General features: G+C 48.7%; 2 protein-coding genes and 1 long non-coding RNA gene across 8 annotated transcripts; 1 reads left to right on the top strand and 2 right to left on the bottom strand.

Annotated features, from left to right (window-relative positions):
- Window positions 1–9430: 9430 nt before the first annotated feature.
- LOC102902104 lies at window positions 9431–13701 on the bottom strand. Of its 3 annotated transcripts, XR_002148475.3 has the most exons (4): window positions 13456–13701; window positions 12959–13022; window positions 10969–11062; window positions 9431–10629 (listed from the first exon to the last, which is right to left on the bottom strand). It is a non-coding gene; the product is annotated as an uncharacterized LOC102902104 (long non-coding RNA). The 3 variants fall into 3 exon arrangements; XR_441745.5 differs by lacking the exon at window positions 12959–13022 and having other exon boundaries at window positions 13456–13695; XR_441746.4 differs by lacking the exon at window positions 13456–13701 and having other exon boundaries at window positions 12959–13146.
- Window positions 13702–13924: 223 nt separating this feature from the next.
- On the top strand, window positions 13925–45816 carry STOM (stomatin). Its single transcript, XM_003995814.6, has 7 exons — window positions 13925–14081; window positions 27273–27376; window positions 29172–29244; window positions 30296–30378; window positions 34887–35090; window positions 36088–36222; window positions 43742–45816. The coding sequence occupies exons 1-7, from the start codon at window positions 14021–14023 to the stop codon at window positions 43934–43936; spliced, it is 855 nt and encodes a 284-aa protein (XP_003995863.2). The 5' UTR covers window positions 13925–14020; the 3' UTR covers window positions 43937–45816.
- Window positions 45817–50450: 4634 nt separating this feature from the next.
- Window positions 50451–104008, bottom strand: GSN (gelsolin). Of its 4 annotated transcripts, XM_045043478.1 has the most exons (19): window positions 103875–104008; window positions 93396–93490; window positions 77585–77655; window positions 76047–76251; window positions 75179–75333; window positions 68983–69144; window positions 67310–67459; window positions 66043–66132; window positions 63673–63805; window positions 62291–62379; window positions 61888–62103; window positions 60044–60177; window positions 57103–57193; window positions 55670–55840; window positions 54874–55048; window positions 53674–53798; window positions 53386–53463; window positions 51419–51479; window positions 50451–50832 (listed from the first exon to the last, which is right to left on the bottom strand). In XM_045043478.1, the coding sequence occupies exons 3-19, from the start codon at window positions 77606–77608 to the stop codon at window positions 50663–50665; spliced, it is 2229 nt and encodes a 742-aa protein (XP_044899413.1). In that variant the 5' UTR covers window positions 77609–77655; window positions 93396–93490; window positions 103875–104008; the 3' UTR covers window positions 50451–50662. The 4 variants fall into 4 exon arrangements, with proteins under 4 accessions (XP_044899413.1, XP_023098436.2, XP_023098437.2 ...); XM_023242668.2 differs by lacking the exon at window positions 77585–77655; XM_023242669.2 differs by lacking the exons at window positions 77585–77655; window positions 93396–93490; window positions 103875–104008 and adding an exon at window positions 89431–89563.
- Window positions 104009–108739: the final 4731 nt, after the last annotated feature.

The following is a 108739-nucleotide window of genomic DNA, read 5'->3' as shown; positions in this document are numbered from 1 at the left end:
ATCTTAGGGTCATGAGTTGAATGAAGCCCCATGTTGGGCATAGAATTTATGTAAAAATGAATGAAGGAATAAATAAATAAAATGTGAAGATATTTTTTTAAATATATGAAACTTGTTTATTAATGCAACATAATCTACTCCATCCTGACTTATAAACTGGCAAATCTTTTTTTTTTTTTCACAGAATCTAAGCAACTGAAAGAGAATGAGTTCCATCTCTAAACATTTACAGAAATGGTGTTAAATTGAGGGAAATGAGGGAGCTTTAGGGTCAGAGAGACCTAAGTTTAAACCTGTGGTGTCACTTTTTTGTTCTAATAATAAAATTAATGCATGCCTGTGTAACATACAATTCCTTTAATAACTGCTAACACTTTTGAAGTACTTACTATATACCAGACACTGAGCTGAGACTACATGGATTATTTTATTTCCATTTTACAGATGAGAAACATGAAATTTAAAGAAGTTAAGTAAGTTGCCCAAGATCACAGAGCTAGGAAATGGCAGAGTAAGAAATCTAATGCAGGCAATAGAGCCACAAAGCCTGTGCTCTTAACCACTACTCATACTGCTCCCCCATGTGACCTTGACCAAGTTTACTTGACTTCTTTGAATCTCAGTTTCCTCCGTTTAGAATGGGTTGAGAGCTACTAGGCAGTGTTTTCATAAGGATTAAAGGAGATAATTGGGTAAAGCAATTAACATGATTCCTGGCATATAGCAGGTATTTAAAATATGATAGCTATTATTTTTTAGTAGCAAATATGCCACTCCTTGGCCTCTTCTATAAACGAACACTAGTCAACATGGAAAAAAAATATTTGTCATGACCTACGTGAATTCAGTACTGAACAAAGATAGGTAACACAGATACAATAATCAACTTCTACATTACTATCCTTGCATTACTTAATGGCCAATATTGAAATGACCATTGCTGACTTCTTAAAATAGGTTTTTAAAAATAAAGATACAGTGTACTAACAAATACCACCCATAAAATTCCCAATGATTTAATAATTGCATTCAGCAGCTTCAAGGCCATTATGTCTGAAGGTCCAAGAAAAAAAAAGACTTCACAGGTAGTGAAAAATATTTTATGCTCAGCTAGTCACAAATGATATACTGGGATTGATATATTTCAATAACCTTATGTTCATATATTAGCTGATAAAACTACAACAAGATAATACCATATTTAATGTGAAACTATTTGCTCTGGGTCTTTTATTTATTTACGTAACTTCCCCTTTTCTTTTGCTTCCTTATGCAATAACATAGGCGTGCAAGTATAGATTTTCTACGTAGACAATAATGTCTTCTGCAAACAGAGTTTTATTTTCTCTCTTCCCAATCTGGATACTTTTACTTCCTCTGCTTGTCTTATTCCATTATCTGGGACTGCCAGTACGATGCTGAAAAGGAGTGGTGAGGAAGTCATCCTTGCCTTGTTCCTGATCTTAGCAGGAATGCTTCAAGTTTCCCACCATTAAGCATGCTGTTCACTGTAAGTTTTTGTACATGTTCTTTACTAAGTTGAGGAAGTTCTCCTCAATTCCTAGTTTACTAAGACTTTTTATGAGGAATGAGTATTGGGTTTTGTCAAATAATTTCTCCACATCTATTGATATAACCATGTGATTTTTCTTAAGTCTGTTGACATGATGGATCACATTAACTGACTTCCAAATGTTGAACCATTTTACATGAAACAGTATATAATTTTTTTATACCTTCTGGGGGTTGATTTGCTAATATTTTGTGGAAGACCTTTACACTTGAAGACTTTATATTCATGAGAGATATTGTTCTGTAGTTTTTTTAAATAATGTCTTTGTCTGATTTTGGTGTTAGAATAATGCTAGCCTCATAGAATAAGTTACAAAGTATTCCCTCTGCTTCTATCTTCTGGAAGAGATTGTAGAGAATTGGTGTAATTTCTTTCTTAAATGTTTGGCAGAATTCCCCAGTGAACCCATCTGGGCCTGTGCTTTCCGTTTTAGATTATTCATTATCGATTCCATTTCTTTAATAATTATAGGCCTATTCAGATGGTCTATTACATGACCTTTGGTAGGAAGGGTTCATTCCACCCCACTTGTTAAGATCTTCCAGAGGCTTCATGTTTGTCTTCTAAGTTTGGCATGTACCATTTAGTCCATGGTCATCTCTCATTCCTCAACTTCCTGTGTACCTTACTACTTGCATTTCCCCCCAAAATATCAAGCTCTGTCATATATCCATGCATGTACGGGGCTTTTCTGCATTCTTGAAGTATCCTTTTCTAACTTGTATTTATCCCACTAAACTCGGCTTTCCACAGAAGCCTTGCCTTTTGTCTCCAGGCAATTTACCTGCCCTATTCATCATATACAAATGAAAAACAAAATTATTCTTTAAAATTATGAGAACAGATCCGATCAATATGGCAGAGAAGTAAGGGGACCCAAAGATCCCTCGTCCCTCAAACACAGCAGTGTTGAGACCAGAGGACTTGGAATTCCAAGTGTCTGGGATGCAGAGTGACAGAGATGTCTCCAGGGGCCCACAGGGACAACTTAGCGGAACATAGGTGTGTGGCTGCACTAGGAAAGATAAAATGGGCAGCATAGGAATGGAGGAGACGGAGCCCCTTCTGTGGAGAGACAAAAGGAAGAGAAAGAGAGGCTGTGGAAGTGTAGGGTTGTATTTGGACAAGAAAAAAACCACAGACGGGGGAACGGAAAAAAACAGAGAAAGATCCAATTTCTAACTGCGGGGCTTTCTCTGGACTGGCAGGTGGCCCTGTTCCTGTGCCTGGAGAGGGAGAGGGCCAGCCCCGGGCTCGGTACCTAGCTCAGAGGTGCAGTCCACAGTCGGAGAAAGCAATCCCCTCCCGTGAGTGCTATGGGAAGATGGCAGAGAGCTGCTCCAAGGACAAAAGACCCTGTTTGCGTGCCAGCCAGAGACCCTTTGTCAGCTGGCTGAGTGGAGTGGCTCTACCCCAGAACTGCAGCATGGGATCAGGATCCTTTAAGACATCGGGGTTTGAATCCCAGCTGAGCGCCTGGGAGGTGCGGTGGAGTGGGAAAAAACGGTCCGCTAGCACCCAGCAGCACAGTGAAGATGGCCTGAACAGAGTGGGTTGGGACACCGGTCTGGGGAGGAGAGACTGGTGTGTTGTCATTTTTCTCCCCATCACCAACAAGGTGGGGCTTCAAGGAAGAGACAAGGGGCTACCATGGAGGCGGGACCCATCCACACCAAACCACACCCCTTGTGCCTGGTAACTGTGTATCTGCGGGAGCAAGACTGACACTGACTGAGCCAGAGAGCCCCTCCTTCAGACAGGGCAGGCAGCGGTTTTGCATTTTCTGATGTAATTAATTCTTGGTCAATTCGTAGTGTGTGTGTGTGTGTGTGTGTGTGTGTGTGTGTGTGTGTGTGTATTTTTCTTCTTTTTCTTCCTCTTATTTCTTCCCTTCTGTAGTCTGGTTATTCTGGTTGTTGGTTTGTTTAAGCAGACATATTTAATCTATTCTTTTTATACCTCTTTTGTATTCTCTTTACACCTCTTCTGTATCTCCTTCTTCTTTATTTTCTTCTCTCTCTGGATTAAGCCATATAGTTTCTCTGCCTTTCAATTTTCTTTTCTTTTCCTTTTCCCCACCCCTGTCATTTCTCTCTTTGTATGAGATAAGGCTTCTTCTACCACCACCACCCTCTTTTTAAAAATTTTTTTCCAAAGTTACTTCCATGAACAAATCAAAGCACACCTGGTGCAGGGTCCAAAACATCAATATGAGTAGGGAGATAAAGCAACCAGAGTCACAACAGAGAGCATGTAACACACTCCAAAAACACTTCCTGGAGGGCCAGGCTCTGGGCAGTGTATGACCCCTTTTTAATATAGTAGTGCTCACAGGTGCAAGACACAATTATTAAAACACATAAGGGACAGATTACTAGCCAAAATAACAAAATGGAAGAATTCTCCTCAAAAGAAATTACACAAAGAAATGACAGCTAAAGAAATGCTGCAAACAGATATATCTGATCATATATATTTTGATCAAAATCAAACAGATAATATCTGATCAAGTCTTATGACTTACAATAGTCGTAAGATTTTTTTTTAATTTTTTTTCAACGTTTATTTATTTTTGGGACAGAGAGAGACAGAGCATGAACGGGGGAGGGGCAGAGAGAGAGGGAGACACAGAATCGGAAACAGGCTCCAGGCTCCGAGCCATCAGCCCAGAGCCTGACGCGGGGCTCGAACTCACGGACCGCAAGATCGTGACCTGGCTGAAGTCGGACGCTTAACCGACTGCGCCACCCAGGCGCCCCAGTAGTCGTAAGATTAATCGCTGAGCTTGAAAAAAGCATAGATGACAGCAGAGAATCTACTGCTGCAGAGATCAAGGAACTAAAAAATAGTCAAAATGAATTAAGAAATGTTGTAAATGAGGTGCAAAATAAACTAGATGCAGTGACCACAAGGATGGAAGAGGCAGAGGAAAGAATAAGTGAAATAGAAGATAAAATTATGGAAAATGATGAAGCCAAGAAAAAGAGAGATAAAAAAATACTAGACCATGAGGGGAGAATTAGAGAACTAAGTGACTCAATGAAATGGAATAATATCTGTATGATAGGAGTTCCAGAAGAAGAGAGAAAGGGGCAGAAAGTTCACTTGAACAAAGTATAGCTGAGAACTTCCCTAATCTGGGGAAGGAAGCACACATCCAAATCCAGGAGGGACAGAGAACTCCCTTCAGACGTAACAGGAATAGATCTTCTCCATGGCATATCATAGTGAAACTGGCAAAATACAAAGATACAGAGAGAATTCTGAAAGCAGCTAGAGACAAGTGGGCCTTAACCTACAAGGGTAGACACATAAGGGTAGTAGCAGACCTGTCCACTGAAACTTGGCAGGCCAGAAAGGAGTGGCAGGAAATATTCAATGTGATGAACAGGAAAAATATGCAGCCAAGAATCCTTTATCCAGCAAGCCTATCTTTCAGAATAGAAGACAAACAAAAACTGAAGGAGCTAAAACAGCCCTGCAAGAGATCCTAAGAGGCACTCTGTGAGTGGAATGTTGCAAAACTACAAAAAACCAGAGACATCAGCACAAGCATGAAGGCTACAGATAACACGACACTAAATCCATATCTTTCGATAATAACGCTGAACGGAAATGGACTAAATACTCCAATCAAAAGACACAGGGTAGCAGAATGGATAAAAAAACCAAGATCCATCTTTATACTGTCTACAAGAGACCCATTTTAGACCTGAGGACACCTTCAGATTGAAAGTGAGGGGATGGAGAACTATCTATCATGCTACTGGATATCAAAAGAAAGCTGGAGTAGCCATACTTGTATCAAACAAACTAGACTGTAAACTAAAGGCTCTAACAAGAGATGAAGAAGGGCATTATATAATAATTGCAGGGTCTATCCATCAGGAAGAACTAACAGTTATAAATGTTTATGCCCCAATTTGGAAGCACCCAAATATATAAATCAATTAATCACAAACATAAACAATCTTATTGATAAGAATATGGTAATTGCAGGTGACTTTAAAACTCCACTTACAACAATGAACAGATTATCTACACAGAAAATCTCTAAAGAAGAAGCAATGGCCCTGAATGACACATTGGACCAGGTGGACTTGACAGGTATATTCAGAACTTTTCATCCAAAAGCAGCAGAATAAACATTCTTCTTAAGTGCAAATGGAACATTCTCCAAGGCAGATCACATACTGGGTCACAAAACAGCCTTCAATAAATACAAAAGAGATCATACCAAGCATATTTTCAGATCACAATGCTATGAAACTTGAAATCAACCACAAGAAAAAGTTTGGAAAACCTCCAAATGCATGGAGGTTAAAGAATATCCTACTAAAGAATGAATGGGTCAACCGGGCAATTAAAGAAGAAATTAAAAAATATATAGAAGCAAATGAAAATGAAAACATGACAGTCCAAACCCTTGGAATGCAGCAAAGGCAGTCCTAAGAGGAAAATACATTGCAATCCAGGCCTATCTCAAGAAATGTTTATTTATTTTTGAGAGAGACATAGAGAGAGCACTCACAGGGGAGGGGCAGAGAGTCAGGGAGACAGAGGACCCAAGCAGGCTCTGGGGCTCGAACTCACAAACTGTGAAGTCATGACCTGAGCTGAAGTCAGATGCGCAACTGACTGAGCCACCCAGGTGCCCCCTTGGCCTATCTCAAGAAACAAGAATAGTCCCAGATACGAAATCTAACAGCACACCTAAAGGAACTAGAAGCAGAACAGCAAAGAAACCCCAAGGGCAGCAGAAGAGAAATAATAAAGATTAGAGCAAAAATAAACAATATAGAATCCACCCCCCACCCCCCCAAAAAAACCAGTAGAACAGATCAATGAACCTAAGGCCTGGGTTTTTGAAAAAATAAATAAAATTGATAAACTTCTAGCCAGACTTCTCAAAAAGAAAAGAGAGAGGACCCAAACAGATAAAATCATGAATGAAAGAGAATAGATCACAACCAACACCACAGAAATACAAGCAATTATCAGAGAATACTATGAAAAATTATATGCCAACAAACTAGACACTCTGGAAGAAATGGACATCTTCCTAGACACACACACACACATTACCAACACTCAAACGGGAAGAAATAGAAAATCTGAACAGACCCATAACCAGCAAAGAAACTGAAACAGTTATCAAAAATCTCCCAACAAATAAGAGTCCTGGTCCAGATGGCTTCCCGGGGGAATTCTACCAGATGTTTAAAGCAGAGTTAACACCTATCTTTCTCAAGCTGCTCCAAAAAATAGAAACAGGAGGAAAACTTCTGGACTCATTCTATGAAGCCAGTGTTACCTTGATTCCCAAACCAGACAGAGACCCCACCAAAAAAGGCAAATTACACGCCAATATCCCTGATGAACATGGATGCAAAAATTCTCAACAAGATACTAGCAAATCGAATTCAACAGTATATTAAAACAATTATTCACCATGATCAAGTGGGATTCATTCCTGGGCTGCAAAGCTGGTTCAATATTCACAAATCAATGTGATACATCATATTAACAGAAGAAAGGATAAGAACCATATGATCCTGTCAATAGATGCAGAAAAAGAAGTTGACAAAATACAGCATCTTTTCTTAATAAAAACCCTCAAGACAGTTGGGATAGAAGGAACATACCTTAATATCATAAAAGCCATATATGAAAAGTCCACAGCTAATATCATCCTCAATGGGGAAAAACTGAGAGCTTTCCCCCTGAGATCAGGAACATGACAGTGATGTCCACTCTCACCACTGTTGTTTAACATAGCGTTGGAAGTCCTAGCCTCAGCAATCAGACAACAAAATGAAATAAAAGGCATCCAAATTGGCAAAGAAGAAGTCAAACTTTCACTTTTCAGATGACATGATACTCTACATGGAAAACCCAAAAGACTCCACCAAAAAGATGCTAGAACTGATACATGAATTCAGCAAAGTCACAGGATACAAAATCAATTTACAGAAATCGGTTGCATTTCTATACACCAATAATGAAGCAACAGAAAGAGAAATCAAGAAATCAGTCCCATTCACAATTGCACCAAGAACCATAAAATACCTAGGAATAAACCTAACCAAAGATGTAAAAGATCTGTATGCTGAAAACTATAGAAAACTTATAAAAAGAAACTGAAGAAGACACAAAGAAACAGAAAAACATTCCATGCTCAAGGATTGGAAGAACAAATATTGTTAAAATATTGACATTTTAACAATACTACCCAAAGCAATCTACACATTCAATACAATAACAATCACAACTGCACCGGCATTCTTCTCAAAGCTAGAACAAACAATCCTAAAATTTGTATGAAACCACGAAAGACCCTGAATAGCCAAAGTAATGTTGAAAAAGAAAACCAAAGTGAGAGAAATCACAATCCTGGACTTTAGCCTCTACTACAAAGCTGTAATCATCAAGACAGCATGGTACTGGCATAAAACCAGAGACATAGACCAATGGAATAGAATAGAGAACCCAGAAGTGGACTCACAAATGAATGGCCAACTGATCTTTGATAAAGCAGGAAAGAACATCCAATGGAAAAAAGTTTCTTTAGCAAATGGTGCTGGGAGAACTGGACAGCAACATGCAGGAGAATGAAACTGGACCACTTCCTTACAGCATACACAAAAATAAACTCAAAATGGGTGGAAGACTTAAGCGTGAGACAGGAGACCATCAAAACCCTAGCGGAGAAAACAGGCAACAACCTCTTTGACCTCAGCCGCAGCAATTTCTTGCTCGACACGTCTCTGAAGGCAAGGGAAATAAAAGCAAAAATGAACTACTGGGACCTCATCAAGATAAAAAGCTTCTGCACAGCGAAGGAAACAATCAGCAAAACTAAAAGGCAACTGACAGAATGGGAAAAGATATTTGCAAATGACATATCGGATAAAGTGTTAGAATCCATAATCTATAAAGAACCAAACCCAACACCCAAAAAACAAATAACCCAGTGAAGAAATGGGCAAAAGACATGAATAGACACTTTTTCAAAAAGACATCCAGATGGCCAACAGACACATGAAAAGATGCTCAACGTCACTCATCATCAGGGAAATACAAATCAAAACCACACTGAGATACCACCTCACACTGGTCAGAGTGGCCAAAAATGACAACTCATGAAACAACAGACGCTGGTGCGGATGTGGAGAAATGGGAACCCTCTTGCACTGTTGGTGGGAATGCAAACTGGTGCAATCGCACTGGAAAACAGTGTGGGCGTTCCTCAAAAAATTAAAAATAGAACTGCCCTATGACCCAGCAATAGCACTACTAGGAATTTATCCAAAGGACACAGGAGTGCTGATTCATAGGGGCACATGTACCTCAATGTTTATAGCAGCGCTTTCAACAATAGCCAAATTATGGAAAGGGCCCAAAGGTCCATCAACTGATGAATGATAAAGAAAATGTGGTTTATGTATACAATGGAATACTACCTGACAATGAGAAAGAATAAAATCCTGCCATTTACAACAATGTGGATAGAACTGGAGGGTATTAAGTCAGTCAGAGAAAGACAGATACAATGTTTTCACTCATATGTGGAACTTGAGAAACTTAAGAGAAGACCATGGGGGAAGGGAAGGGGAAATAAACAGTTTCAGAGAGGGAGGCAAACCATGAGACTCTTAAATACAGAGAACAAACTGAAGGTTGATGGGGGGGAGGGGTAAATGGGTGATGGACACTGAAGAGGGCACTTGTTGGGATGAGCACTGTGTGTCGTATGTAAGCGATGAATCACAGGAATCTACCCCCACTTGACAATACACTGTATGTTCGCCAACTTGACAATAAATCATATTTTAAAAATAATAATAATAAATAAAATTATAAGAAAAAAGCCAAACTTTTAAAGTTATTTAAAATTTTCAACGTAATTCAAGATCTACAATGAAATAAACTATAAAATACTGACCTGGTCGTGGGTTTTATCCTTTATAACTTCAAAATCTAAGACAGACAGATGCATTTGACACAGGAAATCAACAATGATACAAACACTGAACAAAAAGTATCATTTCAAGATATAAGTATATATTAAGATTGAAGGCAAACCAGAGTACTCATTTATGTATACTTAGATATATCGCCTCCTCAGAAGTGTATGTGTAAGGAACATTTTAGTCTTTTTGTTTCTTTTTATTATTCTGAACGGTTAAGAGTTTAAACTCTGGAGTCATATAGACTTGGGGCAGACACCAGCTACAATCTGTGAGACCTTGGGCAAGTGAGTAAACCCTCTGTTTCCTCACAGGATAATAATAATTAATAACTAGTGGGGATGGTAAATGATGGTAATGGTATTCCTTGAATTACCAAAAATAATGTCATTATATAGGCCTCTCTTTTCCCTCATATACAGTGTTTGAAAAAAATTTTTTTTACCATGAATCCTAGTAACCTCCAAACAATAACCTGTCAAACCCCTTCTTCAACATAGTCCCTCTTTATTCTATTTATATCTTTGCCAAAATAGTAGACTACAGGCTAGATGGAACAACATTTCAAGTAGAGACATCCTTCTGAACGAAGAACTTTCCTTTTAATATTTACTAAAAATATATCATGTCCAGAAAAATAATTGCTCATAATTACAGGTCACCTGGACATATTTTGCAGGGAAACATAAACGGTTCTGAATATCTCAGAGGTGTGGATATGAGAAAGACAAAAATTTGGATCGCCATAGTCATATGGGATATTATGGGCTATCCCCCTAAAATTCCTATGTCGAAATCCTAACCCCCAGAACCTCAGAATGTGACTGTATTTGAAGACAAGGTCTTGAAAGAGGTACTTAAGGCAAAATGAGATCATTAGGGTGGGCCCTAATCCAGATGACTGGCATCCTTGTACGAAGAGTAAATGTGGTCATAGACACATACAGAGAAGAGACAGTGTGAAGACACAGGAGGAGACGGCCACCTAAAAGTCAAGGAGAGAGACCTGGAACAGATTCTTCCCTCAGGCTCCTTAGAAGAAACCAACTCTGCTCACTCTTGATCTTGGACTTCTCACCTCTAGACCTGTAAGAAAAATAAACTTCTGTTATTTAAGCCATCCATCCTGTGGTACCTTGTTGTGTAAGCCCTAGCAAACTAATAAAATTAGAAAGGAATACTAGAATGTAAGCTCCAGGAGGATAGGATTTTTCATCTTTTTTTGTTCATTGATGTATCCCAAGTACCTAGAGCGATGCCTGGCACATAATAGGTGCTCAACAAATATGTGCTAAATGAGCTTCTTAGTAAATAAAGCAGAGTAATAAAAGCCTTCCTATAGATGCTCTGTTAAATACCATCAATGTTTCAGTAATGCTTCTTATACTCCTAAGACCTGAGAACCTGGACTCTCGCTGCTCTTACCAGCTCTGTGGTTTAATTGGTCTGCTGCCACAGCCCAAATGTATAAAATCCTCTGGTGAAATTCTTGGTATGATTCAATTCCAGGAGTAATTTCCTAAAGAGAAGAGCTAATAAGATTAAAATGCTGCTGTAATACAATAAATGTGAATTAATCCACATAGGCAAACAGATCAAACTTGTTAGTCCCATCCTGAGGAAAATGCCACAAACAGATGTAACTTGTTGGTATTGATGTTCCCTCAAAAGTATTTGGCTGGCTGATGTCAGGCCTGGATTCACAATTTAAAGGGAAAAAATAAACAATGATTCTCCTGTTGTTATTAAAGCATTTCTTGAGTGGACACAGGAAAAAGACAGACTAAATTTCCTTCTGACTTATTCAATTACATGGCTTCATGGTGCATGTATTTCTTTAAACCAAATCCATGTCTTAATATCATCACTATCACCATCAATCAATACTTAATTTGGTTCCCTAAATATGCTAGAGAAATAAGGGCAAAATAAAACATAAAAGAATCATGAAAACATGATTTTAACTTACCTGCAAATATCCTTTAAGCAACTGCTAGAGCAAAAAATTCACCGAAATTATCATAGTTCTGTTAGAGGTGATACGATTGTAGATAACTCTCTCTTCCAATTATTTTTAATTTTATGTAAGTTCTTATAAGCCATTTTTACAACATAAAGTTCTCAAAAACCATTCTAACTTCTAATCGTTACTGGAAGAAAATTTAGCATTAAAAATTCTCCCAAAGGAAGAGGATGAGATTTATTTTTAAAGCATATTTAATTAATACATTTTTACAGGAATACACGTGAGAAAACCAGAATACACCAGTTTCATGGGCAAGCAAAATTTGGCATTTTAAAATCAAGATCTGGAAATATCATCCTGAAAGCAATTTAGAAATCAAGTCAAAGCTTGTTCTTGGTCTGGGGCCTGGAATGAGTTCCCTGAACTGATGCAATCTGAAACCCTAGCCAACAAGTGTTTATCAAAGTCTTTGTCCCAAAGGGAGAAGTCTCTTTTCTAATTCTCCAGGAGTCATGCTGTTGGGATTGCTTTGAGACTTGAGCAAAGAGAGCAAGTAGGAGTACAAAACATCCAAATCATTTGGAAACATTTTCTTTTCCAGCAAAATGAAAGCTGGTTTTTCATGATATGCAATTTGTAATCAAGCCCTCCTTTACTGAAGCGATTCGTCAGCTACTGGTGCGTTTGCTCCTTTTTCCTGGGAACCACATCATAAACAGGAAGTACATGCCTCTGGGGCTTATTCACTGCAGAATGGAAAAAATGAAGCTGTGGATTTTCTCAAGGATGATTTAGAAAGGACGGATCATTAATTACTGTACTCCCCTCCTTATCTTCACCAGGAGCCTTATAAACCAAACGACTGCACAAGCTGTGCTCCACACCCAGGAAAATACAAAGAGTTCTTTGCCCATATGTGACCGGAAGTCAACTTTACAGCCCTGCACCAGGCTTTGATCACATACTGGCAAAGAGGATCAGCCCCTGTCTTAACAACCTGTTAGAACCCTGCCTGCTTCACCTTCCATCCTGACAGCCACAAGCCTCCAGACCTAAGATCAGAAAGTCTACCATTTCGTATTAACCAAATACCACAAGCGTTGGGTATGAAGCAACCCGATACTGAGCAGACTAAAAAGAAGAAAAATGTACTCCTCACAAGGGACATCTTGGTGGTGATGGCATAGCTCTGGAACTTGGTTGCAGTGGTGGTTACACCAATCTAAACACTGGATAGAAGGGCACAGAACTACACACACACACACACACACACACACACACACACACACCTTGTGCCACTGTCAATTTCCATACTCTGATACCTACCAGGTAAGTAAGGTGTAACCATTGGGGGAAAGTGGATAGAGAAGAGTACACACAACCTCTCCGTACACTCCCTGCAACTTGTGATATGTTTATTTCAAAATAAAATGGTTTTTAAAAGTGCACCTTCTTGTGTACATCCACGTTCTTTGACCGTCTGGCATCAGGACAAGTCACGGAGAAACACAGCCTGGTTTTCGAGTGGAAGGTTTCAGCCGCCACCCAACACAAAACTTGAGGTTGGGAACACCCCTGCAGCTGCTGAGCCTGGGGTTTCTTATCTGACCTCCAACCCTGCCTGACGCCCCCCCCTTCCCCCCCCCCCCCCGGTCTCAAATTCAGGTCACACCTCAATGTCCCCTCTTTACGGAGAGGACTTCACTGCGCTCCCTAACCAAGCAGACGCCCTCTGCTATTCTCCGAGTACCTCGGTCCCTTCGCCGCATTCTTCGCTCGTGTAAAGAGCTGGTTAGTTTACTTGTTTGAGGCCCGTCCCGCCGCCGGCCTATAAGCTCCAAAAGCGCGGGCACCGCGTCTGCCCCTCGCCCACCCTACCCCACCACCACCACGAGCCCGCCGCTGGGCGCGGGCCACGTGCTCTACAGCCTGTGGAATAAACGCACCTCCCTGAGATTCACTCCCTCCGGCTCCAGGGCGTCGCGTCGGTTCCTCCCCCTCGCACCTCGTCCTCTCCGCCACACCCGGGCCCCTCCGCCTCCTCGCCTCCACGCGGACCCCACCCGGCCAGGGAGGGCGCCATTTTCCTCTAACTCGTCTGCCCAGAGGGCTGCTCTCCCCCCGTTGGCCCCTTTTCCTCAGGCTCCCCCCAACTCAGCCCCCTCCCCAATATCTCCAGCCACCGCCCCGCGCTCCGCGCCGCCCTCCCCTCCCTTCCGGTGCCGCCCCTGGGCCGGGACCCCAGCCTGCAGCCGGCGCGCCCCTCACACCACGCCCCTCAGTCCACGGACCGCGTGGGAGGCACCCACTCCGCCGCTGCGCGGGAGGGGAGGGAAGACGGGCGGGGCGCGGGGGCGTGGCCTCTTCCGTACTGAGCTTGGATTGGCCAGTCCCGCGGGGGCGGGATTGCAGCCTGGGTCTTGTCCCCCGGTCTCCGCCGGGCATTCTTCGCGGCTGCGGCTCCAGCTTCGGCGACCAGGACGGGAGAACGGCGTCTGCGGCTCCGGCAGCATGTCTGAGAAGCGGCACACAGGGGATGCCGAAGCCCGGAGGCTCCCCGACTCCTTCAGGGGTGAGCCCCGCGCCGTCTCCGCCGCCCCCCCAACCTTTCCCTCGCGAACGAGACCCAGCCTGGGAGTCCCAGGCTCGTCTCCGCCGCTTTAAGCCGTGCGACCGTTGCTTTAAGCTTCGGTGACGCTGAGAATAGCGAACCCTGCTTCGCGGGCTGGGCGTCAGGTTTAGGGATGTTAGGGTGCAGAGTGCACAGCGGCGTGCCTGGCACACAGAGGATGCACCCACTGCAGGGCACGTTTCCAATACCAAAGCCATAGCAGAGGCTCGGGTGCTCCAGCGGTTGCCAGATGCCTGGCCCTGTGCCAGCGCTTTGCGTTCATTATCTCGTGGCACGCATGCGGGCAAGGAAATGCTTAAGTGACTCGGGGCCAGCGAGTGGTGAAGCCGGGGCGCAAATCTGCACCCCACACTCAGGATCCCGCGTCTCCTGTCTCCCGACTCCCCTTTCCTTCCCACCCCTCAGAGGTCATCTCCTCCAGCCAGCCTTCGGCTAACCCCATGAGTGAGCCCCCCTTCTCCGGAGCTGGAAGGAACTCCTGCTCCCCCAGCCCCACCCCTGGCCAATTTCATATCAAGAAGCAAGACCGACCTGTGAGATTTTCCCCTAACCCCTCACATATATTTGCTATATTTGCGAAGAAAAGAACGTCTCTTTTTGACAGTCTTCCCCTCTCTTTCCAGCTTCACTTTCTGCCCTATCTTGCCCCCTCTTTACTCCAGTTGTCCTGGGGACCTCGCCTTTGCGGCTTTTGTTTCTCACAAGGAACTCATAAGTACCCCCACCCTACTGGGGCCTTCCCTGTCTTGAGTGGCTCAATCTTGTTCCCCTGTGAAGGAACTAATGCTCTTGAGAGGGGTGTCACCTTGAACCTTTATTGGCTAACTCCTTGGGGGTGGGGGTTCCAACAGAGGTGACAAACCTCCAGGGGTGCTGGTTCCCTCCCTGGAGCTGGCTCATAGCAATCCGAAGGAATTATTTCTAAGGATGGAATTTCAGGCCGGAAGACATGGTGAAAGACAGTTTAGGGGGCTGGGTGGGCTTTTCCAGCACCCCACAGAGAACACTGCAATGGACTTAACTTATTCTGATTATTTGTAAAGCCAGCCTTGTCCACCCATCTAATTTAAGTCCCATTTCCTCTGCCCAGTGATCCTTCCCAGGAGCATCAACAGAATTATCCCTCACTTTCCTCTGCTAAGCACCTCGGAGAGTTATCTTCCCAAATCAGTAGTGTAATGGGAAGGCTGTATTTGAAGAAACTGATACTCAAAGAGGTTGTTACTTCAGAGTCACATCGTTGATAAGTAATGGAGCCATATTTTAAATCGGAGTTTGACTCTACAACTTGCTGTCCGCCTCTTTCATAGCTGGTTGTCTTTTCCTAGATAGGAAGGTGGGTGGGATCCCTTCCTCTGTGCCCTGACCTTCTGGTGGGAGACAGAAGGACTGTGAGGACAGTTTTAGCAGTTTGGTGAAACTGCAGCGAGATATCTGTTTATAGAGGTTCTTTGGGAATACACGTGACTTTTATTTATACTTCATATCCCCCTTTTTTAGTTGTTTTTCATCGTCACAGACTAGTTTCCATTTCTAATTTCTTTTTCTTGGTTCTATGATTAACTTTTTTTTTTTTAAGACAGAAATGTTTTTCAGAATCTAATGAAAACTCCTCAGAAAGTTATACATACCAAAAAATTTTTGCACAGTCTAGGTTGCCTTTTTAATATATATATATATGTAAATATAAATACATATGTGCGTGTGTGTGTGTGTGTGTGTGTGTGTAAACACAGGTACAAAAGCCATTACTAGAATTTATTAAAAAGATTTGATTGAGTGCTTGCCATGTGTCAAACACAGCCTAAGTGCTTTACAAACATTATCTAATTGCAATCCTCTTAACGGCTCCACAAGGAAGACATTATCCACCATTTCACAGCAAGAAAACCGGGGCTCAGAGTAGGAAAATCACACATGTGTGTGATTCAGAGCTAGGTTTCAAACCTGGGCTCTGTGATTTCTCCAAACCATTTTCCCTATCCTAGAGCTACCTCCAAAATGTGTACCCAAACAGGAGCACCTGGGTGGCTCAGTCGGGTTAAGTGTCCCACTTCAGCTAAGGTCATGATCTCATGGCTGTGAGTTCAAGCCACACGTCGGGCTCTGTGCTGACAGCTCAGAGCCTGGAGCCTGCTTTGCATTCTGCGTCTCCCTCTCTCTCTGCCCCTCCTCCACTTGCTCTGTCTCTCTCCAAAAATAAACATTAAAAAAATTTTAAATGTGTACCTGAACAGAGGACCTTGTCAAACACCAGTGCTTCACTAAAGGTGAGGGAGAACAAAGAAAGCCCAGAAGAACCTAGCTTCAATACAGACCTCTTGAATAAGACATCCCCAGAAGGCTGCTTCTGAAGGAAACAGTGGAATATAAAAGCCCAAACTCTATCCTGTTATGATTTTGCTGACAATTAGTCTTAGGAATGTAAATGTGACCAAACCCAGGGCAAGATTACTTTTTCTTAAAGCCAATGCATTCACTTTGTAATGAAATAATGCAGGTGGATCACAAAGAAATGTATTATTATAATTAAGAGACGTGTCAACAGAATATATCCCTTTGGGAGAATGCCTGAGCATAAGCAGAATCAAGGGACTTATTTGTTTATTTCAGTTGTTACAGCTGATCAGATTGGGGAGAACTTTGTAACTTCTTTAATAATTAAGCCAGAGTTAAACCATCAATGGTCATAAATTAACTCAAACCGGTGACCAAGTCTACTAAAGCTGGCGTGTGTGTGTGTAGATACATGCATATATATTGGGTCGCCATGATAATACATTGTGAAGTGTGGAAAGAGAAAAGGTAGAAATTATAGTCAATAGCAAAAAGGAAGTATGTGTCAATTCTCCTTCCCCCATTCTTTCTGAATCGTTGTCTTGTCTTCCAGGGCTAGTAAAGAAACTTAAACCCCAAGCATTGGGCCTGCCATTTCCGTAGATTAGCCTTTGAAGATGTGAGCGGTAAAGTATCTGTTGCAAAATATCACACAGTAAAAATTATACCAACCTTGCCCAGTTGTGAATGCACTTATGGTACGATGGCGTAGTGTAGTGAAATGGGAGTGGAATTCAGAATTCAAGGATCTGAACTGAGCTCTCAATATCATCCCTTACTACCTGGGTCACCTTGGGCAAGTCTCAGCCTCCGGAGTCAATTCCTCATCTCTGTCTTGGGCATAATCTTACCACAGTAACTGTTTCCCAAGGTTTCAAGAATCAAATGAGAAAATTTAACAGTGACTGCTCAGAAAACCTGGTAATTGTGCAGGGAGCTAAAATTTATGGACAAAGAGTGGTATGAAAGACGGTCCAAGAAAGCTTAGAGCTCTGATTTACCTGCCCAAATGTGGTCTGTTTCTCCTCCAGAGACAGAGTCCCCAGGCAGATTGTTAGCCTTGGTATTTTCTTTGGGGTGTGCAGGTCCCAGAAGGCAATTCACTTACTAAAAAGTTTATTCCTGTAAGCTGTATCAGTGTGATCTGAAAGTTGTGATAAAAATAACAGCTGCTATTTAGTGAGTACTGCCTGAGTGTCAAGCACTTTACGTTTGTTTTTATATGGGATGAGTGTTCTTTTCCCTCCTTTTTCTGGTGAGAAAAGTTAGTGGTACAATTGGAGTCTGACACCCAGATCCTGAACTCTTAGCCGCTGCTTAGCTTTTTGGCCTCAGTTGAGAATGGGGAACCTTATGATTTAGTTTCCTTATGCAACTCTTCCCCATTTTGTTTTTAACGTAAGCTCTGTGCCCAGTGTGGAGCTTGAATTCGTGACCCCAAGATCAAGAGTTTCAATGTTCTGCTCACTGAGAGAGCCAGGAGCCCCTGGTTTCTCACTCTGTAGTTAAAATGATGTTGCCCTCCAAAGACTTTTATGGGAAAAACTTAATTCTAGATGCTTTTAAGATGTCCAAGAAAAGGAGCTGGGAAAAACAACCAAAACGACAGCAGAAGTAGGAGCATTTTGTTCTCTTAATAGATCTCAGGACTAGTCTAAATGTAATTAACTTAATACCATTATGAAATTGTTTTTCTCTCCAGTTTTTCTGGAAATGACTGTTTTTATCTTGCCAGCTGTGGGCCATATTCAGGTCACACGTATTCATTCTGACAACTGCTTTGGGACAGAGGATGGTCTACACTGTATTCTTGGGTCTTGTCTGCTGACGTGTAGATCAAGTTTGCCTCATGTAAAGGCTTTCCTTTCCCCCCGAGGAAACAGCGGAATCCCTCCGCGCATTCAGCAATTATTTACTTGACAAATGTTTTTTGAGTACCTGTTATGCTCTAGATGTCTATTGTATTAGCTCATTTACTCTTCACGATAACCCTCTGAGGAGGTACTCTTATTAGCTCTATTTTTAAGCAAGTAGACTGAAGTGCAGAGAAGTCCGATACTTTCACAAAATCACACAGCTAATAAGTGGCAAAGCCAGCTTTGAAGCCATCATGCTATACTGTTTTAAGAAGACCAAAATCTGTGAAGAAGATGGACCTTGAAAAGAATAATTATAAATGCGATTTTTTTTTTTTTAAATAGGCGCCACGTCCAATGTGGAGCTTGAACTCATGACCCTGGGATCAAGAGTCGCACGCTCTACCCTACTGAGCCAGCCAGGCGCCCTCACCTTTTTAGAGAGGGTGAAGTGTAATAGGCAATTAGGAGAGGGGGGGGCCCTATTTAAGACTCAGAAGGTTCAAATTTAAAATTATTCATGACACTCAACCTCTTTTTCCTCCTGCTTTATGGCTGGAAATAGTCAAATGAAGGAAAGCTACAGAAAATCCCCAAGATGCTTGGGAAATAAAGTATTTACACATATTTAAGTTCCTTACTCTTTTTTGAACGAAGCAAAAGACTCCCTTTATTTCAACTTGTACTGGAAATCTGTCTTAAAAGGAATTGTCCATTCCCTTTTTCTAATATCTCATGGTAAATACAGGTTAAGATTTGTGATTCAGATCGCATAATGGTTCACCAGTATTGGTTCTTTTTTGTTTTGTTTTGTTTTTATGTTTATTTATTTATTTTGAGAGAGACAGGAAGAGAGGATCCCAAGCAGGCTCTGCTCTGTATGCACGCAGCCCAAAGCAGGGCTCCATCCCACAGACTGTGAAATCATGACCTGAACCGAAGCGAAGAGTAGGACACTTAACTGACTGAGCCACACTGGCGCCCCAGTGTCGGTTCTTTTCATCCAGTATTTGTAGCCATGGATGGTTTATAATAAGGAAGAAAAAGTAGGATCTCCAGTCATGGCTCTTAACTTGATATCATCTGGCCTGTAGCCACTCTGGCCCAGAGAATAATTTCTTCCCTAGAGGCTTCAGGATTAGGGCATTCGAAGAACTGTAATTAAAATAATCATTTGAAAGGCAGGTTACAGTGTGTGCACTCCTTTGCTTTGAAAGCCTCCAACTAAATACCATTGTTTCTTTAACATGCATTTATTGAGCCCCTATTGTGTGCTAAGCTCTGCCCCTCTCCCACTCCACCTGGTGTAATGTTTCTCTCTGTAGAGTGCTGCCTTCATTTTTGTTTTTTCTTCCCTTTATTTGCCTCCATTTCTCTTCTTGTCCTTTTCTTCTGTTGTTTCCTTCCCTTCTTTGTCTTTCTTTGTAAATTCCAGGCATTTGAAAAACTCAGTCGTAGTAAAATTTTGATTAATTGGTATATGTCATCATTAATGAAATATGTCTTATATTGACATTTGCATATTTCCCTGCCCTTTGGCCTGTTTGGCCTACCTTGAATTTTTACTTCATCAAGTCTTTTAAAGCCCTTGTTTCAAAACAAAGGAGAGAGAAACAGAGGATCTGAATGAAAACTGTAGTCTTACTTGAAAACCTGAAAGATCAAATATATTATTTAACTCATGATGTTCTCCTCAAATACATAGCTGTAGGACTTGGACCAGGGACGGGCCATATAGCCTGTGGACCAGATCTGGCTGATGGCCTGTTTTTGATTGCCAGGCTGATTGCCTGGCTATTGCCTGTGGGCCATAGCCCACAAGCTAAGAATAGTTTTTATATTTTTAAGTGGTTTTTTCAGGGGTGCCTGGGTGGCTCAGTCGGTTGAGCGTCAGTCGGTTGAGCGTCCGACTTCAGCTCAGGTCATGATCTCACAGCTTTGAGTTCAAGCCCCGCGTCAGGCTCTGTGCTGACAGCTCAGAGCCTGGAGCCTGCTTCGGATTCTGTGCCTCCCCCTCTCTCTGCCCCAACCCACTCGCATTCTGTCTCTGTCTCTCTCAAAAATAAGTAAACATTAAAAAAAAAATTTATAAGTGGTCTTTTCAAAAAAGAATATTGGGGCACCCTGGTGGTGCAGTCAGTTGAGCATCTGATCTCGGCTCAGGTCATGATCTCACAGTTCTAGAGATCGAGCCTGCACTAACGGTACGGAGCCTGCTCGGGGATTCTGTCTCTCCCTCTCTCTGTCGCTCCCCTGCATGCGTGCGCGCGCTTTCTCTCTCAAAATAAATAAACTGTTTTTTTTTTTTTAAAAAAAAGGAGAATATTTTGTTATCCATGAACATTATATGAGATTCAGATTTCCATATCCATGAGTTTCACTTAAGCACAGCCTGCCCACCCATGGGCATGTTGCCTGTGACTGCTTCTGTGGTGCACAGTAATTGCAACAGACCCTATGGCCTACAAAGCCTAACGTTTCTGGTCCTTTACAGAAAAGTGTGGCAAACCCTGATGTAGAATCTCTGGTGGGGGATAGTGGTGGCCAAAAAGAACACTTATATCCTGAATATTTATGCTTTTAAGAAAAATGAAAAATTGCCCAGACCTTTCACTTCCACCAACCGTTGCCCCTTAAAAAAGTGCTGTTAAGACCATGCTGTTAGTATGTGTTTTTGAGGCCAAACGCCTAGCCCTCTTGTCTCTCCCCACCCAAACTGCACTGTTCTTGGCATTTGACAACACGAAGTGAAGTGTTTCTCTTGCATTCCGGGAAAGGGGAAGGAAAAGATTGTCCTTGAAATGCTGCTTTTCAGGCATTGCAACAATCCTTGGGCTGGGTCTTTTCTTTTTTGTGTATAATGATACAAATGACCCTGAGTTAGATTTTCAGATATTGTGGAAGACTTTTCTGGCCTTTCCCTGCAGAGGACATCTAATCTTTTGAACTTTAGAATAAAATATCAAAGATAAATGGAATTTATTATTAATCCACACGATCTCCAGCAATGCCAAGTTCAGTAGATCTTAAAGTGAATCAGCTGATACAGCATCATTAACAACATGGAGTGCTCTGAAATTATGCCTGCGTCATGCTCTTGAAAAGATTATTTTACTGCTTTTTTGGGAGCCAACCCAACAAAAATTACTGTGCAACTTTTGTTTGTTTGTTTCGTGATTTTGTTTGTTTCCTTCTGTCTCTTCCCAGAAAGTCTTTTGCTTTTATTACTTTGGGAGTCCAGGAGGAGTATTTCATACCTACTTTACAAATTTTTGTAAATGTTAGAAAGAAGGTATGTGAGGAACCTGCTTGTGGCCGACATGTGATAAACATTCAACAAATGGTTGTTATTATTATTAATTATAAAATATACCTCCAGAATGAGAAAAATTTAAGAATTGTGTGATTTTATCTTTTCAACAAAATTCGTTTACACAGGAAGGATGCATGGAAGTTTTGCTAAGCATATATGCATTGCCGCAAGTTTCTATTTGAGAAAATTGGAACCTAATTGTTCATTAGATGGAACAATGGAATATTATCCAACCTTTAATAATAAAGAATATGTACTGACATGAAAAGATACTCACAATTGGGGGGAAAGCAGGTTTAAAATAATTATGTATACCATTATTTTATTTTATTTTATTTTTTAAAAAAAGCAGATAGGAAAGGTTTAAAAGACAAATAGCAAGGTAGAAAATAATCGCCATCTAGAGAAAATGAAGGTATAGATAATTTTTCTTTTAAAATAAGAGAAAAAAATAATGTTTTTAAAAATTCATGTTAGTCCCCTGGAGATAAGCCCCATTTGAATATTCAGTTAAACAGTGTTGATGTATAAACTTATATCCATTTTCAAAACCTTGCTTTGATTAGTTAAAATTTTATTTTGGGGCACCTGGGTGGCTCAGTCAGTTGAGCATCCAACTTCAGCTCAGGTCGTGATCTCACCATTGGGTTCTTGTGGGTTGTGGGTTCGAGCCCCACATCGGGCTCGCTGCGGTTGGCACGGAGCCTGCTTCGGATCCTCAGTCCCCCTTTCTCTTTGCCCCTCCCCCCTCTCAAAACTAAATAAAGATTACAAAAATTACTTTAATGCAGTTTTCAGAAGAGTTTTGTAGTAAAAGAAAAGATAAAAACTATGGCCAAGTAGTATTTACAACCAAGTGTCATGGGGTCACCAATCTTTACGAGTATTCCCACCCAGCCAAGTACCAACAAGTATATCAACCAAAATATCTCAGGAATACTGACTGCTCATCATTTATCTTTTACCTCCTACAGCTGGGAGGTATTCAGTCTTCAAGCTAATAAATGAGGAACTTGAAGGAAATGAATTTCATGAAATTTGGGGGAGTAACTGAGAATTTCTATTCCTCTTTGGCCCGTGAATGGTAGATGACTAAGAACTCGTTAGTACCTTGGTGAAGGATAAGCCTCACCTCTCTGAGGAATGTGACTATGAACCTTTATGAGCTATAACCAGATAAGGAAGAATTTCAAGGGTTGAGAATGAGATAGTTCTAGAGGCACCAGAATAATCTGAAATGGCGCCATTTCCCCAGCGTATAAAGAGATTATTTGTTATTGATTTTTCAAAGTTTATTTATTTTGAGTGAGAGTGAGCAGGGGAGGGGCAGAGAGGGAGAGAGAGAATCCCAAGCAGGCTCCTGCACTGCCAGCTTAGAGCCCCACACGGGGCCCGAACTCATGAACAGTGAGATCATGACGGGAGCTGGGATCAAGAGTCAGGCGCTTAGCCAACAGAGCCACCCAGGTGCCTCTATATGGATTACTTCTAGCTGAGCCTTTGAAATGTGAAAGTCCAAGTCCAGTTTTCCAGATACGCACTTCATTTCTTACTGCTCTTGGTTTGTAATCTCGTATATTCATTTGAGGATTTCAAGAATAATGTCACGACAGAAACAGAGTGCATGCACACACGTACATACAAAAAGACTGGGCGAGAATAAGAATAAACATCCCATCCTTCCAAAAGTTTCTAGTCTTATATATTCAGGATGCAGAGGTTTGTACTTTGCCTGGAGATAGGAGGTTTGGGGCAGTATTTTAGAAAGCACCAAATGCTGTCAGAGAAGTATTTGGCCAGTGTGTTCCTTATTTGCAATCCATTTCACTTTGGAAACCTAGACCTGAGCCTGGCAGAGAGACTTCAGACCATTTTGCTATAAATAGGCACAGCTGGAATTAAGAGGCCTTCCTCTGTAGGGACATCAGATTTCATTCTCAGAACTCCTACCATGCTTTCCAAGTTTGCATACTCTCTTGAGAAAGTGCTCCAGACACAAAAATGTCTTTGATGAGGATTTTTTTTATTTAAAAAAAAATTTTTTTAATGTTTATTTCTGAGAGAGAGAGACACACACACAGAGTGCAAGTGGGGAGGGTCAGAGAGAGGGAGACACAAAATCCGAAGCAGGTTCCAGGCTCTGAGCTGTCAGCACAGAGCCCGACATGGGGCTCGAACTCACAAACTGTGCGATCATGACCTGAGCCGAAGTCAGATACTTAATCGACTGAGCCACCCAGGAGCCCCAGAATTCTTTTTGATTTTTTTTTTTTTTAATTCAGCGTCAAAGGACCAAAGGAGTGAATGGACTTAGAACAGGAGCTCTGGAGCAAGATGTCCTATGTTTGAATCCCAGGTCTTCCTCCCTCATGTGACCTTGGGAAAGCTTTGTTGTTTCAGTTACCTCCTTTGTAAAATGAAATTAAAAATACTTAACTTCAGGGGCGCCTGGGTGGTTCAATCGGTTGAGCGTCCAACTCTTGATTCCGGCTCAGGTCATGATCTTGTGGTTGGTGAGTTCCAGACCCACGTTGGGCTTTGTGCTGACAGTTCAAAGCCTGCTTGGGAGTCTGTCTCTCACTCTGTCCCTCCCCTGCTTGCGCTCTCTCTCTCTCTCTCAAAATCAACAAACAAACAAATATACATTAAACAATATCTAAGGGGCACCTGGCTGGCTTAGTCGGTTGCACAACTGACTTCGGCTCAGGTCATGATTTCGCAGTTTGTGGGTTTGAACCCCGTGTCGGGCTCTGTGCTGACAGCTCAGAGCCTGGAGCCAGCTTCAGATTCTGTGTCTCCCCCTCTCTCCGCCCCTCCCCCACTTGCACCCTGTGTCTGTCTCTCTCAAAAACAATAAATAAAACATTAAAAATATTTTTTAAGGGGCGCCTGGGTGGCTCAGTCAGTTAAGGGTCCGACTTCAGCTCAGGTCACGATCTCACGGTCCGTGAATTCAAGTCCCGCGTCGGGCTCTGGGCTGACGGCTCAGAGCCTGGAGCCTGCTTCCGATTCTGTGTCTCCCTCTCTCTCTGCCCCTCCCCCGTTCATGCTCTGTCTCTCTCTGTCTCAAAAATAAATAAGCGTTAAAAAAAATTTTTTTTAATATTTTTTAAAAATACATAACTTTACAGGGCTTGGAAAGAGTACAATGAGATACACATCTAAAGTAATTGAATACAGTGCCTGTAACAAACCACCTAAAAATGGCCACTCTGATTATTGAGAGTTGTGATAATGCCTGATGGAGCCTTCGGCACAGGCAGCATTGTGGCCTTGCTTGGCATATCCTCTCAGTGAATATGTCTACGACCCCACAAATTTTAACTTAGAAACTTCCAGGAGACTAACTTAGAGCACTTTTATTCAAGTATGCATAGGACGTTTGTGTATCTCCCACTGTGACACAGAATCAGAAAACTACAAAGAATATATAATGTATATTCCTGGTCTTTCATTCTGTGTTTCAGAGCACTTGACCTGGATGCCGTCTTGTGTCTCTTCTCTCCTAAGGTCTCAGCCTGAACTCTGCTTATTACTTGGCCCACCATTTGTTCAAAGGCCCGTCTCACTGTCATCTTTGCCCTTCTGAGCCGTAACAGGTCCCTGGTCTGCCTCTTGCCCTGTTGCCAATCTCCCTCTCGTTATTAAAACAGCTCCTAGAAATAGAACAGACGCTTTCAGTGGTTGATAAGAAAAGTGATAGTATCCCTTGGCCTTCAAAGTCCCTCTGCCCTCCACAAAGAGGAAAAACAAACTAAAAATGAGGAAGACTCTGGATACAGAAAGTGGAAAAACACAAGCCAGGAAGTGAAAGGGGTTTCCCAGGATGGTAGTGAAAGCCAGTCACTGGGACAGCTGTTCACAACACCCAAGAGAGCAAGTCCAGACATGGCTCCAAGAAAGACTCTTGGAGGATGAAATTGGTAGAGTACCTGACCTTGAGAGAGGAGATTGAGATCATTGTTGAGTGGTTTGAGGCTGAATCAGTGAGTACATTAAACACTAAGCAAAGGTGAGGGGTGGCCTGGGTGTCTCTGTTGGGTAAGTGTCCGACTTGATTTCAGCTCAGGTCGTGATCTCATGGTTCGTGAGTTCGAACCCCACATCGGGCTCTGTGCTGACAATGCAGAGCCTGCTTGGGATTCTTTCTCTCTCTCTGCGCCTCTCCTGCTCTCTCCCTCTCAAAATAAATAAATAAAATAAACTTTAAAAAAAAGAAAACCTAAGCAAAGGGAAAAAGCAAGACAGTGAAGAAAAACAAAAAGTTGTGTGGTACAGAAAAATGAATTAGACGTCCCTGCGTGGCTTAGCTTTGAATCGCATTGACGTATACATGAAATATAAAATGCTGTAATGACCATACAAAAATTACGATGTAATTAGAAGGATGGGTATATTTATGGGCAGAGGAAAAGCTAAATCCCCTTCCACAGTGGAAAGTCAATAAGTAATGCTCAAAACGAAGAGAGCCACAAGGAACAAAATCAGCATGTTATTTAGAAACATGGAGTGTATACCAAAATACTCCGCCAACAGAGCAGCTGCCTTTGAGGAAAGAAAAGCTGAAAGAGGTAAGCAGGAGACTGCCCTCTTTTTATAGTAGTCTTCTAGAACTTTTGGACTTTTTAAACTTTGTGCAAGTATAGCTGCTAAAAAAAAAAATTAGAAAAAGCACAGGTACATAGCAACAAAGGCTGAAAAAGGAGGTGAGAATAATAGAAGGGAGAAAAATAGGTTACACATTTTATTTACTCATAAAACGCATGTGTACAAGAGAAAGGTTTGGAAACATACTCACCATGTGTGGATTGAGTACGTTTCCCCTTTTCCATACTTTTCTGAATTTCTTGCAGCAGGGCGTGTATTACCTTTATAACAAGACGAAAAGCTATTTCGTGTTACAGGAAAGGAAACAATTAGACAAGTGGGAGGAAAACTGTCTACCCATCCGAGCCCCACTCTGTCCCACCAGTGTGAGTTACCCCTATTCCGTGTTTTCAAAATGTTCCGAACAGAGTGCTCTATGTCTGCACTCACCACCCAGTGTTGTAATGATCTGTTTGTCTGTCCTGCCCGCTGAACTTGCCTGATAGCCGGGATTGGGTCTTACTCCCTTTTACCCCTTCAGTGCAAAGCATGAACCCTAATAAATATTAGGTGCCTAATAAATATCTGCAGGATAGAAAATAACATAGACAGCCTTTGTCATGTTAAGGAGATTAGAAAAAGTGGCACCGGGGCATGTGGGTGGCTCAGTCAGGTAATCAGGTAAGCATCTAACTCTTGATCTGGGCTCAGGTCAAGATCATGTGGTTCTTGAGTTCGAGCCCCACATCAGGCTCTGCACTGGCGGCACGGAGCCTACTTGGGATTTTCTCTCTCCCTCTCTCTCTGCCCCTCCCCCACTCATGTGCTCTGATTCTCTCTCTCTCTCAAAATAAATAAACTTAAAAAAAAAGAAAAAGTAGCACCCTGCACTTCAGCGTTGTTGTAAGGATTGCATGGGAAAATCCATGTAAACCAGCTCCAAACTCCAAGCATAAGTGTGTTCAGTGAACAGAGGCTGAAGATGGTCGGAGTGTGCTAATCACCATGATAAGAGTTGTATATTTTTTGTTTTCACAGATAGCCCTAATACGGGCCTTGGACCTTGTGGCTGGATTTTGGTGGCTGTCTCGTTCTTGTTCACAGTTATAACCTTCCCAATATCGGTATGGATGTGCATAAAGGTAAAGAATATTTCACTTGCATCTGGAAAGGGGTCAAGCCCTAACTACATAAACCCCCTTTGTGTGTGTGTGTGTGTGTGTGTGTGTGTGTGTGTGTGTGTAAAAGAGACAGACACCTGCTGGCCTGTAGTTCTTTTTCCTTCATGACTCCTTTAGAAGATTCACTCTAGTCTATTGTGATGGAACTTTAGAACTTCTTTTCAGGCGGTCTTTCTTATAGGTAAGAAATACCTATAGTAAGGATCACCATTGGGGCGCCTGGGTGGCTCTGTCGGTTGAGCGTCCAACTTCAGCTCAGGTCGTGATCTCAAGGTCCGGGACTTCGAGCCCCACATCGGTCTTTGCTGCTGTCATCCTGTCAGCACAGAGCCCTCTTCAGGTTCTCTGTCCTCCTCTCCCTCTGCCCCTTTCCAGCTCACTCTCTCGCTCTCAAAAAAACCTCCCCAAAACACGTGGGTATGTTCAAGCTCTCCCACCGCCAAAACAAAAGTAAGGCTCGCCATCGAAGTTCGGGATGTGGGACGCTCCTGTCCAGATTCAGGAGGCCGAGGTTTGGTTGCTGGCTCCATTGTTCACCGTGTGACCTTTGCCATGTTTCCTTCCTGTGAAATGGGAGGAAGTAACAACACCCACTTCCTAGGGCCAATGTGAGGATTAAAATAATGTATCTAAACATGTGTATCCCAATGCCTGGCACATGGTAAATGCCCCCTAAATGCTGATTATTTTTTCCATGAAGTTATTAATACTGTGACAAATGACTATCATTTACATATTCCTAAAGAGATAAAATATGCTCTATAATTTTCAGATAAGTTTATTGTTATGATTTAAGATATCAGGAGACAAACTATGGGAAATTTAGTTTTTTTCTTTCTTTTCTTTCTTTTTTTTTTCTGTATTCACAAGGCATGAGTCACTGAATGATGATGTTAACAGCTGAGGAGTGAAGTTATGGATTTGCTCCTGTATACTATTCTATACTTCCCAAGTTTTATACCATGAATATGTATTGCTTTTATAATAACTTAAAAAAATAGTAAATACATATCATGCTTGGTGGGGGTAGTAAAATATTGGACATGTGATTTATAGATACTGTTTGGATTTTATTTATTTATTTTTAATTTTTTTTAATGTGTATTTATTTTTGAGAGAGAGAGGGAGAGAGAGAGTATCCCAGCACAGAGCCCGACATGGGGCTCAAACCCATGCACCGTGAGATCATGACCTGAGCCAATATCGAGAGTCAGATGTTTAACCAATTGAGCCACCCAGGAACTCCATTTATTTATTTATGTATTTATGTATTTATTTATTTAAGTTTTATGTATTTAAGTAACCTCTACACCCGACATGGGGCTCAAACTCATGACCTCAAGTTTAAGGGTCCCATGCCCTTCCAACTGAGCCACCCAGGCACCCTGATACCATCTGGATTTTAGAGAAAAAAACAAAATAGAGGCATCTAATCTGTTTAGGGCAGAAATACATATTTGAGAAGCTGTTTATGTTGGGGCACCTAGGTAGATCTGTCAGATAAGCATCCAACTGCTGATTTTAGCTCAGGTCATGATCTCACAGTTCGTGAATTCAAGCCCCACATCAGGCTCCAAGCTGATGGTGCAGAGCCTGCTTAGGATTTTCTCTCTCCCTGTCTCTACCCCTCTCCTACTTGTGCTCGTTCTCTCTCAAAATAAACAAACTTAAAAAAAAAGAAGCTGTGTATAAATAAATAGTGGATATAAATATTTGCACTCCTCATGTTAAATTATTATTTGTGTTTTTAACCTAGATCATAAAAGAATATGAAAGAGCCATCATCTTTAGATTGGGTCGCATTTTACAAGGAGGAGCCAAAGGACCTGGTCAGTATAAGGGTTCTGGGTGGTTGTCTGGAGACTGGAATTCTTCCTCCTGTTGATGTGAATTCCCTTCCAAGGGCCCTTTCTCTGTTGGCTTAGAAAAGAGTGCATGTGTAACAATAGCAGTGGCACGAGCCAGTCTTGCCACAGTCACTCTTTCCTTCCCTTAGGTCCCCTCCCCTTCCCATCCAAGCTGATAACATTATTTTAGGCCAAGAATAGCGGCAGCCATGGAAGTCTGAGCATGAGAATTCCTATTACGCTAAAGGCTTTCAGTCATCGCTTTTGGCAAACTTCACTTAAGCCCCTACCGCATTCCAGGCTCTGGGAATTCAAGGGAGACTAAAATATAGTTGTGCCCTCAAGGATCTTGCTGTCTAATGGACACCAAAAAGGAAAACAGCTACAACCCCGTGTGATAAGTATTAGGATCAAGTAATTGCAGATAGCTGTGGAAACCCAGAGACAAGTAACTGACCCGAATTAGTAGGAGGAGACCATCTGAGCTGAAGGTGACATCTCGGCTGAGTCTTGAGGCCTGGAGAGGTGTTAGCCGGAGGGGAGGTGTTCCCCGCAGAAACGGCAACAGGCGCGGAGCCATGTAGAAGGGGGCACGGCAGACCCAGGGAACTGCAGGGAACAGCCCAGCAAGAGCATAGAGCATGAGGACGGGAGAAGAGCTGCAGAGGGCCTGGGCAGGTTGGGCTGGACCTCGTGTGACGGGTTCAGGGCTTTGCAGTTCGGGAAAGACTTGTGCTTGTGGCTGAGAAAACGGGCCATAGGAGAGAAACCGAAAGATACAGAAAGACTTGGGAAGGATTGCATTGGTCTAAGTGAAAACAAGACGGCCAGTGACAGCGGAGTAAGGAAATGAAATCACAGGCCTCAGTGGCAACAGTTTGGTGGGGGAAGTAAGCAAGAGGATAGCATTCCTGGCGTCTGGCTCAGGCACTGAGACGAACTGGCTTCTTCCAGTTGCCTAAGTGGATTCTCTGACGGCGAACGGATTCGGCGCTGGCGTCTCTCCGTAACATTCTGTGTTTCTTTGTTGCAGGTTTATTTTTTATTCTGCCGTGCACGGACAGCTTCATCAAAGTGGACATGAGAACGATTTCATTTGACATCCCCCCTCAGGAGGTAAGGTTGTCTTTTGCCATGAGTCACAGATGTCACATGTGAAAGTACTTAGCAATGAGAGAGGCAGAGGAGAGCGGTGAGAGCACAGGTGGAGAGCCTGTCGGCTGTCACCGTTTTCCAGCTGTGTGACTTTGAGCAAGTTCCTTAACTTCTCTGTGCCTTAGTTTCCTCAGCTGTGAAATAGAGGTTGTAACAGTAGGACCTACTTGATAACGTTCTCCTGGGGACTACGTGAGATGTTATGTGTAGAGTGCTTAGAACAGGGGCTGATAAGTTAGTAAGTGCTATGTAACTGCTTCTTACTATGAAGTGTAACACAATGTTAACTCAAGTGTAACGTTAGCTTTTCATACTTGTCATCACTTTTACTACCACATTTCTCTGCTGCTGGTTTCTGATAGAAAATCCAGCTTAGGGGGCACCTGAGTGGCTCAGTCGGGTAAGCAACTGACTTCGGCTCAGGTCATGATCTCACAGGTCACGGGTTCGAGCCCCGCGTCGGGCTGTGTGCTGACAGCTCAGAGCCTGGAGCCTGCTACTGATTCCATGTCTCCCTCTCTCTCTCTTCCCCTCCCCTACTCGCATGCACTCTGTCTCTCAAAAATAAGACATTAAAAAAAAAAAAAGAAAATCCAGCTTGGTACAATATTCTTCTTAAGTTTTTTTTATTTTTTATTTTTTTTTTCAACGTTTATTTATTTTTGGGACAGAGAGAGACAGAGCATGAACGGGGGAGGGGCAGAGAGAGAGGGAGACACAGAATCGGAAACAGGCTCCAGGCTCTGAGCCATCAGCCCAGAGCCTGACGCGGGGCTCGAACTCACGGACCACGAGATCGTGACCTGGCTGAAGTCAGACGCTTAACCGACTGCGCCACCCAGGCGCCCCAAGGTTTTTTTTTTTTTTTTAATGAAATTTATTGTCAAATTGGTTTCCATACATCACCCAGTGCTTATCCCAACAGGTGCCCTCCTCAATACCCATCACCCACCCGCCCCTCCCTCCTACCCCCCATCAACCCTCAGTTCTCAGTTTTTAAGAGTCTCTTATGGTTTGGCTCCCTCCCTCTCTAACCTTTTTCTTCTTAAGGTTCTTGATTATACTCTAGATTAATTGGTTAGAAGCCCAAAAATTAGGAACTGCTCATTCGGCATTTTAGATAAAGCCTATAATGTTTTAGAATAGTAACTACTTCATGCTGTTTCAAACTGTTCCGCAAGTAATATCACGGTTGAAACTCACAGCAGAATCCCTGGAAAGCTTGTAGCTGCCGTGGGGCAAAGGGATCCCTCCAGGCCACAGTGGCAGAGCCAGACCAATATCTAGCTTTTTGGGGTCCTCGCCTCATGCTTCTCCCGCCGCTGCATGCTAAATGCAATCCACATTAGCTCCATCCTGGCCCGTGACCTAGTGATAGCCAGCCTGGTCCACATGTCCAGGGAGGCATCCTAACCTTTGCAGACAGAAAGCCTGAAAGTAGGATGAAGGGAGGGATAGAAGAATATGTCAAGTGTCTCCTGGCCAAAGGCCAGCTACTCAGCAGGGCGGTGGAGCCCGGCCACGTTGCTTTCTCTTTTTCCCAAATCCAGAAACCAGCCCAGGAACCTCCTTGCTGGTACTGATCCAAGTAGTGGGTGAGGTCAGACTTTGTAATCCACACGTACGTAGGAACACCAGGAATCGCTTTTACCCACCAGAACAAGGCTGGGAGCTGTGCTGTATTCTCTGCACGGATTCCCATGTCTCGGGGAAGATCGGCTCTCAGAAGGAGCCCCTTTCAGGGTAGCTGGGAGTCCTGGCATTTCCCTCTGTAAACATCACGGGCAGCTGGCCGGCTTGCTGTAAGCTTCTGCCTTCCAGCTGCTGTCTTGTCTCCTGTGAGCTGCTGAATGCAGAGCAGATTGGAACTTGGCGAGCAGTCCTTTTTCCGATCCCCTGTGAACTTCATGTGAAGGAAGATAAATACCCTGCCTACAATAAACAGTAGGAAGAGAGGCGGCAGCTTTAGAAAGCTCTGGCTGTGGCAGAGTCACGAGGGCAAGAAATGGTTTAGAAATGATACACATTTTCCCATCACATCATGGGAACTGATTAATTTTCATGCAAGATGGTAATATACTATTAGAAGTATTTTTAGATTATCAGAAAAAGGATTACCGCTTTCCTGCCTAGCAGGGACTAAACAGCTATATAATACCATTAGTTGTTATCACTTGCCATTTACATAGCTCTTACCCTTTTTTTTTTTTTGTAAGTTTATGTATTTTTGATTGAGAGAGAGAGCAGGGGAGGGGCAGAGAGAGAGGGGCGGGGGGGCGGAGGAGACAGAGAGAGAGAGAGAGAGAGAGAGAGAGAGAGAGAACTCCAAGCAGGCTCCAGAGCTGTCAGCCCAGAGACCGAGGCAGGGCCCGGACTCCTGAACCTTGAGATCATGACCTGAGCCAAAATCGAATCGGGAGCTTCTTAACAGAGGTACGCAGACTTCCCCCTTTACACTTTCCAAAGAGCTTCATTCACAACCATCTTACCAGATCTTCAAAGAAACTTGCACAGAATTGGGCAGTGTAATTAGCCCCATCTCACAAATGAGGAATCTCTAGGTCGAGCAGTTTAAGAGCCTCACTAGGGTCACAAAGCGAAGCGGGGTAGAGCCCCGGCACCAATCACTAAATTCCCAGGATCACGTTTCAGGTCATCTCTCATTTATTCACCCCCTGCCGTGGATCCATCCCTCTGCCAGTGCTTGCGCTACAAAGACAGACTACTCTTAAGAAACGCCTAGTCCAGCAGAGAAGCGGTGATGTAGGTCAGCAATACTGGCCGCTGCAAAGGGGCAGTATTTGCAAAGCGCTTTGCAAAGCGCAAAGGGGAAAGTGTTTAAGTCTGCCCCGTCTGGCAAGGTTCACAGAGGAGAAGACACTTGAGCTGTGTCTTGAGTGATGAGTAACAATGTGCCAGTCTCATGGCATGCGGGAGAGAGAGGGGAGAGGACATCCAAGCAGAGGGGACACCTGCACGAAGGCCCTGGGACATGCAACGTGGCGCATGTGGGACGCACACCTTGTCCTGTGTAGGGTGTGCAGGAGGGCGTGGGACGGAGTGAGGCCAAAGGGCCAGCAGTCAGAGGACGCCTACACCAAACTAAGGCGCTGCCCTGAAGGTGGTAGGAAGGAGCATTGGCAAATTCTGTGCTGTAAGCATCTTCATGGAGCGTGCTACAAAGTGGGTCTGTACCCTGATCTCCCCCTATAACAATGTCCCCCATTCACTTTTTGTTCTAGCAATGCTGTGCTGCTTATATATATATATATAGCTCAGCAAACCTAGGCTGTGCCATGGCTCTGTGCCATTTCATGCATTATTGTCTCTGCCTTGGATGCTCTCATGCCACCCTCAGAAAATTGTTATTTCAGGTTGCCTGGGTGGCTCAGTCAGTTGAGCGTCCGTCTCATGATTTTGGCTCGATTCCAGGGTCGTGAGATCGAGCCCTGCATCGGCACTGAGTGTGGGGCCTGCTTGGGATTCTCTCTCTCTCTCTCTCTCTCTCTCTCTCTCTCTCTCTCTCTCCCTCCCCCCCTCCCTCCCCCTGCCCTCCGCCCCTCTCCCCTGCTCATACTCTCTCTCTCTCTATCTCTCTGAAATAAAAAATGTAAAGGGTACCTGGGTGGCTCAGTCAGTTAAGCATCCAACTTCGGCTCAGGTCATGATCTCACGGTTCGTGAGTTCGAGCCCCACGTCGGGCTCTGTGCCGACAGCTTGGACCCTGGAGCCTGCTTCAGATTCTGCATCTCCCTCTCTCTCTGCCCCTCGCCTGCTCACATTCTGTCTCTCTCTCAAAAATAAATAAACATTAAAACAATTTTATAAAATAAAAAAAAATTTTTATTTAAAAATTTAAAAAAAAAATGTTATTTCTTCCTTGAAGACACAGTTCACACACCACCCCGGCCACCTACAAGTGTCCTTCCTTTGTCCCATAAAGTCTCCCTTCATTCCCCATCCGCTTTGAAGGAACAGTGCCTGCTGCTGAGCGATATCTCAGTATTTGTTGACTAACTGAATGAATTAATGGAATTAAGGAATAAGTGAATGTATTTTATTAAAATTCTAAATACACACTCCACTTCCTGATGCTCTGTTGTCTTAGTCCATCCGGGCTGCTCCAACCAAATCCCACAGATTGGTGGCTCAGGAACAGCAGGACTTCTTACTCACAGTCCTGGAGGCTGGACTCGGGGGCTGAGGAGTGTCCACTTCCTAGATCCTAGATGGCTGTGAGGGTTCAACCCTGACCTGATGGGCGTCTCAAAGGCCCCGCCTCCTAATGCCATCATGTTGGGGCTGAGGCCTCCGCGTCTGAATTATGAGGGAACACAGACATTGAGTCGATAGGGCTTACTAAAGAAAATCAGCCAGTGTTTAAGATGTTCCATAGAACAACATTCCTTGCAGTCATCTTAAAGAAGGAGTTGGTCGGCCGGTGTGCAATCGCTCCCTTTCTGTTACAGATCCTCACTAAGGATTCCGTGACCATTAGTGTGGATGGCGTGGTCTATTACCGCGTTCAGAACGCAACTCTGGCTGTGGCAAATATCACCAATGCCGACTCCGCAACCCGTCTTTTGGCACAAACGACTCTGAGGAACGTTCTGGGCACCAAGAACCTCTCTCAGATCCTGTCTGACAGGGAAGAAATTGCACACAACATGCAGGTGAGGCGTGTGCCGGGGCTGATACCCACCAGAAATCAAAAGATGAAGCAAAGGGTCATTGGTTGTTTGACAGCTTTTTACTCATTCCAACTGGGGGATCACTGGCCTGCCTTCTTCCCTTCGTAGAAAGGTTTCCTCAAACCTGATTTGGTGGAAGGGAATATTTTTCACACAGAAAGCTCATGGGTTAATAGCTCAGATGCATGCATCGTTTGGTTTTTTTTTTTTTTTTTATTCCCTTCAGTGTAGTTTTGTTTTGTTTCCCGAGAACCAGTCATTAACCTTTTTCTTGAGCATAATAATCCAGAGGCCGTTCTGCAAGACAGTGCAGGTATTGTTAAATTCTCGTGTGGGTCCCATGACTTCCCTTGGAACTCCTATGCTTTCCAGTCTTACTTGGGTAATAGATTACAAATTAAACCTGACTTGCTCAACAAAGATAAAGCACTCTAACCTGAGATCTTGTTACTTGTATCAGTGTCATGGTGTGTAGAATCTGTGACCTTACCTGATGTCCACAGCCACCATATGAGACAGGAAGTAAGATTTCATTCCACCATGGTAAAGGGACCAAGTTGAAGCAGGAGGAAGTAATGTGGCTTACGTGGAGTCATATTAGATCAGGAGCCAGCTGGCCACCTGTTTCTATCAGTAAAGTTTTATTGGGATACAGCCACTCCCATTGGCTTAGGTATTACCCACAGCTGTTTTTGACCTACATCGACACAGTTCACAGTTGCAACAGACACTGAAAGTAAACGATCACTGTCTGGCCCTTGTAGGAAGTGTGCCAACCTCTGCATGAGCTTCTTAGGAACAGAATCAGGATCAGCTCCCTGGGACCCAGCCCCCTAGCTCAGCCTTCCATCCAGCGCAGGAGAAGTAAGCTCTCTCCCGGCTCTCCCCCAGCGCCCTGTCTGCTCTAGACCCCAGTGCTCTACCGTAGGCCTCTGGGCTGGGCTGAGCATTCCTGGCTTGCCTTCTCTCTTCCTGACAGTGTACCCTGGATGACGCCACGGACGACTGGGGAATAAAGGTGGAGCGCGTGGAAATTAAGGACGTGAAGCTGCCTGTGCAGCTCCAGAGGGCGATGGCTGCAGAGGCGGAGGCATCTCGGGAGGCCCGAGCCAAGGTAACCTCCCTTTCCTTTTCTTTCCTTTTCTTCTCATTTCTTCTCTTTTTTTCTCTTTTCTTCTCTTTTCTTTTCTTTTCTTTTCTTTTCTCTTTTTTCTTTTCCTTTGTTTTTCTTTTCTTTTCTTTCTTTCTCTTTTTTTCTTTCAGTTTGCTTTGCCTGTCGAGTTTTCTTTTTAAGGAAAGCATGGTTGTTATAAAAATGGAAGTAATCTTAATGGGTTTAGCCAAGTTGAAAGCCTCCCTGTCACTTCAAGCCACAAGCCCCCCCAAGGGACCACCGCTCATGACAGCTTAGTATATACACCGGGGTTTTATTTGACTAGGGTGTTAGATTGCCGACTTATTTTGCGTAAGCATGGTCACACCCACGTATCGTTCTGTTCCTTGATCCTTTCACTTAACATCATCCTGTGAGCCCGTCAGTGTGTACAGAGCCATGTCATTCTTCTGTGACTGCATGTCCCGCTCCCCCCCCGCCCTGCCATGTCTCATACTTCATGCTCCGAGTCCCCCACTAAGGACAAAGGAACAGCTCTGGCTTAGAGCAAGTGGACAGTCCGGTCCATGTGCCTACCATTTGTTCCTTCCCTGTCTTCTTTTTTGAAGTTTATTTACTTTGAGAGAGAGAGTGACAGTGCATGCGGGATAGGGGTAGAGAGAGAGGGAGAGAGAGAGTTGCGTGGAACCCAACGCAGGGCTTGAACTCACGAACCGTGAGATCATGGCCTGAGCTAATCCTTGCCTATTTTTGTCTTCTCTTTCATTCTCTCTTTTCTCAGGACCTTCTTCCTTCTTACTGTTCCCTCTTCCTCTCTGTCCTCTTCTTTTTTTCACTCCTCTCATGTCTGCTTTTCCCCCTCCTTCTTGTCGTCACCATCCCTGCCTGCTTTCTGAGCCCACATGGGTGCATGCCCCATAGGAGAAGTGTTGAGGAAATATCTATTAATCTAACCTAGGAAAGAGGGTCTCTGGAGCTAATTCATAAGGACACGGGGATATCTCGCCAAACCCAAGGATGGGAAGTAGAGTCAAGTCCCATCAGAAATGGAGCCAGGGACTGCAGTGTGGTCAAGACCAAAGGGAGCTAATCATTCCATCTCCTGGGCCTCATCTCACTGCTGACAGCTGGAGGGCAGAGTCAACTCTCAAGTTCACACACCTCCCTCAGCTGAACACTAAAGGGGACAGACCCCCCCTTGATTCCAGATTCATAGCAGAGAGATTCTCTTTGGCCAAAGTTTGGTCGAAAGGGCAAATTCAGGGGGCGCCTGGGTGGCTCAGTCGGTTAAGCGTCTGACTTCAGCTCAGGTCATGATCTCACGGTTTGTGGGTTCGAGCCCCACGTCAGGCTCTGTGCTGATGGCTCAGAGGCTACTACTTCGGACTCTGTCTCTTTCTCTCTCTGCCCTCCTGGCGCTCTCTCTCTCTCTCTCAAAAATAAATAAACATTAAGAACACTTTTTTAAAAAAAGGGCAAACTCAGATATTAAGTTCCACAGCCCTTTGCCTGTGAATGGGTGAAGGAAGAGGGCCAGTCTTCATCGGAGGGGTTGCTGTGGACTTAACAGATCTCCCAAGACACAAGGGGCAGACCAATCCATTGTTTTTGTTAGGAAATAGTAATAAGGGCACCTGGGTGGCTCAGTCGGTTAACCGTCCAACTTCAGCTCAGGTCACGATCTTACAGTTCATGAGTTTGAGCCCCACGTGGGGCCCCGTGCTGACAGCTCAGAGCCTGGAGTCTGCTTTGGATTCTGTGGCTCCCTCTCTCTCTGCCCCTCCCCCGCCTCAAAAATAAATAAACATTAAAAAAAATTTTTTTTTTAAAAGAAAATAGTAGTAGCTGGTGATAATTGACTAAGCACAGAGCCCTGCCCTTCTAGTAGGATGCCCTTTAAGCCACACATTGGGGACTATAATTTCTTAGCCAGCATCAAATAGAACAGCAGCTCCTTTGACACTATACCCAGAATTTTCTACTAACCAGAATTGTTAGCTTTTCCTAATGTGATAATTGATGCTCATGAGGGCAACCTGGTAATTCTGTGGAACCTCCAGTACTGCCATCACATTGAGAAGACTCAGTGGTATTTCTGGTAACATTAAATATGCCCTACTATAATCGAACTGGTATTTTGAAAAACAGGAATCGCTTTTATCTAGATTACGTCATTAACCAACAGCCCCATTCCAAGCCATACTGAAGAGACTACTTAGAATGTCAGGGCCTGAAGGGTCCTTAGAGATTATCTTCTGAAGCTGACAGATAACCTGGTCCAGAGGCTGCCCCTGCACCCTCCTATTCCCCTGCCGGGAAGCAAGCACAGCACTGTTTTCCGCTGAGCTTAGGCTTGACCTCAGAACCCATCTGTTGCCCTTCAGGTAACAGTCCTCAACTGCTTGGCCTTGGCCCTAAAAATGAAACTTATTTGCCATCCCACTATTCAGATGAAAAGATTGAGCCCAGAAAATTCATGTGATTTTCCTCAAGGTCACACGGTCGATTAGTGGCAGTGGAAATCAGAATTCCCCTCTGGCTCCTCTGGGCTTTCCACGATGGACTAAGCCCCTTGGGCAAGTGCTTTCACCAGTTAGGAAAGAGAAGTCCTTATAACAATGGGAAGAGATGAAGGAAGCCGGTTAGAATTCTGAATGACTGTGCTCCACCTGGATGAGACTGTAGGGATCGTCTGGAACAGTCTCGTGGACCTGGGCAGTATCTGTCTTTAAGATTAGGGTGAACACATCGAATCACAAGGAGTCTATCCTTTCTGTAAAACACAGTAACCCTGCAACAACCATAAGGCTTATATATTCAAAATGGTACAGTCAGGCTCTCATGGAAAGTAGGGAGTCCATTTCTTCAACAAATAAATTGTGAAAGAAAAGGGTAAGAGAGCCTATAGATTAAGAGCCTTCAGAGAGAAATCCCTCTCTGAAGAAATTTCCGTTACATAGCCATCAGGGAAATGCAAATTCAAATCGCAGGCAGATGCCACACTAGACATCTACCGGGATGGCTAAAAAGAAAAGAGCCAAGTGTGGACGACGGAAGAACTCATACTCCTGTTTTGTCAGTGAGACCACAGATTTGGTACCAGCATTTTGGAAAACTGTCTGGCAGTGTGTATCCAACAGACACGCACTTGTGTGTCTACCAAAACACACAAGGCGTGTACTAGAATGTTCACAGCAGCACTTCGTATTACCTCAACCTGGAAACTGCCCACATGTCCCTTGTGGTTGAATGCATAAAGTATGCTTCGTTCACACGGAGGAACACCATGCCACGAAGAGAATGAACATGAAAGTGCTGGCAAACATGGTTTGAGAGAAAGGAGCCAGGCACAAAAGATTCTCCCACAAGCTTGACCGTGTGTTAGTCGAACGTCTTTTTCAATGTTTTAGACCAGCTCTTAACGGCTTGAAATGTGATACCTTCTACACTTGCGACCATCCTGATTTCCTCGCTCATAACTCTCAGAAAAACGCCTGCCACGTGCTTTCGGGCGCACATTCCTGGGTCTCATCCTCTATTCATTGAGAAGGTGAAGGTATAGGGATGCAGATCCCCTTTCTCTGCCCTTCGCGGGCCAGCCCGCCTGGGCTACAGAAGGAGACAACAGTACCAGCCTCACAGACCTGAAAATGGCTGGTTGTCAAGGGACGGTCTGTAAACACGGAAGTGGGGATCAACATGGGGGTGCTGGGCATTGGCAGAAGCCCCACACCGCCACAGGCATCTTGCTTTGCCTTCTGAGGGCCGATTCATGGCATCTACGTGGCCTGTGTTCAGACCGAACCAGTGGTTACTGCCTTCACATCTTGGGCAGCGTCCTCAGACCAGCTTTCCTGTTAACAGCCCGTGTGCCTAGTCTGGTGGGTCTGGCTTCTCGGCCAAGAGCTCGTATATTGACAGTAGTGGGAGATTAGATATCTTTGCAGCCGGTCCATCGCCAGACCAAAAACAAAGTGCCTAATTGGACCTCTGAGATGACGCGGAAAAAGCCAGAGCCTGCCGTTCTCGGGCAGGAGCTTGTTTTGCATTCCGTACGTACAGGGTTTGCCTTGGAGGACACGGTTCCGTGCATCTTTTTGAGGGCACCTGGAGTGCCCCCTCTCACAGACCTAGGTAGGACGTTCTGGGTATCTTGACAAACTAAGGTTTTTATCCTCTAAACTGAGTGCCTTCTCTCGGTGACACCATATCCTGTATCACCCGTCTCACCTAATGGCACCCCCCAGGCAACCGAAACCTAGAAACCCACGGCTCAGCCTCTGTTCCTCTTCCTCCCCGTACCCAGCCAGCCTCCAAACTGCTGACTCTCCTGAAAAGCACCGCCCCCGGCCCGTTTCCCCCTCCCACCCCACATCCCCGTTACCAGCCAGTCACACCAGTCACTCTGAGGCCGTCCTGTTAGCAGCTCTCGGTGTCTCCTCTTCTCATCCATCCTCTGACGTCTGTCCGTGTGTTTTCTCCAACTGGATCTGATGAGGTTCCTTGCTCAAAACTGTTCAGCAGCTTCCCTCTGCCTCCAGACTGCAGACGAAACACCCCAGCCTCTCCTCTGCCTCACACTGCATTCGGCCACTTAGATTTTTCTGGAATATACCAGCTTTTTAAAACCTTGGTACCTTGATGTGTGTGCTGCCTGAAGTCTTCTTCTTCATCTGTGGCCAAACGACAAAGCTTTCATCCTGTCCTATTCAACTTCCATAATCTCATCAGCTCGTGTTCTGCAAAGCCTGCTTTGCTGAGTGCTGGCCCTGTGCCTTGTACCTGTCTGTCTACATTTCTCACGCTGGAATGAAGTGATCCGTTCCCATGTCTATCTCCCCTGCTTGACCGGGAGCCAAAGGAGGCAAGGGGGTCCACTCTCTTCCCTAGCTACTGCACAGGGCTTGACCCCTAGGCGGCTCCCGGCATTTACTCTAGAAGTGAATGAAACCCCACTGGTCGTGAGACTATCGTGTTCAACTCGGATATTCATGGGAGTATTCTGAACCATGAATATTTTGAGATCCCTGTGAAAACAACCCAGTTGGAACTGCGCCGTTAAGCTTAGTGAGCATGGTATCTTCACGCCCTCTTCTAGGATTATGGAGTAAGAGTAACTCACCACCTTGATTGGCTTCTGAGTCCTTTATACATTAAGGCATAGCTGGATTCAAAAACCAGGTCTTGACTTTCCTATACGATAGCCTCCGTTTATACATTTCACACTTAATGTACCTTTCTGTCTTCCTCACAATGGCCCTAAAAGGCAGGTACTATCCCGTTTTAAGTGTAAGAAACCAGAGCTCAGAATGTTAAATAACCTCTCTGAGGACACTCAGCTGGTGAGGGTTAGGTTTGGAATTTGAGTACAAGCCTGTCCCACTCCAAAGCCCCTGCTTTCCCCCCGACCCCAGTGATGTTCACACTTTTATGCCCATGTAACCTCAAGAGGAATTTAGACAAACTAGATGTCCCATCACACATTTTAAGTAGACATGTGAACATTTTCATTTGAATTTATATACTTGGCTAAGCGTATAATCTGACATGTTTTAAATATTGACATTTTATTTTATTTTATTTTATTTTAAATGTTTATTTTTGAGAGAGAGAGAGTGAGCAGGGGAGGAGCAGAGAGAGAGAGAGAGAGAGAGAGAGAGAGAGAGAATCCCAAGCAGGCTCTGCGCTGTCAGCAAGGAGCCCAACGTGGGGCTCAAACTCACGAATTGTGAGATCATGACCTGAGCCGAAATCGAGAGTCAGATGCTTAACTGACTGGGGCACCTGGTTGGCTCGGTTGGAGGAACACGCAACTCCTGATCTTGGGGTCATGAGTTTGAGCCCCAGGTTGGGTACAGAGATTACTAAAAAAATAAACAAACTTTTAAAAAATTAATTAATTAATTAAAACTTCACATCACTCATTTCAATGTATCCAGTGAAATTCAAACAACATAATGATTCCATCATCTGTTTAAAATACGTAAATAAGCTCTTTCAATAGGCATGTTTCATTGTCCCTTTTCTTTTCTCCTTGAACTTGTATTTCCACTCTGCCTCCTCATGGAGTCTTTTCCTAATACAATATATTTTGTCATGAATTACTTTATTACTCCTACCGCAACACATTTAGTATTGAAGTGGTTTTTTTTTTTTTAAGTTTATTTATTTTGAGAGAGAGAGAGAGTGAGCACGTTCAGGGGAGGGGTAGAGAGGGAGAGAGAGAATCCCCAGCAGGCCCCTTGCCGTCATCACAAAGCCCTTGATGGGGCTCAAGTCCACCAACCATGAGATCATGACCTGAGCCGAAATCAAGAGTCGGACGCTTAACTGACTGAGCCACCCAGGCATCCCTAGTACTGAAGTTAAAATTAATATTTTAAACATTTCCTGTGACTACAAATAAGGCATTTAAATGTTTCAGAATTTCTCCCAAATAATTTTTTTCTTTCACTAGAAATGCTTATCTTAACAAGATAAAGAATTCCTGTGTTTGCAGCTAGCTGGCTGTCACGTACTGCCAGAATGAGACAAGATTAAACATCAGTTCTAGTCTTAACTTTTCATTTTTGTACCTCGAAGGACTGAGAACTTTTGTTTACATAAATAAGTAGGTGGAAATGAAAGTTGTGTTTAAAGTCATGCCATGCAGTCCTTCACACTGTTTCTGAATTACGTGTTAAAAATCATACAGTGATCTTTCATTTAAAAATATGTTTAATGGATGTTAAAAAAAAAAAAAAGGGGGCGCCTGGGTGGCTCAGTTGGTTAAGTGGCCGACTTCGGCTCAGGTCACGATCTCGCGGTCCGTGAGTTCGAGCCCCGCGTCAGGCTCTGTGCTAACAGCTCGGAGCCTGGAGCCTGTTTCAGATTCTGTGTCTCCCTCTCTCTGACCCTCCCCCGTTCATGCTCTGTCTCTCTCTGTCTCAAAAATAAATAAATGTTAAAAAAAAATATGTTTAATGGTCATCAGCTTTCAGTTCCATAAGGTCCTCTGTCCTTTCTTTAAAATCAAACAACTGGAAATTGAACACCTGGGTGGCTCAGTCGGTTTAGCATCTGATTCTTGATTTTGGCTCAGGTCATGATCTCACAGTCTTGAGATCAAGCCCCGTGTTGGGCACTGGGCTGGGTGTAGAGCCTGCTTAAGATTCTCTCTCTCTCTCTCTCTCTCTCTCTCTCAATCAATCAATAAATAACTGGAAATTCATGTGACTTGCAAAAGGATTTGTGTCCATTCACTAGTTCAACCCCTATTTTGAGTTGCCCCTCTGTTCGGTCCCCTGAAGCATGCAAGAAAAGCCACAGTAAGAGACGATGTCTCAATCTCAGGCACACAGTCAGGCAAATCAGACATAGGAAAAAGGACATATGGAAATGGGGTAACTGGAAATGGATTTCCTTAAAACTATTCTGGCGCATTCCTGGAGAAGGCTTTGTGTGCACACCCTGGTTTGAAGACTGCCCCTTGACACCTGTATTTTCTCCAGTCTGACCACTCCCTCCTCCTGTTCCATAGGTCATTGCAGCCGAGGGAGAAATGAACGCATCCAGGGCTCTGAAAGAAGCCTCCATGGTCATCACTGAGTCTCCCGCGGCCCTTCAGCTGCGGTACCTCCAGACACTGACCACCATTGCTGCTGAGAAAAACTCCACGATCGTCTTCCCCCTGCCCATAGACATGCTGCAAGGCATCGTGGGGGCAAAGAAGTGAGCCACAGAGGCCAACGCAGAGACGCGCCCTTCCCTGCCAGGGTAGAGTGGGGACCAAATCAGCCTTTAACCTGTAAGGAGCGAGTAGGGCGGGACCTTGACTATTCCTCCTTCCTTTCCTTTCCCGTATGTTGACTGCGAGGTGCTTAGAATGTGTAGTGAGCCTAGCCACAGATACAGATGAGGATTGTTAGCTTGTAAATACTGAGAAAGAGAAGGGATGTGGGGAGGGGGTTGGCAATTGGTGATCTGTAAGATCATTTCGATCATTTCTTAACTCTTTTAAAATATTTAAAGTTCATACGTTTAGATCATTAGGTAATAGGCTAAATCCCCCTTCTTTTGACTTTCCCTGGGTCATTCTGCAGCCAGACCAAAGGCAAGAAAACAGGACACCCTGGCTGGACAAATGCTTTGCAGAAAGCAGTGACCTTAGGCTACAACCAGCTCCTCTGGGCCATATGTGCCTTACCTCCGGGGAATCTTAAGGAAACGTTCCTACCATCCGTTTACTTTCTAAGCCCAGACCACGTTTCAAAATAATCCTCACTTGAGAGTTGGCATTTTTGTGCCTATACCTGTCAACACTGGAGGAAATGGTCAAGGTCGGTGAAAAAGATGATCTTAACCCTTAAAAGACTTCTAAATCTACTATCACAAAGATCCTTTAAGAATAATAAGAATAGTTCTCTCTTTCTTTTAAACTTCTTTTAGCCTCTTTATGACTCAGTGATTCCTCTGTGGTCTTTCAAACCAGCTAAATACTTGTCACAAAAGTGCTTTTTCCTCACTTTTGCCTATTTTCATACATCAGGTTCTAAATAGTTCTGATTTTTAAATAAAACGTTCTCTAAGTTCTATACACAATTCTTTGTATACCCATTTGAATGGCTTAAGGACTAATCCTTTTTTTCTAAAAAATAGGTAAAGCAATTCTCTCTTATTGTCTGCATGCTATTAACTATCGGACACTGTGAAATACCTTGGTTACCAGGCCCATTCATTAAATATTCTGAGGAATTCACAATATATTGGGCACGTAATAACCAATGAGCTTGGGAACACACTGTCAGACTTAAGATATATAGATGGAGGGTTTGTTTTTTTTTTTAATTTGCCGAGTCCTCCTTTTCTATCACGTGTGGTCAGTGCCCAGAGAGGAAGTGGGCAGCCCCTCCTACCCAGTTCCTTGTTCCACAATGGTAGGAAGCCTTTTGCAAATGCCTGTGAATTTTGCAAATGCCCGTGAATCTGAGCAACCTGGCATTCTTCCTGTTGGTCCGGCAACTTGGCTGGTGACACTTAAACCACTTCCTCCTCGTGGCTCCGAGTTCACCTAGAGAGGTCTTGGGAATAGCAGCTTCCTTACCCAGAGCCACCCTTCATACTGGTCCTTAGCTGCATCCCTCTGTCTGTCCCAGACTATGAATGTCCCCTCCCCGATCGCCCATTTCCAAGCTTATTTTAGAAAACCTTGAACCGCGCATCCATGTTCTCAGCTGAGTTTATTACATGTATATGGAGCATTTTGACTTGGAACTCGTTACGTTTCTATTTATAATTTTTTAACTAATGATTTTCTCTCTTTCGTGCGGTGACTCACCCTCGACCAGTGAGGACCAGGAAACAGCCCCATAACCTGGCTGAAAACCTCTTCTCAGGCTTAGAGTAACAGTGCTTTCTGCTCCTTTGAGCGTCCCTATTTCCAGATACCAGTCTTCACCTCTCTGCCTTGTGGATTCATAGCCCAATAGGTTGGGATTAAATTGCTTGAGAGGGAGGAAGCATAAAAGGGGTCTAGGATGAGCGCTGGTGCAAGAGTGTTCTCCACGTGGCCTCCCTTTCCAATGCTGTACATAATAAAGTGTGCACTTTTACTCATTTTCTTTGGGTGAGAGTCTGTTTCTGCCTGGATTTAGTGTCTGTGGATTTCATTTTTCGGAAATGGCACATGTGATCCTCTGGTCCCGGGCTGGCTGCATTGGCTTCTCGGTGTGCTTTATGTGGGCCAAAAAATGCGGAGAGGTTAAAGTTGCCCAACTGCCGTCTTTCTTGCCTAGGCCCCTTCTGGAGCACCTGCCCATATATTTTCCCTGGGGAGTTCGAGATCCATGGACACCCTGAATCCTTTGCTAGTTTAATCACCCTTTGCCCGAATCCAAGCAGGACAGGAACTCACTTCTGTCACCCCGTGGTCTGTTACAGCTCCAATGCCTTGCAGGCTGCCTGGCCCAAGGCACATAACAGGTACCTATTGACCAGCCCAAAGTCAGACACAGGATCCAAGCCCAGGCCGGCCTTTTCGTCGCCTGTCATGGCGCCTCACGATGACTTCTATATGGTAGACGACAAAATCCAAGGTCATGTTTTGGGGGGGGGAAAGTTGTTAGGAGAAACTACGTGGTTGAACTTTGAGAGAAAAATACGAAGTCCGAGCAACTCTTGCCCCGGGCAACTTCCTTTTTTGGAGCGCTGTAGAGTTAGGAGGCCACAGCCACCAATAAACTGAAATTGGCTAATAAACCACCTTGCGTGCCAGAAGAAATGAAGAATTCAGGGGTAGGTCCCCTGCAATTTGACCCCCCACAGGTTTGCAGGAGGGGAGCTGGCTTGTCCAGACAGGACTCCGTCTGCCTTGAGGGAAGGCCCTTGGAAGCTCTAGGCTGTAAATGCTGCTTTTGTCCCAGGACTTTGCATCTGTCAAAGTGATTGCTTTGACTGCAAGTAACTCTTTGGGTAAGTGAGGTGGGAGTTACAGGATCCCGTCCAAATCTCTCAGCATGGCAGTTGAGGTGGGCCCGGCCTACCTCTCACGATGTGAGGCCTAGCACTCCCCACCTGCTCCCCCACGGCCCCCTCTGTACTTGCTGCACACTCTGAGATGACTCCCTGCCCCTCCAGCCCCGTGTCTCACCTGGAAAATTCCTTCTCTCCTCTCATCACCTCTGCAATGAATCACAGTCTCTAGACGTAGGGCCCCTGGGGCCTAAAAAGCCCCCTGGGCAATCCGAGTGATCAGCAGCTTTGGAAATAGCAGTGTAAACACACATGCACACCCTTCCCAGCATCTACACCTTCCCACTGGCTTCTGTTCTACAGTCCTATGCATGGGAGTCTCTTACGGTTGGAGATCAGGTTGGGGGAGGTGGTGCAGAACAAAAGCAGGGGCAACACGAGAAAAGACCAGAAGACGCGAGGGGAGGAAAGGGGGTCTGTCCCGCAGCAGTTCCTTGCTCCGGTTGGAACATCCATGGAGAAAAGGTTTAGGAGAAGTTCACGGGAAAGGCTAAGAGGGACTTTGTGACACCCTGAATATGAACAGAGATTCAGGGTCCCGGGGACACAAAGCGGGGCACAGAGGAAGTCCCTCTCCCACAACTTTGGGAGCATTCAGGGGCACCTCTCATGACGGTAACTGCAGGAGCAGATTTCTGCAAAGAGTTCGGGGCAGCAGAATGACTCAACGGAATACAGGGGAAGCCAGGGAGGTGTGGGCAGATTAGTTACAGGGTATGGCAGCTGTGAGGACGCGCCTTGCCCAGACTTCTACTGCAGGGGAATATAAATGACTAAGGGCCCCAGCTGCTGGCTTTGAGTGCTGGTCCCCACAGGTGCACCAAAGCCACACCTCCCGGGACGACTGAATGCAGGGGAGACAAGACACGCTGTACCTGCTCCTGGGAGGCACACAGCGCCTTCAATGGCTGATTGGACTGTGGCTCAAAAACTCTTTGAATCAAAGAGCTGTTTGCGCCCCAGTGTTCACAGCAGCCTGGTTCACAATAGCCAAAAGGTGGAAACGACCTGAGTCCCCGCCGCTGGATGAATGGTTAAGCAAAATGTGTATACGCACAATGGAGTATTATTCGGCCACAAAAAGGAAATTTTGGTATTTGCTATAACATGTATGAATCTTGAGAAAACATTATGCTAAGTGAAATAAGCCCGACACAGAGGACAAATACCGTATGAGAAAAGGCAAATCCATAGAGACAGAAAGTCAAATAAAGGTTACAAGGAGCAAAGGGGCCCCGGGTGGCTCGGTCGGTTAGGCGTCTGGCTCGTGCTTTCGGCTCAGGTCATGATCTCACGGTTCACGAGTTCGAGCTCCCATTGGGCTCTGCGCTGACAGCGCTGAGCCTGCTTGGGGTTCTCTCCCTCTTTGTCTCTCTGCCCCTCCCCTGCTGGCACTCTCTCTCAAAATAAATAAATGGTGCTGACTCCACAACACTGTAAATGTATGTAATGACACTGCATACCGCTTAGAAATAGTCAAAATGATTATTATGTATCATTTACCATGATAAAAAATACACCCAAAACCAGAAAATACCTAGGAATAAATCTAACCAAAGAGGTGAAAAACCCATACACTGAAAACTATAGAAAGTTTATGAAAGAAATTGAAGAAGACACAAAGAAATGGAAAAAGATTCCATGCTCCTGGAGAGGAAGAACAAATATTGTTAAAATGTCGATACTACCCAAAGCAATCTATGTATTCAATGCAATCCCTATCAAGTAACACCAGCATTCTTCACAGAGCTAGAACAAACAGTCCTAAAATTTGTATGGAACCAGAAAAGACCCCGAATAGCCAAAGCAATCTTGAAAAAGAAAACCAAAGCTGGAGGCATCACAATCCCAGACTTCAAGCTGTGTTACAAAGCTGTAATCATTAAGACAGTATGGTACTTGCACAAACACAGACACTCAGATCAATGGAACAGAATAGCGAACCCAGAAATGGGCCCACAAATGGATGGCCAACTAATCTTTGACAAAGCAGGAAAGAATATCCAATGGAATAAAGACAGTCTCTTCAGCAAGTGGTGCTGGGAAAACTCAACAGCAACGTGCAGAAGAATGAACCTGGACCACTTTCTTACACCATACCCCAAAATAAACTCAAAATGGATGAAAGACCTCAATGTAAGACAGGAAGCCATCAAAATCCTCAAGGAGAAAGCAGGCAAAAACCTCTGTGACCTTGGCCACAGCAACTTCTTACTCAACACGTCTCTGGAGGCAAGGGAAACCAAAGCAAAAATGAACTATTGGGACCTCGTCAAGATAAAAAAGCTTCCGCACAGCAAAAGAAACAATCGGCAAAACTAAAAGGCAACCGACAGAATGGGAGAAGATATCTGCAAATGATCTATCAGATAAAGGATTAGTATCCAAAATCTATAAAGAACTATCAAACTCAACACCCAAAAGCCAAATAATCCAGTGAAGAAATGGGCAAAAGACATGAATAGACACTTCTCCAAAAAAGACATCCAGATGGCCAACTGACACATGAAAAAATGCTCCACATCACTCATCCTCAGGGAAATACAAATCAAAACCACAATGAGATACCACCTCACATCTGTCAGAATGGCTAACGTTAACAACTCAGGCAACAACAGATGCTGGCGAGGATGCGGAGAAAGAGGATTTCTTTTCCACTGCTGGTGGGAATGCAAACTGGTGCAGCCACTCTGGAAAACACTATGGAGGTTCCTCAAAAAATTAAAAATAGAACTACCCTATGACCCAGCAATTGCACTACTAGGCATTTATCCAAGGGATACTGGTGTGCTTTTTCAAAGGGACACATGCACCCCCATGTTTATAGCAGCACTATCAACAATAGCCAAAGTATGGAAAGGGCCCAAATGTCCATCGATGGATGAATGGATAAAGAGGATGTGGCATATATACAATGGAGTATTACTCGGCAATCAAAAAGAATGAAACCTTGCCATTTGCAACTACGTGGATGGAACTGGAGGGTATTATGCTCAGCGAAATTAGTCAAAGAAAGACAAATATCATATGACTTCGCTCCTATGAGGACTTTAAGACACAGAACAGATGAACATAAGGGAAGGGAAACAAAAATAATACAAAAACAGGGAGGGGGACATATATATTACGTGACTCATAAATATGGAGAACAAACCGAGGGTTACTGGAGGGGTTGTGGGGGGGGGGGATGGGCTAAATGGGTTAAGGGGCACTAAGGAATCTACACCTGAAATCATTGTTGCACTATAGGCTAACTTGGATGTAAATTAAAACATATACATATAATTTAAAAAATAACAAAAAAAGAAAAATGGGACCATACCACATACCATTAAAAAAGAGTTTTTTTATTTTCATTTTTTATTTTTTTACTTTGGCTTAAGCATTCCCTGAAAGCTTTGCCAAACTTTCCTGGACGGCACGGCCATCTGGGACAGCTTCCGCCCAACCTTCTCCCTCTTCTCCTTCACTTGGGGTCAGACGTGCACCTCAGTCCAGCGGCTCCCTCAGTTCCCCGGTTCCCTCCCGATTTCCTTTCACACAGGCAGTTCCCCTTGGGGCCACCTGGGTGCATCCCACCTCATCCTGGCACCTGCTTCTCGGAGGTCCAGGATTCACACAGAGTGAAGGAAGCTTAGCCACCAGCTCACAGGCACATGCCAGGCCCCTCCCTGGGAATTCCCAGAATAATTACCGAGACATATGGAGCCACGACAGGCTAACACACTTCAAAAAGCTTTTATTGGATTCAATTTCCAAAAGGACAGATACTTGAGACAATTGTGCAAGGACCCTGAATTTCTGCATGGCTGTTTTTGGCTACTGTAAAAACACACACACACCACAGTGGCCCTGCTCTCTGTAAGGTCTCTGAAGGATGGACTGTTATAAAAAGGCACTGACCAGTGACAGGGGTAGGGCCTGCCTGTCCTCAGGCAGCCAGCTCAGCCATGGCCCTGTCCAAGGGATCCACAGACCAGTAGCTGTCATCCCAGCCGAGGAACCAGCCCACGAAGGAGGGAGGTTCAAAGCCTTGCTTCACGATGGTGATGGGGGTCCTCCTGTCGCGATTAGCTGGGTCCGTCTCAATATACCGCTTAGCTGCAGACACACATGCAGGAAAAGAAAACCCCAGGAATGCTTCGTGCATCCTTCACCAGAGAGAGGTGGTTCAGGGCAGAAGCTGCCTACGATGGCTTTCGGTCCTAGTGTCTCTGATGGCCAGTCCCTGCACTAGACGCTAGCATCCCTTAGCAATGACCGCACATGGCTCCCCGACCACCCTGCCCAGGAACGCAGGAAGGGCCCGGGGTCACGGTTTAACTCCCTGCTTCACAAAGTTCGTATCACTTTGCTCTCTTGCTCTCCCCTATTGGAAGATATTAACAAACCAGCTTGAGGGTTCTGCCTCCCAAGTCAGATCTGGTCAGCTACCAGAGATCTGCTTTCCGACATCCAAACCCTGACAAGTTGGGCCCTTGGGCAAACTTAGAGTAGCCTTTCCCTGGCGTGACCTGAAGCTTTCTGTAGGAGCTGATCTGCTCTTCCAGTGCCCCAGGCAGGGCTCCCAAGGGGCTGACCACGGATGAGGAAGTGCCACCCCGCTGTCACGAACTCCCAGACCCATGCGGGAAGCTGTTCCCACTGCACCGCAGGAAAGAGCCCCACAGGCACACGTGGTCCTCACCAGAGCTCAGGGCTTCTGTCTTTTCCTCTTCTTGAGAATCCTTTCCAACCCAGACAAACACCTGGAGTGAGGCGTGAAACGAAAGGTGTACATGAGAGCGCTGCCCACACGCACCGCTGGAGAAGAATGGGGAGGCTCCTGGGCCCCAGCCGGGACCGGACACGGCCCACAGACCAGGACTGGAAGGACTTGGAACAGAGCTTGCAAACTGGTGACCTTCACACACGCTTTCTTGGCCCACCCACCACCACAGCTTGGTCTATAATGCCCGTGTAGCCAAGTTTAGTTACCAGCTTGCGTTAAAATCTAGAATTCCGCATTCTCTTGAAAACTTGGAGGATCTGGCGACCACGGGCCTTCACGCTCATGTGGATGAGGCTGAGTGGCAGCACCCCTGCCCCCACCCCCACCGCCGATTTAGACCAGCATTTCCAGTTTGCCTCAGGACCCGCCACGCCGTGTCCCCCCACCCCAGCCCCCTCACTCGCTAACATTGCTTAACCAATGAGTTTGAGACCCTTCTCTAGAAGTTCATGAATTATCCCTCTCTGGCATTTGTTTGCTCAACCAATGAGCAGCCAAACATATGCTCACACCAAACAGGCACTAAGTCTGCTCTGGGCCGCACGGGTCTAAGGCTTGGAATAAAAACAAGTTACCAACACTACCACCGTTGTGAGCCTTAATACAAGTCGTGTAATACAACAATTTTTAGGTGTATCTAAGATATCTTAAAGGGGCGCCGGGTGGCTCAGCCGGTTAAGCGTCGACTTCAGCTCAGGTCACGATCTCATGGTTCATGGGTTTGAGTCCCACATCAGGCTCTGTGCTGACAGCTCAGGGCCTGGAGGCTGCTTCCGATTCTATGTCTCCCTCTCTCTCTGCCCCTCCCCTGCTTGCACTCTGTCCCTCTCTTGAAAATGAATAAATGTTAAAAAAAAATTTTTTTAATATTTTAAAGAGCCCCTGTCATTGACCAGATGATATCAGATAATAAAATACCAGTCTTTCTCTTACTTATTTACAAACGTGTTCCCTGCTAAACTAGAAGCCCCTTCACGGCAGGTACTGTGTCTACTTTGCTCATCGTAGGATTCCAGCATTTCTTCCTGGAAGACACTGGTGTGTACTAAATGTGGGCTGAGTGAATGAAGAAACGGATGAACGAAGAGATTAGGTGGCCAGAGGAGCCATCGACGACGGCAGCTGGATGGCTCAAGCTACAAACATTCTGGTATTGATCTTCCAACCGGGCATCCCCAGAAGAAGAGACAGAGGGGAGCCTTATGTCTTCGTGGCTGCCATCTGTAATTCTGATAACTCTGACAGGAAGGGTTATCAACGGCCATCCCCCGAGAGAATGTGAAGCCCTGTGAGGGCAGGGGAATGTCTACTTTATTTACTGCTCTCTTCCTAGCATCTAGAGCAGTGTCTGGCACAAAGCAGGTGCTCAGTTAATACTGGTCGACTGAAGGAATGGCACCACCATTCCTACCAGTCCTACACAACAGCCTTCCCCAGGAGGTGAAGCAGAGAGAGCTCAGAGCCCTCTAAAACAGAAGGAGATGCCCTTCGAAACGCCCAGGTGACCCTCTGTAGACTGTTTATGCCCGCATACGATATGCTAAGTTCAAGTTTCTCTACCAATAGATTTAAGGGAGGAGTTCACACTGCCCTAAGGCCCGGGAGAGAACGCTGGCCATCCGATTTGCATCTATATGGTGCTTCACAGTGTGCAAGGTGATCTTATCGACACCTCACCTCGTAGAATGAGGCAAGTGAGGTCCCATCACTCCCATTTTGCAGATGGGGAAATGGAGGCCCAGAAAGGGAAAGTGCCTCACAACACCTCAGGGACCTTTCCAGCAACATCTGGCTCTTTTAAGCCCTTCTGGCAACTGATCTAAGAGCTGCAGTCTAGCACCTCCCTCATCCCAAACAGCCCACGCCTTCTGTCCTCCACCCACCTGGTCCCAGGTGTCCAGGAGCATGACGTCATCTGTGGCCAGGTCTTCCTGCATAAGCTCGCCAGGAACCTCTTCGATCTGGGAAGGAACAGAAGGGTTAACGAAAGCACAGCGGTGATCCAGAGGTCTTCCTTCCCCTGGGCGGGCTCACTGTGCTCCAGCCGGCAGGGGATCCTTCCTCCCTGCCCTGCGTCAAGGGCTTCTCCCTGCCCTGCTGCTGACGCCACATGCCTTGCCAGCCCGCCTCCCAGTGGGTAAGCAGAGGCAGAGACCTCCGCCAGGGCTCACCACAAAACGGCCAATCTTGTTGGAGCAGGCAAAGAGGCGAGGAGGGTGGGCGTCCATCTTCTTGTCCTTCAGTCGTGGGGACGTGCGGTAGGCGGCCTTCCCGCCCAGCGCCTCCCAGAAGCTGTCTGTGAGGGGGGGAGGCCGCGCCAGTTGCCAACAGATACCGCCTCCCGCCAGCCCTTCTCATCAGACCCCACGATAAACCCTGCCCTAGCACGGCTGACTGCTCTCAATCCACCCTCTGCCTTCAAATCCCAGTGGGGACGGCGGAGCGGGGCGGGGCGGGGGGGGGGGGCAACAGGGAAGGGGCCTGAGGGAATTTCAAGGTGATGAAACAGGGGCCCAGAGAGGGCAGACTTGGCACGACACACAGCCAGGAATGACGACAGCACTGCAGGATGGGGATAATTATTCCCGCTCCACAAACAAGGTAACTGCGGCTCAGAGAGGTTAAGCAACTCACCCAACATCACACAGCTAACAAGGAGTAAAGGCAGGATACAAATCTTATCTGACTCTAATCCCCCTATTCTTTCCACTACACCTGCTTTGTCCACATGTGGCTATTTAAGTTCACTAAAATGAAAAACAATGAAGCATTCAGTTCCTCGGTCTCATTAATTCCCAGCATTCGTATTTCAAGCGCTCATTAGCCACATGCGACTAGTGGCTACCAAATTGGACATGGCGGGTATGAATATGTCCATCATCTCGGAAAGCACAGCTACTCTTCCCCATTTCTACTAAGCATCAGGCGGGAAGGCACAGACTCAAAGGCATAGCAGAAAGACTGAGTGAGGGCTGGCATAAAGATGTTCCTACCTGTATTCTGAAAAACAAAGCAGGCTTTGGCATTTCTGCCCACAGAAATTCTAAAGGTTAGGAGAGACTCTGCCCCCACGAGGCTGTTACTCTGCCTGTTTTTCAAGGCCTCCTCGCAAGTGACCACCTCCTCCAGCAGCCTTCCCCGAATGCCCCAGCCCAGACTGAGCTCTGCTTTCTCTTAACTCCTGGAGGGCCTCCCTCTCGCTGACCATAGCCCTCACTTTAAGCCAACCTGCTTTTGTTGAACACACAAAAGGGGACAGGTACGGAGAAAGGCAGGAGTAAGGAGCCCCCCCCAAAAGCAGAAAGGAGGGAGGGAGATCTAACAGCCACAGTCCTCAGCAAGCAACAGGCCCTGATGCCCCCAGCTCCTACCTGGCTCGCTGCCTTCTGCCACCTGCACAGGTTGGGCCCGAAGTACCCTGAGCAGCTCCTGGGCTCCTGTCTTCTCTGCGTCGCTGGCTCCTGCCCCCACCCACAGGTAGGCGGCCGAGGGGGTTTTCAGGACAAAGGCATCATTGGAGTTCAGTGCACCAGCTTTAGGCATGATCTGGGAAGGCAGAGTCCGATTAATCAGAAACCAGACAAAAAGTCCTCAGTCCCCTCCTTACTTCCCAGGAGACCCTGCAGCAGGACCAGCTCTTAGGTGGACACTTGGAAGAATATACCCATCACAACTGAGGGCACATTGGACAAGGAGGGGCTTAGTTGATTCACTCCCATGATTCACTAATGCACTGTGGCTCGTCAAGGTAATTCTAGAATTCTGGGCTACATTAACAGAAGTTGAGTGCCCAGCACAAAGGAGGTGAGATAGCCCCATTCTCCTCTAGGCTGTTCAGACCATCCTGCACCTTCAGGTCTGCACTTTCCACCATAAAAGGGATAGGAGCCGTCTGGAATACAATCAGGAAGTGTCCAGATGGCGAAGAACGGACTGTTAGGTAGTGAGCTTCCCATTATGGCAGGTATGCAAGGGGCTCCGGGCATCCTTGAAACAAGAGGAAGTCTAAGACATACAATTCTGCTTCCCAGGGCAGGGAAGGTGCAATAAGATGCCTCTTAACTCCTGCCCCCACCCCACCCAGTCCTGTGCCCGGAGATCTGCCCATCGAGTCCGGGGGGTTTCAAGTAGGCGAAACCTTCCGGAGGTCCAGGGCCAGGGCATTACCTCAACGGCTCTTGTGGCTCCAGAGCTGCTGGCCCGGACCTGGAAGAGGCGGGTACTGGCAGGGGCCGTCTGCCCACCCTCACGGGAGGTGCCGCCCTTGTAGATGATCATGGGCTTTCCGCCAAACAGGCTCATGAGGTGGGCGGGCTCCTTGCCTTGGACCACGCGGCTCTGGCAGTGAGATACGAGAGCAAGTCAAGAAAGGAGAGTGGGGGCGACAGTGCTTCTGTGTTCAACCCCTACCCCAGCCACCCTGGCCTGGGCCCCTCCCCCAGACAAGGCCATCACGCTGGTGTCTCCTGTGGGATGAAGCACGGCCCTGCAGCACACAGGGTCTGGGCAGAGAAACAGGAGCTCCAGGAAAGCTGGAGACGGCCCCATGGCTGCAGGTCCCCCGGGCACTGCCTCAGCTGCTCTCCCCTCCCATGAGGACCTGCCTTGCTGACCCTGACTCTAGTCCAAGAACCAAGAGTACCCATGTTTGCAAATGTTCCCTTAAATGGAAGCACATGGGTTGTTCGTGGACATTCTTCCAGAATGGTGACGTCAGTCCAGGGCAGGAAAGACGGCAGAGTGATGAGAATAGAGCCTTCTAGATATGGAGAGACCCCTCTTGCATAGCCAGAGCAACCTTTTAAACCCATAAATCCCTTCACATCACATTTATTAGGTAGCAATATCCCTTTGTTTCCAGGGTTAAGGTCAAATTCCTCACTATGGCTTCCGGTGGTCTGGCCCCTCCGAGCACCTCTCCAGATTTCTATCATGGCACTCCGTCCTTTGTTCTAACACTCAATGCTCCCTTCCACCTCAGGGCCTTTGCATATATCCTTCCCTCTGCCTGAAATGTGCCTGCCCAAATCTTTCTCGTCCGTCAGGTCCCAACAGAAAAGTATCTTCCGAAGGAGGTCCTTGTCTAATCCAGTTAGATCCTGCTTGGGATCTCTACGTTCTTACACTTAACATATGCGTGTAAGGGGGCTATTATGGGCCAGGCATGGCTCTAAATGCTTTACTAACATGAACTCTTTGTACACACGGCAATCCTGTGGCAGAGAGAGGATACTCAGAGAATACACAGGCATATAGAGGCTGAGCAACCTGTCCATGGTCGCCCAGAGGTGAGACAGGATTCAAGCCCAAGCAGGCCGGCTCCACATCCCCCCTCTGACTGTGCTGCCACACTGCCTCTACTGCTACTGTCTCCATGTCGCATTTGCCTGAGTGTCTGCCGAGCATCTTTCTCCCCCCAAGACCACAAACTGCATCAGCAGAGGGGCGGGACCTGCGTGTTCACGGCTGCGGATGCTGTTGGGCACACGGGGAGCCCCACGTAAATGTTTGCGGGATGGGAGGATGGACAGTCAGAGAGAGGAGTGACCAGATGGACAAGATGCAGGGTGTGGCCCAGTGGGACACTGGGCTGGCCTCACCTGGACAGGGGTCCCTCCTAGCTCCTCATCCAGCTGGGCGGTCAGGATGGCAGATGCGGCGACCTCATCCTGCGTGGACTGGGCGCCCTGCCTGGAAGCGGAAGTGATAGCACCGAGGTTTGCACAGAACCCAGAGTGTCTCCTTTGCCCTGGGCCTGAGAAACCCACAAATCTCCACATTACAGGTAATGAAACTGAGAGGGAAAGGGATTTTCTCACGAGCAACCAGTGCCAGGAACCAAACCAACGTGCCACACCCCCAGCTCAGCACTTTGCCTTCTTCTGAGACCTGAGCAAAGGCAATGGCCTTCCTTATCCTAAATGTGCCCCACGGGGACCGGCTGGTTCATCCCGGGCTGGGCAGCCACAAGAGAAGGTGCTCTGAGAGGCCAAGATGTAGAAAGGCGGCCGGGACAATTCTCATGGGGGCAGAGGCAGGTCAGAGTGCAACACGAGCCCATTTGCAGGAAAAGACATCGGGACTTAGCCTCATGTGAATCTGCACAGAGAGGTCTGTGCAGATGTCCTCCAAAAGGCCCATGGTGATTGCCCTGAGAGGGGAGATTGGGGAAGGCGGCTTTGGTTTTCTGACCCATCTCTTCCTATACTGTCCCAATTTCCTGCAACTGACATGTGTTATCTGTATAAGCAAGCAAAATATGATAAATCAATGTGTGATGCAGCTATCAATTTCAAAAAATGCCTTCTGAATTCTGTACCATGTGTAAGTGTTACCTAGTCAAAAAAATTTTTTCTTTAAGCTGCCTTGTTTTGTTTTGTTTTGTTTTGTTTTGTTTTGTTTTGTTTTTAGAGAGAGAGTGCACACGTGATTGAGGGGGAGAGATACGGAGAGAGAAAGAGAGAGAGAATCTTAAACAGACTCCACGCACAGAGCCCAACTCGGGGCTCAATCTCACGACCCTGAGATCATGACCTGAGCCGAAATCAAGAGTCAGACCACTTACTCGACTGAGCCACCCAGGCGCCCCTCCTTTAAGCTGCTTTTAAAAGTCTGAAATTGTTGAATTGAGAGGCATTCTGCAAAACAACTGACCGGCACACTCCCAAAGCAGTTAAGGTTATAAAAGAAAAGTGAAGACTGAGGGGCTGTCACAGATTAAGACATGGTGATTAAATGCCACGAACAAGTCACGATGGCTAAGTGCCAGGTGGGATCCTGAGTTAGATCCTAGACCAGAAAACGGACGTTGGTGGGGCAACTGGTGACGTCAAAATAAGGTCTACAGATTGGTAAAGAGAATCGTACCAATGTTAATTTCCTGGTTTGGATCATTGTGCTATGGTTAGGTAATCGAGGGAGATGTGTAATAGGTTCATGGAACTGTCTGTACCATATTTGCAACATTTTGGGAAACCCAAAATTATTTCAAAACAAAAAGCTTAAAGAGGAAGAAATCCAACAATCATCAAGAAGTTTTGAGACTGTACAGTAAGAGAAATACAAGTTAAAAAGATACTGATGGGGCAGCTGGGTGGCTCAGTCGGTTGAGTGTCCAGCTTTGGCTCATGTCACTATCTCATGGTTCGTGGGTTTGAGCCCCACATCAGGCTCACTGCTGTCAACACAGAGCCCGCTTCGGATCCTCTGTCCCCCTCTCTTTCTGTCCCTGCACTGCTCACGCTCTCTCTCCCAAAAATAAACATTTTTTTTAAAAAAACTTAAAAAAAATTTTTTTTAAATCTACTGAGATACCATTTTGTAAACGATAAGGGAGATAAACACCCAAAAGTTTGAGAATATAGTCCATCAGTGAGGCTGTCTTGCTCGTTGCTGTTAGGAACACAACATGCTACAAAGCGCATCTAGGGAAAATGGGCACCACGTATCACAATGACGAGCACATTTACTGTTTGATCCAGCAATCCCACTTCTGGGAGCCTACCCTACAGACATTTCTCTACATATTTATTTGTTTTTTTAATGTTTATTTTTGAGAGAGAGAGAGAGAGAGAGAAAGACAGAGAGAGAGGGTATGCACAGATGGGGGAGGGGCAGAGAAAGCGAGTCACAGAATCTGAAGCAGGCTCCAGGCTCTGAGCCATCACCACAGAGCCCGATGCAGGGCTTGAACTCACAAGCCATGAGATCATGACCTGAGCTGAGGTCGGACGCCCAACTGACTGAGCCACCCAGGCGCCCCTCCCTACACATTTAAAATGATGTTTGTTTAAGGTCACTAATCACAGCAATACTGGGAATAGCAAAAGACCGGAAGCAATCCAAGTGTGCATTAGCAGGGAATTTGTTAAACAGGCTACAGTGTAGCCACACAGTGGAATATTATGCAGCTGTAGAAAAAAAAAAGGCAAGGAAGCATTCTATGTGCTGACATAGATTGATCCCCAGGAAGTATTAAACAAAAAAAGCAAAGTGCAGGACCATATACACAGTATGCTATCCTTTGAGTAAGGAAGGGAGGAAACTAAGAATACAGTCATATTTGCATGAACAATTACTGGAAGAATATATAAGAAACTAATGGAAACAGTTACTCACGGAGGGGCAGAGGTTGGAGAACGGGGTGAAGGGGGGGTGGGAACAAGATTTCTCAATAGATACCTCGTTATTCTGTCTTGATTTTGAATGATGTGAATGTGTTACCCATTTTAAAGGAATTAAAATAATTTTTAATTAGAAAATGCATTACAGTACTTAATGTGGAATTGTGGGAGAGATTTTCTGTGTGTTTCTCCGTATTCACTGCATCTCCTACAATGGACATGTAGTATTTCTGGAACAATAGTTTAAAAGCTGTTTCAAGAAATAAGACAAGTGGTGTTGCCCTACAGAGAGGAGCCTCTCCTAACAGCGTGGCCCACACAGGCTCAGGCTCCCCTCAGCCCTCTCAGCCCCATGCTGTTTCCAGGGCCCAGCCAGTGACCCCCACACTCTGCCCATAGCAATGGCCCACAGCCTCACCAGTTGTAGATGATCTGTCCCTGCCGGCCACCATGACGGTAGTTGTACAGAATGATGTAGCTGTCCCCACCGTAGAACTGCCCGTACGTGGCGGGGTCCACAGGCACTTTGTTGGAGCCTTCAATTCTCCAGATCTGCCAAGGCAAGGCTGGGCTCAGACACGGTGTGGCATCCCCACTCCCCAACTCAGGCCAGTGGGGAAACCGTGGTGTGACAGGTCACGGTTACACAACGGGATGAGCTTTTTATACGTGGCTCCACTTGGGCTCAGACTGAAAGTTAAATAATTTGCCCCAATCCCTGACCCGCTAGGATTCAAACCCCCAGGTCTCTTGCCCTGGATCCCTATACCATACTGCCACCTGACCCCGTAGTTCTCCCCCCCCCCCTGCCACCAGAGCGATCAGCACAGGGACCGGTAGCTGCATGGCGGTATTCAGAATGTGCTTTTAGTGAGCGTAACACTGCGAGTGCCTACCTGGAGGTGTCTCAAGGATCAGGTGAGTTTATTCATAAAAATCTCGCACAGTGCCCGGCACAGGGTGACGGCCATGCAGACGGCAGCCACTCTTATTATCAGAATTGTTATCGTTGTCATTGCTAATAATACCGTTCACTGTATGATTATTGAGTCATCTGGATTTTACAGATCACTCCAGAAGCAGGGCCATCCCTGGGTGACCTCCGAATGATCTCTTAGCAGAGCTCCAGTGACAGTTTTTCCAAGCCGGCATGAGGCCCTGCAGCGCCACCTGGTGGTGTTGCAGAGACACCGAGCCCTCCAAGACCAAGAAGAACCTCCCGACCTTGAAAATTCTAGGCGAAGGAGTGGGATTAAGTCCCATTTTACAGGCAAGGAAAGTGAGGCTCAAAGAGGTTAAGTGACTCATCTGAGGTCACACAGCCGGGCTGCTGGAGCTGATTCCATACTGCCCACCCTGAACATGTCCACTGTGTCTTTCCTTCCCCACTGGAGGAATGAATGAATGAACAAGTAATAATAATACCAATGACAAGAACGATAATAAGCAAAAATGAACACTTCTGCTGTTTCTATCATGCAGAACAATGGTTGCCTGCAGCAAACTCTACTTCATAAACATCTCAGGACTCCAGCCCCCACCTCTCCATCTTTTCACTGTGACCTTCCTGGGGTCAAGGCTGTCTTCTCTCACCTAAACTATTACAACAGTCTCCTCATAGCGTCTCAACCTTCATTTTTCCCACCTCGAATCCATTTTCACAGCAAGTTTCAAAAGCACAGAACTGAGCTTGTCGCATTTCTGCTTTCGAAGCAAAAAAAAGAAAAAACCCTCACTAGCACCCACTGGTTACAGGATCAAGTCCACAGCCTTGGACCTGGCATTCAAGGCCCCTCCTCGAGAAAGCAGTCAAGCCCCAGGCTCTTGGGGGCAGTTTCCTGCCTGGAATACCCACCATTCTTCCCCTCTGGCAGCAAACTTCTACTTATCCTCTGAGGCCCAACCGAAGGGTCCCCTTCTCTGCAACCACCCTGCCCCCCTTGTCCTTCCTCTGTTCCCATAATCTGTGTGCTGGCTTCCAATCTTCCACAATTAGCTGTGGCTATGCTTAGACCAGGCACTCCTCGCTGGCAGGGTAAGGTCCGAGATACATGGTACGGGGCCAGGCAAACAGCAGGTGCTTAGGGTATGTTGGCTATGAAAATGAACCAAGGCAAAAGAATCCCATCCACCAAAACCAGGGTCCAAACCTCACAGAGAAACGTCCTCAGGAGAGGAGGAGGCAACGCATGAGCTAGAAGTGCCCAGGAGGGAGCACGGAAGGGGCCTGGACGCCCTCCCCCACGCCCCGCCCCCAGGCACCTGTTTCTGGCCCCTGCCATCGTCATCCATGCCGTGCTGGGCCGCCATGGCAGTGGAAGTGTGCAGGGTGGCAGCATCGAAGGGCACGCGCTCCACGTTGGCAATGTGGCTGGAGAGGTAGGTCAAGCCTGGGCCGTCCGTCTGGTCTGGGTCCCGCCAGTTCTTGAAGAACTGCTTGAACAGCGGGGTCTCACCACCCTCGGGAAGGACAGAGACCTGGAAAGGGGAAGGAAGAGCAGGCTGTGGCTGGGCTCAGGTGCCCGGAGGACAGGGGCCGCCCAACAGAGGTCCTCGGGGGAGACTCAGACACCCAGCGCACACTGGGGTGGGACACCTACCCCACCCCGGCCCTTCCTCACCCAAAATGGACCCATCCTCACTGTGCTGTCCGGCTCTAGCTCACCTGGGTCTGCCTGGGGTAGTCCATCTTGGAGATGAAGTCGGAGGCCGTTTTGAGGGCGGCCTTCCTCTCCTCTGTGTTGGCCTGCTTGCCTGTCGGCAGATGGAGGGGGTGAGGGGCCCGGGGTGAGTGCTGTGCCCTAATGTCCAATAGTCCAGGGGAAGCAGCAGGTGAACCTCCCTCCCTATTCCTCTTAGGCTGTGGACAGCCAAGGCCAGAGACCCCCAGAGATGACCGCTCCTAGAACTCCTGGGATTCCAGCTGGGGGTCCTGGCTGACAACAGTCACTGTAACAACCGTTTTGGTCCATTTACTGAGCGTGTATTTTGTGCTCTGAAATGTACACAGCTGTGTTCGTTTAATCCACACAACGGCCGTTTGTGATAAAGGTCATTATTATCATGCCCCATTTATCTATAAGGAAACTGGGGTCTTAGAGAGGTCAGGTGACTTGACCAAGGCCACACAGCAAGTGGGAAAGCCGCGACTCAGACTCTGCCCCTTCAACTCTGTAGCCTATGCCCCATCCCCTCGAGCCCCCTTCTCTCCCCTAGGCCATGTGTCCGCCACGGGGGCCCCCTCCCTCCCCGCCGTCTGAAGTCTGCCCCAACCCGGAGAGCCTCCCCATGCCTGCACGGCTCCTGGCCAGCACGTGCCAGCCCACAGTTCCCAGCCTTCTTATTGGCAAGGCTGAGGGGCCCAGATGATAATGACGATGACGACAGCCCTGAGTGCTCAGTCTCTCTCTCCCTCTCTGCCCTTCTCTGTGTACCGATTGCCTCCCTCCCCCTTCTGCCCTCTTCCTCTGGACTAACAGACACTGGAGGAAGATGCCGAGGGGTCCTCTCAGAAGCATCTGGGCCAATGTTTTCCAAGAGCCTCTCACCATCAGTCCCCTAGCACAGCGTTTCCTAAACAGAAGCCAGATCACCTTCATGAAAAGCCCCAACCAACATACATTAGCAGGTTAAAGGCTCTTCAAAGTCCTGCAGTAAACAAGCCTGGTGACATTATTTAACCCAGTGTTGCCCATAAACTTATCTGACCACAGACCTGTACTTTTTTTTTTTACACGATGCCAATTTACCTCTGAGAGAACTGGTTTTATAACATGTGCGGGAACACTGATTTTAGCCCAAATGGGAAATCGGAGGCCCAGAGAGGGTGAGTGAAGTGCCCAAGATCACAGAGCAAGTCAGTCGCAAAGCCAGGGCTTCAGAACAAGATTCATTTTCTATTCAGGAGCCTACCATGCCCCAGGGTGCCTGCACCACAGACCCTGCCTCCCACCCAAGGGGCTGGGGGACCTCCCACCCAAGGGGCTGCGGGACCTCCCACCCAAGGGGCTGGGAGTTGGTTAGCAACCCTTTCCCCGTCCTGCATACCTTTCCAGACAAAGATTTTCCCATCTCTGCCATGGTCCAGGATGAAGCAGTCCTCTGACCTCAAAGCCCCCTGGGCGAAGGGGTTCTCATCAGCCACAAGGGAGACCGACATGGTGCCCGCGCCATTGGAGACCTGAGGGGACCAGGGACAGGAGGTCCGGAACGTGAGCGACTCCCACCGCTTGGGCCTTCCCAGGTGGCGCCCCCCCAGCTGACACACTGGTCGGTCTACATCCCAACTGCCCCCTCCCCCCCATGACACCCCAGAGTAACACCTGGACTTGTGTCCCCAAGACCTGAGGCACATCCTGCTTTGCCACAACCACATCTGTAACCTACACCCACGTGTAACATAGAAACTGCACACGGAAGGGAAGGCGGAGGGGATGTAAAATGCAGGCGTGCAGGTGGCATGGAAGAAGAATTGTATAACTGGCCGAGGAGACAGTCAATCTCATTAGTAGAAAACAAACAAACCAAAAAGGAAATAAAAGATGTGGATGTGGATGAAATGTGGTATCCCGGATTGGAATCGGGAATGAGAAATGGGGGAAACCTGATGAAAGTCTATGGTTTAGTTAACGGGACCGAACCAGTGTGAATTTCTTAGTTTTGACAAACGTCTCTGGTTATGTTAAGATGTTAAGGAGACGCTGGTTAAAGGGAACGTGGGAACCCTCTATCCTTTCTTTGCAATTCTTCTGTACACCCTAAATTTATTTCAAAATAAAAATTTTTCACTAAATTCATAATTTTTCACTAAATTCATACCACACTAGCCAAAACTCAAAGACAAAATTGGCAATACCCCGTGTTGACAAAGTTCTGGGCCAGCAGGTACTTTCGGACTCGTGGTGAGGATAACTCGGGAGCCCTTCCAGAGTGCTGTTTAGTAATATGCTATTCAGAACCTTAAGGAACAAATGTTCTATCCTTACTGAGTGCTTCCTACCTGCCAGGCACTGCTCTGAACAATTTGTATAATTTAATAACTTATGTCATTTTAGAACTCCTTTAATCCTTCCAACAGCCCTGTGAAACCTCTACTAATATCCCCATTTTATTCACAAGGACACCAGAACACAGAGAGGCTAAGTAACTACACAGCTAGAAGGCAGACCCGGGATTCAAAGCCAGGCGATCTGACTCCGGAACTGGTATTTTCAATCACTAACTTCGTCTTCAGGCTTTGACCTAGTAATCCACGTCTGGGAATTTGTTCTAAGGCCATACTCAGTACAAGTGTACAAAGAGGGACCGTCTGCAATCAGGAAAGGTGGACACAGCCTAACATCCATCACTTAGGGGGTCTGTTGAAATTCTTAACCTTCATAAAATAGCACACAACAGAGCCACTAGCCAAGGGCATCTAGATTTCGGTTGTAGAAAGATATTCCTGACCACGCTGAGAGGGAAGAAGAAGGTCACAGGAAAGCGTGAATAATTTGGATCCATTTATATCAAATAGAGATGGAAAAGTGTGTAATTAGATACAAAAAGATGTAATCTGGACTTTCTTTCACTAAAACGGTCACCGTGTAACCATGGTAACCTTAAAAAGGGTGCAGGAGAGGCTGATTTTTTTTAAACTTGAGTATTGTTACTTTTATAATTAAAACATTTTAAAAATGGTACTTATCTTAAACCAGTGGAATTGCGTTTCTTTTTATGTTCTGGAGTATTGCTACTTTTTTCAATGAACATACATTACTTTATAATCAGAGTAAAAATCAGTGTGGTTATTCTTCGAAGGTGATAGGAATCTGTACCCCATTTTGTTGTTCTTTTACCAAAATAAGCTGAGGGCGCAACATGAGCATCATGGCGTCGGCTGGGCTTTCCCCCAGAGCTCTTGCCCTGAAGCCAGAGTTCCTTAGCTCAAGATCAGCCTGAGTTTTAGAAATCACAAAATACAGGGGGGCCTGGGTGGTTCAGTCAGTGGAGCGTCCGACTCTTGGTTTGGGTTCAGGTCATGATCCCAGGGTGGTGGGATCGAGCCCTGCGTCGAGCTCTGTGCTGAGCATGCAGCCTGCTAAAGATTCTCTCTCTCTCCCTCTGCCCCTCTCCCCGACTCATGTGAACTCTCTCTCTTTCTCTAAAATAAAAAATACATACATACAAAAAAATCACAAGAAACAAATTCTAAATGAAATAACTACACACGCATGTGCGGCCATTTCTATAGTATTTTCCCAAGTATTTTCCTAAAACATTTTCCCCCCAGTTTTCTCTGTGGACTCCCTAGAAATCCTGCAAAGTTGACCTTACCGCCCTTCTCCCTACCGAGGGCGCTTTGCTCAGGGTCCCACGGCCAGGAGCTGCTTCCCCGTCCTGACCCCACACGCAGGGAACAGAGCAGCTGAGACTTACCTTGTAGAGCTTGGCCAGCTTGCGGTTGGCTGCATCCTCCTTGGCTGTGTCCTCTGCACCTGCAGGCAGGGTCGGCTTAGGGCCCAGCACCTGTAGGAGATGAGACACGGAAGAAAGGGTGGCCGTGAGCTCCTGGCAGCCCCCTCCCGCAGCGAGGGGCTTGGGTTCCTGAGAGAGCTCCCTCTCCCGGCAGGCAAGGACCACTGGGGCATCCACAGGGACTCTCCACTTAGGGTAGAGCCTCCTCAGAGGACGTCCTGTATCTCTTCCTATGTCTGTGGTGTGCGGATCTCAACCAGACCTGCCTGGCAAGTCCTTCCCTCCCTGTTGCCCTGTCTGCAGGAGTTCCATGAGAACACCCCACTCCTCCGCCTCGGGACAGTCCTTCAGACATTTATTCTACCATTTCCTCCCCGGCTCTCTAAGAATGGCAAACACCTTCCACCACCATGCCTTCAAATGATCCCACTTAATCCCCACACCCATGCTAGGAGGCACAGATTATCGCTCTCATTTTATAGAAGAGGCAGCTGAAGTCCAGAGAGATGGGGTGACTTGTACGCACAGCTATGAGGTAGCTAATTCAGAATTTGAACCTGTATCCCTGTGACTTCTCGGTCTATTTTTACTCCTCCGTCTGGGCTACACCACCAGACTCAGCAGCCCCAGCTACAGCCCCTTCCAAGCCATAGTTGGTATCCAGGCTCCTCCCCATAATAATTATCTTCTGCTCTTCCCAAAAACTGGAGCTCAAATGCCCCCAGACAAGTAGGAAGCAAAAGGCATGGAACAGAGCTCATGGTCTCCTCCTCATCCTGGTCAACTCTGCCTCCATTGACACGTCCTCAAAGCACGGTGGCTGGCAAAGCCATCCTGCAGTTGCCTAAATGGACCATAAATCACTAGGAATGATCAGAAGAGGAGAGAGGGGCTTGGGTCAGTTGTCTCTTTCTGATCAGGCTCCAGCACGGGGATTGTTCTCACCGCCGCCACCCTCCTCCTCAGCTCCCTGGAAAGACCTGGCCCTCCCAGCGAGAGGGTGTGGCTCACAACCCCAGCATGCACCAGGCCCTGGGATTCCAGCCCCACCTCTCAGGGGAGTCTGGGATTTGTCAGGGAAGTTGCTCTTCCCCACCTCCCGACGAGTTCCAGCTCAGTGGAAAAACAAATTCACCTCACAACTGCCTAACCAATGGAGGGGAGAGAATGAGCATCCCGCCTCTATGCTCGGCCCCACCCCGCACCCCTGGGATGTGGCCACGGGTACCTGGAGCATCGCCTCGGGCTCAGCGCCCTCCTCCGACACATGCACTCGGGCCCGGCCACTCCGTTCGTTGTCCCGGATGCCCTTGGACACCTGCGTGGCCTTCAGCCTCTCGAATCGGTTGCTGTTGGAGCCACACCACTGGTAGATGTCCTGTGAGACGGGGACCCTGTGTCAGGCAGTGCCCCAGCCTTCACTTAAGCCCGGCCCAGTGACACGGAGGAGACTGTGGGGCGTGTGTAAGCTCACCTCGTTCTCTGCGTGCCCAGATGCAGCCGCTGGAGCACGGCCGGGCACACGGCCGGGCACACACTGGGCGCGATCCGTGTGCACCAGGATATGTGAGTGTGCAGCTTGGAATATGTGCTTTCTCACAGGTTCAACTACACATACAACGTGTAAAAACCCGTCTGCCTGCTGGTGGGAGCGGGAATTGGCACAACCGCCTTGGAAAACCATTTGGCTTTGGCTAGCTCCGCAGACTGCTATCCCGTGACCCCGCAGTACCTTCCCCAGAGGTACACCCGACCGAAGGGCATTTGCGTGTGCACCGAACGGCCTGTGCAAGAACACTCTGGGGAGCACAACCTGCAGGAGCCTCAAACCAGAAACGACCAGACACATAAACAATAAAAGCGTTATTGGGGCACATCAGCCCAGTGAGATCTTACACAGCAAGGAGAATGAGCCATCTATAACCAAATGCCATGTGGACAGATCTCAGCAATGGAGTGTTGATCAAAAGGCAGCGGACGCAAGAAAGAATGATTCCATGCACGCAAAGTTCAGAAACTACTGGAACCACGTGATTCCAGAGAGTTCAGGATGATGGCTACCCGCGGGATTGAAGGGACCGGAAGAGCACAGGAGGGCCCTTCTATGGGTTGATGATGTTCTGTTTCTTAACCTGGGTGTCGGTTACACAGGTGTATTCACTTCGAGACACCCACCGAGCTGTGCACTCAGGATTCGCACACACTTTTGTGTACCTATTAGGCTCTAATAAAAAGCTTACACAAAATGTATCTCCCAACACTTGCATGGACGTTACAGCACGTGTACCTAGGAGGTCGGGGTAGAATGTCTGGCCACGCCCACTTGCAGGTCTGAGTGCACACGGGTGTCAGGAACGTGTACACAGCATCCCACATGTGTAAACCGGGCTGGGGTAAGTGCATCCCGCACACGTGGCCATATGCAGGTGTGCGTGTACAACTACACGTGTGACACACACCCAAGTCGATGTGTGTAGGCACTCATCACGGGGCGTGCCCAGGCCTGGTGGGCAAGAGCCGACAGTTTTCGCACGTGCCTGCATTTGTAAGTGACCATATGTCAAGAGGCGTGAAATGGGCGTGTGAACGCAAGACGTCAGGGAACCCGTATGTCAATCGAAACTGGAGGATGCTGCGCACGAGGTCTGTGCGCCTGTGTGTGGTGGGCTTGGGTCTACACACGCGAGTCTATGCGTGCTGGGCACATCTGTACTCGAGTCCCTGCAGGTGTGTCTGACTCGCGCACAGAACACGTGTGAACGCAGGAGCTGATGTCCCTGGGGCCTGCCCTTCCCACGTCTTTGTCCGCGTTCGCATCAGTGCGTCCACCTCCCCAGAGTCAGGCCTGGCCAGGCCAGAAGCATCTCAGTGGCCCCAGGGAAAGGGCAGGGCAGGACTCACGTTGCCCAGGTCCAAGATGAAGCAGTCGCCATTGTTGAAGCTCTCCCAGGACACAGGCACCTCGGTGGCACGGACCACACGCCGCCCTTTGACCTGGAAGAGTCTCTGCACCACCACCTCATTGGGCACCACGTGTTTGAATCCTGATGCCACGCCTCCTTTCTGTTGGGTCAAGGAGACAGTGTCAGTCCAGGACAAAGGGTCCAGGGAAGCAGATATGGGGGCAGGGGAGAGGAGTGAAATGAAGGAGATTCTGGCCTGTCGACCAGTAGCCTTCCAGCAGATTCCCTGGTCAGATTCTGCTTACTGCCACCCCTCTGAATCTCATACTCACTCCGCTAACAAAGACCCCGGGGGTCACTTGCCTGGACCAAAAAGCTACAGACATTCCTTTCTCAAAACACTGAGGAACTGCATTTCCTAAGGGATGTTCTAAGGAACTTTGGTCTTCCAGGTTATTCTGCAAGGAAAGGGTTCCATGATCAAAGAAGCTCAGAGAATGAGCTTCTTACTGCCTTACACAATGCACATCAGCATAATAAAGGCTCTGAGAAGTCCCAGGGTAAATAAATAGGTTTCCCTTTTGCTTTATACGGCGTTTCCCCTACCTTATGGAATCAAGAACTGCCTTCTCTACCACATCCTGCCTACAGCTCAAGTGTTCTGCAAAACATTTTGAGAAATGCTAACCCCAAGCTTTCCCGTCCTTCAAGGCTCTCCAGGAAGATGGCTCCCGACCCACACCCAGTTCTCCCTCCATCTACAGAAGGAACCCCCGGCTATGCCTTCAGAGACAGTTGTGGGTAAAGTACAACCTCAGGGTCAAGTCCTTGCCCTGCCACAACAGTGCTGGGTGACTCTGGGTAAGTCTCTATCCCTCTCTGAGCCTCAGTCCTCTCCTTTCTGAAATGAGGACGTAAGTCCCTATTCTGCCACCCTCTGCAGTCGTCACCAAGTCCCAGGGAAGGGGCCTTCAGGAAGGCTGCCCTACAGCGGTCAGAACAGCCCTCGGCTCAGGAAATGCCAAGGAAAATCGCTGACTTTCTCGTGAGCAGTCCCTACCCCCAGGATGACAAGTCAGAGTCGAGAAGGTCCTTAAGGAGGCTTCCTATTTTACTTGCGGTAAACTGAAGCCCAAAGCTGTGAAGCGACTGACTCAAGGGCAGTCAGCTCATGTGTGACAACGCTAAGGCTTGAAACCCCGCCTCCTGTTCCCAGCCTGGCTCCACGTGTCACGGGGTGGAGCGAGGAGGGCTCCCACTAAGGCCAGCAATGTGGCCCCTCTCTGCCACCTCCCTTTGAGGTGTCTGATTTGACACTTTGAGGTCTGACTTGCTGCACAGACTCCACGAGGGCAGGTGGACAAAGGGAGCGAGTTTCAACTGGGCTCTTACTATGTCTACACACAGTAAGCAATATCAAAAGTGTGCCTGAAATCACAATGCCATGCCCCCTGTGCTGGGCATCTTGCCTGCATCTTCCGTGAGGAAGGTGTCAGTCAACCCCATCTCACAGATGAGGAAAGTAGAGTCCAGAAGTGAAGGGACTTGCCCAAGAGCTCACAGCTAGTTAATGTCAGAACTGGGATTCAAACCCAGGTGTGACTACGTCTAAAATACCAATATTATTGACCCCAAATCAGGTTTTCTTAGAGCAAAGGTAACTACGGTCACCCAGGACCCGAGGCAGAAACAAGCCACTGCTCAGAGCACAGGCCTTCAAGAAGCAAGCTGGGTTTTGTTGTTGTGAGTGAAGCGCCCTCTGGTGTCCTTTCTTGGTACCAGCATGAGGCCCCTCAAGAGGATCCCCTTGGGCTGAGCAGGGCTACCAGGGAGGGATTCACGGAGCCTTTCCTTCCTCTGCTTCAAGGGTCCTCTTGCTGGGGAGCAGGTGAGGAAGGGCAGCTGAGGATAAAGATGCAAACCCGGCGTTCACGCGGTAATGACCGCAGAGGCTGCCACTCAACGAGCCCATGCCAGGGGGGCTGAGGCACCTGCTTTACAGACATGCAATTCAACCCTCACAACAAGCCCTTGAGGTAGGGGCTCTCATTACCCCACTTCAAGAAGGTGAGACAAGAAAACTGAGGCACAAAGAGGTTCAACTCTGCGCCCAGGGTCTCAGCTAGTGAGTGGCAGTGCTGGTTTTACTCCCAAGTTCGTCTTCCAGGGACCCAGCCTCGCCCGTCTGCCAGCCCAGGAACGCCTGAGTGTCCGTGGACAGCCCTGACCCAAGGACTCGGTACAGCTGGAGGCACAGAGACAGTGGATCTGAACAACTTCTCCAGAAAGTGTTAAAAGGACACACCAACCTTTACCACGGATTCCTCAGAGACAAGAAAATGCGGACGCGGAGGAAGAGAAAGGCCCTTAATTCTTTTTTATGTTTCCAAACTATTTCACTTGTTCAAGTATGCCTTTTACTTACAGAAACATTTTTTTAAAAAAGGAAAAGGACTGTGGCGTGGCGAGTCCAGACTCTGATTTTGGCTCAGGTCATGAACTCACAGTCTGTGGGTTCGAGCCCCACAGTAGGTTCTGCACTGGTGGCATGGAGCCTGCTTGGGATTCTCTGTCTCCCTGTTTCTCTACCCTTCCCCTACTCTCTCTCTCTCTCTCTCTCTCTCTCTCTCTCTCTCTCTCTCTCTCAAAAATAAATAAATGTTAAAAAAAATAATAAAATAAAAAGGAAAAGGGTTGTTTTAGGTCATAAATTTTGGTTTCAATAAACTCTTTGGGAGCACCTGGCTGGCTCGGTCGGTTAAAGCATCCGACTTTGGCTCAGGTCATGATCTCACGGTTTGTGAGTCCAAGGCCTGCATCGGGCTCTCTGCTGTCAGTGGAGAGCCCACTTGGGATCCTCTCTCTCTGCCTCTCCCCCACTCACGTTCTCTCTTCCTCTCTCTCTCTCAAAAATAAACAAACATTTTAAAAACAATAAATAAACTCTCTGTGAATTTATAAAGGAAAAGAATGCTTGATGTCTCATGATTGTGGACATGAATCTCCTGATTAATTAACTCCTCTAACCTTACCATCCTAGGAAATTAGACTTGGAAACGTTAACAAAAAGATCAAAGCAAGATCTTGGAAGGCATTAGTGGGTCTACAACTGCAGGGGATGGAAATTTTCACTATACTCTTTAGAAGTGATTATTGCTTTCTATGGCCTAGTCATTCGGTGGGCAGAGATTGGCATCACATTATTTGAACAAAATTCAACAGGATAAATGGTCCTAAAAGTCACTTTCCAAGTTAAAGTGATGCTATACAGATGACAGATGGATAGACAGAGTTCCCTATGTAGACATGAATCTACACGGCTATTCATTCACACATAGAGTGAAAAGTATTATCCATCATTTGGTGTATATCTCTAAAAGTAAAACCACAGGGGACTTATACTTTCTAAAACCTGTCTTTCTATAATGTTTGACATTTTTCAATAAGCTTGCATTGGGGCGCCTGGGTGGCGCAGTCGGTTAAGCGTCCGACTTCAGCCAGGTCACGATCTCGCGGTCCGTGAGTTCGAGCCCCGCGTCGGGCTCTGGGCTGATGGCTCGGAGCCTGGAGCCTGTTTCCGATTCTGTGTCTCCCTCTCTCTCTGCCCCTCCCCCGTTCATGCTCTGTCTCTCTCTGTCCCAAAAATAAATAAAAAACATTGAAAACAAAATTTTTAAAAAATAAGCTTGTATTACTCTTATAATCAGAAGAAGAAAAAAAAGCTATACAGATTTACATTTTTTTTTTTTTAATGTCAAAAAGTTTGCAAGAAAAAGAAAAATGTACTGATTGGGGCTGGTCCCCTCCCTCTCTTGAACTCTAGGTTACTTATCTAAGAAACGGGAGGGAGTCCAGGAAGGACTCAACTGATTCTGTGGGGCCAGGGGCTTCTATGACTCAGCCCAGCCCAGGTTTTGTTTGAACAAAGGGTTTCAAATCACCCAGCCATGAGGGGTCTCTAGGGTTCTGTCTGAGAGGCAGAGGAGGAGGAGGGGGGATCTCCAGATTCTGAAAATTGCAATACTTTTCAGGGTAGGGGGGTTGCAGAACCAGAGGGGCCAGGGCCTATGACATATGACAGCCCTTTCTAGGCCCTCCTGTCCCCTCCGTGCCCCTTCTCACACCCCGAGGACAGAACTGGTTCTGAGGAGCAGGCTTTCACAGGAACAAGTCTTGCGTAACAAAGTCTGCTCCTTAGGGATCTATAATTGATGAGGGCTCCAGGCCAGGAAGCTTGGGCCTGCCAAGTGCGGGGGCAGCTGGAGGACTTGCAGAAGGCAGCAAACAGGACTGGCCTTGGACCTCCCATTTCCACCAGGAGGAGCCTGGGCCTTTCAGGACTGAAGTCCCAAATCCAGGGCCGGGCCAGGAACTCACCCCACAGAGCATTTGGCAGAATATGGTCCAAGAACATCCTGGAAAACGCACCAGAGGGTAGCGGATGCTTGCTACACATGCAGATTCCTAGGCCCCGTCTGCACTAAGATCAGGGACCAGGGAGTTCAGAGCGTCCACTGTGAGCCAGTTCTGTGCTGGGCGCTTCACACTGAGTCCCAGCTCCGTCACCTACCAGCTGCGGAAGCTGCTAACCTTGTCCCGAAGTTAAGCTGCTGTGTCCACACAACAGCAACAACAAGCAGGCACTGCTGTTACAAGGGCTTGATAAATGTGCGAGAGCATACACCCAGAGGCACGCGACCGGCCCAAAGACTCACAGCAGTTAGAGGGGGTAGCCTTGGGGCCTGAACCTCAATCTCCCTGACTCCTGGTCAAGTGCTCTTTCCACTTCCTGTTCCAAGAACTACAAAAAGGCCTGGTTCTTCTCCAGCTCCGGGGTCTGGGTCCCAAGCTTCTCACCTCTTTTTTAAGGTACCAAAGCCTCCTAAAGGGCTATAGGAAGAAGGGGGAGCAGGTCAGCTCAGTAGGAGGAGCTGTGGGTACGGAGAAACTGGCCAACAGGGGGCGCTGGATGGGCACCGGGGCATCCAGCCTAGCTCCACCCAGCCCGGGCCGCCTGAGTCCCTGTTCCCAGAACACACCCTACTCTTTGCTATCTCGGTCGCAGCGTGCTTTCCCATTGTCCAGTCCCCTGCGCCTCACCTGAGCAGACTCTTGCTCAGACCCCCAAATACCACCCAGTTGGCACAGGGGACCCTAAGGCCCTGACAGGGGCAATGACTTCTCGAAGGTCACACAGCACATCAACAGCACAGACAGGGCTTCACTCCTATGACAGACCCTGGCTCACAAGAGGCAGGTTGGTGTAGTGGAAAGAATGCTGGGAGTCAGAAGATCTTGGCTCTGGTCCTGCCTCTAGGACTGACTTGCTGGTTGACCCTGGGCCAGTTGCTTAACCGCTCTGTGCCTCAGTTTCCCTCCCTACCTTAAAATAAGATTTTTGCACTCTGACGTTAAGGCCCGTCTGGCTACCAAAGCTCGTGATCCCCTCCCTATCCTGACCGAAGACAACCCCGGCTTTGTAAAACCACACCTTTCCCTGAGCCCTTCCAAGGTGCCAGCCCTGTGCACAGTATTTCCCGGCCACCCTTCACCAAATCCTGTCTCCAGGCCTGAAGGGCAGGTACCACTGGCTCTCATGCATCCAGAGAGGAAAGGAGGCTCGGAGAGGCCAAGTGGCTTGCTTGTCACACAGCACAGTAGGGCAGAGCCTCTCAGGGCTCCTAGCTTGGTTTTGCTCAGCCCCACCTGGCCGAGGATTGGGAGTAAGGGCTGTGTGGGTTCAGACTCCTCAGAGTTCAAGGTCAAAGAGGATTCTAATGAACATAATGAGGAATGAAGTCAAGGCTGCCCTTGCAAATACCCAATATGGGGCCTTCTGTTGGCAGGACCTACGAACTGAGAGGTGCGGGAGCAGGACTGGGCCTTGCCCTGGGGAAGCAAGCGGCTGGATGTCCACCCATGGCCCACCCCTCACTGCTGGGGCTAGGAAGACAATCCTGTGAAGTGACACATTTTCTTCTCTCCATTTTAAGATAAGAAATCAGAAGCTCAGAGAAGGAGTGTAATTTGTCTAAGGTCACACAGCTAGGAAGGCCCAGGATTCAAACCCAGGGCTAGCCAACTCCAAAGGCCGAGCTGTGACCTGTCTGCCACCCCAACCTACAAGGCTGGAAGATGGATGGGCCTGAGCAAGCTCTGCCATTGGTGCATCCATCCCTGGCACCCAGACCTACCTTGTACTTGAGGCCAGACTTGAAGTAGCCCAGGAAAGTGGCTGACTCGAAGCCCTGGACCTCACGGTGCTGCACGGCTCGACCATTCAGGTAGTCGTCCAGCTGCACGGTGAAGATGGCGGCTGCCCCGCTCTCGTCCTGGCTGCACTCATTGCCTAGGGGGCGTCAGAGCAGCATGAGCCTGGCTTCCCGAAAGTGGACCCCGCCTCCCAAGGAGGAGGAGTCCTGAGCCCCCAGCACTGTCCAGGCCTGGCTGTAGAAGCTGGGCAGGCCCCTACCTTCTTTGGGCCTCAGTTAACCCATCTGTATAAGGGGGCGGCGGGAGGCCGGACTCCACGAGTCTCCAAGAGCCCTCTCAGCTCTGACACATCCTCCTACACTCACCTCTCACTCGTTCCCCTGCACTCCCTCTCAGACCTCTAGACATGAAGTCAGGCCTGGGAGCAGCGGCTCAGTTCAAAGATTAACAAAGTGAGGTGCGGAGATGGGAGGGACTTACCGAGTCCCGGAGCAGAGCAGGGGCTCCAGGCTCCTGACTCTGCAGGGCAAACCGGGGTGTGGCTGGAGCTGGACCAGGGAAGTGTGGAGGGGGCCCGGGGGCCCCAGGTCAGCCCTGCTCTGAGTGCCACGGTAACCTGTCTAACCCTCAAGACACTCCCGGGAGGTAGGGTGTGCCCTTTCCAAAGGCACTGAGTGGCCCACCAAAGGGCAGAGCTGGGGTCTGAACGGGGGCAGGCGGGCTCTAGAGTTTCCAGACCCACAACGTCTAGCCAAGGGGCAGGCACACGCTCGATGCTCAGCAGTCACTAAGTCTTCCTGGGGGACTGTGCCTCAAGGTCTGTGCTTTACGGGGAAGGGGTGGCCTCACCCAGCCAGTAGTGGAGGTCATACTGCAAGTTGCCATTCCTCAGCTGCACCGTCTTCAGGATGACATAGGCGTCGCCTGTGAAGAAGTCTCCATAAAGGTTGGGGGGCACGGGCACCAGGTCGAACTTCTCCACACGCCAGATCTGCAGGCCGGGCTCCTTCCCTGCCTTGAGGAACTCGGGGTGCTCCACCACCATGCTGCTGGGCTGCAAGAGACAGGCATGGCCTGAGCGGGGGCAGGAGCCTCGGTGGGGAGAGACCCCGGGGCACGAGGGAGGGTGGTTTCCAGCCCCAAGAGCATCTCACTTGAGCCTCTGAATCTCCCCACCCCTGAGGCGAGTCTACCCCCGTCTCTGTGAGCCAGCGAGCAAACAGGGCGGAGTTTAGGCTCCAAACCCTGTCCTTGACCAGAGTCTGTCTCGCCTACTCAGCTCACCAGTGATGCAGGGACAGAGGGCTCTACCTCTCTTCTCCCCTCCCTTCTTAGTGCCAATTGGATGGGACAGCTGAGGCACGTAGAGGTGAAGTGACTCTGCCAAGGACCCCCAGCTAGGAAGCGGCACAGGGAACTGCTGTAAGCCCCAAGAGCATAAGCTCTGGAATGAAAGGGAGACCCCCTCACATGGCGAGGGTAAATCTGGGGGTCCCCAGGGGTTCAGTGGGTTCCCTTCCAACACCTCAGTGGCTCCTAGAACTAGAAGGGTCCTCAGAGAGCTCATTATGCAACCCCATTCTGCAGATAGGGAAATTGAGGCCCAAATGGGGGAGGGTAGTGGCCCACGGTCACACAGCCTTTTGCTTTTGCTCTTTGGAAGATTTCCCATACCCCATCCATGTCCCCATCACCCTCCCAAGAAGGGCCTAGATGACTGAGCCCAAGTGGCCTCCTGCGCTGTCTGCCTCCTCCCTCCTGCCCCCCCAACGTCCCACCCCCAAATTCCATTTCTTGGAAAAGGTGGAGAGGACGCAGCCGGGGTCTGCAGGAGCCTGTTGGAGAGGAGGCGGTCAAGGATCAGGGGAAGGACATCAGACATGCACAGGGGCTAGAGATGGGGCAGAGGCAGGATGGTTAGCCTGGAGCTGGAGGGCAGAAATCAGCAGGCACAGGTCACCTCGGGCCGGAGGACGGATCTAAGAGAAACCAGATGGGGGGAACTCAGGCAGAGGGGTGGAGAAACACAAAGGGAAAACAGGAGAGAGGAGGAGAAACCAGACAGGACAGAAGAGACAACAGAGAAGGGAGAATAAATAATAGGAATGAGCATAAGCAGGCAGAAGTGAGATCATACAAGAAAGAGGGGGGAAACCCTGGACAGGGAGAGAGAAATCAGACAAGAAAGAGGTATCTGAAATGAAATCAGAAGAGGGGAGAGAAATCAGGCAGGCAGAAAGAGAAATTAGACGAGGAAAAGGAGCAGTCAGGAGGGGAACAAGAAATCCGGCCAAGGTGAGGTTAGCCTCTAGGGAGGGAAACAGCCAGGCCCCCTGAGGCTCCCACCCCCTTCCACCGGAGCCCCGGAAGCAGCAAGAGATACTTACAAAGCAACAAAACAGTTTTTCCATTCTAGACCTGAATTACTCCCCTTTTCCTAGCGCTGTATCTGCAAGAACTTACAATAGAGAGTTACTCCGGGAGCCCCGGGCCCCCCGGGCACTCACCCGCGCCTCGGGCACCCGCCCCTGGGACGCCCTTGCCTGGGACGCCCCCCGCGACGCGGTGGCCGCGCGAGCCAGCGGCGACAGCGCGCACAGCGCCAGGGCCAGCGCGCAGAGCAGCGCAGGTACGGAGTGGTGCGGCGCCATGGCAGCGACGGCGGCAGAAGACCCCAGCCCGCAGCCGCGATCCCCGGGTCACCGACCCTTTATAGCCGCCTGCCCTTCCCACTCAAGCCGGGACCGCCCCTCAGGGAGGGCGCGGGGCCCCGGAGGGGCGGGGATTTGGCCGGGCGGTTGGAGACATGAGGGATTCAACCCAACCGGGCGTGGCTGCCCCTTCACTCCTGCTCCGGGGCGGCAACGAAGCAACCGGCCCAGGGAATTCAGCAGGCGCCCACGCAATGCACACTACATGGGTGCGTGCAGGCACCAAAGGCGGGGAACCCAGCTCGGCCTCCTGTGTGCCCCACACGAGCCCCCTCCCCTCTCTGCCCCTAACATCTCCAGTAAAACGATAACAGGAACTTCTATTTTGTGAACGCTTTCCACACATATGAAGGCCAGCACCTCACAACATCCTTTACAGAGCAGGTCCTATGAACAGCCCCACTTTACAGAGGGGAAAACCGAGTGCAGGGTGGTCAAGCAACTTGCGCACAACTAGGAAAAGGTACAGCCCAGATTTGAACCCAGGCAGTCTGGGGGAGAGGCCCACCTAGGCCGCCTGCAGCTGCGCCTAGCTGGGGGCAGGAGGGCAGGGGGCTTGCCTTCACTGAACCGGGGAGCAAGCAAGACCCCCCTGGGGGCTGGGTAGAGCTCTCCAGTCCTGAGATTGCACACGCTACTCTACTTGAGACCGCCTTGTTTCCTTCTTTTAAAAAGTGTTTCTTTTTAGCACAACCTACAACCACCTATTTGTACAAAGTTGTTCCCCGTCAACCCCACTCACTGCTCCCCAGAAACAACCACTTCTATCTACCCACCCTGGGCTGGCTGATGCTTGCAGGGCTCACCTTCACGTCTTAAATAACAAGCCCTTATTGGTTCTTGTCGGTGGTGGTGGTGGTTCTGAGGGTTTGTTTGTTTGTTTGTTTTATGGGGTTTGGGGGAGGGGGCCCAGAGGGTTCTTTTTTCACTTTAAGGTCTTATCTATTGGCTACCCTGGGGGGGGGAAGGCAAGGATTCAAGTCTCTTCCCCACTCCCAGGCTCCCTTCCCACCCCTTCAGTGTCCCGCTAGAGGCACCCAGTCATTGGGTTCAGACAAGTGCTATTCTGATTCACGCAGGCCTGCTTCCCACCTCCACCAACCCCTCTCTCTTCCCTCCCCCAACTCTGCTGGACCCACTTCTCTGTTTCCAGATTCTCTTCCCTTCCTCTCTCCTAATAGCCTAGTGCAATGAGAGGAAGAGAACTGGGGAGCTGGAGACCTGGGTTTGATCCCCGCCTCTACTGTGTGTAAGGTACTTCATGCCTCAGTCTCCTCATCTACTAAATGGGTACAGTAGTTACTGAGGATTAAATCAGTCTGTGTGTATGAAAAGGGCCTGGCCTGCAACTAGGTAAACGGGAGCTCCTGTCCCCATTCCTGCAAAGCTATGGTCACCTATCCCAGCTCCCAATGGAGCCCAGTTTCTATTGAATCAGGCTGAAGTTTACCCTGTACCACCCACAACTTCCTCCCACTTAAGGGGGTCTGTAGGTCAGATAAAGAGCTAAGGGAACACACAGAGAGAAGGCAATTCAGACTGTAGGGATTACTAGAAGACTTCATGAAAAAAAAAAAGGACTTGTGCCCCAGGCCTCAAAGAGCAAGGAGGAGGCAGATGGAGAATAAAAGACATTCTAGGGGAGGGGACAGCCTGGGCAAAGGACAAGCAAACACAGGCCACATCCAGTGAGTACGTAGGGGTCCAGTCTGAGACACAGGGAACAAGAGGAGATGAGAGGCTGGCAAGGGTCACAGGGGCCCTGGAGCCCCACAAGAGTCTGCAACTTATCCCAGCGTCTGCGGGGAGCCACGGAGAGATGCCCGAGGGCTCAGGGCTGTGTGCCTAGGCCCTGGCCTGCAGAGGCTGAATTCAGGGCTCTTCCCTCTCCCTGGGGATTTGGAGGATTATCAACCTCCCCCAGTTCCCAGATGCTCTCCACGTAAGCATAAACCGGTTTCACCTCTCTGCATAGCAATTTAGCTCTGTGAATTCGAAAGACACAAGGCCACAGAAGTCCCACTTCCTTCAATATTCCTTACAGAGAAACACCAAAATATACGTGCAAGGATGTTCACTGAAGCATTGTTTGAAGAAAACTGGAAAGGACCCAAATGTCCTGGTTAAATAAATTATGGAGCCGCCATACAATAGACCACTCTGCAGCTGTGAAAAAAGAATGAGCTAGCTCTGATTGTGCCTGGCACACAGTAGGCACACAGTAAGCAGAGAGAGACCTCTAAGCACAAAAAGAAGCAAATTGTACGAGGACTATCGTATGACTCCTCGCCTCTTTTTTATAAGGGTGGTGGTTTTTGCATGCATCCTTCAAAAGTCAAGGAGGGTAAACACTAAACTGTCAAGGCAGTGTGCTTGAAAGGGGACAGACCAAGGGGGAGACTTTCACTTGCAAATCCTACTGTGCCTGCCTGAGGCTGGGGTCACTGCAGTCAGCCTGGGAGGACACCTAAGGGTGATGAAAACATTCCAACCCTAGATAATGGTGATGATCACACAACAGAAAAATCTACTAAAAATCGGACTCCTAAACACTCACAATGGGTAAATTGTTACCGTATAGAAGTTACACCTCAATCTACTCACCTGAAAACAAAACTAGCTGTAGGGTTTAAAACTATTTCCAGGTATGTATCCATGATAGTTTTTGTTTCTTTTAAAAAAGAAATAATACCACTGAAAATATACTTAAAGTAATGCCCACTCATTGGACAGTTCAGAAAAGACAAATGAGTAGGGAGAAGAAATCTCATCATCCCAGCCCCCAGAGTGAAAGTGAGTTGGCAGCTGGCCCAGCTGAGCGGTCCCTTCTGGAAGAGTAGCCCTGACCTGGCCAGTTGGTGATTCACAGAGGGCTGCTGTGGCTTGGCCTTGGCCCCGGGGGGTCACTGACTACCAGCCCAGGGTCCCTGGCCCCCAGGTTACTGATTACCAAGGCCCTACAGCTCTGGAGCCTGGGTCCTCAGCACTGGAGACCTGGTGAAGAGACCCTGGCCCCAGCCTCTGGGGAGCCCGCAGCCTGGAAACTCTTGCTACAGGGCAGTGATGTGTGTGGGCTGTGATGGGGCAATGTGGTCTCACACTGCTCCCCGCCTGGAAGACGATGTATGAGTTCAGGACAGTGGGGGATCTCAGTGCAAAAGAAAGACCCCTAGGTAAAAATGAAGAGGCCCAAGTGCTAGACCTGCTTCTGCCACTGACTTCTTGATGACTTTGCATAAGTCGCTGTCCCTGTCTGGGCCTCGAGTCTCCATATGCCCTATGCACTGGGGCAGCATGCTCTAAGATGCCTTCCTGGCGGCAGCATTCCCGGAAACTGTCTGTGCAACCATATCCCGAACCTACACATCTGTGAGCCTCAGTGTTCCCATCTGTGAAATGGGAGCATTGGACCAGCTCACCTCCACAGGACCCTCTCATTCAGACGGTCCAGGGCCCCTAAGCTGCAGAAGGAGGCACCACCATCACCGATGGCAGCATGCCATCTCACCTCTGGGTCCAGACATCTCTGGGAGAAGAGAGGGAGGAAAGGCAGGTGGGGTCCAATATGGAGTCTCCTTACAGCAACCAGAGGAAACAGGCATTGAAGGTCCCATGTCACAGATGGGGAAACAGACTCCGCAAGTTTCAGTCACTTGCTCAGGGCCACTCAGCTGGAGAGAGGCACCGCTGAGACTCAAACACACGTCGGGCTGGCTCTAATCCCCAAGCGCTGTCTGGGAAGACGAGGCAGAACCCTCCAGGCGTCATCCAGCCTAGGCAGGGAGCGGCAGTGACCCCCGCAGTGGCTAAGCCAATCAAGGCCAGGCCAGCTCCGACAGCCAGCAATCTCTGAGGCAGTCAACCTCGTCCCCCTCCTCACACACCTCCCAGGCTGGGGCAGGGGGTCACAGGAAAGCCTGCTAGGCCCCCCGCACACCTGTATGAGTACCCAGGACAAAGGCATGTCCTAGGAAGACCCCCGGGGCTGTGGCCACTGAGCAGACGGACTCTGCCACTCATAGACACTCGGGTCGGGCCTGGTTTCTCTGACTCGGGAGGTAGCCTGGCTCTGCCACCACTTGTCCGGAGAGCACATGTCCTAGTCCCTGCTCTCCTCTGGAACTCACACGTCCCTTTGACCTTTGATCTTGGGTGTTCCTGGTTCCTGCCCGGAGCCGCGCACACAGTAGGCAGCTTTTCAGTGTCTTCCGCAGGAAGGAGTTATACAACCATGTCCCTCCCCTGTCGCTAGACCCCCCTCAACTAGCTTGGCCCTGCTCCCTGTGTGACCTCAAGCTGGTCTTCCTGTCTCTCTGGGCCTCCCAGGGCAGCTACCAGAGACTGGAGGAGGCGGCCTCGCCCTCCGCCCCCGGCCACTGTGTACAAAAGGCCTTGGCCGGGCCTGGAAGACGCCACCCTGTTCTTTTCTCTTCACCCCAAACACTGTTGTTCTTGATTTCTCAGGCAGCCGGCCACTCCTGGGAAGCCCTCACTTGGAGCTTGTTTGCTTTCTGGCTCACTGCTGTTCTCTGGGTCCTCCTGGGAACACCCACCCCTCTGGCCCAGGATTTTGCTAATTGGGACAATAGTCAGTAAACAGAGAGGCCAGTTATAAAACCCAGTGAAACTGAGCAGGGCCTCCGTGAGGTGTGGGGAGCCTGTGGCCTTGAAAGAACACGCGTTCCAGAACCTGGGAAACTCAGCTCCTGTGATTAGGGCCTCAGCTTCCTTATCTATAAAATGGGAGGATAACACCTGGCTCACAGAGAATCGAGGAAGCCCAGAGGCCTGACACACAGGAAGAGCCCCCCCCGCAAAGTCAGCATCCTTCTCCCTGAACTGCCTGGTTTCTTTGCACAGAGGCCTCTGTTCAGCATGGAGACATCATGTGCGAGCAGTGTGGGGGTGGGGTGCAGGAGAAAGCTTACAGGTTTGACAGCCTCTTGAGTTGAGCTGTGTGACCTGGGAAAGGTTACTTTCCCTCTGAGCCTTGGGTCTGTAAATAGGGATAGGGAGGCCCGGTTCAGAATGGTTGGGAGCTCTGGAGCCAGAATGCTGGCGTGAGTTACGCAGAGAAGGACTCGCGAGCAGCCATGTTCATCAGTCCATTCTCTTCGTAGACAAGGACTCCAAGGACAAGACTGTCACTTCTCAGAGTCACACAGCAAGTACCTGGCAGGGCAGACCTAGAACCCAGCTCTCGACTCCCAGGTCCAGAGCTGAAGCCTGAGCCCGTGACAGGATAGAGCTCCCTGGAAGAACCAGCTGAACCTCTGCCTTGGCCCAGTCTACCACGGGTGTGGACAGCTGTTGGGGAGACGGCCAGTAGGGCTTGGCTGACGCCACCTCCAAGAGACCAACGATCTCAGGGACTGAAGCCACTGGCCCTTTTCCAGCTTCCGGAGGTAACCCCACCTAGTGCTGAGAACCAAGACGGGACATTTAGAGGGGGCCTGGCCGCACCACTTCCTGACCCCGTGCCCTGGAAGCAGCCAGATTTGGCCACGGCCGTGGCCCAGCATCCTTCCTGCCAGGGTCCACTTCTCAGTCTGTCTCCCCTTCCCCAGGGGAGGAGCTGGCCCTGGGAGGCTTGGCAGGCCAGCGGCTGGGGTTGTAAACAGTGACAAAAACTGTATCCCAGCCCCTTTGGCACTCCACAGCCCACCAATAGGGGAGACCCCGGCACAGACACAAACGTGCAGCAGGACAGAGAGGGTCCAACTGCAGGCATTGTAGCCACGGGGCCCCGTAGAAGACACAGACACGGTCTCCATCTGCAAACCTCTGGGGAGGCAGGGCCTGTGAGGCCCAAACCAGAGCCAGAATGAGCAGAAGCCATGGGAGGCAGCCCCCTGCTCCACGGAGGAAGGGCTTCCCAAGGGGGAGAAAAACCATGTGCATGATTGTGGAAAGGGCACCTGCCAGGAAAGTCTGGGTTTGAATCCCTGACCTAGCACTTCCTAGCTGTGTGCCTTTGAGCGCGTGGCTTCTGCTCTCCGGGCCTCAATTTCCTCACCTGTAAAATGGGGATTATAATACCTCCTTCCCAGGGTTGCGGTGAGAATTCAGTAAGGTAGGATACACTCAAGGCTGAGTGAAGTGTTGGGCATACCGTAGGCAGCTATTAAAAAACGCTTTGGTCATTGTGTGCTGGTGGCACGGGTAGGTGTCTCCCTGAGACTGAAGTTCCTTATATATAAAATTGGGGTAAAAATACCTTTCTCAAAGGCAAGTGGAGGGGACTGAATGCGAGCATAAATGGGGAAGATTCTAAGACCATGCTCAGCATAAAACTCACGTTCAAAAACGCCACTTTCTTTCCTCCTCTTCTGGAGAAGTAATGAGCCGCCCGGTGGTGACCCAGCCAAGGGGACTCAGGTGACAAATGAACCAACTCATCTCTAAGGACCCTTCGGGCCCTGGGATCTAGGATTCTGAAAGAAACGGCAAAGGCAAATAATGTTTGTGCATTTGGCCAAGTCTGCGGGTCAAGTTGATCTTTCACTACGATCCACCAGGAACCTTAGAAGCTCCCTAGGCTAATAATCATGCTGGGAACAATGACAACAGGACATCAGAAGATAGTGACATGTCCCTTCTGCTGCAGGCTCCAAACGAAGCCCTTCTTTGTCCCTGAGCTTCGCACAGCCAGCCACGGCCAAGACTTCCGCGCGCTGGGCTCAGGCAAGAAGCACAAGCCTATCCACCTGGGTATCAGTCTACATCCTGCAGGCAGAACTCTCAAGAAACACAAATGTGGCAGGTGTGGGGCAGACGAGAGATGACAGAGTCTGTGAGCGGAGGCCAAGCCCTCATGAGCTCAGAACACCAAGAATGACCAGCAGGGTGAAGACTGTACAACCTCGTATTGAACAGAGCCCAGGGCAATGCCCAGTGTGAGTCTGAACAGCCCAGATCCCCACCACAAGGGCACTTGGGAACGTGGCCTTTCTTCAGTGCTTCAGTTTCCTCCTCTATAAAATGGGGTGATGATTCCTACCCTGTAAGGTGTCTGGGAGGATTGAAGGAGCCCCTGGCACCAGGCTTGGCATGCAGCAGGTGTTCAATAACCCTAACATCCAAAGACAAACTCCCGGCCTATGTCCAGGCCCTGTATACACACAGCTCACCGGCCACATATCCACCCTCGACCTCTACCTCTGTGTCCTTCCATGCAAAACGGGAGAGGGCTGGGGGGCCCAGCCAAGGCCCAGAGACCCAGAATGGTTGCTGATTCTAGGGATGGGGAGGCATCTCAGGAGAGGGCCTCCAGCCAGCACCTAAAGAGCCCACTTTGCCTTCCAGCCGCCATGAGTCTCTCCTCATCACACCCTGCCCTCTTTTCTGGTCTGCCCTCACCAGAAAGAACAAGGGCTCTGGAGTCACCATCTGATCCCAGTCCTATCACTCATTATCTGGTGACCCTGAGCAAGTGACTCAACCTCTCTGAGCCTATGTCCTTGAGTACAGAGTGGTCACATGATCTCACAGGCTTGCCAAAACCTGATCCTAGTCAAAGTCAGTTATGGAAAAATTCCTAAGCCCATAGCATGATGAGAGATTCTTTGCAATTTAGCTCAAACTTTTACCCACCATAGAACTTCCAGAGATGCAAAGATATTTTTTGTTGCTACTAATCCTTTTAATTGTAATAGTTTTGTGGGGTTTTTTTTTTAAATACTTTCCCCTCTTAAACATAAGCAGAGGTATAATAGTGGAATGCTTTTGTTCCTTTTCCAGCCCAGAAAATAATCACAACCAGCTGGAAGAATTAAACAAGATTCAGCACATACTACCCAATGGCCGGCACAGTCGGGCTCCGGAATGGGTGCTGTCTTCTCTCCGGGCTTCACCTGCATCCAGGCACCTGCCCAGTGACCAGCATCACCCTGCAGGCATCTGTCCCTCCGGGGGCTCCGGGAACCCTCGGGGACACTGTGGCCTAACCACAGTCATCCCACCAGGACACGACAGGAGGGCTGAAGCCAGAGCTGACGTGCTCCACCCTACACACTCTGTGCCTCACAACCCCACACCCTACTTCCCAACCTCACATCCCAGGACTGTGCTAGGTCAGGGTCTCCATCTGTCCTCGGGAACCACTGCACCAGCTTCCTCGCTGCCATTATCCATAGAGATCGCATCACTGCTTACTCAAGACCCTTCCATGGCCCCCAGCGCGGACTGGAAGTCAGGACCCCCAAGCGTGGCCTTTCAGGCCCTCCATGCTCTTTCAGCCTCGTCACCCACTGACTCCTCCAGCAACACTCTCTGGGCCACCTAAACGTGCCTCTAGATGCCAATTTCCGGCCTCTAGAAGAGCTGGGGTCTAGCCTCAGCTCTGCCTCTGCCTCTGCCTCTGTGTGACCTTGCCTCTCGGAGCCTCGGGCTCCTCATCAGGCTTTTGGGGCTCCTGTGCAGACCAGACAAGATAAGGCGGTGAGCGCCAGGCGCCAGGGGGCTCAGGAAGTGCTAGCCTGGAGCCGCCCTCCAGGCACCTGCAGCCTCTCCTTGCCCTCCCACAGCAGCTGGTGGCTATCTGCTTCTCAGCCCCAGCAGCTGTGCGTGCTCTCTCCTAAGTCCCCGGAATGCAGACGTGCTTGCAGCCAGCAGCGGCAGCCAGAGGGGGAAGCAGGAGGGAGGATGGCTTAGAGGAAAATCACTGGGGTCTGGCCCAGCCAACGTTGGTGCTCACAGCTGCCTCTCAAAGAAGCGGGGGCCCGGCAGGCTCTTTCTGAGCCAGGGACTTGGTCCCAAGCCTTGACCCCTGTCTGAGCTCACAGGGTGGTAGGGGGTACCCTGGGCCCCACTCCTCCCAGACACTCCCACTCTCTGGCATCCAAAGAGACAGGAAGGAGGAGGCAAAAAACAGACAGGCCTTTGTGAGAAGACACAATTGGCTCCTGCTGCTTCGTGCCGGAGCCCCAGGCACTGACACGGAAAGGGTCCCTCCGTGACCCAGGAGCCTGCTCCATTGCTACGTCTCAAGCCCTATGTCCCAGCACCCTGTACACCATGTTCTCTGTGCCCCATACCAGACCTGTGGTCCTCATACCTTGTCCTGCGTGCGCCCCCTGATGCGCGTTCCAGGCGCTGCGTCCCATGTCACTTACACCTTACATCATGCTCCATACACCAGGTCACACAGTTGTCTGATGCCCTCTGCTCTACATACCAGCTTTCGAAACACCAGGTCCTGTCCCTTGAAAGTGTGTGCCACAAACCTTGCGCTAAGTCCGTGAAAGGTGTCCCCCACTCCGCGATTCCCATCTCTAGTGTAGTGATTAAGGAGGCCAGACTCCCAGCCCTTCCGACTGTTGCCTATTTGACTGAGAGAAGTTACCTCCATAGTCGGTGCCTCAGCAACTTTGGCTATGAAATAAAAATGATACGAACACTCACCTAGTAAGAGTTGTGGCGGGCGTGAAAAGAGACCACGCATTTAAAATGCTAAGCCCAGCACGTGGCACAAAGTGAGTCAATACAATGTTTGTGAACACTGTTACAAGCACACCCAGGTACCTGTACCGCCCCCTGTATACTGCGTGCCAGGCTCCCACATGCCTGGCTCCCACGATGCATCAGACATTCCACCACATTAGCGAAATTCAAACAACAAGCTACAAGAAGGATAGGATTATCCCCTCTCCTGTGGAGGAGACATCCAAGGCTCAGAGAGGGGCAGTAATCTGCATGAGGTCACCTAGCTAGAAAGAGTGAACCTGGAGGGGCACACACGTCTGGGCACTCAAAGGGACAGAAAGTAGATCAGTGGTGGGCTAGTGCGGTGCGTGTGGAGACAGGCATCACTTAGGGATGATCAGGGGTGATGAAAATACTGTCCAACTGCATTGTGGTGATGGTGCCAGAGCTCTGTAGATTTACTACAACTCACTGAATTCATTAGAACAGGTGAGTTATGTGTATGTAAATTACTTTGACAACTTGCAGGAATTATACTTCCAAAAAGCTGCTGCTGCTGCTGTTGTTGTTATTGTTGTTCTTTTTAAAGCTCATGCACTTCCTATGCACCATTCTGCCAAAACGTGCAGCAAAAAAGTGAGTACAGACGGTCACAGAGGCTAAGCAACCTCTCTGAGGCCCAGCCGGGGATAGCCTTGAACGGGGAGGTTCCCAAACACCTCTGCAGCCCAGGTGTGCAGCAGAATCCCTTAGGGAGCTCCAGAACCCGTGGATTCCCAGGCCCCACGCCCAGCCTCTGGGTGTGTAGGTCAGGGTGGGGCCCAGGCACCTGGGATTCTGAGACTTAGCCTGGACTGGGAGAGCCACTCATCAAAGCCCAGCATCTTCTTTCACAGGCGGGAGAGGGGACTTGTCAGACCCAGTCAATCAAGCAGTGGGGAAGCCAGGGCTGAAATTGGGGCCCCCTTCCCTGTCCTTTCTCTGTTTCCCTCCTCCTCCCTGGCCCTCAGCCTCCTGGTGACTCAGGGGTCTGAGTCATCCTGTGGCACCACAGAGGAAACTTCTTAGGAAAAACAATCCCCAAACAAAGCCTCCCCTGATCTGCGGAACAGAATAAGCCCACAGGAGGCTAAGAGAGGGAGGAGAGAAGAACACAGGGTGGAGGTGGAGGTAGAGACCAGGACCCCAGAAAGACTTGGTCTCTCCTACTGGCCACTGATTTCTGTGGGACCCTACAGAAGGCACTTCCCTGCTCTGAGCCTCAGTTTCCCCACCTGGAAATAGCACCTACTACTGCACGTAGAAGCTTATTATGGGCCCCACAACATAAGTTTTTGTAAGCTTTTTCTTATGTAATGCTTCCCCAAAACCCATGGCTAGCATCATGCCCATTTTACAGGCAGGGAAACTAAGGCTCAGAGGGTCTCAGTCCCAGGTCACATAGTTAGGAAGTACAGGGCAGGGTCTGGATCTAGGGTTATCTAACTCTGAAGTCTTGCTCTCACTCCTACACCCCTGTAAAGCATACCTCCTGCATGTGTTGGCATGCAGTTCACATCTCAACGAAAATAAGGTGAAAGGCCATGGTAGGTTCTCAGCTACAAACGCGTCTCTCCTTTCTGTGTCAGGCCTTGTTTCAGGACCTCCCGCCCCGTGGGGAGCACACAGGAACTTGGGTAGTCACTCAAATGGCTCTGGGCAGTGGGAGCACAAGGCAGGGAGCACCCAGGGCCTAACCAGACAAGGAGGAGGAACGTTTGTGCAGAGCCTTGAAGAACGAAGGGAGGTTTGTCTCTGGGAGCTGGGAACCACCAGGCAAGTCAGGAGGAGGGAACAGCAAAGGCAAAGGCTGGGAGGTGTGACCCACACAGAGCAAGGCAAACACTCGAGGGGCATGGCTGGGGAAAGGGCCCGAGTGCCAGGAGTCCTGGCCTGCTCCCAGGCAGGAGGGAGAACAGGATCAGAGCTGGTGTCATCTCTGCAGAGGGCCTGGCTGGCCGCTGACACGGGGGGTCAGGAGTAGGACTTCCCCTGAGGCCTACCTGGAGCCCCTCCTCTGAGCAGGCTTCGGGGACCACCCCAGATCCCTTGCCACTCACCCATGGGTCAGAGTCTCCCCCAAGGGCCTCTTCCTCGGCCATCGCCGGGCTGGGCAGAGGGTAGGCGAGCCTCTCCCGACCACATCGACCTAATGGCGCAGGCCTATAAATAGGACCCCGTGGCTTAGTCTGAAATAGCTGTGCCAGGCCCAACTCCACAGGCATCACATGGGCACACGCAGTTCCGGAAATGGTCCTTGACACACTGGCACATTAAAACCCAAAACTTCCTCAGGAAACCATTGTTTCATGCTTTAATTCACTTTCTTAAACATGAGGCAGTGGGTTAGGCAGAAGAGCCCACCCAACTCCTGCTGATTCCTGGCAGTGGCCCTTGTGACCCCTTCTCTGCTCCCTACTCTGGGGACCCTGAGCAAGCCACTACCTCTCTCTGGGCCTCAATTTCCCCAAACGTAACTAGGGTGGTTGGATGATTTTCTTAGGGCCCTTCTAGTCAGGATACTCCCTGGAAATATCTGGGAGACCCCCTACCCACCCAAATGCCCATCCCATTGTTGCCTCTTCTCCAGTTGACTTGGGATTTTTTTTCAATTATCAGCATTTAAAAAAAAAGGAGAATTGCAAAAGGGAGAAATGAACAGGTCTTTGCCCTGTCACCGAAAGGCTGGGTGACCTTAGATGAGTCACTATCTCTCTCTGGGCCCCAAATTCCTCAGCCATAAGATAAAGATGCTGGTGGGATGATTACAGATTTGTGGCCACACAGGACCCCCCAAGGGGCAGATTACAACATGGATGGGGCTGTTACCAACCGACAGGGAAGTAAAGATAACAGAGGCTGTCAGCGTGCACCAGGCGGATATGCTTGGAACTTTATTCCCCACTCAGTTAATCCTCAACAACCCCCTTTCCCCATCTCACAGATGAGTAAACTGAGGCTGAGGGATTGAGAGATGTGACTAGCAAGTCGGGGCCAGAGTGATGTTTCAGGCTCAGACCCGTTGTCTCTGGAGCCCAGGATGTAACCACACTCGGTGCTGCAGTGAGATGGGTGCCGGCGGCTCAGGAGTGCCGACCAACAGGGACATAACCCAACAAAGGCAGGGGACAAAGAGGGGAAGAGTGTTTTACCGTGGGAGTGACAAGGCTTTGCCCAGTGACACTCATTCTCTCCGACCAGTTCACGATGTTGCCCCTCCGGTCTGCCCTCCTCCCCACCTCTCACTTGCTCTCAAATCCCAATGTTCAAATCACTCCTCAGCTCAAAACCTGTCCACGTCTCCCTGGCATCCAGAGGACGGAGACCCTGCACCTCCGGCCACTCCCCACCTCAGCCCCACATTCCTGCTTTAGCTACACGGCTCACTAGTCCCTACGCACAGTGGCTCCAGGTGGCCGTTGCCCACGCGAGTCCCTTGCCCAGAATGTCCGAGTGCCCCCTCAGCCCGGTGCCTGGCACAGAGTAGGAGAAGCCCTCTCTGGCTCCTGGAGTCCCTGGCATTTCTCCCAGTGCACTCCGGGCCTCAGCCGCCGCAAATCTGGGTCTCCAAGTGCAGGGTGGGGTCCGATTCACCTCCCCTCTGCAGCACAGAAGCTCAGCAAGGGTTGGCTGGGTAAATGAAAAGTTGCAAAGAGCAGAGAGAATGCTGAAAAGGGCACATTTCCCAGGACAGACCAACACCAAGCCTCAAAGCCTTGACTGAGGCACAGGGTCAGGACACCACGCTGTGGAAGAGACAAAAATTACACCCTCAGGACGCATCAGAGTGGGAACTGGAGCCAGCTCTTTCGAGGGCTCCTTCTAATCATGCAATCTGGGCAGGTCCTCTCTCCTGCTTTAAAACTTTCAGTGGCGCCCCAGCGGTTTAGGATAAAGTCCAAACTCTGGCCCTTGAGGGCCTGCATGCCCAGATGCTGCCTGGCCTCCAGTTCCTTCTGCAGCCAGGCTTTCTTCCAGTTCCTCAACGACTCCACATGCAAATGCTGTCCCTCTGCCTGGGGGCTCCCTCCCCTGCTCACGCAGCCACCTGCGGCCCCCTGTCCAGGTCTGGGCTTTCTCGGGGAGGCCTCAGTCATGTGTCCGGACAAAATGCCACCACGCCCACCAACTCCATGCGCTCTCATAACCCCTGTCACTTCCTCCTCAGCTGAAGAAAGGCTGGATCTGTTACGTGTATAATAGCTGACTATCAGACCCAAGACGGTACGGCCCATGAGGGATGGGAAAATCTTGTTCTTTGCTGACTCTCCAACACCAGTTCCGGGCCTAGCATCTGTCGACACACACATGGTTGAATGAATGAGTGAATGAGCAAATGAACCTATATGCGTAACTCAAGACCAGAAGGTGGTTAGAATCCGGGTGAACATTGGATGCAGGAAAACTGGGCCCCGACTAAGAAGATCAGAGAAGTAGGGAGGTAAACTGAGCGGGGCAGCCTCCCAGGAGCAACAAGGAGAGAGTGCTTCCAGAAGAAGGTAACCAGAGAGGTGGTACGGGGAGACCTGAAGAAGTGCCACCGGATTTTGACAAGTAGGAGCTCACTGGGGCCACCCTGGCTGAACCAGAGTTCAGCGGAGGGGGGCATGAGGCGGGGGCACACTGCCAGGGGACAGCAGTGAAGGGGGCAGGGTAGCAAAGCTCTTAGTTAACAGGTACACAGCTGGGCCTGAGCCGGTCTGGCCCTGCACGGTCTGCAGAAGTGGGGAGAGCAGGAGACAGGTCCCTCTGTCACTGTTGCCAAAGACACCGGCATGGCCTAACACTCTTTTTGGTGACAGATCACTTGGGGCAATTCAGTTTTGGGAGCTGTCAGGCCTCAGTTTCAAAAGCAGAAGCATCAGAACCAAGACAGGCCCCAGATGCCTCCTTTCTGGGCAGCCTCAGGGCTGGCCCTTCGTCTGCAGAATCCTTAAGGTGCAGCTGAAGTGAGCCAAGTCCCATCTCTGGGCCTAGCGGGCCTTCTAGCAATCCCAGGCTTCGTGGACAAAGCATTCAGGAGACCATCAAAAGGCAGTTGTATCTAAGTTCTGGGAAAGAGGAACAGCAGTGACGACTGTCCCTGCCCCCCACAAAGCCAGCTGGGTCACAGCAGATGAGTAAACCCTGGAGTCATTCAGCCCCTTCTCCTTTTGGCCACCAAGGGTGATGTCATGAGCTGGAGGGGTGTTTTCCAGGCTCTCCAGACGGTTGCTATTGGAAATTCACCTCTGCTGCCGCATTGGAAGCTGGGCTTTCTCCCTAGCCGTGATCCTTCCCATTTCACAGTTCACAAAGCTCGTTAGCATCTATAAGCTTCTACAGTCCTCGTGACAACCTTGTTAGGTGGGTGGGTGGGAGACCAATACACCCATTTTATGGGGGGAGAAACGGAGGCCCAAGCTGGGTCATGAAGTGGGTCTCTTGCTTCCAGCCCAGAACTCTGCATGGCAGCCTCCTGGGGTGGGGCGGGGGGGTGGGGAAGGGGGGGTCAGTGAATCTGATAGTCAGGTGGGCCCCACCCTGCCAGCTGTCCCAGGTGGGGATGACTCATCCACCTGCCCTGTGACTCACACAGCTTGCGTCCGCCTCTTACGGTCAACAAGCTGGAGGCTTGGCAGCCACGCCCCCGCATGTTCTCACCTCTCCAAAGCCTCCGGGGAGAATTCCTGTACCTCCAGGGAATCCACCCTCTCACGGAAGAGCTGACAGAGGCCCTGAGAGGGAAAGCGACTTTCCTCCAGCCACACTGTGAGAAGTAGCACAGCCGGGATAGGGCCCAGGCGCCCCGGCGCCCAGCCCAGCCCTTCCTTGTCTCTTCCCCACAGGATCCCGCCCTCGCCGGTGAGGAGCAAATGAGGCAATGGGCAGAAATGTGCTCCGAGCTTTACCAGAGAAACCTCAGGGACTCCCTTTGAATCCACTGTGGTGAGCAGCGGCTGCTTCCACTGTCCCCTCCAGACTCCCCTGGGCAGCCAGAGCTGGGCTTAGGAGGACTCAGGGGTGTCTGCACTGCTGTACCTACCTTGCAGGGCTGTGAGGGGGAAGACGGCTGCTCCCGGCAGAGGTGCTGGGACCACGGCAGAAGCACTGATGTACAAGGGGGGTTATCAGCACGACCTGTAAACAAGGGGCCAAGAATCTCAAGGTCAGGTGCTCCAGGTCATCTGGTCAAATCCACATCTGATACTTCTACTCATCCCCAGAACCCCCCACCCACAATCACACAGCCCCTACTTGCACAGCTCAAGCAACGGGGAACTCACTTCCTGCCAAGGCCGTAAGACCATCTGTTGAAGAGTTTGGCTGGTTGAAAGAACTGTTGTTAGAATGAGCTAAAGTCTCTCTCCCTATGGCTTTGACCTGCTGGTCCGAGCTCTATCCGCTCGGATTACCCAGAAGAGGTCTGTCACCCTGTTTCCCAATGGCTCCTTAGAGACAAAGACAGTGATCTTGGGCCCCCCAGGTCTTATACAAGTTGCATACCCCCTTTCCTCCAGCTTTTCCTGAGATGAGGTGTCTGGTTCCCTCTCTCCTCACCTTCCCCAGTCAGCTCCAAATGAACCTTGTGCCTACTGCCAGCACAAGACCCAGAATTTGACATTCAGGCAAGCTCTCTCCAGGGCAGGGCAAGCAGAACTCTCACCTCCATCATTCCAGATATCATGCCTCTGTTCATCCAACCTAAAATGCCATCTGCATGTAGGCAAACCCCAGGGCATGTCTGAATTCTGCTTAGGGTCAATGTCAGAGCTGTGGTTCAGGATTCTGGAGTTAGACAAAATGACCCCTCATTTCACTAACTGTGTAACTTGATCAGGTTACTTCACCCTGAGTCTCAGATTTCTTCTCTGTAAAAAGAAGGATTAGGTCAGAACTTATTCCATAGGCTATCATAAGGAATAAATGAGATAGAATACGTCAAGGGTTTTGTACGGTACATAGGTTTACTCTGATACTTAATTCAATCCCTGAGCCTTTTTTTAGAAATTATATTTTTCTCATTCTGTACTTGTGCAACTTGGGAACCCAAGCTGTTTGCGTGGTCTACTATTGTAAGACCATATTATCATTATCTGGCAATAGGTCTTTCTCTCCTACCAGGCTGTGAGCCCTGCCAGACAGCTTGGCCTTTGAAGCCCCGCACATGAGCTGGCAAACAGCAAAAGCAGTGGGTATATGTGCTAGAAGACTGAACAAAGGACCAGCCAAGATTGGCCCCCCAGTGGATGGTGCAGCCCAGCCCTTTGGGCCCCCGCCTTTCAGGGACAAACTGGATCTTCACCCTTCCCCAACGCCCCGGAGCCCCAGGCATCTACATTCAGGGGGGCAGCTAAGCAACCTGGCTCCCGCCTGCCCTGGAAAATTTCTCTGCCCAAACCAGCTGCTCCAAGCCAAGGACAGAGTCCAAGATCCCAAATGCAGTGGGGCGCCCTACAGGCTCCAGGGATTAAGACACAAATGAGCCCTGTTCTCAGCTGACGGCCAACGGCCCAGGCATTCCTGGTGTATTTCTGCATTGTGAGCGGCAGACATAAGCAAGGCAGGGCATCCGAAAAAGAGGCTGGGTGCTTCTCGGGGCCCCACAGTGCCACCTCTGTGGCCTTCCTCAGAGAGTTCCACCTGAAGGTGCCTGGTTCCATCCACATGGATCGATCAAAGCAGAGTTGGGTTGGGCTGTGTTCCTGCAAATGACTACTGACCTCTCACTTTCTGTTCATTCTGTGTGAGGATAAGCCTTCGAAATCCACTCCCCCTTTTCTTCTACACACCTCCAGATCACACCCTCACCCTCACTGGTGGGGCTACGTTTGTTCCTGAATGTAACTTGCTCCTCCCTCTGGTGCTCCCCATCTCAGCAATAGCACCACCATCCACCATCCACATGCTGGGCCAGGCCAGACCCCAGGGCAGCACCCTCCTCAACCTCCCCTGCGCTGGCACTCATGCCTCCCATACCACCTCGCCCAGCCCTGTCCTGCCAGCTCTACTCAGATGCATCGTCTTGTCCCCACCCCCACCACCAACATCCTGGTCCAGGCGCCACCACCACTCTCTCATCTGGGTGACTACAGTGCTTGCTTCCCGATCGGTCCCCCCACCTCCTCTCTCCCCTACGGTGCAAGCCCAGACCACGCCACTCCTCTGCTCAGACTCTTCCATGGTTCTCTTAGAGCTCCCCCACCCCCCCCCCGCCCAGATCAAGTCCAAGATCCTCAGCGAACTTTTCAACGCCCTTCATGATCTGTCGCTGTCAGTCCCCTGAGCTTCAGCCTCTTTAGTTCCTGTCTTCCACCCACACCCCTCCAAGCTCCAGCCAGGCGAAGCCGCACTCTGCCCCGAGTCCTCTTGTAATCTTCACACAGAGTCTCCTCTGTTCTAGAACCCTCTTCCATCCCTGTTCGTCACTTCTCCTTCCGCTCATGATCAAGCCCAGCTTTCCTCCAGGAAGTCTGCTGTAACCTCCCCTCCCCCGTGAGGGTGAGCTCCTTGGAGCTCCCACAGGCCTCTACTCTTCCTTGCCACACTGTATTACTTACGGTCCCTTTCCAAGTCAGCCTTCCCCGTTAGACTAAGATCTGCTCCCATGGATCCGAGTACCTAGCCTAAGGCCGAGGCCACCATAGCTCAAGAGTCACCGAAGGAAGAAGCTATGTGCATATACACACGTGTGCACACGTGCGTAGACATATACTCATGCACATGCACACGTTCACAGATGCTGAGAGTACAGGTGCTGCCATCTATGGGCAAAAAGAGCATTACACTCTTTCCCAGGCTGGGGACACTGGGAGCCCCAGGGTTGCAAATTTGGCTGGGTTTAGAATTAACTCCAGCGAGCTCCAAGTTAGACTATTTTCCGTTCTGGACCTTAAGGCTGCAGCAACTTAAAAACAAGGTCCACAAACCACTGACTCTAGTCCACCGCCCACATGCTCCAGAGGGAGCCATAAAGAGAGATGTTTCTTTCCAGCACTCACCATCCCAGCCTGGGGCCCTGGGGGCGCCTGTGCTGGATTATATCTCAGAGAGGGAGAAGGCACAGAAGGTTAGAGCTGCCCACCCCAGGAAAGGCTGGCCTTCGTGTAGACAGTTCACTATTAGTGAAATTGTAAGTCACCAGGAAGCCCGTTTGTCTAAGGTGGCTAAAGAGGAGCTTTCGGCCCTGGGGGTGGGGTTTGGGGGGGGCAGGGGAGAGCTGAAGCCAGAGGTGTTTTTCTCCTAAAAGACTGCTCCCGGCATATTGGGAGGACTGTTTCAGATTTGGTGGGAGAAACATGATATCTGTCTAGTAATCCCAGAAGGGTTCAAATGGCCACCCCAATGACAACAGTTATTTTCCGTGCACCTACCAAGTATCAGACTCTTTACATACATTCATGTCTCATCCCCATGATACTCGGCCAGGCAGGTATCATGGTTCCTATTTTGTGAAGGAAGGATACAAGCTCAGAGAGGTGAAACCATGGGCTGAGGGTCACACAAGATGTCTGTGCAGTTCCCACAAAGTCAGGCTGCCTCCAGGCATCTTGGTCTTGTTAAATTTCAAGCATTAAGGCTTGGCCTCATGCATACAAAAAAAAATATATATATATATATAAAGCTTTGGTTACTCTAGATCAGGGGTTAGCAAATTTTTACTGTAAATATGTTAGTAAATATGTTCCGCTTTGCAGGCCACATACCTTGTCTGTTGCATATTCTTCCTTGTTTGGTTTTAGGTTTGAGTTTTGTTTTGTTTTGTTTGGGTTTTCAGGGTGTCTTTTTTTTTTTTTTTTAACAAACTTTTACAATGTAAAAACCATTCTTAGCTCAGAGGCATACAAAAACAGGCTGGGGCCTCCCAGAGGCTGTGGTTTGCAGCCTACAGACATGAGAGAAGAATGTCTATAATCTTAAGTATAAAAACTTCTGCTGGAAGTGTTTAAGACAAATGCTAGGTCCTTCAGCTGTGTTTCTCCTGGTTCAGATGGTTTCCTGCTGAGTCGCTCTTTCCTAAAGAAGGCCCCTACCTCGCTCTGCAATTAGGCAGCAAAATATGTCAAGGACTGTTCAGATTCTAGAAACTCCTAGCTGTGGACTAAACCGTCTGGCTCCATGTTGGGAACAGAAGAGGGAGGCAAATACTATGGGTAGGAAGAATCTCAAAGATCTAGGCTCTAGTCTGGGCTCTTAATACGGGATTTAGAATCTTACTCGGCAAAGTGTTAACTCTGTAGCAACTTCTGTGCTACCTGGGATCCTACGAGAAACGCAGAGCCTCAGGCCCCACCCCAGACCTAACAAACCAGAATCTGCATTTTCACAAAATCCCCAGGTGATTCGTGTTCACAATAAGCTTGAGATCTGCTAGAGCATCTTTCGTGTCCACATACATTATCGTTAACACAACCCTTGCCTTGAGGAAAGAGAGGGTTTATTTATTTATTTTTTAACGTTTATTTATTTTTGAGACAGAGAGAAACAGAGCATGAATGGGGGAGGGTCAGAGAGAGGGAGACACAGAATCCGAAACAGGCTCCAGGCTCTGAGCTGTCAGCCCAGAGCCCGACACGGGGCTCGAACTCACGGACCGCGAGATCATGACCTGAGCCGAAGTCGGACGCTTAACCGACTGAGCCACCCCAGCGCCCCGAAAGAAAGCGTTTAAAGACATCTCTCTTCATGTCAGAGGATTAAGTCTCTGACCTACCCTCTGCACCAGGGAGCTCAAAAAGCACCCTATTTGGGAAGTACAATCGACAGACCAAGACCCGCCATTGGGTCATGATATCAAACCTTCAACTGGCAGAAAAGTAGAACCAGGAGAACCGGAGAAGGTGCCATTCTCCATTTCCCACTGGGGGGAGACCAGTCAGAGAGGGAAATGACTTTCCCAAGAAGACACTGCCAAGGAAAACTAGGGGTCTGGCCATGGTCAGGTTGTTTAATCTTCCCAGGCATTGGGTTTAACAACTGAACTCAATTTGGCTGTGTGCTTTACGACAATCAATTTCTGTCTCTGGGGTGCATGGGTGGCTCAGTCGGTTAAGGGTCTGACTCTTGATTTCGGCTCAGGTCATGATGTCACCATTGGTGAAAACAAGCCCCATGTTGCACTCTGGGCTGACAGTGTGGAGCCTGCTTGGGATTCTCTCTCTCTCTCCCTCCCTCTCTCTCTGCCCCTCCTCTGCTTGCACACACACACTGTCTCTCTCTATCTCAAAATAAATAAATAAACATTAAAAAAATAATAATAATTAAAACTTTTTTTTTTTTTTTTTTGCAAATCAAATACATTATTTCATTTTTTCAATCCCCCAGACTATTGGAATAAAAGATTTTAAATAAACACACATTTCTCTACTTAGGTACAGACTACTCCTCAAACTCTTTTACAAATTAAATTTACAGTCCTTAATAACATGAGAAAATATGTCTGTCGCAATGCTGAAGAAAAAAAAAGAAGTCAGAATAGAAAAATTATAAATGTGGTATGAGCACCATTACGTAGGGGTAAAAAAAAAAAAAAAAAAAAAAAGTGCTGAAAATGTTGGGAAGGAAATGCCCCCAAATGTTAGCAGTGATTATCTCACATTGGCAGAATTATGGACAGTTCTTTTTTTAAATTTTATTTTCTAAATTTCCTATCATAAGTATTCATTATAATTAGAAAAAGAAGGGAGGGGAAGTCCTTGGAAGAAATACCCCGTTTCCTATGGGTATACCGCCCATCCCACTTCGCCACTCCCAAAAAGTTAACTAGTGTTTACTGTGTCCACTGAGGGCCCAGCCTCGCCGTGGCGCTTACAGTAAGGGTCGGACCCCACCCGGAAGGCTCACATATACCGTCTCTCCCATGCCTGGTAAATAAGCCAGACCCAGATGTTATCCTTGTAGAGGCGGGAAAGTAATAGCACTATTTGCTTAAGTGAATTTAGCAGAATAAATAAATCCACCCCCACTGGCGTGGCCCCTTCAGCGAAGTTCCTGGAGAGAATCTATGACTGAAACCATTTCTGGAGCCCCCTGCGGAAGAGCCAGCGTCTGGGATGCTGTTATCCCTTAATCTGAGCATTGGGTGAAAGAGGTATAGAGGGTCTCTCTGAGGCAGGACAGGAGGGATGAGGATGGGGAGGCCGGGAAGGAGGCTAGAGGGCCACGTGGCCCCTGGGAGCTCACGTCTCCACACTTCACTTTCCTTATCTACAAAGTGGAGCCCATCATGACAACCCCAGGGCTATTGTGAGGCTCAAGGAAAAGAAGGTAAATCATTTCGTCTCTCTAGGCTGAGCCTCAGTTTCCTCATCTGTGAAATGGAGTCAGTATCTCCTCCACAATAGGGCTGTTAAAAGATTAAACAAGACAGTGAACACAGCAAGCATGCTCCATACGGTGGCCATGATTCTTATTGCTTGTAGAACAGGGAATAAGATACTTAAATGAATCTTAGGCCTCAACTTCCTTATCTGCAATATGGGGCAACCAATTCAGTCTGCGAAGACCAAATTCATGAACAGCTGGATCCCCAGCTAGCACTGGAGTAGGTTAAACATAATAGGCTACGGACTCACTTGGAGGTGCACGTCTGTGCACTGAGCACAAAGCCTCCTGACTCAGAGCCCATCAGAGCCAGGAAAGCTTGATGTTATCCTGCCCACCCCTCTAGCACAAGGTGGACACGGGAGCACAAGTCACTCAGTACTTTGCCAGTGACAAAACCAGGACCCAAGTCCGGGCCTTCTGCTGCCCAGCCTCGCTCACCACGCCTGCTGATTTTCTCTGCCCTGCCCTCAAATTGTTGATGTGGTCCCGGGCAGGACAGGGGAGAGCAGGCCTATGGTAGGGGAGCATGAGTGGGGGAAGGGGACAGGGAAGGGGAAGCCAGAGAGCAGCAGGAACCCAGCCTGCCTGTGGTCTACAAATTCACAAACCACATCAGGCTGAAATATGACACAAGCTCACCGAGTTGAAAGGGAGGCGGTATTTTTGTTTAACATACCCCAGCTGCCTAAACGCTGGTCTCTCCCTTTCCCTCCCCGCCAAAATGCATAATTCCTGGGATCTGCTTTTCCCTGCTTGCTTCTGCCAAAGGGGACATGGCCCTGGCTGGGACCCCAACTCACCGAGTGACCTAGGACAAGTGATCTTGTGTTCTCTCAGAGCCTTGATTCCCTGAAACGGAAGGGAGACTGACCTATGCTCTGGAGTCCTGTTGATAGTACAGAAAAGGATGAATTTCCAAACAGTACCGGGAGGTTTTTCAGGCCTCTCTGCTGCAGGGCTGAGCGCCCCAAGCTGTGTGCACTGACCCAGATCCCTTGTCACAGCCACAGCGAAGCCCCCAGCAGTGCTCATAATGTCAGGACTACAAGGAAACTTCAGGATAACGAGTGCAGGGATTAAGAGCTCTGTAGTCAGAACTCCAGAATCCTGGCGCCCATTACCTTTAACAACGAAACTCGAGACACATTTTTTAGGCTCGGGTACCTCATCTGTAAAAGGGGGAAACAGTAGTACCTAAGAGGAACAGTTGCGAGGAATCAAGGAAGTAATTAATGTTCCAGCGGCTGGTACACTAAAATGTGTATTATTATTATCATGCCAACCAACGCCACCTCCCCCCCCCCACCACCATTTTACAGAAGAGGAAACTGAGGTCCAAAGAGCCAGGCGTTGCCACAGGTCCCTCCGAAGAACCAAGGCTGCAGCTCCACTCCCAAGTCAATGCTTCTGACTTCTCTCGGTTTCTAATAAGCAAATATACACACTCAGAGGCTGTAGTTACAGCCTGTAAAGTCTGCTTGAAGAAAACCAGAGATCAGTGCCTCAGCAAAGGAATACAGATCATGCAGACATCATCTCAGGGACCTACCTGGCAACTTCTCAAGAAAGACCCAAACTACACACAGGAATAGGGAGAAGTGACCTAGTGCACCGGATGGCTGAGAAGTGTAAAGGCATCCGGTCAACAGCTCTTGCTCATAATAGCTTGGCAAAGTGCACATGTGGCTGCCTCTGGGGAAAGAACGGGGGCTGGAGGGATGAAGCTTACACTATACTCTTCTCTATGTTTGAATCTTCAGTGCTATTTTTTTCTGCTTTAAAAATAATAAAATAGAAGAGAAACAACACTGCAAAAAAATAAATAATAATTTAGCAGCCTCGTCCGGTAGCTTTCAGCCTATCGTCTGCTTTCAGATGAAATTTAGAGAGGGTTCCAAGACCTTCAGCTGGGTTTCCAGAATCTGCAACTCTGATCTGTCATGGTGGCCACTGCTCTGGTTCAGACCTGCACTGTCTTTACCCTGGACCATGCAACAGCCTCTTCAGGCTCCCCCTGCGTCCAGTTTGCCCCTTCCAGTGCATCCCCTACATCAACGACCAGATCAGTGAGAGTTTTTATCAATTGCTGTGGTCGAAAACCTTTCTCAGCTCCCCATTGCCTTCAGGATAAAGTCCAAACCCTTAGTTTACAATCTTTATTTACAGTCTCAACCCCCACAGCTGCACCCTTCCTTCACTGCTATTCTAGCCATGGATGGCTCAAGAAACCTCAGTACCTTTGCACAAGCTGTTCCTGTTTCTTAGAATGTCTTTTCCCTCGACTCCTTTAACTCCTGGGAACCTGTTACTGATTTCTGAGGCCTGGGTCGCCCAAACATTCTTAGTCGCCCCTTTATGGACTGAAATAACTCTCGGTATCACATGATTGTGTCAACCACTATGGATGAGAAGTATCTTGAGGACAGAGAGCTTTGTCCTCCTCGAGGGTCTTGGGCCTTCACAGGGCAAGGTATAGGACACAGGCCCAGAAAAGTGTTGAATTGAGGAAGGAGGGCAGGAAGGAAATGCCATGAGAGGCAAAACCCCCCCTCCCCCCCCCCCCCCCAGCTCCCGGGATTTCCTAGGTTCGTGTTAGTTCGTAATAAAAAAAAAACAACTATGGAAAATTCTGGAGTAAAGTTCCCTTCCCTGATTCACACGGAAACCTTCTTTGCTGCTGTGTAACTGCCCCCGGGTGCCAACCCAAGCTCCCCAGCTGTTTACAATTTTCCTGGCATTTATAAATAGCAAGGCCTCAGAAAGGAAAGTGGAATTTCAAGGGAGTTGGATGCTGCCTGTCCCCCCATCCCACCCTTCCTTCTCTCAGAGGCCCAAGCCTCTTCCCCTTAACATCCCCTAGAAACACCAACCAGCACCCCCAAGTGTGGGGATGGGGAGGGGAGAGGATGTCTTAATGAATGGAACACTCAAGAAAGAGTGAAAAGCTCCACCAGCTAGAAAGGACTCAGCTTAAAGGCCAACTGGAACTGGGTCCTAGCCCTGCCCTTTTGTCACCGTGTGACTGTGAGCCCATCACAAACTTTCTGGGCCCTGCGGTTGTCTCAGCTGTGGAATGGGGTTGAGGCGACACTCCAGCAAGCTATGGTCACTGCAAAGGGGTGCAGCAAGAGGTCCCGGTGCCCTGGTCAGAAATGTGGTCCTGGGAGAACAGGACCTACAGGATTAAGTGTTTGAAAAGTCTCCAGGAGCCAAACAAAACCACAGGCTCCTCCCCAGGGCCCCCACTTCCACAAAGCCGGAGTCAACCCCAGAATAGCCCTTGAATGCCTTTGGCTCTTTGGAGTTCTGGCTGTTTTAAAGATGCCCTCTCTGCTCTGTGGAAGGTATAAAGGCGGGATAAAGAGTGTATGCCTGGGCACATAGAGGGCCACAAAGGAAACCAATGGCCCCTCCCCACCCAAAGTCTCCCCCGTGCCTTCCAAAAACTTGCCCTTGACAACTGCCCAGAGCAGCCGGCCTGCACTGGGCCAGGGGGACACTGCTGTGACCAGATTCTGGGTGGTGATCAGCCCCCAGAAGAGATGGGGACGCAGGGAGAAAGGGAGACTCCAATCACTGTCTTCAACTCTGAACGAAGTTTTCCGTGTGAGTCAGAGAAACCAGCGTACATTGCAGGGCCGAGGAGGACAAGGCACCGTCAGGTTAACAACTGCAAGCAGATTTCAGACGGCGAGTACAAGGAAGAAGTTTCTAACAGACCTGGGCCCAAAAAGAGGAAGGAGGCGGAGGGCTCCTCGTCGCCCGGGGAGAGCAGGCGAAGGCATTATTACCTTGGAGTCGAGGTTCCGCCGAGCACACTCTCCGGCGGAGCCACCGCCCAAACCGCAGACGCGCGGCCACCTGCAAGCCCGGGTCGGATACACCGAGTGCCCGAGCACCGGGGTGACCCCGAGCCCAGGTCCCTCACCCGCGGGGGCGGGGTCAAGGTTAGCTCAGGTGCTTGCAGCACAGCGGGGCCTGTAGGTGGAGGCCCGGCCTCCCTCCTCCCCGGCCCTAGCCCCCCTAATCCAACCCTTCTTGGTTCCCTGGGAGACCAGCAGGGTGAGGGAGGAAGCCCTTCTCCAGCGATGCCCCGCTGCCGGGACGAGCTCAGACCTAGAGGGGAGCGAGAAGGACCCAGATGCCCGGGATCCCCAAGACGTCCTGGGCCGGGGCCGTGGCCGCCCCCCTCCCTTACCTGCTGCGGAGGCGCTGGCGACGACGGCTGCAGGGTCCAGCTGTGCTCAGCTGGTTCCGGGCGGCGGAGCGGGGGCTGTGCGCCCGTTCAGACGCGGTGGGCAGGGCGCGGGCGGGAGCCGCCCTCGGGGCGGGGCGGCGGGGCCGGGGCGGGGTGGGGGGGTGGGGGGTGGGAGTGGGGGAGGAGCGCCGGCCCCCCCACGCAGGCAGCTGGGCGGACGGCGACTCCGGCTGCAGATTTGCATTCGTCCCGGGCGGTCTGCACTACTTTGCCAAACCCCCTCGCTACATCCGCGCGAGGAAGACAACCGCACCCCGCCTTCCCGGGAATAAACGGAGTTTCGGGGCACCGCGGGGAGATCTCCAGGAGGTTGGGGGTCGTCGGGGGCCGGGGGGAAGAGACCCAGAGTAGTAGCTCCTGGGCTGGGCTGGGGCCAAAGAGGCTGGGATGGGCGGCGCGCCTTGCTCAGCTGGGATCAACCAGGCAGATTTCAGCTTCTGGGAGTGCCGACTTCAGGAGGCAAAGCCCCCTGCAGGAGAGCCTGAGATGGGCCACCAGCAAAAGAAGGGAGATGTGCAAGCAGCTGCTAGACCCACTGAAAGAAAGGAGAACGTTTCCCAACTTCATTCAGAATGAAAGAACAAGAAATGCCAAGTGCATCCCTGTCCTTCAAACAGAACCTTCAAAAAGAATCTTGGGGGCCTTTGGAACCATAAGGCCTTGTTTGGAACTGCCGACACTCAGCAGGCCTGTAACTTTGGGCAAGTGACAGCAACGTTATTGAAGTGTCACTTCGTCCCTTGTGAAATGGATATAATGATTGCCTCCTCGTGGGGCTGTTGGGAAGACGCAGGGAAAGAAAGACTGAGCACAAGGGCAGGTACTGTGGCTTCTCCACAAATGGTCGTTCTTATCAGTGTGAGGGCAGACCTTCTTTTCCGTGATCGAGAACATCCTCGTTGTCAAAAAGATGAGTGCGAGGTCACTTCTGAACAAATGTTAATGTTTTCTTCACCTCAGCAGCTTCTCACGTGGATTTGAGAGACAGGCGTGTGTGATGGCACAGGGCACAGGGCGGCCTTCCCTTCCAACAGGCCCGCTGCGAACGTGGGTTCTCAGGCCTCTTGCCTGAGTTGCCCTGTGCCTCCAAGTGGGAGGACTCCCACACCAGGCAACCGGACCAGACGACTCAAGATGTCCATTGCCAGCCTAGGGGCTGGGGGCGGCCCCATGTTCAGCTGGGTCAAACCTCCCTCTGACACAAGGGAAAATGTACCAGGTCAGTACCTGCCAGGTTCTGGGGATCAGAGCAGGAAGAGCTGGTGTTTAAGTAGCAGAGAAGGCAAGAACACCATACTCACTTCCTGGTTTTTTTTTTTCTGGTTTTTCCACGGAGTGGCAGCCAGGGAAGCCACAGGGCCTGGGGAATCCCGGCTCAGCTCTTCCTTCCCCACTCCCTTCTGCAACTCTAGTAATTACAGGAACCATTCCTTGAACACCTCAGGCCATGTTCTGGGCTTCCCTTGTGCTCCTGACTTTCATCCTCAGCTCCCCACCCACATCCCCCCCAGGTAGGTGTTACCTTGTCCGACTTTCAGATGAGGAGGCCCAGGCACGGGGAGGGTTAAGTAGCTCTCCCAAGTTCACACAAATAACAACAGACACACCTGAGTCCTTGACCTCTCTCCTTTATCCAATGTCCTCTGTCATCTACTGCCACCTTTCCTGGCTAGGGAAACTCTACTCAGCTCCACTTTCTCTAAGGACTGAAGCAGGGTGCCCACCCCACAGAGAGGCTCACCCCCTCTCTCCGCCACTCTCTGCTTTTTTCAGAGGCTGCCTGTGGCCGCCTGTGCGCCGGGTGGGGAGAAAGGCAGTGACCCACGATTCAGCTCTGAGCTCTTTGATTATAATCCCTCTCATACACATGCCTTGGGTTTATCCAACATATCATTTTCAACCCTAGCAGCTTCTCTCCAGCAAAGAAAGGCAAACCTCTGAATCTGTGTCTCCATAGAACTGGAGAACATCAGATTGAGATGCAGGAAACATCTGGGAACATCTGGACCAGGCTCTCGCTTTAGAAATGGGGAAACTGAGGCCAGTGGAGTACAGGCTTTCACACACAACCCTGTGATGGCTCCACTTACTGGAGAGACGCGTGAGCATAAGCTGCTGCCAGAAAGAATTAAAAATAATGGTGATGAGGACAACGATGGTAACTTCTACTGGAGGGACAAGCAAGTTCCTAGTGCTTTGCTTTGCATACATCAACACGTGTGTTTCACAGCTGGGCAGGATAGATCTTGGCCTGACCTTTTAGTCAGGGCCAAGTTGGCCTCGCATGGGTGCTAAGAAGTCTCCTCTGTGTTGGTATCTTCTCATTTCTCTCTAGACTTCTGTTTGTACTCCTCTCCCCACTGGCTCCCCACCGCCTACAGGCATCAGTAAGGCCTTTTCTGCCCTGGACCCTCACCTTCAGAGTGAATGGCTTCTCGTTCTTGACAATATGGACCCCCTCTCATGGTGGAAGTTGGATGTATCCTTTTGCCAGAAGACCTACCTCCCCCCACCCAGGAGTGAGGGTGGGGGAAACAAAGGCCACACACAGGCTACACAGTAATTTGGAGGTGTTGCTCCCCTTTGTGAGAATGCCTCTCCCCACCCACAGGAGTGGCCCTCCCTTGGCACCTGTGTTTGTACCATAAACCCCACCCCACCCCACACACAGTTGACAGTATTAGGAGTAGACACAAAAACCAAACAGGACTATCAGAATTTGGAATTAAAGTTTGGGTTATGATGATTATGTTTAATTAACTGGGCCTGTGGGAACCGGCCATCTCTGAAGGCCAAGACCACCATTTTGAGGGGACCATCTTCCACAGAGAAAGCCAGTGAGACCCTCATTAAATGGCTTGAGGGATGTGGGTAAATCGGTGTGGAGAAACTCAGAGAGGAGAAGGCTGGGCTGGCCGGGGAAGACTTGGGGATCTACTGGGGCTCTTTTGGATACAGAGCTCTCCTGAAGCTGGCCTCAGAAAAATAAGTTATTAGGACAAGCATTTATTGAGCATCGAATGCCTTAGAGCAGGTTCCTAGAAGCAGAGCATAAGATCAGGATTTTGTGCAAAAGATTAATTGAAGAGATGTTCTTAGGTGATCCTGCAATGTCCCAAGGAGCCTTGGGACGGGGATGCAGCTGGGCCTTGGGGTCAGGCCAGATGCAGGCCCGAGTACAAAGGCTACCTGGAAAGGGCTTTGGCTCCATTGTCCATCTCTGCCCATCTGTTTTCCGTTCTGCCTCAAAACGGACAAGCATCTCTGCTTTCCACAAAATGGCTTTTACCAGCAGGGAACCGGAATCTTTGTTTATGGCCCACATGCTAACTTGGGTCAGATGCCTACCCTTTATCCAGTTGACTCTAGCCACAGAGACAGGGTCATATTGCACAAACCTGGCTGCTCCCACTATAACCTGTAGATGGAGAGAAAGGAGGAGGGAAACCAGGCAGAGAAGACAGTGTCGCTGGGCAGGAGGATTCAGTTGGCCTTGAAAGGATAGAAAGAATAAGATCGGAGGTGAGGAATGGGCTGGAATCTTCTGCTCTGGGCACAGAATAAGCAAAGGTGTGGAGGTCAGAGGAAGACAGGCCTGGAAGACGGGTGGGAGTCTGGGCGCCTTCAGTGATGTGCTAGAACTAGCTTCAATCAGCTCACAAGAGCTGCCGGTAAATTTCCAGGAATTTTGACAGCTGGTTGTTAAACATAGCCTGTCCACAGCTACACACAGCTGGCCCTATGACAGTGGGATAATAAAAACGAAAACTGTAATTATAACTGCCACATTTTGAGTGCTTCCTGGCCACGTTATCATGCCAATTTATTACATCAATTAAGCCTTACAACTACCTCCAAGTTAGGTATAGTCTTCAAGTTTTCAAATACATAAACAGGCTCAGAAAAGTAACCTGCTTATGTTTCCACAGCTGGGCAAGTGATAGAACTGGAATCCAAATCCAGGTATGTGTCCAAAGCCCAGGTTCTTTTTTTTTTTTTTTAACTTTTTTTTTAAATGTTTCTTTTTATTTTTGAGAGACAGAGAGAGACAGCATGAGTGGGAGAGGGGCAGGGAGGGAGAGAGACCCAGAATCTGAAGCAGGTTCCAGGCTCTGAGCTATCAGCACAGAGCCTGATGCGGGGCTCAAACTCACGAGCCGTGAGATCATGACCTGAGCCAAAGTCAGACGCTCAACCGACTGAGCCACCCAGGTATCCCAAGCCCGGGTTCTCTCTATAGCCAAGGTGAAGGGAGTCAGGGGGAAGGTGAGGCTTCTCCCAGGCCTCTCATTGAGGATCAGGGATTACCTAATTTCATCTTGACAGTGTTAGGGCCTGATGTTGGGCCCTTCCCTGTACACTTCCTATAATGCTTTATAACAACTCACTATTTATTTATATGGAAGGTATTTGGAGTTGTTTAAGAAATGTAGACCTACTTTAAGAAAGATTATAAACTGCTGTGCTTTAGAAATAAGAATTCTTAGGGGCGCCTGGGTGGCGCAGTCGGTTAAGCGTCCGACCTCAGCCAGGTCACGATCTCGCGGTCCGTGAGTTCGAGCCCCGCGTCGGGCTCTGGGCTGATGGCTCAGAGCCTGGAGCCTGTTTCTGATTCTGTGTCTCCCTCTCTCTCTGCCCCTCCCCCGTTCATGCTCTGTCTCTCTCTGTCCCCAAAAAAATAAATAAACGTTGAAAAAAAAAAAAAAGAAAGAAGAATTCATAAAGCCCCTAATGTGCACACACCAAAAAAAAAAAAATCTTTGAGGCAGTGCTATTTTTATATTCTTTTATGTACCCACAGAAGA

This window comes from Felis catus, chromosome D4 (assembly GCF_018350175.1).
Source record: "Felis catus isolate Fca126 chromosome D4, F.catus_Fca126_mat1.0, whole genome shotgun sequence".
Taxonomy (NCBI): domain Eukaryota; kingdom Metazoa; phylum Chordata; class Mammalia; order Carnivora; family Felidae; genus Felis; species Felis catus.
Note: the sequence above shows the minus strand (reverse complement) of the source record. Positions and strands in the feature narration are given on the sequence as shown.

What these genes read in the sequence shown, in the direction of transcription:
- GSN (XM_003995813.5), bottom strand. Translation starts at nt 77,848, where the DNA reads ATGGCGCCGCACCACTCCGTACCTGCGCTGCTCTGCGCGCTGGCCCTG. An exon ending in AGTCTGGCCTCAAGTACAAG is followed by an intron (nt 69,145 to 75,178) that starts GTAGGTCTGGGT and finishes TTGACCCAACAG; the next exon opens with AAAGGAGGCGTGGCATCAGG. An exon ending in GAAAATCTTTGTCTGGAAAG is followed by an intron (nt 62,380 to 63,672) that starts GTATGCAGGACG and finishes ATCTGCCGACAG; the next exon opens with GCAAGCAGGCCAACACAGAG.
- STOM (XM_003995814.6), top strand. Translation starts at nt 14,021, where the DNA reads ATGTCTGAGAAGCGGCACACAGGGGATGCCGAAGCCCGGAGGCTCCCC. An exon ending in AGGAGGAGCCAAAGGACCTG is followed by an intron (nt 29,245 to 30,295) that starts GTCAGTATAAGG and finishes TCTTTGTTGCAG; the next exon opens with GTTTATTTTTTATTCTGCCG. An exon ending in AAATTGCACACAACATGCAG is followed by an intron (nt 35,091 to 36,087) that starts GTGAGGCGTGTG and finishes TCTTCCTGACAG; the next exon opens with TGTACCCTGGATGACGCCAC.